Below are 142,579 nucleotides of genomic sequence, written 5' to 3'. Positions count from 1 at the left end.
AAAGAGCAAGCCATAAAAAGCCGTATTACTCCATGTCACATCACTGCTCTGCAGGCTGCTCACCTAAAATACAGTCTGGGGGAAGTTGGAACACGACAGCTAAACCATGTGGATAGGTCTTCACATATCCTCTGCCAGAACTTCTGAACAGGAATACAAGACCACAGAACATGCATATAGTTCTCCTCTGAATTGCTTGTGCAGTGGGTGCATATGTTTGAGTGCGTAAGGCCCATTTGGAACATCCTTTGTCCAGTATAGTGCTTTCTATGGAGAATTTTATATTGTATAAGTTGTAATTGGGGACTTTTAGTCATTTTGAAGATATTTAAGCATATTTCTGTCCAGAAGTTTTGATCCTGGCTGATAGAAAGATCACACTCCCATTTTGCAATTGGGAGGGAGACTGAATCATCAGTTTTTAGTAATAATTTATATAATTTTGATAACAATTTTGGGGTACAGAGGTTTAGAAGTTCTGATACACCCATGTAGGAATTTCTAAATTCAGTTGATTGAGATTAAATCTTTCTTGCAGGATAGATTTCAGTTGTTGATATTCCAGAAATCTACTGTTGCCAATTCCATACTTTAAAATAAGTTCATGGAATGTCATAAGGTTTCCAAAAGTCTTCATCTTCTGATTCTTCTGCTGCTGTTCCAAGGAATTAAACTTGTTCAAGGTAGGTGTACACCCTTCATTTCAAGAAAGCTTTTTTTTTTAGGTAGATTATTTGCTCAAGCACACTGTAAACCTAAAATGAAGGGGAAAATACTTGCTGTTTTCTAAAGATAACGGTGCTATTTCACCAAAATGTAATTTTTTTTAAGTGAGTTATGATTGAGAAAATATAAAGTCAACACTGTTAACCACTAGCTAATTTAAAATATAAATAATTTAATACAACAAGTATGAATGACATCCGTTTATTTGAATGTGGTGAGTCAACCACATTTAGAGTGACCAATTAACTTAACCCCAGTAACTGCATGTCTTTGGATTGTTGGAAAAAACTGGAGTACCTGGAGAAAACCCACACAGACACAGGGAGAACATGCATACTCCACACAGAAAGGCCTGGGCCAAAGTGGAATCGAACCCAGACTATATAGATGTTATTGTAGCTGTGAGGCAGCGATGCTAACCACAGCACCGAGTCGCATATGCACAAATGGCCATTTAAACCTAAAAGTAAAACTGTTAACATTTTCAAAAAAATAAGAGAGCAAACTCATTCTAAAATCAAAACAAAATAATTAAACTTAATTTTTAAAAAAAGCAGAATTAAAATAACTGCTAGCATTTCTGCTAAATATGCAGAGTAAGTAATCATTGTGCTCAATTGAACTTCGATAATCAGTTTGAAATGATGGTCTTGTAGCCCCCTGGGTCATAATTTGGACTGCTGAGGTGAAGAATTAACTCCCTTTAAAAGGCCGACTCACATGTTTAAGGTTCAGAAGCTGCACACACAGGAAGCAGCTGTTGTAAACACAGTAACTCATTTTTTCAAGGAAACTATAAAACACTTTTCTTAAAATTAAGCAATATGAACATCAACAATCAGTCAACAAACAATCAACTATTAGTCAGTGCATTTTATATGTCTATCTTGTAAGATGTGCAAGATAAGTGCACACACAGGCCATGACAAGATTTGGTCTTTGCGTATTTTCTTTGCAGGAAGTTGTGGAAGCAATGAGTTTCAGTGTACCAATGGGCAATGCATTGACATAGACTGGAGGTGTGATGGAACTGAAGACTGCACAGATAACTCAGATGAGATGAAGTGTCGTAAGCATCGCAAACATAAGAATGCATGTGCACCCATTTCTTAACTGGAAAAATGGTTAATGAAAAATACAAAAAAAGAAAACAAAGAAAAGTGTTGCAAAGAAACATGAAGCCAACCATAAGCTCTGTGATATATATTTTTTGTAGCTATTTTAACTGTTTTGTTTCTTTGTGGCAGTATCTCACAGGAATTTAAATGTGTGACAAGCGGTGAATGCATCCCATTGGGATTTGTCTGCAATGGGGAGGAAGACTGCATGGATGGCTCGGATGAACAGAAAACCTGCGGTACACGGAATGAATGCTTGAATGTGCTGTCGAGGAACAGAGAAATAATGCATAATTTCTCTGAAAACTGTGATCATCTCAGTCAGAAGGTTTAAGAACATCACAAAGCACAAACATGTCTACTTGTGTGCAGTATTGAAGACTTTAATAATTTATTTGCAAAATTTTAAAAAGCAAAAACACAAGAGCCTGAGCCTGGTTCTGCTGGAGGTTTCTTCCTGTTAAAAGGGAGTTTTTCCTTCCCACTGTCGCCAAGTGCTTCCTCATAGGGGGTCATTTTGACTGTTGGGTTTTCTCTGTATTACTGTAGGGTCTTTACCCACAATACAAAGCGCCTTGAGGTGACTGTTGTGATTTGGCGCTATATACAGTGGCTTGCAAAAGTATTCATACCCCTTGAACTTTTCCATATTTTGTCACATTACAACCACAAACATAAATATATTTCACTGGAATTTAATGTGAAAGACCAACACAAAGTGGTATACAATTGTGAAGTGGAAAGAAAATTATACATGATTCAAAACATTTTTTACAAATAAACTGAAAAGTGCGGTGTGCAAAAGTATTCAGCCCCCTTTTCTCTGAGTGCAACCAATTGCATTCAGAAGTTGCCTGATGACTGCTAATGACTAAAAAGAGTCCACCTGTGTGTAATCTAATCTCAGTACAAATACAGCTGCTCTGTGACGGCCTCAGAGGTTGGTTAAGAGAATATTGGGGAGTAAACAACATCATGAAGTCCAAAGAACACACCAGACCGGTCAGGAATAAGGTTGTGGAGAAGTTTAAAGCAGGCTTAGGCTATAAAAATATTTCCCAAGCTTTGAACATCTCACGGAGCACTGTTCAATCCATTATCCAGAAAGAGTATGGCACAACTGTAAACCTACCAAGACAAGGCCGTCCACCTAAATTTACAGGCCGAACAAGGAGAGCACTGATCAGAGATGCAGCCAAGAGGCCCATGGTGACTCTGGACGAAATGCAGAGATCCACAGCTCAGGTGGGGGAATCTGTCCACAGGACAACTATTAGTCGTGCACTGCACAAATGTGGTCTTTATGGAAGAGTGGCAAGAAGAAAGCCATTGTTAAAAGAAAACCATAAAAAGTCCCATTTCCAGTTTGCCAGAAGCCATCATGCTCTGGGGCTGCTTCTCTTCAGCAGGGACAGGGAAGTTGGTCAGAGTTGATGGGAAGATGGATGGAGCCAAATACAGGGCAATCTTGGAAGAAAACCTGTTGGAGTCTGCAAAAGACTTGAGACTGGGGTGGAGGTTCACCTTCCAGCAGGACAACGACCCTAAACATAAAGCCAGGTGTATCTGCCGCTATAGGCATCCTGTTTGAATTGTGCAGTGTTTATCAGTGATCACTGTGTGTCACCAAAGAGTCTTAGTGTCGTGTATTTAATTTACTATTGTTAAGTTTAATTTCTTTTTAAAACTTTTGTGTTTGATTGTATTACAGTTCTATCACAAGAAGTAATCAAATCTTATGGATATATAAGTTTACAATTTTTAATTATTTACTCTGAAGTGTGCACGATCTGTATGTCTCTTCCCGTTGGCGTTGCTACGCAACAGCTGGTGTAAACGGCTGGTAAAACGGTAGAAGGAGTAGCGCTAAGAAGACGGATCGCTCAAACAGACTTTCTGACTTAAAGGACAAGAATATTGAAGAAAACCCCTCTCTTAGCTCACAAGCGGGCAAAAGTGGTATGATTGTAATAGTTTATTTGAATCATTTGAGTTCTATTTTGTACATAATTTATATTGATTTGTTTTCTTTGAATATGTTCTGTCTAGTTCTACGGTGTTACAGGGTGTTGAAAGGAGTTGCAAGGTTCTGTAAAGGTGTTGTAAGTCGGTACCTTGTGTGCTGAATAAACATCTGTGGTGAAAAGAATACGGACCTTCGCTTTGTGACTGAGGGAGGAACAGTAGAACACTTTACGGCTGGAGTGGAGGCCCAGATTAAGAGGCAAATCGGCGCACAGAGCTCCGCGAGGAGAAGACAACACACAGCCACAAGGGAAGTACCATATTTGGGACTGTCGCAGTGGAAGCACCTTGAATTAGTGTCTTGGAAGTAGCAGAAGAACTTATAAACTGTCACTAAAGTTTCGGCCGTGCCAAGTCTCATTCGTCCTCATCCCAAATTTGGCAGTGGACATTTTCTTTCTTGTTGGTGCAGTAAAGGCTCTAAGAACTGCACAGATAAGTTTAATGAAAATATATCTTTTGAAGACAAATTTCGAATTTTCACTAAGTTTCACTGAGTTATTCCTTTCTGTTCATGCTATTTTATGGTTGAAATTAGCAATTTTCTCTGTCTGAAGGTTCTATAGTTTATGTGATCTCTAAGTATATTCTGATCTTTGCATTTGATGTGTTTATCTAAGGTTTATGCAATTCAAGAATTTATGTTTTCATAAGCAATGCTGTTGATTCAAATAATCACACTTTCCTTTGATCGATATTTTACACAAAACATTTAACATGTCAGTTACTAGTAAGAACATAGCTCAGCCTGCAGGAGAAGTTGTTGTTGCATCGCAAATCAGTCCCTCTCAGCAAGTTGAAACCTGTGAAAAAATAAAGATGGATGCAGAGGATCTAGGTCCACAGACAAATCCAAACAATGTACAGCATCTAGTACATGTCAGAAGAAGTGAGCGCACACGTAAACTCACAGAAAAGGGAAAAGAGCTTCTAGATAACAAACTGAATGATCTAATGAAAGACTTTGAACGGATGTACAGAAGATGGAAATATCACATCAATGGCTTGAAGAGGTCTATTAAAAATTGTGATGACCCACATTTAATCACTGAGGTCATAACCACAATTAATGACCTTCAGTCTGATATTGACGCTGTCTATGGCAAAATAAGGGACATCACAGGTCCTGAACCAGAAACTAGGAGAAAAAATGATGCATGCTGGGCAATCACTAAGATTGCTAATGAAAAGGCTGAACTCTTTCTCAGCGGAAATGGTGACCATGGAGACATACCCTGGCCAGATGCTGAGTCAGTGTTTGACACCACAGTGTCCAGTGTCAAGTCAACAAACACCAGAAAGTCAAAAACTGTTTCTGAAATGTCTAAAGAAGCTTCCTGCGAGAGACTACAAAGGAGACAGCAAGCTGCAGCTGAAGTGGCAGCCACACAAGAGGTGATCAAAATAATGGAAGCACAACATGGATGTGAAAGAGAAATTCTGAATCTAGAGGCAGAGAACCAAAGACTAATAGCTGAAAAGGAAGCTGAAGAGAAGGAAATTGAAGCACAAAGAGCTAGAATAAGAGCTAAGTATATATCAGAAAGTTCTGTCAGAAAGTTGAGGTTGGAAGAGAAAAGGAAGGAAGAAGAGAGGCTGATGGAAGTAAGGAAGCACAATGCAGCTCAAGCAAGGCTCCATGTCTATCAAGAAAGCAATTATAGTGATGAAGCAAAATCCCTGCAACTTCCTGCTTCCCTGCAAAATCAACAAGTCCATCACTCACAACCAGTCAACTCTGCTCCTTGCCCTCAACCTTTCACACTCCCTTCTCTGCAGCAAACCACGTTTTCCCAAATCCCTGCCACTCCACAGACTCCCATCACCCAAGCTCTTGCCACTCAACCAGCCACACTCACTACATCTTCCAGTGACTTAGTGGCAACCCTTGCTGAAGCAATTATGGCCAATCGTATTCCCATTCCAGAACCTGCTGTTTTCTTAGGAGACCCACTTAAGTACAGTGACTGGAAACTGTCTTTCCAGACACTAATCAATCGCAAGAACCTGCCAACTCAAGAAAAACTCTTCTTCCTACGCAAGTATGTTGGTGGCCAAGCCAAAAAAGCCATTGAAGGGCATTTCTTAGTTGGAACAGAGAATGCATACCTTTCTGCATGGGCTATACTTGATGACAGATTTGGCAATCCATTTGTAATTGGCAAATCATATTGTGACAAAATACAATCGTGGCATAAAATCGGCCCTAAAGACAGCAATGAGCTGTGTGAATTTGCAGACTTTTTGTGCAGTGTTGAATCAGCCATGCCCCATGTTCAAGGTTTACAATTTCTAAATGACTGCATTGAAAACCAAAAGATTGCAGCCAAATTACCAGATTGGTTGAGTTCACGCTGGAATAGAACATGCACAAAGTTCCAAGATGAATACAAAATATTCCCTGATTTCAGATATTTTGTAGAGTTCCTAAAGAAAGAGGCTAGAATTGCATGCAACCCCATCACATCATTACATGCAATGAAGCCAGCAGAGTCAGAAGGATCAAGGCTGACAGGTCAAAGTAAATTCAAGTCTCAATGCAGCTGCAATCCTGGAGCCAAGACATTCACTATAAGCTCCAGTGAAAGGGCAAGCATGATGTGCAGCTTTTGTAAAAAACAAGGCCATACGCTCCACCAATGTCGCAAGATTATGGAGAGGCCAGTTGAAGAAAGGCTTAAGTTTGTACAAATGGAGAAGTTGTGCTTTGGCTGTCTTAAGCCGGGCCACTCCTCTAAAGGCTGGACAACCAGGAGTAAATGTGACAAATGTGAGAAACATCATCCAACGTGTCTGCACCAGGATCGAGAGAAAACTAACCAAGAACCAAATTCAAGACCCAGTCAAGAACAGTTAATGGAAAGCCACTCAACAAATGAAAGGTCTGAGTCACAAACAAGACAATAATCTAATCAAGCAACCTCTAACAGAGTGATCCAGGAAAGGAGCAATAGTAATACTTCATCAATTGTTCCAGTGTATGTTTCAACACTTACTGAACCAGATAAGGAAATTCTAGTGTATGCGTTGCTTGACACCCAGAGTGATACTGCCTTTATCCTAAGGGATGTAGCTGAGGAGCTGAATACCAAGAAAGAACCAGTGAATCTCAAAATTTCGACAATAACGTCAAAAACAAAGGTCATTTCATGTCAAAAAATGACAGGACTGCAAGTAAGAGGCATCAAGTCTGACACAAAAATCAAGCTTCCAGTAACCTACACTAGGGATCACATACCAGCAAATAGATCCCACACACCTACTTGTGAAACTGCAAGGTCTTGGCCACACCTCGAACAGCTCGCAGACGAAATGCCTTCTGAGCTTGACTGCGAAGTGGGATTGTTAATTGGTTACAACTGTCCTGAAGCCCTGTGTCCTAGAGACGTACGTCATTAGTGGCAAGGAAGATGAGCCCTTTGCACTGAAAACAGTGTTGGGCTGGAGCATTGTTGGTGGTGACAACTCCAGCCATGACTATGAAGATGAAGTAGGTGTGAGTCACCGTATTATTGTGAGTCAAGTTGTACCAGAAGCTAAACAAGTCTGTAAGCTGAGGTCTGAAGTCCATTTTGTGTTTAGTAACCAAGTTACAGAAATGTTTCCTCCAGCAGACATAATCAAGGTATTTGAGTCAGATTTCTCTGAGAAGACCAGTGAAGAAGTTTTGGTGTCACAGGAGGATGATCAGTTCCTGACAAAACTGAAAGAAGGAATTTGACAGAAGCAAGATGGGCACTATGAAATGCCACTACCCTTTCGAAAAGAGAGCCCTAGTCTGCCAAATAATAAGGTTTGTGTTGAGCATCGACTAAAATCCCTGAAGCGACAGCTGACAAGAGACAAACAGTACCACAGTGACTACACAGCCTTCATGAAGGACATGATAATCAGAGGTGATGCTGAAAGGGTTCCAGAGGAAGATATAAACAAACAACCAGCATGGTATATCCCTCATCACGGGATCTACCACCCCTAGAAACCAGGCAAGATCCGCGTTGTCTTTGATTGCTCAGCGAAGTTTGAGAACAAATCCCTTAACAAACATCTGCTCACTGGACCAGACCTCACAAATGCCCTCATAGGGGTCCTTCATTGTTTCCGGAAGGGACGAGTGGCCATCATGTGTGATGTGGAACGAATGTTTCACCAGTTCCATGCTGCACCAAGGGATAAGGACTACCTCATATTCCTGTGGTGGGAAGAAGGCAACATAGAAACTCCACCATCAGTGTTTCGGATGACGGTGCACTTATTTGGTGCAGCCTCATCTCCAGGTTGCGCAAATTTTGGACTCAAACACCTTGCTGCACAAGGTGAAGGCAGGTTCAGTCAAGACACAATAAGGTTTATACAACTCAATTTCTATGTTGATGACGGCTTGGCAAGCGTAGACTCTGAAGCAGAAGCCATCCAGCTTGTCCAAGAAGCAAGGGAGCTCTGCAGCACTGGTAGGCTTCGCTTACACAAGTTCATCACTAACAGTAAGGAAGTGAATGACACAATTCCTAAAGAGGAATGCACAGAAGGTGCAACTGACTTTGACATGGCCCTTGGCGAACCCAAGATGGAACGGGCACTTGGAGTACAGTGGTGTGTGGCCTCAGACAAGTTCAGATTCAGAGTGCTAGTAAAGGAAAATCCTTTTACTAGAAGAGGAGTGCTTTCTACAGTGGCCTCCATTTTTGATCCTCTTGGATTTGTGGCCCCTTTCATTCTGATCGGGAAGAAAATCCTTCAAAGAATGTGCCAAGATAAGGCAGGCTGGGACGAGCCTCTTCCTGATGACCTCAGGCCTCATTGGGAAGCTTGGCTGAAAGACCTTCATAACCTCTCTTTAATAGAGATACCATGGTGGTATATACCATTTACGTCTAAAGAAGTTCAGCGGTATGAACTACACCATTTCTCCGATGCAAATGCATCCGGCTATGGGGAATGTTCGTACCTCAGAGCAGTGGCTAAGTCTGGAGAGGTCAACTGTGCTCTTGTCACAGGAAAGGCAAGAGTAGCTCCAACAAGGATGACAACAATCCCACGATTGGAACTTTCAGCCGCAGTTGTAGCAGTGAGGATGAGTGATCTTCTCAAGAGAGAGTTAGAGTTGCAGAAAGCTCAGCAATACTTTTGGACAGATTCCAAGGTTGTTCTTGCTTATGTCAACAATTATGCAAGGCAGTTCCATGTATTGGGCAGCACGGTGGCGTAGTGGTTAGCACTGCTGCCTCACAGTTAGAATACCATCTGGAAGGCCTGGGTTCGATTCCACCTTGGCCCAGGTCTCTCCCTCTCTCTGTGTGGAGTTTGCATGTTCTCCCCGTGCTTGCGTGGGTTTCCTCCGGGTACTCCGGTTTCCTCCCACATTCCAAAGACATGCACTTACTGGGGTTAGGTTAATTGGCTAATCTAAATTGCCCATAGGTGTGAATGAGAGCATGAATGTGAGTGTGAAAGGTCGTCTGTCCCTCTGTGTTGGCCCTGCAACAGGCTGGCGACCTGTTCAGGGTGTACCCTGCCTCTCGCCCTATGACAGCTGGGATAGGCTCCAGCCCCCCCGCGACCCTTAACAGGATGTGCGGAAGCGAATGGATGGATGGATGGATGGATGGAGTTCCATGTATTTGTGGCTAACCAAATCCTACGTATCAAATCAAGTACAGAACCTCATCAGTGGAGATATGTTCCCTCTGAGAGCAATCCAGCAGACCACGCCTCCCGTGGGCTCTCTGTAAAGGAACTTGTGGACTCAAATTGGTTCTCAGGACCAAGCTTTTTATGGCAAGACAAGCTTCCTGAAGATGCGGGGATTAAGATGAGAGAGATTGATAATGAGGACCCGGAACTTAAAGGGACACATGTCCACACTATCAAGGCCAAGGAAAAGAGTCCTCTGTCAGACAGCTGGCAAAGATTCTCAAGTTGGAAGAACCTGGTGAAAGCCATAGCAAGACTCAAACGCCTGGCGAGGAAGGCCAAAGGGCTGGAAACCAAACTCAATGACACCACTACACTTGAGGAAAGAAATGATGCTGAACTGTTCATAATTCGTACAGTTCAGGAAGAAGTGTTCCATGAGGAAATTAAATCACTAAAGAAGAGGAAAGAAGTGACAGTGAACAAGTTTTCCAAGTTGAACAGATTAAATCCATTTGTTGACAGTCATGATGTCTTAAGGGTGGGAGGAAGATTGACACAAGCAGCACTTCACCCTCATGTCAAACACCCAGCCATCCTTCCTAAGGGACATCATGTTTCTCGCTTGCTCATAAGGCATTTCCATGAAAGGGTGCAACATCAAGGTCGTGGAATGACCACTAATGAAATTTGCTCCAATGGAATTTGGATTCTTTGATGTAGTAGTGAAGTGTCATCTCTCATCTACAAATGCATAAAGTGCATGAAATTTAGGAAGAGCAGTCAAGAACAAAAAATGGCTGACCTACCTCCACAAAGGATGGAAGCTACCCCTCCTTTCACATACAGTGGAATGGATTGTTTTGGGTCATTTTATGTTAAGGATGGCAGGAAAGAGCTGAAGAGATATGGTCTGTTGTTCACATGCATGTGCTCAAGGGCTGTACATCTGGAGGTTTTGGATGACCTCACTACTGATGCCTTTATACAGGCGCTCCACTGCTTCATCGCTATACGTGGCAATGTGAGTCAACTTCATAGCGACCAAGGGACCAATTTTGCAGGTGCAAAGAAGGAATTCCTGCAATTAATGAAGGGAATGGAGCAAGAACGCATGACAGAATTGGGATGCAGCTTTGTCATGAACCCACCTTCTTCCAGTCACATGGGTGGTGATTGGGAGAGATTGATACGAACCATAAGGAATGTTTTAATGTCAATCCTAGAACAGTCTGCCAGAAGGCTAGACAACTCTTCCTTAAGAACATTCATGTATGAAGCAATGGCTATAGTGAATAGTCGTCCATTGACCACAGAACACCTCAATGATCCAACAGGGCCAGAACCATTAACGCCAAATCACTTGCTGACAATGAAGTCTGCCATCATTGCACCACCACCAGGAGAGTGCATGAGGGAGGATCTTTACCTTCAAAAGAGATGGAAGAGTGCAATTCCTGGTGAATGAATTTTGGACAAGGTGGCGAAAGGAATACCTGCTGAGTTTACAACTGAGAAGCAAGTGGAACAGAGACAGGAGAAATGCCAAGATTGGCGACATCGTTCTGCTTCTAGATGATGCTGCACCACATAGTCATTGGAAGATGGCAAAGGTAGTTGATGTCTTCCCAGGCAGTGATGGAATGGTGAGAAGAGTCAAACTACTGATGAGTGATGCAACACTAGATAGCAGGGGCATATGCACAAGTAAGCCAGTCTATTTAGAGAGGCCCATACACAAGATAGTGCTATTACTTGAAGCTGATTTAAGTTTAAGCTAAGTTGTTTAACTTTACTTCACAAGGCTAAGTTTGGTTCTTATTATGTTTTTATGATGTTCTTTCAGTGACTTGATAAGTTTATTTTATGATCACGCACTGTGTGATGGTGGGAGTGTATCTGCCGCTATAGGCATCCTGTTTGAATTGTGCAGTGTTTATCAGTGATCACTGTGTGTCACCAAAGAGTCTTAGTGTTGTGTATTTAATTTACTATTTTTAAGTTTAATTTCTTTTTAAAACTTTTGTGTTTGATTGTATTACAGTTCTATCAGAAGAAGTAATCAAATCTTATGGATATATAAGTTTACAATTTTTAATTATTTACTCTGAAGTGTGCACGATCTGTATGTCTCTTCCCGCTGGCATTGCTACGCAACAGCTGGTGTAAATGGCTGGTAAAACGGTAGAAGGAGTAGCGCTAAGAAGACGGATTGCTCAGACTTTCTGAGTTAAAGGACAAGAATATTGAAGAAAACCCCTCTCTTAGCTCACAAGTGGGCAAAAGTGGTATGATTGTAATATTTTATTTGAATCATTTGAGTTGTATTTTGTACATAATTTATATTGACTTTTTTTCTTTGAATATGTTCTGTCTAGTTCTAAGGTGTTACAGGGTGTTGAAAGGTGTTGAAAGGAGTTGCAAGGTGCTGTAAAGGTGTTGTAAGTCGGTACCTTGTGTGCTGAATAAACATCTGTGGTGAAAAGAATACGGACCTTCGCTTTGTGACTGAGGGAGGAACACCAGGGCTACAATGGAATGGTTTAAAACAAAACATATTCATGTGTTAGAATGGCCCAGTCAAAGTCCAGACCTAAACCCAATTGAGAATTTGTGGCAAGATCTGAAAACTGCTGTTCACAAACGCTCTCCATCTAATCTGACTGAGCTTGAGCTGTTTTGCAAAGAAGAATGGGCAAAAATTTCAGTCACTAGATGTGCAAAGCTGGTGGAGACATACCCTAAAAGACTTGCAGCTGTAATTGCAGCAAAAGGTGGTTCCACAAAGTATTGACTCAGGGGGGCTGAATACACACCACACACCACACTTTTCAGTTTTTTATTTGTAAAAAAATGTTTTGAATCATGTATAATTTTCTTTCCACTTCACAATTGTGTACCACTTTGCGTTGGTCTTTCACATTAAATTCCAGTGAAATATATTTATGTTTGTGGTTGTAATGTGACAAAATATGGAAAAGTTCAAGGGGTATGAATACTTTTGCAAGCCACTGTTAATAAAATTGAATTGAATTGAACTGAACATTTAACACATTTCTATTGGGTTAATTTATCTAAAATTATTTATAATATATATTGTAATCTATATAATTATTTATACTGTTTCTACTTAATTATATTTTCAAATAGCTCATGTGTTATTATTCACATTTTATTAATATTATCTTGTTGTATAAAAATACCAAATAGCCATTTCCGGATGCCATTTTTTGTTTGGCCTCTAAGGGTAGGTCCTGCATGACCTTACAAAGAGGCACCAAATGATGGTATTAAGCAACTCTGTGGAAAGTTTTTCATCCAGTTGCATAAAGGACTTTTCATGCTGTCAAGCAACCAACAAGTTTTTCAATTCAATTCAATTCAATTCAAACCTTTATTTAACCAGGAAGAAAAACACATTGAGATTAAAATCTCTTTTTCAAGTGTGTCCTGGGTATGAAAAATATTCACAGGAAACGGCCATATAGGTCAAAAGGATAAATAAGTAAGAAATCTAAAAATCTAGAAAATGTCATTAAAAATTAAACAAAACATCTACAGCTCATTGCAGTCATTGGCAGGTTATTTAAAATTGCCTTAAACTCATATTGAGACCAGGTCCTTAAGCTTGAGGTCTTTTTGAATTTCGTTCTATGTAATAGGAGCAGCGAATTGGAATGCTTTTTTGCCTGTCTCAGTCCTGGCCTTAGGAACAGACAACAACAAACAATCCTGAGACCGCAGAGTGTAAGGACCTGAACTCTTCTGTTGCAAATGGGTCTGAAGGTAGGAGGGAAACAAACCTAGAACACACTTATATATAAGAACGCACCAATGTTTAAATCTGCGAACCTTAAGGGAGGGCCATCCGACACCATCATACAGCAAACAATGATGAGTAAGAGCCTTAGAGTTTAAGGTAAATCTTAATGCTCCATGATACACAGTATCAAGAGCATGTAGACTCTTAGATGAAGCATGCATGTACAGAACATCCCCATAGTCAAGCACAGGAAGAAATGTTGCAGCGACCAATTTTTTTCTTGCCTCAACTGAAAAACACGATTTTATTGTAAAATAAAAACCCAGCTTCAACATTAGTTTTTTGATTAACTGTTGAATATGACGAGTAAATGAAAGAGATGTATCTATTAAGATCCCAAGGTATCTGTACTCTGATACACATTCTATTTGGGTACCCTGAGATGTAGATATCTGGGGCAGGCTCACAGATTTAGACTTGGAGTTAGTGTTAGAAAACAGCATGACTTTTGTTTTGTCCACAATTAAAACAAGTTTTAAATTGTAAAGATTTTGTTGTACAGTGTCAAAAGCCAGCAGCCAGCTGTAACTCTGAGCCCTAACTGGACTATTATTGCACAATGTAAATATTATAATCTATAATTCCATGTAAAAGTGTGTATAGTATATAGAGTATAGTGTATAGTGTGAATTACTTATTTTATTTTTATTCTTCTTATTTATATGTGTGTGTATATATGGTTGCAGGTACAAAATACATTTCACTGTGCATTGTACTGTGTATAACTGTGCATGTGACAAATAAACACTATCTTATCTTAACTGAGAGTGTTTGTGCTTGAGTAGGTGCAGAGCTGTATATGACACAGTCATCAGCATAAAGGTGAAAATTCGCGTTCTCTACATTCTGTGTAATGTTGTTAATATAGAGAATAAAAAGGAGTTGATCTAGGACTGACCCCTGTGGTACTCTGTTGGTTAAAGTGACTGAAGTTGAAGTTAGCCCCTCAACGTGCACACACTGAGTCCTGTTGGTGAGATAGATTTTTAAATGTATATTTGCATTATTTTTACATAATATAGCTAGATAGCTATGCTACATAATTACCTAGTTTTATTGTGTATTTAATTAATTTTTTTTTTTTTTTTTTTTTTTTTGCCTACAGTTAATGATAGCCTAGCTATGCATTATTATAGTTTAGCAGTCTATGGTGGCTGAAGGCAATAAAGCCTCAACCTTTGGACCTCTGGATCTTCATAAGCTTGGACTTTTTATAAAATGAGACCTATTCACTTGTGAGTCATAAGTCATTTTAATAATTAACATATTACTAGGAATCTTGTAAATTCAGTCTCTGTTTTATCTTCAACAAATCAGCATTGTCCCATCCACCAGTTCCAATGTTCAAATGGATTCTGTATTCTGCTCTCATTTGTGTGTGACCAGTGGAATGACTGTGAGGATGACAGTGATGAGTGAGGCTGTGGTAAGAATGAATGAGACTGGCTAGTTATGAGGCCCTTTTACTTTATAAGTTTATGTTCAGTAAACACACACTACCATTTAACCTACTCATTGTTCAGATTACCAGAGCTGCAATGGCAACCAGTACGCTTGCTCCAGTGGCCGTTGCATTCCTCAGCAGTGGGTGTGCAACAAGTTCATTGACTGTGGAGACTATAGTGATGAGAGAGGATGTGGTCAGAAAACCCGACTGGCTGATTTATAGCATTGTTATTAACTTTCAATTAAAACGTTTGAGTGGAAGGTCAAGAAAATTGTCAAGATTAGTGTAAATGTGTCTGTTAGAAGGACAGGCTCACTGACGGTGAAATGGGGCAAGTTTACAGAGTTTTGAAATCCACTAGCCAAGAGTTAAAGCTCAAAGCATATTAACAAAAGAATTTTTTTTCAGACATCAGAAAACAATATGTAAATATGTTTTGTTATTTGTATGTTTGATGTTTGTATAGATAGTAACTCGCGAGACAGTTACCTTGGTGAGTGGGGATGCCCTGGCTCAACCATGTGCATACCAGTGGGGAAATCGTGTGATGGAAGGCCCGACTGTCCTGGAGGCACAGATGAGACCAACACCCATTATATCAGTATCATACCTTTGGCCAGTTGAAATATGATAAATGGCTTGAAAAGTGGCCCTCCAAGTCATCTTCTCTGGGTGTGATCTGTACTTTAGCATACTGCCTACTGGAGGAGTGGCTAATAGTTAAAACTGCCTGTGGAGTACAACTAAACTCTTACCATTCACAGATTTAGAGAACTAAAGACTGGCTTTCTTTCCCATGGTTAAGTTGTCTTAGATTTTTCTTTCCAATGGCTCAAAAATTCATACTCCTTGGGATAGTTGTAGCCATTATTGGTAAGTAGACCGATTTTATTGCATCAACTTTAAATCTTTCAATTTATCAGTGTATGATCAATGGGATAGTGCACATGATAACAAATTAAAGCATAAGATAAACTTGAGAGGTGAAATATTTATTTCCATGTTAAAAAATTCAGATTGTTTCAAATTTGAATGGGCTTTTGTTTAGATTAAATTTAAACTATATACAGAGGCAGGGTTTTAAAGTGCTTTAGGTGAATAATAAATAAAAAGATTATTATTATAGTTTTGCATTTCTTTATTAAAAATAAAAGCACAAAACAATTTGTGTCTTCATTAGAATTTCAATGTGCTCTATTTCTTTGGATTGCTTTCATCTAGGTTAGTTAGTTTGACTGTCCATTTAAATCTGAAATGTTATTATTTTTTAAAAAATAAAATAAAGCTCATTATTCAGTGAATTTGACACTCAATCTCCAATAAACTACTTTTTGAAATCATTTTTTTTTCCTGCATTTCATCCCTACCAATATATAGTATAATTCTGTTTTGATGACTTTGATTGAGTTTTATCTGTCATCTAATTTCAAAATTAGCTGTGACTGAACACTTGGAACACAGGTTAACATATACGTATTACTGCATTTTACCTCAACTCTCAGCAACTTCAACTAAAGTTCAAGTAACTACAGCTGCTACAACAGGAGATCCAGAAACTACAACAACAGATCCAGCTACTACAACAGAAGACCCAGCTACTACAACAGAAGACCCAGCTACTACAACAGCAGATCCAGCTACTACAACAGAAAATCCAGCCACTACAACAACAGAAGATCCAGCTACTACAACAGAAGACCCAGCTACTACAACAGAAGATCCAGCCACTACAACAACAGATCCAGCTACTACAACAGAAGACCCAGCTACTACAACAGAAGATCCAGCTACTACAACAGAAGAGCCAGCTACTACAACAGAAGACCCAGCTACTACAACAGAAAATCCAGCTACTACAACAGAAGACCCAGCTACTACAACAGCAGATCCAGCTACTACAACAGAAGACCCAGCTACTACAACAGAAGACCCAACTACTACAACAGAAGATCCAGCCACTACTACAACAGAAGATTCAGCTACTACAACAGAAGACCCAGCTACTACAACAGCAGATCCAGCTACTACAACAGAAGATCCAGCTACTACAACAGAAGATCCAGCTACTACACAGAAGACCCAGCTACTACAACAGAAGATCCAGCTACTACAACAGAAGATCCAGCCACTACTACAACAGAAGATTCAGCTACTACAACAGAAGACCCAGCTACTACAACAGCAGATCCAGCTACTACAACAGAAGACCCAGCTACTACAACAGAAGACCCAGCTACTACAACAGCAGATCCAGCTACTACAACAGTAGATCCAGCTACTACAACAGCAGATCCAGCTACTACAACAGAAGAGCCAGCTACTACAACAGAAGACCCAGCTACTACAACAGCAGATCCAGCTACTACAACAGAAGACCCAGCTACTACAACAGCAGATCCAGCTACTACAACAGAAGAGCCAGCTAGTACAACAGAAGACCCAGCTACTACAACAGAAAATCCAGCTACTACAACAGAAGACCCAGCTACTACAACAGCAGATCCAGCTACTACAACAGAAGACCCAGCTACTACAACAGCAGATCCAGCTACTACAACAGCAGATCCAGCTACTACAACAGAAGACCCAACTACTACAACAACAGATCCAGCTACTACAACAGAAGATCCAGCTACTACAACAGAAGATCCAGCTACTACAACAGAAGAGCCAGCTACTACAACAGAAGATCCAGCTACTACAACAGCAGATCCAGCTACTACAACAGAAAATCCAGCCACTACAACAACAGAAGATCCAGCTACTACAACAGCAGATCCACCTACAACAACAGAAGATCCAGCTACTACAACAGAAGATCCAGCTACTACAACAGAAGATCTAGCTACAACAACAGCAGTTCCAGCTACTACAACAGAAGACCCAGCTTCTACAACAGCAGATACAGCTACTACAACAGAAGACCCAGCTACTACAACAGAAAATCCAGCCACTACAACAACAGATGATCCAACTACTACAACAGCAGATCCAGCCACTACTACAACAGAACATCCAGCTACTACAACAGCAGACCCAGCTACTACAACATCTACAGGTAATTCGACTACTCTGTATCCAAATGCTCACAGGTTTCAGTGCTCGCATAATGTTTAAAAATCTCATATTGATGTGTGTGTGTGTGTGTGTGTGTGTGTGTGTGTGTGTGTGTGTGTGTGTGTGTGTGTGTGTGTGTGTGTGTGTGTGTGTGTTTTATTGTTTCCACTTTGAAGATCCCTGTAATCCAAATCCATGTGGCCTTGGAAGCACCTGTGCGCCCCGTGCTGACCAGACATTTGTATGCTTGTGTCTGCCTGGTGATGCCTACAATAATCAAGCCAAGACTTGTGAAATTGGTAAGGGTTTGTTGCTGTGCCTCCTCTGTGAAGTTGTTAATCTATGTGACGGTGACATAATGAACTTCATATAGCAAATATACTGCTACATGGGATGGAGGAAAATTAGTACTACCTGGTGCTACTGTAGGGAGGCCATTGAAAACTATATGCACCTTTTGAACTACAGCACAATTTTCTTACTATCTCCCAGTTAGTTTAGCATAAACAGAGAGTGAGGTTGGTAAACTGTTACCCTAACTTTGTCACAAGATGATAAAATCTGTCATCCAGCAACATTATAGTTCAAAAATTAATATTTTATAGTTGACAGGGTTCTAGCCAGTGGTTGATCACTTGGTGCTGTGCCATGCTGAGGTTGTCTTGCACCGGGCTGAGAATTTCACGGTTCGCTATCGGAACTGTTCTAGCACTGTAATTGCCATCGGGCGCACCCCGCAAACGCTGCTTCATCACAAATACCAGACTCAGGGTTTCTTTTTTTTTCTTCTCTCGCTAGATCACTGCACTGTAGTATTATTTCACAGCAATTTGCAATCTACCACCAGGCACATCCAGTTTCATTCACAATGTGCATGCGCGATCTCACAACGGTTCTGTTCACGCTTGATTTTGCGGGGCTTTTCCTGTGATTTCGGCAAACTTATTATTACAGGAAACTGCGCTCTGGGACACGTTGAATGCATGATATGTAAATGTAATACTGCTGGTTTATGTACAAAAAGAATTATCACTATCATCTAATAAGGCCTGAATTAGAGTTCTGCGTCGGTCCTATGTACGTAGCTGGAAATCCCCTCTGAACCCTACTCTGTAATATACAATGTAACCTGACGTGCACCTCTCAAAAAATGTAATTACACGTCCACAAAGATTGTGATTAACGCATTGGCTTCAGAGGTGATTTCTTGTTACATTCATAGACCCGAGGCAGAGGTCAACTATTCACCATCATTCAATTAGCAAGCTTATAGCGTCTAACATTAGCTCTGTATGCTACAACCCCCACCGCCTAGTAAACATGTTGGGCTGAAATTTTTTCTGGCTACAACCCTGATTTAGTTTACTAAATTTACTTAATCCATATAAAATAAGCATGTGGAAGATGAATGGCAGATTATGTTTTGTTTTCCTGAGGTTTTTGTCTGAGACTAACTCTGGAGCAGTGACACTGAATACTGAAGTATTCTTGCTGTAGCTATTCCTGTCTTAATGCTGAGCTAAGTGCCTGCCAGTCGTAGATTCATATTTAACAGGTAGATACTGTATGAGACTGTATGATTTTTTTTTTTTTTTTTTTTTTTTAGCCAAAGTTTTCCCTGGACAAGTTCAATTGTCTAAAGTACCATATGATGAAAGCATGAAAGACCCCAAATCACAGAAGTTTAAAGAAACTGCAGATAAAATTGTTGCTGAGGTAAGCAATCAGTTATCTATCTCTATCAATCAATGTGTCTTTATGGACATTTTTTGTAAATGTGCTTAGCATAAAAGCTAGAGTAATACTCAAAACAATTCTATCTTACTCATCTTGACCTAAAACTAAAGATATTTTCTTTTGAAAACATAGCTGGATACTGTTTTTAAAGAGAACCCCACCTACACCGGCTCTACAGTGCTGGCCCTCCTGTAAGCCTCAGATTGACAGCAGCGTTACCATCTTTCTGTTTATTTAAAACCACAGTACACTTACATGGTATTGTCTTTACAGGCCAAGCACCGATGTCTTGATAAGGTCTGGCCAGGTCGTCACTGCATCTGTAGAGATCAACTTCTCAGCCAGTTCTCAGATCAGATCAGATGAAGTTTTAAAGGAGATTGAAGACTATAGTTGTACAGACTGTGTACTGGATGGGGCAACCTTTAAAGGTAAGTATATTACCTGTTGTTTTCAGGAAGAATACAACTAAAAGATGTGTTTCAGAATTGTTTATATCGTATTTACACTTCGCAATAAGTAATTCATTCATAATGAATTCATTCACCCATCTGTCAAACAAAGAAAATTTAGCTGTAAAAACAAATGTCCGTCATAAAAGGTTTGGGCGTATCAAACATCCTTGCTCATAAATGTCACAGTCAGGGCTGCTCCTGCCACTTCATATAGTCTGATCTTTGCACTAATAATCAGATAATGATCTTCGAATGATAATGGTATTTCTAAATTTCTATCATACTGTACGTTCTGGTTCATAGTTCATATAATGACGTTATTGACAGATTTATGTAATTGTTGTGCAAGTCTTTAAGTTCAGTGCACTGAGGCTTTTCGTTTCTCTCATTCATTTAAAGAGAAAGACTTGTGTTCTCTGGATCCTTGTGATAGACAATCCACACAGTGCAAATCAGGCAATGGATCATTCAGCTGTACCTGTATGGAGGGCTACATTTGGACAAACTACAGTATCAGAATATGCGTTCCTGGTAAGACAATATAGTAAGCATGAAAGGGTGTGTGTGTGTGTGCGCACGTGTGTGTGTGTGTGTATCATGTGAAATTACAAACTGTCTCAATCTCAACCTCTTTTATTTTCACAGCTTGTCCCGATGGGGAAGAATTAAAGGGTGACAAGTGTAAGAAGTGAGTGCTCCTCCCTTACGTCCTGTATTGGTTTAATTTTGGATGAATAAAATCCTAAAATAAACCGTATCTTGTCTTGTAGGTGTGCGTTTGGCTACTCTGGTTTGAACTGCAGTGACAGTGAGTATACTGTATGTTTTTAAAAGTGAAAAAACATAATTACATAAGTTTTTTTTTTAATGACAAAATTATTGACAACACACAATAGATGAGCTAGAAAATGCATTAAAAAGCTAGAAAAAGTTATTAAATAACATGTCTTGATGTCCTCTTCATTCTGTTTTATTAGACTGGAAGCTCATTCTGGTAATCGTGGGCTCTGTGCTTGGTGGACTGCTGCTCATAGCCTTCATCCTTCTGCCAGTTGTAGCTACCCTGTAAGTTTCTCACTGATTCATTCACCGAGCATCCTAACTGTGAAAAAGTGTTTTTCTGATTGTGTATTACAGTTTACTATATTTGAAAATATGTTTCAAAACAAGGAAATTTGTAAATGTAATGCCTGACAGACACGGCAATAGTTAACTATGATTTTTTTTTACTGCTGTGATATCAGAACTTCAAAGAAGAGCTCCAAGAAGAACAAAGATGCAGACATGGAGAAACCAAATCAGGCATCTTTCAATATCCCATTGGCTACCAGCAGGTTCGGCAACAACCAGGCCGGGCCATTCAGTGGATTAGCCAATGGCCAGGCAGGTTCTTCCAATACTGGAATGCCTAAATTCCCGCGAGCTACCACCAACAGTTGGGACAGCAGGACCAAACTGGAGATGACACCAACCAACAACCGACGCAACTTTGGCCCTATGGACAGGAGCTCGGTGAGTATGTCTCTGTGTGTCCAAAGAAGAGATAATGAGGAAGAGAGGCTTCATTTTTAAGTTTATCAAGATTTTTGCTTTCTTGGTGTTTGGAGTTTATTTCACCTGCATTCTTTTTTCCTCTGCAGCGGATATACAATGACCCCTATGATGTAAACCCATACTCTCGACCCCAGAACAACCCCTACGCCATAAACCGTTCCAAGACCAACCCATATGCTCAGAGCCAAGGCCACAGCAACCCTAACTATGACGAAAAACGCTTTTATTAGTACAAAATCAGAAAGGTTGATTAAACAATGACATTTTGTTGTTTTGAGTTTTTAAATCTGTTTTCTAATTACTGCACATAATGAATCTTAATGAACCGTATGTCCTCTTTGACGTGTAGTGGGGAATTGTATTCTGACAAACTGCAGTAAAAGCTGTCATAAACCAATCTCGCCTGTTCTTGTCTAAAGCATATGAAGTTTGAGACATGATTTCAAGGATTTATATCATTTTATTTTGGTGTTTTTGATTCATTGAAGTATGATTTATTTAAGAGTTATTTATTTAAATGGAATAAGAAACCTGTCTGAATGGCATGATGATGAGGAGCTGCTTGATTTGTTTTTCTCATCCGATTAATGCTTCACTCATCTATGACTGTACGTTACTTTATTCTATGTATGTAAATATGTTTTGAGTCATGAGTCACAATTTGATGTTTCACTCAGTTTTTGTGAATGAGATGAGTTTCTTCTAATGTATAATACCCATGTTAAGGATTTAGTAGCATCAAGTTGGTTGCGAATCGCAACCAACTCAACACACCTTTATGACCCCTCTCTTTACAAACATGGACAACATTGTGTGTTTATTTATATGAAATCATTTGTCTCATTCATATATATATATGTGTGTGTGTGTGATAAGTGATTTCTCAATTTTATAGGCCTATTCAAATTTTAATAAGTCCTAACTCCTTTGCAGCATGTTAGATTATTTTATTATGTTAATTTAATATAATTTGTGAAACATGCTGAATGCTTGTAAATAGCTTGACTTTCCTTTTTGTGTAAGAAAGTGTATTTTATTTTTAACTTTAATGACTGATTCAATGCTGTTATTCAACATGAGCAAAATAAATATAATAAATATAATAAAACTATATTTAACCAATTTTTGATTGTATCAGTTTTTTGTCATTCATATAATACATACAAGCATGGTATTAAATTAATCCTTACATATAAAGTAGTTAAATACAGTAAACACAATTTTAAAGGGGACATATGCAAAATCCACTTTTTTTTAGCCCTTGAATAAATTTTTGTGTACTTTGAGTGTCTAGGAGTAAAGAAAATTTAAATTTATGCTCTCCTGGTGCTGCGTAGATATCTTTATGTTCTTTTTTGGATCATATTTTTCAGTCTGTTCAGACAGTTTTCTTGTCTATTACGTCACAGTATTTGCTGTGGAACTGCTAAACAAGGTCATAGACTTCCGGCCTACCAATTTCGTGAATCCGCCTTCTTTTTTTTTGTTTCTTGCGTCACGAGAAGTTTAAAAAAAAAAAACAGAAGTTACGCCGAAGTTGCAAGTAGACAAGTCAAAAGTCGTCATACCGCCCCCCCCATCTCCTCTTTAAATAAAGGGCATTTTTCATTGATTCGGCCATGGAGGAACTGAAGGCACATCTGACTCCTTCTTTTTGAAATGATGGTTACATTATGGGAAGAATTTTAAATAAGAATAATTTTAATCCTTATTTATTTAATTTACACACACTGAAGGCATAATGGCCCAGCAATCCTTTTGCAACACTCACCCATCTCTATTAATTTTTCTAACAACTTTTTTAACCACTGGAGGGCACCAAAGTTTTACTGAAAAACATTTTTGAAGCATCCGTGCAACTCATGAAGTAGAGTCATGCTTTGTGCATCCACAGTATTTAAGTTGCCCGTAGAGAATAAGAATAAGAAAAACTTTGTTTATCCCATATTTGATAAACTCTGTTGTTACAGCAGTTGAAATGATGATAATAATATATCAAAATCAACAAAGCAAAAAAGGAATTTGAAATGGCAATAAAAAGTCAAAATTAAAGAGCAGATGCCTCTCTGACATAAAATGTATTATCATGAGTTATTGCATAAGGTATGAAGGATTTCCGTGTGGCAGTGGAGCTGAGTCAGTCTGTGGGAAAAAGTGCCCGTCTGCCTGTCCAGTCACTGGTGCAGTGGGCGGTCAGGATTATCCATGGTCATTCTCTCCACCACAGCTTCAAAAGTCTCCAGTTTGCAGCCAATCACAGAGCCTGATAGTGTCACCATCTCTGATGCTGCTCACCTAGCAATACACAATCCTTCTGTAGTCAATCACTATCTCTCTGGTCAAATGATTCCTCCCAGACTGTCATGTCCCGGGGTTTTCGGTGTGTGTATATGGGTGTGTGTTTTTCTGTCTGTCTCTCCTCCATGTTGTGGGCGTCTGGGAGGCGGTCTCCCTTCCTGGACGGACGTGTTGGCATCGCTTCTCCACACCTGTGACAGATTGGATCATCATGCAGCTCTTCTTAAGCTGCCGGCTGACCTTCAGTCTTCGCTGGATCATTGACTGAGTCTCAGTTAGTGTCGGCCGTTTCCTAAGTGTGTTTCACGTTGTTGTTACCCTTGACTTACCTGCTCTCCGCTCCTTGCCTCAGATTCCTGTGGAAGTTCCCGCCTGTCTGCTCCGTAGCCATCTAGTCCTCTGTCACCGCTCACCACACCGCCAGCCATCCTGTGTTGGAGTCCGCCAGCCACCCACACTCACCAACCCTGCCTCCGCTTGCTCCCTCAGGATTCCCTCCTGTAACCCCAGATCCTCTATCATCGCTCAGCCTAAGCTCCTCGATTCCTCACCTGGGAACCCCTTTCACGATTCCATTCCAATACTTCACTGTAAATAAACTAACACCTTTTCACTTCAGCGGCTGTCTGTGTCCACTTCTTCACCCCCATGCCTTGACACAGACCACGTTGCAAAATCATCCACTGGTGTTCTGTACTCCTCCTCCTGCCCATCATTAATGCATCCAACCTCTGCAGAATCATCAGAGCATTTCTGTAGTTCTGCTGAAAGTCTGAGGTGGAGATATACAGTGGTAAGACACACCACTGTAATATGATTTTGTAGCAACATGCAACAACAGAAAAACAGTCACTACATTCAGCTGTACCATTGAGAAAAGCACATGATTTCAAGCTTCAGTGACTGGAAAATAAGAAACACATAATTTGTGTTGCTGTAATTCAGCATCTGATTGTTGAATTGCAGATGCCCCCCAACATCAGAGCAGACAGTCCCATTATTAACTTGGCTCTAACAGTAGCTTCACTAAGGCTCAGTAATGTACTAGGGACCTGTCTAGGGAGTACCTGCTCCTGCTCCTTGTCCTCTGACACCTGGGATAATCCAGGGATAGACTTAATTTTAAGAATTCATCTGACAGAAAAGTCATTTTCATAGACCTTTCATTCATTCAGCATTTGTCATTAGGCTTTCTGGCTCTAGTTTCATTTATTCTGAAAGAATTTTACCCACAGAGCAATACTCATTTGTGCTATCAAGCAACTGAGCAGAATTGCTTTGACAAGGTCATACACTGCAGTAATAAAATGCAATAAAGAAGCCAGCAGAAGCTGTCAGAAGATCTGATAATGTTTCAATAATATGACAGTAATTTGAGTTTGACTTTGAATAGGCTGCATCTTTCAGTGTGTGTGTGTGTGCCGGCGCACGTGTGTGTGTGTGTGTGTGTGTGTGTGTGTGTGTGTGTGTGTGTGTGTGTGTGTGTGTGTGTGTGTGTGTGTGTGTGGTGGGGGAATTCTTAATACTGTTCATTGTGTATCACAAGTAACAAGTAACTTAAAATGACTATGATTTAACAGGTATCACTCAAGCCATAATTTTATATACACTTACTGGACATTTAATTAGGTACATCTTGCTAATACCAGCCTGGGCCCCTCATGCCTTCAGAACTGCCTTAACAAGGTGCTGGAAACATTCCTCAGAGATTTTGGTCCATACTGACATGATAGCATCACACAGTTGCTGCAGAACATCCCAAAGTTGCTCTACTCTGTTGAGATCGGGTGTCTGTGGAGGCCATTTGAGTACAGTGAACTTATTGTCATGTTTGAGAAAAAGGTTTGAGATGACTGGAGCTTTGTGACATTCCTGCTGTAAGCAACCAAGATGGGTACACTGTGGTCATGAATGGATGGTCCACAACAGGTAGGCTGTGGTGTTTACATGATGCTCAGTTGGTACTAATGGGACAGCAGCCTGAACTGTTGAAATAAGGGAAGATGGATCCATGCTTTCATGTTGTTTACACCAAATTTTGACCTTTCCATCTGAATGTTGCAGCTTAAAGTGAGGCTTATCATAACAGGAAATCTTTTTCCAATTTTCTGTTTTCTAGTTCTCTTTAAACCCTAGAGATGGTTTTGTAGGAAAATCCCAGCAGATCAGTAGTTGCTGCCATGTGATTGGAGAACCTAACAAAATGAATGAGTACATATACACCAGTCAGGTAAAATTGACTGGCAAAGAAAAGAAACAGTCTGGCTTTGAAGTACATCAAAAACTAAATTTTCAAACTCCTGATGTTTTGTACATGAATGAAGAAATAACTACTTTCAGCTCCTAAAAAGGGATCCAGTCACTTTGGCTTCAACTAAGCTTTTTTCTTTTTATATTGTCACAAATATGAGTAGTTACTTTTTCTTGCTGATGTCGACAACATACCAACAAGTAAAAGTTAATCTTAGATGAAGTTTATGTTAAAGAGCAAGCCATAAAAAGCCATATTACTCCATGTCACGTCACTGCTCTGCTGGTTGCTCTGGGTTATACATCTCCTACCCAGAGTCATTCTCTTCCTTAACCTCTTTTGAGTTAAGAGAGTCGGGGCACAGATTTAACATGGGTGTACACACTTTGTCTGACTAACGCCACAACTGGGATACACAAGAGCACTGCAGAAGAAAATAGAGCATTAAATTATGGACTGTAAAAGTCTTCATCTTCTGATTCTTCTGCTGCTGTTCCAAGGAATTAAACTTGTTCAAGGTAGGTGTACATCCTTCAGTTCAAGAAAGCTTTTTTTTTTTTAGGTAAATTATTTGCTCAAACAAACTGGAGTAAAATGAAAGGGAAAATACTTGCTGTTTTCCAAAGATAACAGTGTTTTTTTCACCGAAATGTAATTTTTTTTAAGTGAGCTATGAGTGACAAAATATAAAGTCAATACTGTTAACCACTAGCTAAAAATAAAAATAAAATCTGATGAAAAAAAATTCATTAACTGAACTAAAACAAAAAGTACAGTTAAAGTACACTTAAAACTAAAATAATATTTAAAAATATATTTGGTTGTAGTCTTTCACAGTTTGTTCTAATTTTGTTAAATCATTTAACACAACAAATATGAATTATGCTTATTGAATTGTCTACATGACTGTGAGTCAGGGCAGCATGGTGGCCTGGGTTCGATTCCACCTTGGCCCAGGCCTCTTCTTCTCTCTGTGTGGAGTTTGCATGTTCTCCCCGTGCTTGCGTGGGTTTCCTCCGGGCACTCCAGTTTCCTCCCACATTCCAAAGACATGCACTTACTGGGGTTAGGTTAATTGGCTATTCTAAATTGCCCATAGGTGTGAATGAGAGTGTGAAAGGTTGTTCATCTCTCTGTGTTGGCCCTGTGACAGGATGGCGACCTGTCCAGGGTGTACCCTGCCTCTCGCCCTATGACAGCTGGGATAGGCTCCAGCCACCCCCCCCCCCCCCCCCCCCCCCCCCCCGAACCTTAACAGGATAAGCGGAATGGATGGATGGATGGATGGACTGTGAGTCAACCACATTCAAAGTTGCTGTGTTTGTGCTTAATCTTCCACTGAAATGGCCTGAAACTGCAAAGAAAAACTAAGCATTAACCATCCATCCTCTTCCACTTATCCTGTTCAGGGTTGTGAGGGAGCTGGAGCCTATCCCACCCGTCATAGGGTCAGAGGCATGGTGCACCCTGTACAGGTCGCCAGCCTGTCTCAGGGCTAACACAGAGAGACAGACAACGATTCACATTCATGTCTATGGCCAATTTAGAATCACCAATTAACCTAACCCTAGTAACTGCTTGTCTTTGGACTGTGGGAGGAAACCGGAGAGAACACGGGGAGAACGTGCGAACTCCACACAGAAAGGCCCGGGCCGAGGTAGATTTGAACCCAGACCTTCTAGGTGTGAGGCAGCAGTGCTAACCACCATGCCACCGTTCAAAAAATAAGCAAACAGACTCATTCTAAACCAAAACCAAACTGAAATCAAAACAAAATAATTGAATTAAATGTAATTTTAAAAAAAGCAGGATTACAATAACTGCTAGCATTTCTGCTAAGTATGCACAGTAAGCAATTACTGTGCTCAATTAAACTTCTTTAATCGGTTTGAAATGATGGTCTCGTAACCTCCTGGGTCATAATTTGGACTGCTGAGGTGAAGAATTAACTCCCTTCAAAAGGCCGACTCACATGTTTAAGGTTCAGAAGCTGCACACACAGGAAGCAGCTGTTGTAAACACAGTAACTTATTTGTCAAGGAAACTATAAAACACTTTTCTTTTTTTTAACTTAAGCAACATGAACATCAAGCAATCAACTATCAGTCAGTGTATTTTATATGTATATCTTGTAAATGATTTCTAACAAAAGTGCACACACGAGCCATGACAAAATTTGGTCTTTATGTATTTTCTCTGCAGGAAGTTGTGGAAGCAATGAGTTTCAGTGTACCAATGGGCAATGCATTGACAAAGACTGGAGGTGTGATGGAACTAAAGACTGCACAGATGACTCAGATGAGATGAACTGTCGTAAGCATCACAAATAAATAGGAAAAAAAAAAACTCTTTTAAGAATGCATGTGCATTATATGAAATAATATGAAAAAATAAAATAAAGTGAAGTGTTGCAAAGAAACATGAAGCCAACCATAAGCTCTATGACATATTTTGTAGCTTGTTCAGCTGTTTTGTTTCTTTGTGGCAGCACCTCCATCGTGCACCTCACAGGAATTTAAATGTGTGACAAGTGGTGAATGCATCCCATCGGGATTTGTCTGCGATGGGGAGGAAGACTGCACGGATGGCTCGGATGAACAAAGAACCTGCGGTACACGGAATGAATGTTTGAATGTGCTGTCAAGGAACAGAGAAATAATGCATAATTTCTCTGAAAACTGTGATCATATCAGTCAGAAGGTTTAAGAACATCAGAAAGCACAAACATGTCTCCTTGTGTGCAGTAATGAAGACTTTAATAATTTATTTGCAAAATTTTAAAAAGGAACACAAACTATAAAAAAAGGAATAAAAGTACATTTTGGAAGTGATCTGGGTAAAAAGGCCCAGAGGCTTTTAGAAGAAATCTGACCTCACTGTGCATTACAACTATCTTAGTGTAAAGTTTTCCAATATGTGTTGAAGGTAAAGAGTGTGTTTTCGGCTTTCAGTGTGACAGAATTCTGGAACAACTAAATATTTATATAATTGTAGTACATTCTCTATTAGAAGTCTAAGTGGCCTTTTGAAACAAGCCCAGCTCCATGTTTTTGGTTCAGGTGGACGGACCTGTAGCTCAGACCAGTTCACCTGCCAGGAGGGTCAGTGTATCCCCAACAAGTACAGATGCGACCATGTAAAGGACTGCGTGGACAACTCTGATGAGAACAATTGTGGTAAGACTTAGATCTAGGTGTAACTGACCATGGTGCACTTTACTATGAGACCCAATAAAGGAACCAGTAAGTTTGTTGTTTGCAGACTATCCACGCTGCCCTGACAAGACCTGTGACAATGGGGCCTGTTACAACAACTCACAGCACTGCAATGGGCAGCAGGACTGCAGAGATGGTTCTGATGAATACAACTGCAGTGAGTAGAAAACATTTCTCATTTTGGAAACAAGCGTCCATATTCTCGTCTGACACTTTCAAATTGAACACTTTTCTATTGGGTTAATTTATCTAAAATTATTTATAATTATACTTTTTCTGCTTCAACAGATTTTCAGATAGCTCATGTGTTATTATTCACATTTTATCAGTATTATCTTGTTGTATAAAAATATCAAATAGCCATTTTCTTTTGTTTGGCCTCTTAAGGGTAGGGCCTGCATGACCTAACAAAGAGGCACCAAATAATGTTCAATGTTTTTCATCCAGTTGCATAAAGGACTTGTTCCAGAGACACTTTTCATGCTGTCAAGCAACCAACAAGTTTTTAAGTGTTTATTCGTATTATTTTTAAATAATATAGCTAGATAGCTATGCCACATAATAAGCTAGTTTTATTGTGTATTTTAATTTTAATTTTTTTTTTTTTGCCTACAGTTAATGATAGCCTAGCAATGCATTATTATAGTTTACCAGTCTATGGTGGTTGAAGGCAATAAAGCCTCAACCATTGGACTTCTGGATCTTTATAAGCTTGGACTCCTCGTGATTTTGATAAACCAAAATGAGACCTATTCACTTGTGAGTCATAAGTCATTTTAATAATTAACATATTACTGGACCTCTTGTAAATTCAGTTCCTGTTTTATCTTCAGCAAATCAGCATTGTCCCATCCACCAGTTCCAATGTGCAAATGGATTCTGTATTCCACTCTCATTTGTGTGTGACCACTGGGATGACTGTGGGGATGACAGCGATGAGCAAGGCTGTGGTAAGGATGAATGAGACTGGATGATTATGAGGCCCTTTTACTTTATATATTATATTCAGTAAACACACACTGCCATTATAACCTACCTGTTCAGATTACCAGAGCTGCAGTGGCAACCAGTTCACTTGCTCCAGTGGCCGTTGCATTCCTCAGCAGTGGGTGTGCGACAAGTTCAATGACTGTGGAGACTACAGTGATGAGAGAGGATGTGGTGAGAAAACCTGACTGACTGATTTATAACATTGTTAATAATGTTCAAATATTTGAACATTATTAACAATGTTATAATGTTCAAATAAAAGCATTTTAGTGGAAGGTCAAGAAAATTGTCAAGATTGGTCTAAATGTGTCTGTGTTGGAAGGACAGGCTCACTGACAGTGAACTGGGGCAAGTTTACAAAGTTTTTTGTTCCACTCTCCAAGAGTTAAAGCTCAAATTAGAATATATTAACAAATGAAAAATTTTTTCCAGAAATTAGAAAACAATATGTAAACATGTTTCCATATTTGTATGTTTATAATCACAAGTCTTTTGATGTTTTTTTTAGATAGTAACTCCCGAGACTGTTACCCTGGTGAGTGGGGATGCCCTGGCTCGACCATGTGCATACCAGTGGGGAAAGTGTGTGATGGAAACCCCGACTGTCCTGAAGGCACAGATGAGACCAACAACACTGCACAGCAAACCTGCAGTAAGTCTCATGTATACATTTTTAAACATGGATTTGAGAAACTTGCACATTTGAGCCCCACACTGAGAACACTACCATTCATCCTCATTCATTCCTGCGAAAAACCTGATGAGAAGAATCAGAGGGAAGTGAAGTGATCGAGATCTTGTCAAGTGTAGAATGACCTACATTTTCAGTACTTTAGTGTAATTTGTAAATTTAGGGGTAAGGGTTTTAGACATAGTGTTGAGTAATCATAAATGTTTCTCAGATGTCAGCTGCTGAGATAATATAATCATCACTTTTGCATTCCTTATCACTGCCTTCACACATACATCTGGCTTAATATTAACTTTTTACAGGTCATTTTCAGGCCCATAAAACTTATTACAATACTGATGACATCCTGGCACGCTGGCTTCTTGGAATATGATTCATTTAAAACCTTTAACTATAGTCTAGATTTGTCCATAATGTTAATTTGTATGATATTTACTCACAGGTCTGGAACATTGCTCAGCCTTGAGCTGTGAGTTCCACTGCCACCCATCTCCTCAGGGTGGTGCATGCTACTGCCCCGATGGCTTCATTGTAGCCAATGACACCCGTTCCTGTGAAGGTGAGTGCTTTTTAAAATGTATTTTCTGAAAACATAATCTCTGTATGCTGAAATCAGACACTGACAGCACACAGTTTTGGAACCTTAAAAAGTGTGGATGTTCTAGTCCCTCACCATAATGTTCTTCACAAAAAAAACATGGCTGTTTGTTCTGTTGCCCAGATTATAATGACTGCCAGATCTGGGGGATCTGTGACCAGCTGTGTGAGGATCGCCCTGGCACACACCACTGTAGCTGTGCTGATGGATATGTCTTGGAGCAAGGTCACGTTTGCAAAGCCAATGTATCAGGTACAGAGAGTGTACACGTCACAGTACCTGCGTATGGTTTTGGTGTTTAAAAGATCAGCTGGACATGGTGAAATTAAGAAGAATTCTTTTCCATAGTCCAGCTGTGTGAAAATGTATTCAAATATTCTTTTTCCTTTGTTTTGTTAATTTATGTAACATTATGTAATTCTATCAAATGTCAAAATACTTTAAAAAGATTTTCTACTTTTGTGTTTTTCAGCTGGGCTGCCACAGCTCATTTTCACCAATGGGGGCGATGTGATGATGGCTGATCTGCATGGGCGCTTTGTCAGGACTCTGGTGCCATCGCAGGGCAAAGGTCCTGCTGTGGGAGTCGCCTACAACTGGCGCAGTGACAAAGTCTTCTGGAGTGATGCTTACACCAAAAAAGTCAGTTTTGTTTCATGTCTGATGATATCCTTGATGATCTTTTTATTATTATTAAAATAATTATTATTTTTAAACAACATCCATTCATGCAATACATTTTAATTCTTTTGCCAGGTTTATTCTGCCAACTATAACGGGGGTAACATTAAGGCGATTCTGACTGATTCAGTTCAGAGTGTCCAGAATCTTGCTGTGGACTGGATCAACCTCAAACTCTACGTGCTGGAGGCCAGGGTGGAGCGCATTGACATGTGTGACTTCGATGGAGGAAATCGGGTGACATTGGTGGCTGAAAACCTGCAGACTCCTCATGGCCTCGCCCTGGACCCAACAGTAGGGTGAGTTTAAATAAATAACATCTGGTTTTCTTAATGTTCAGAGTGTAAAAATAATGCTTAATACCATAAAATTTAAATTGGCTTGAGTATTCACTTTTGCATTATTTGCATTTTTTTAGGTAAAGATTATTTGTAGGTAAATAATAGGACTGTGGCAATTCTGCAAGAATTCTGTTAGGAACTCCATCACTTTAAATGTCTTTAAATTCACCCTTTACATGAATGCTTTTTGATTGTTGGTTTGCAGCTACATGTTCTTCACAGACACGGGTGCTAGCACTGCACAGGCTAAGCTCGAACGTGCCTTCATGGATGGCAGTAATCGTATGGAGTTGGTAAAGAAGGGGCTTGGCATGCCAACAGGAATCACCCTTGATATTGTCACCAAGAGGGTCTACTGGACTGACAGCCACTTTGACACAGTGGAGACTGTCACATACAGTGGTTTGGAAAGGTAACGGTTGCATTGAAAAAGTTCTCGACACCCTTCTGTTGTACTCTCCTTGATGTTCTTTCTAAGGCGTGCTTGTTTCACATAGGAAGTTAATCCTCAATGGTGGAACACAGGCGCCACATCCTTTTGGAACTGCTGTATTTGAAAACCACATATTCTTCACTGACTGGACCAAGATGGGTGTGATCAGATCAAATCGGTTCAACGGCAGCAACCCAACCCTCCTCTACCGTGCTGCAAACCGGCCAGGCGATGTTGTCATCTCACACCCTGTCCTGCAACCTATGGGTAAGGAGATTCCCTCTGAGTGGACACCCAGTTTTGGGGATAACAGCTTTAGAGATGTCTGCTTTCACTTGAATTTAATGTAACCAGATGCCACTTACCTTGTGGTGTTCAAAGTGCCTTAAAAGCAACACTGAATCTCCAGATATTATGAACCAGTTCACTCAAAAGAAAAAAAAACAAAATTACCAACCCTGTTGTGGGTAAATTTGTTTTAACACCAGAAACACTTTGTGTGTTATCTCTAATAGTTACATAGTATACTGAGAAATGACAGTGCTGTCATAAAATGATGACATCTGTCTTGTGTTGCAGTGATGAACCCCTGTGGTAGAAACAATGGTGGCTGTGAGCAAATTTGTGTATTAAGTCATGGGACCGACAATGATGGTTTGGGCTTCCGCTGTAAGTGTCGCCATGGTTACGACCTCCATTCTGACCGTCAGACCTGCTTCAGTGAGTTTCTCTAAAGTACCAAATGACCTTACCCGTCTCTAACACACTTGGAAGTGTTTTATGTTATACTTTGCCATTTAAAATTTTTTTTTAATTGCAATCATTTCAGGCAGGTTAAAGGTGGGAATTTCACATTTCCATCTCTGTTGGAAGAGTTTATAAATCCATCATTTAAACAACATGATTTTGTGGTAGTAAATGCTGGCACCCACTTTTTGTGCAGAGCTGAAGGACTACTTGTTGGTGGCCTCCTCGCTGGCAGTGCGAGGTATCCCACTGAACTTCTCCATGCAGGAGGACGTCACTCTGCCCCTCACCGGTCTCGGTGCAGCTTTTTCTGGCTCTGCTGTGGAGTTTGATGGCAATGAGGGGGCTCTTTTCTACAACGACAGGTCCGCGGGCCTCATCTATAAGTCGAACCTCAACGGCACTGGTGAGTTTTTGTTAGATTTTGGCAATAAAGTAGAATTCAAGGGTCCTGAAATTTACAAGTTAGCATTTGCTGTCATTACAGTGTGCAACAAATTAAGCTTTTTCATTAATCACGTGGGTCTCATCTAACTTTATGCAATCTCAGTTCAGCAGATTTTGACAGGCTACAGAGTGGGAATAGTGGATGCCATGGCATACGACTGGACCTCAAAAGTTTTGTTTTGGACCACAAGCACCTACAAGTCAATAGTGGCCCTCAGAGTCACAGACAAGTCCAGACGAGACATTGTGACAGGACTAAAGAACCCAAAGGGAATTGCAGTGCATCCTAGTGCTGGGTGAGCTGTCACATTTACCACAAATAACTCCTGAGAAATGGTTTGCCTGAGCAGGTTTCAGTTTGTACTGCATTTATACAGCATTTTTCTGCTCTTACTAACCACTCAAACCACTTTCACACAACAAGTCACATTCCCCACAGTACACAGCACTTCCACAGCTACCACAGGACACAACAAATCATACCTAAATATCATGCGATGCCCTTTGTATTCAAGACAAAAACTGATTTTGTTTTATGTTTCAAAGATACTAAACAAACATTTGTCCAACTGAATGTTAATCCACAGCTTCTTGTTCTGGTCTGACTGGTATCGTCCAGCAGTTATAATGAGAAGCTTCACTGATGGCAGCAATGCTGTTCCTCTGGTCAACACGACACTGGGATGGCCGTACGGGCTTGCTGTTGATTACATGTAAGTACGGTGGTCAGTTATGTGATTTATGTGAATATCTACTTGGCTTCAATTAAGGACTAATGTAGTGTATACCTCGATCCCAGTGCTCCTTTGTGGATTTCTCTTTGACAGGAATGACAGGCTGTACTGGGTTGACACCCTCCTGGATCAGATTAGTCACGTTAATATTCAAGGAGGTGACAGGCAGACTTTTACCAACATCGGCCAGATCACTCAACCCTACTCTTTGACAGTTTTTTCAGGTGAATTCCACTGTACACACATTCGCAATATTATTCAAAGTGTATTTAATTGGACTGTTTTTCTGCAGACACACAAACACAGCTGCTTGAAAGTCAAAATGCTAATCTGTCTTGTAGACTACCTATATGTGTCTGATACAAGGACCGGAGGTATATTTGAGATGAGGAAGAGGGACGGAGGCGGAAACATTATGATCAGACAAGGAATCACCGGCATCATGCATATCAAGGCATATACAGCTGACCTCCACAGCAGTAAGTTCACTCAAAGGAAGGAAGTCTGCAAGGTGCTAAGAAGTCAGGTTTGGTGCCGTAGGACCAGGATCTCGGTTATTTGACTAGTAGTAATGAGAGAATGAGCTCTGTATTGCAGAATAGTGAAGGAATGCTGTGTCAGGGCAACACAAAAGCAGTAAGAAAAAAATACAGAAACCCACTGACGGCTTCTTTGTTATCTTTCTCACAGCCTTCAACAGCCGTTGTAACACATCACCAAATGGACACTGCAGCCACTTCTGTTTTCCAACTCCTTCCTTCGGCCGAGTGTGTGGCTGTCCGTACGGTATGAAACTTCAATCAAATCAGAGGGACTGCATCAAGGACGATTCTGTTCCCCCGCCTGACAACAACTGCGGCGACTACTCCTTTGAGTGCGATGAAGGACGTTGCAAGCCCAATTCTTTCCTCTGTGATGGGATTGTTGATTGTGTGGATCAGACTGATGAGGCCAACTGCACCGATGCAGGTGAATGAAAAAGAAAATGCCTACATTGTGGAGTAGCGTAAGGAGGTACTTGTGTAACATTTTTTTAAATTAATCAAACCCTTTCACAGGAGCGACCTGCTCGCCGCGAGCCTTCACCTGCAACAACAAGCACTGCATTTATTCCAGTTGGCGCTGTGACGGCATGGATGACTGCGGAGACGGTTCAGATGAAATTAACTGTCCCACCAGTCTCCCCACCACCTGCCCGGCCGGCTACTTCACCTGCAACAACAATAGATGTGTCTCTACAATATGGGTGTGTGATGGTGACAATGACTGCGGGGACGGCTCTGACGAACACAACTGCAGTTAGTCCAGATTTTATACCTCTTCATGAATTGTTGCACACACAACTATTATGTTTCATGTCTGTTTAAAAAAGACTGATAAATGAGCTGTGTTTGCAATTGTCAGATTCAACCATCACTACATGCCCTCCCAACTACTTCTTGTGCCCTGATCATCGCTGTATCAATAGCTTCTATGTGTGCGATGGAGACCAGGACTGCTTGGATGGTTCGGATGAAAAAGATTGTGGTACGTATCTGTGAAAAAAAAATGAGGCTGCCCCATTCTCATACGTGATGCATCCAAATTTTAGAATTAATAGCCTCTTTGGCGCAACATTGTACCAGAGCCTTGAGAGAAATGCAGCTGTATTGGTGCAAATGACCACAAGCCAGTAATTGTAGCTGCTGTGTTGAGTACACTGAGTTTGCTGCTGTGCAGAGGATGTCTTTATTTTCTGTTTGCTCATCTTTTCCATCTTTTCTTTCTCCTTTGCACTTTAAGAGTTTTCCTGTTCCTCCTATGAGTTTGCATGTGCCAGCGGGGACCAGTGTGTCCTTTCGAGCTATCGGTGTGATGGAGCGTTTGACTGCAGAGACCATTCTGATGAACAAGGCTGTCGTATGTTACCTGCCCAGATTAATGTTTTCTATAATCAGATTGGTTATGTCAACAGTGTTAACAAGGGATGTTCAGAATTCCACTCTCTGCTCAAATTCATCAGAGAAAGTCACTGAAGTTTTATTTTTTGGATTTCTCCAACACCTCCAGCCACTCGAGGTCCAGGCCTCTGCCACAATGACGAGTTCCAGTGCCAGACCGATGGTTTCTGCATACCAGATGAGTGGGAGTGTGACGGCCACTCGGATTGTGAGGATGGATCCGATGAACACAACTCCTGTTCGCCTGTCACCTGCAATGCCTACCAGTTCCAGTGCGCCAACAAGATATGCATCCCAATGAGCTGGTTGTGTGATGGTGACAACGACTGTCGCGACATGAGTGATGAACTAAACTGCCCCACCCCTCCATTTACTTGTCCTTCTGGACAGTGGCAGTGCCCCACCAGCCAGGTGTGCATTGACCTGGTCAAGGTGTGTGATGGCCAAAGGGACTGTCCTAATGGAGCAGATGAGTCACCTATCTGCAGTGAGTTGAATGCATTATATATAATACTTAAACCTCAAGATAGACAGAAACAAAAAAGAATTAAGGGTAATAATAAAGTAAGACAGCAAGACAAATGTAGTGCAGTGTAGCCCCTTAACTGGCAAGGGCCCGGTGACGGGCCGTTTGTAGTCCCTTTTATATGGCAGGCTAGACCCTCCCATTTTTATTGACACATGTCATTCAGCCAATCATGTAACTGGCTGCACCAAATCACCTGACAAAGCTACGTGATGCCCTCTGAGTATTATTGGCTCTGGGAAACCCATTTCTTAACATGATTGGCCGAATGAGGTGTCAGTCAAAATGGGCGGGTCTAGCCTGCCATATAAATGCACTTCATTCGGCCCGCGGACCAGACGCAGCCGGTTAATAGGCTATGAAATGGGTTGTTCAGAGCCAATAATAACCAGAGGGTGTTATGTAGTTGTTTCAGGTGATTTTTTTTGCTGCCAGTTAAGGGGTTAATGTGCACGAATACGTGATATTGCTAACTGGCTGTCATGTACTTTCATGTAGACCAAGATGACTGTTCACTCAACAACGGGGGCTGCAGCGATGGTTGCATTCAAGGACCATTTGGGGCTGAGTGCACATGTCAGCCAGGATATCAGCTCCTCAATGACTCCAAGACGTGCGATGACATCAACGAGTGTCTGATTCCCGGTTTCTGCAGCCAGCAGTGCTACAACGAGAGGGGAAGCTTCAGGTGCCACTGTTCAGATGGCTACCTCCTAGAGCCTGATGGACGCACCTGCAAAGCTATGGGTAAGTAGCAAGCAATGCAGTACCAATACAATAAAGCAGTAAAGCTGCAAAGGAAGAATGCTAAATGGATGAAATACTAGATAAAGACAATACAACCCTTTCGGTAGCAAACAAGTTCTTTTTCTGCCTTTAGACCCAATTTCAGCTGTACTTTTGGTGGCCAAGCGTAGCCAGATCATTGCTAACCGGATCAACATAAGACCACCCCAGATGAGTCCAGTCATCAGCGGTTCAAACATTGTGACTGTAGACTTCGACAGCATCACTTCCAAAATCTACTGGGCTGATTCCTCACAGAAGAAGATATGGTGCGCCTTCCAGAATGGCACTGGCAAACAAGAGGTAAAATAAATGGCCGCAGATACTGAATGCATTAAACCAAGAGATGTTTACCACAAAATGAGCTTTTCACCCTCTAATCTGAATATTAAATTGAACTGCAAAATTCAATGTTCAATGTGTCCCTGTTGTTTTAGGTGATCTCCACGGGTCTGATGGAAACAGAGAGTATTGCTGTGGACTGGGTTGGTCGGAATCTGTATTGGATGGACTCTGTCATGGAAAACATTGAAGTGTCCACTCTGGATGGTCGCTTCCGGAAGGTCCTCTTAAGTAAAAATATTACCAGCCCCCGCGGATTGGCTTTAGACCCCCGAAACCAGTAAGTACATTCATGTTACAGGGATTTTGTATTGGTATTACATCTTTTCATTTTATAGTTAGCACCTTTGACCTCTCTGTGTCACTGTCATTCCTCCCAGCACTAACCTGATGTTCTGGTCAGACTGGGGTCAGAACCCCAGGATTGAGCAGGCCAGCATGGATGGAGCCATGAGACGAGTCATTGTCAACACTAAGCTCTACTGGCCCAATGGCTTGGCCCTGGACTACACCACACGCAGGGTCTACTTTGCAGACGCCTACCTCAGATATATTGACTATTGTGACTATGACGGCAACAACCGATATCAAGTTATGGCAAGTGACCTGGTAGGTTTAGTTTTCCTGTTTTTTAGGTAAAAAGAGGAAATATTTATATCTTTCTTCTTTGCCTGTCATCATTTGATTAAAAGAAATGCAAATGTTATATTACTTATATTTCATCTGTCACTATTGCTTTGTCAGCTCTTTAGTTTTCATATTTTCTGTTAGTAAATATTTGATTATTGATCTGGTCCCTATTTTCCTCACATATTTTTATCACGATCATTCTAAATGTTTAAGATATGGCTAAGACTGAGATATTTGGTGTCACCATTACTTCATGCAGCATGATGATGAAAGCTCAAATCCAGTGGTGTTGCCACATATTTTACCGTAGGAAATTGTTATAAATGTATTGGTATACGATGAGTCTTGTATTTAACATATAAACTTTTTCACAAAATTAAGTTTATGTCCCTTGTGTGTCCAATCAACACCAGGTTCTCCAGCACCCATATAGCATGACCATCTTTGAGGACAAAATCTACTGGTCAGAGCACTATACCAGCAAGGTGATGAGTACTAACAAGTTCCACGGTGGCAACATCACCACTCTGATGAACAATATCTACCAGCCCATGGGCATCGTTATGAATCATCCTCTCAAACAGCCCGCAGGTAGCTTTCAAATAAATAGCAAATCTTACTTGGATACTTTACTTTGGATAGCTTTGGAAAGTCTATTAAAATGTGTTGATGCACAGTAAGTATTGCAAAAGCATGTTATGTCTGTAATAATTCAGTATATATTGACTTTTTTTTAGAGTTCTCTGGAGCCAAATCTTTGGACTGCTCTCAGATGACAAATTAAAGGAAAAATGTATATTCTGGTCAACAGAAACCTTCAGTGAAACTTGGCTTTGTCTCCTGAACTCTTCTGGTGGACGGAATACCATTCTTCCAAAAGAATATTCCTTTATTTTGTGTTTTGATAATGATGTAGAACACATCCAATCCACAATCCAAAATTTCCCATAGGTGTTCAGTTTGGTTGAGTACTGCTGACTGTGAGGGCCGGATCCCCTCGTTGTGAGGGTGAAAGGGTTTCTTCCTTTAATTTGTCATCTGTTTGTCCACCAAATTCTTGTTTTAATGTTACAAATGTAACAGTCTGACGAATGCCATTTAAAGCTTGAAAGTGACTCTGGTTTTGTGTTTAGCCATCAACCCATGCAGTGAACACCTGTGCACTCAGCTGTGCCTGCTGTCAACACTGAGACCCAGGTACTACGCCTGCCACTGTCAGTCAGGCTGGAAGCTGGATACCGACAAACGCACCTGTATTAAAGGTAATTTTGTTTTTACACATTACCCTGTCCCAGCATTCACAGAATTTAACCATGTAAATCAAGATCAGTGATGATGAATTTTTTTTTTTTTTTACTTATGATTCAAATTATTTGGTGAACAAATATACTTTTCACTCTCTTACAATTTTGCACCTCTTTGTACTTCCCTTTGTTCCTTTCTAGATGAGACTCCCTTCTTAATGGTGGTTAGGGATACGGTGATTTTTGGCATTCCCCTCGATCCCACAGACCCTTCCAACAATGCGATGACGCCAGTGTCTGGCATCAGCCAGGGGCGGGACATTGACTTTGATGATCAGGAGCAGTTTGTCTATTGGGTGCAGAGCACTGTGAGTGGAGGTCTTAAATTGAAGAATGGAGGCAGTTTTATGACATGTAGTGAATTTTAGTATGAAAAAGTACAGATTTTAATTAAAATGTCTTATTAGAGTCAATTAATTATACTAAGTATGAATTGTATTTAATGTTAAACTTGAATGTGTTGAAGAGAAGAAAAGCGAGAACATTATATATCACATTTGAAGCTTTATTTCTTTTTTGATTAATTCTGTCTTACTTTGCTCTGATGTTAGGGTTCAATTTGGAGAGTGAAAAGCGACGGGACAAACAGAACTCAGTTTGCTCCGGCTGCTTTCATGGGCTCACCGTCTGGTCTGGCTTTTGACTGGTTAAGCCGAATAATGTATTACACCAATCCCACTGCTAAAAGCATTGAAGTAAGCACATTTTGAAACACAGAGTCATTTGATCATTAATCACTGATAAGATACTGCCAAACCGAGGCTCGGGTGATAAATACTTCGTGAATTATAAGACATTAAGAAATAATGGGGGAAAAAGGTTAATTACAGATAATGGTATGATGTTGTGTTAACCACCAAAAATACCCTTAAACAAATATGCTCCTTTCCTTTTTTCTGTTATAGCACAATCACTCTCAATTGTTTATTAAAGATTTTTTTTATGGACTATTTTTTAAATTTAGGTTTTTTTTTTTTGCATTGCATTGACTCCATTTCTGTTAATTGTTTACAGTAGACTACATTTTGAAGGTTTGGCCCATAAAGAAGTTTAATTTACCAAATTATTAGAACAAACTGCAATGAACAGATTTCAGTTTTTCCCCCTTTACTGCTAAACTTTTGTTCGGTTAATCTGCAGATTGTGTTTTTTGTGCTTTGTTAGTATTTATCATTTACTACTTTAGGGCATTCATCATTCATCTTTTTTTTTTTTTCCTTTTTCAGCATTGAAGTAAATAAAACAAATGTCTCACTTAGGTTATCCGTGTTGATGGAAGTGAGCATTACAGGAAGACCCTTATCACCTCTAACGGCAAACCAGAGGGGGCAGGGGAGCCCATAGGAATCGTTTTGGATCCAGCCCGAGGGTAAAGCATGTGTTCAAAAACAAAAAGAAAGAAAAAAAAAAAACAAATTTTTGTCTTTCAGTAGCATGACTAGAATAATGACTTGAACAAATCAGTGTCAATTTAGCTAAATGTATTCTTCCTTACTCATTTGTTTCTAATAACAGTGATCAATGCTTTTTAGTTGGCACTGGAAGGACACAATAGACAATGCCCTCACTACCATTAATTAATTGAATGGCTCTCATGCAATTTAAAATTAAGACTTAAGAGCACCTCATTTTTGTTTCCTGTGATGTGATGGTCGAATGACTCACTGAAATCTCATCACTTCTTGCATTTAAACTTTCCCTCCACAGAAAGTTATTTTGGACGGACAAAGGCTCAGACAGCGGAGTTCCTCCAAAGGTTGGCAGCGCTGACATGGATGGAGGAAACCTCAAGAACCTCTACACAGACAACATGGCCAAAATAGGATTTATCACTGCTGACATCTCCACCTTGAAACTGTACTGGGGTGTGGCTGGCACAGGGGTGGTGTGTACAGGTTACCTGCTCAACATGTAGACTTTAGCCAAAAATGTAGACACTTACTTTAATATTTGCTCTCCATTCTCATTTTCCCAGATTGAGTGTGGCACTATGGATGGAGAAAGCCGTGTGATGGTGGTCAGTGGCCTGTCCCACCCATGGGGGCTGACTATCTACCAGAACCACCTCTACTACACTGACCTGGACTATGAGGTCATTGAGAGGGTGGACAAGGACACTGGTGCCAATATGGTGGTGATGAGAAGCGGCATGACTGGCCTCCATGGTCTCAAAGTGCACGCAAGAGACAGTACGTGAATTAACTGTTTTTTAAATAAATCCAGAGGTGTTCATGTAAAGATTTTCTCCTGTTCCAAATCACTGGTTCTGCACTGTGCAAAAATCACTTGTATGGAAACTGCCAAACCTTTTTAAAATGAGAAGATCTAGTAAAAATTCTTATTCTCCAGTCAAATAAGCGCTCGTGTGATCCAGCCATGCTATCCTCCACAACTCTGTCTCTTCAGACTCAGCAGGAAACACCAATGCCTGCAGCTCCAACAACGGGGGCTGTCCGCACCTCTGTCTGCCCAAACCCAGCAATGAGAAGACCTGTGCCTGCACTACAGGATTTAACCCATCTGCAGATGGTTCCCGCTGCGAACAGTATGAATCTTTTGCCATTGTCTCCACCCGCACGTATATCCGTGGCTTCCACATAAACAGCTCTGACCACTCTGAGGCTATGGTGCCTGTTGGCGGATGTATGTTGGCTTTTTATTGTTTTGAATTATGAAGTTCAAGCCTGTTTTATATTATGTAGCATAGACTATAATTATCAGCTTTACATTAATCGAAGGTGGTCTCTGATATTTTTCTCAGCATCTTATACCATTCATAACAAGCTGGACGCCCATATTCAATCTGGCTATGTATACTGGACTGAGAACGGCACCTACTCCTCGTACAAGGGCATTTTCAAGGCCAAAACTGATGGAGGGCATTACACCAGAGTCCTCCCTTCAGGCGTTGGCACAAGAGGCATTCACGGCCTGGCTGTTGACTGGATTGCAAGTACGTGGCGGATCTACCATCCACCAACCATTTAATTCATCCACCTCTACTAGCGTTGATATAAAATGTAAAGACTACAAAAATAATGTAGAATTTCTCTCTTCACTTTTTTAGATAACTTGTATTTCACCAATGCTCACAACACCGAGACCTACCTGGAGGTGATGGCCATCAACACCACCTTGCGAATGATTCTCATTAAATCCTCTGAGGACCAGCCCCGGGATCTGGCTGTCAGCCCCAAACTCCGCTACCTCTTTTGGACCGATGATGGCCAGACACCAAAGATTGAGCGGGCCCTGCTGGATGGCACAAACCGCACAGTTCTGGCATCGGAGAGCCTGGCGTCACCTCGTGGCCTAACAGTTGATTACACTAATGACTTCCTCTACTGGACAGATGATGTTCTTGATATGATTTCCCGCATGGCCATAGATGGCACACAGAGGCAGATTATCCGGTATGGAAGCCGGTATCCATCTCCAATGGGACTGGCTATATTTGGAAACTACATGCTGTGGGTGGATAAAAGGCTTGGAAAGCTCTTCCAGGCCAGTAAGGACCCAGCCAATACCGACCAGCCAGAGGTGAACACTGAAGTTGCCTGATTAAAAACACAGTTTTATCCTTTGTGATGATGCTGTTTACATAGCACATTCCTTTATAAATAAAGTAAGTCAAAAAATTGTGGAAAAATTTGTGCTGCAGCATCGTACAGTCAGTGCTTAGCTGTCATCCTATCTGATGATAGTTTAGGAAGAAGAAAATCCTCACATTTAAGAATCTGGAAATTAAATTCACTTGATGACATTTTTTTTTTTTTAGAAAAAAGTAATTAAATTTAAGGATTAATCACTTATCAAAATAGATTATTCTTGGTTTACTAGCTAAGATATAGTTCTAGTGCTGGTCTAATCTGACTTTGGTTTGTAAGAACCATCCTGTTGAATCAGAAAATAATCTTTCTTCAAATTGGACAAAACAGAAAACCTCTTTTTGGGAGCAGAGGATCCATGAGTCATGGTGGTTTAGCAGTCATTAACAGGTAGCAGTAGTAGCAATATTATAGTGGCAATAGCAGGTAAGAGGGTTGAGGAAATTAAGGAAATGTTGCATTTGATTTTGTAACATTATAAAAGGGATTTTGTAAGCAACAATATGAGCTAACATCAACCAAATGAAATGTTTTTGTGATTGCAGTTAGAACCAGTTGTGCACATTTATAGATCATTCTTTACATATGCTTTGCCTATGCTGCCTAACAACAATTTTTGGTGGTACCAGGTAATCCGAGATAATCTTGATGAGCTGATGGATGTCACCATCTTTGACACACATGTCCAGCCTACATCTGGGAACCTGGTCGGCTTTAACCCATGCCACGAAGACAACGGACGCTGCCAGCAGCTCTGCTTTGCCATTCCAGATGAGGCGAAGCCTAAATGTGGTTGCGCCCATGGGTCACTCCTTAGTAATGGAGTAACATGTGGTTATGGACAAGATGAGTTCCTAATTTTCACCACAGACTACACGCTGAATAGCCTGAGGTTAGACCCAGCGGATCATAGCGTGCCCTATCCAACAGTGACCTTGGGCTATGGCTTAATGGCGCTGGATTATGACTTCAGAGAGAAGCGAATTTTCTTCACCCAGTCCATGGGGATAGGTCGGAGCAGGATTGGCTATATCACCACAACATCTGTCACCAGCCCGCCTGTCACTATTGTCTCAGGTGAGTTAAGCATTATCACACTTAACATTCATAATGTCATTTTTTAATTTTCCTCATAATCTTTTTTTTCTGCTGTTTGTTTTTGTAATTTTATTTAAAATCCAATCCTCTAAACACTGTTTAGATTTGGATGATCCAGAGGGTTTGGCGTATGACTGGATCAACAAGCGTCTCTACTTCACTGACTACTATAAATGTAATGTCCAGTCGATCGGAGTAGATGGGAGGAATCGCACCATCATAGCCCCTGCAAACCGGCCCAGAGGCATCATTGTGGATCCATGCTATGGGTAAAAAGCAGCAAACTAATATTTCATAAAGAAATGTCCAAGGATTGAAGATAGGTTTCAGATATTAAAGGTGCACTATCAAGTATAACCTTGAGCTCCCCCTTATTACTGTGTCTGATGGTTCTCTCTCTCCAGTTACTTATATTGGACTGATTGGGGTTCTCCAGCTAAGATTGAGAGGGCCACATTGGGTGGAAACTTCCGGACTGCCATCATCAACAGCAGCCTCACAACACCCAATGGACTGACTATAGACTATGAGGAGAGGATGCTCTACTGGGCTGACTCCTCATTGTATGTCCAATTATTCCAGTATAAATTAAAACGTAGGAGAGACAGGTTTTGAAGCAGATTTTCTTTTTTTTCCCATTTCTTCCTACAGAGACAAGATTGAGCGGTCCACCCTGACTGGTGCAAACCGAGAAGTGATCCTGCAAGGTGTCACATTCCCATTTGCTATGACTGTCTATGAGCAAGACATCTTCTGGACCGACTGGACTGAAAGACGTGTCTTTAGGGCTAGAAAGAACGATGGCTCTGGCTTCACAGTGATAGCCCAGAATCTGGAGTACCGACCAAATGACATTCATATTTATGCTGAATCTAAACAGGAGACTTGCTCCAGCTTTTGTCAGCAGTTCAATGGAGGCTGCAGTCATGTCTGTGTTTCTGGTAAGAGCAGACTTTTTGATGCACTTTTAGAGCAGACAACAGGAAAAAGACAGCAATTATACAAGGAACTTTGGCTCAGTTATCTGTATTCCCTATGGTTCATCAGCATTTTTAAATTTTATCTTTCATAATTCCACCTGCAGGTCCTGTCGGCCCAGAGTGCCAATGTCCTCATGAGGGGAAGTGGTATCTGGCAAACAATGGCAAAGACTGTATCGAAGACACTGGGAAACGCTGTCAGCAAGATCAGTTCACTTGTCTTAATGGTAACTGCATCTCAACACGTTGGAAGTGTGACGGCTACAATGACTGCCACGATAACAGTGATGAGCGCGAGACAGTTTGTGGTGAGAAATCTGCACTTTTTCATTATATAGCTGCAATTTCTCTAGACAAGTCTCCCTTTTTTCCTTTTAAATTCCTGCTGGAATTTTGTTATATTGCTAACACAGGATTGCAGCCTCATTCTACTGTTAGATTATAACAGTTGCTTCCTCTTGACCCTTCCTCAGCCTTCCACACCTGCTCAGCCTTGGACTTCACCTGTGACAATGGTCGCTGCGTCCCACTGAGTTACACCTGTGACTACACAGATGACTGTGGTGACAACAGTGATGAGCAGAGCTGCCCCTTCCCCACATGTAACCCCACTACTGAGTTCACCTGCGCTAATGGACGCTGCATCAGTGCAGCCTTTGTCTGCGACGGCTACAACGACTGTCGAGACAACGCTACATCTGACGAAATCAACTGCCGTGAGTAATAATGAGACTTTTATCGACTAATGGACTGATCATAGGGGTGGATGGAGTGGAGGTGGGGGGTGGGGATGGGGGGCATTAAAGTCTGTCTGACTTCAGTCCCTGTTTTCTTCATCTTTTCCTTGAACCAATTCAAGTATTGTGGCTGTACTCACACCTGAAATGATTTCTTATTTGCTAAATAAATAATAATAGTATGTAGTGTCAAAGGACTGCCAGTGGCCTCCATATGATCTGATCCGGTGTCTTTCCAACATCTCTCTAGCTGATCGAATATGTCCCGAAGGCCAGATCAAGTGCGACACCACTAACATTTGCATCTACCCTGAAAGCTTATGTGATGGCTTTAACAACTGTGGGGACAACAGCGATGAGAATCCTCTCTTCTGTGGTAAGCTGGGCACACAGTGAGAGAAATGCCTTTTGCACATGAACAAAGATCTAAACCTATGCAAAATTGTTTTTGCGTGTTACAGCGGGGCGTACATGCGCTTCAGATGAGTTCCGTTGTGATGGAGGAAAATGTATCCCTCAATCTTGGGTATGCGACTCCATCAGCGACTGCAGTGATGGGTCAGATGAACCTTCCTCTTGTGGTGAGTACTCGGCATTCGCACAGCTGATAGGTACAACTTAAACTGTAAGACTTTTATATTTTAGGTATCGTTTGCTTAGTGACTCATGTTTTGTATAAGGGGGACACATTTGCTGCTGTTTCTTTTCACACTGTCAAATGTGAGGATTGCTGTTTCTTTGTTGCTATGCAGAAAGTATAATCAGAACATGCAGTCCAGGACAGTTTTCTTGTACCAACGGGAACTGCATCCCCGAGTCACTGGTGTGTGATGGCAACAATGACTGCTGGGACAACAGTGACGAGGCTCCTGAGCTGCAGTGTGGTGAGAAACCAGTTAGATATTTAGTCATGCAGCGTTAGGCTGCTTGTACTTAATTTGTGTGAGGCGTTCAAAGCTCGAAAAATTCCACTCGATATTTTGACTCATTTTCACCATCTCAATTGAGAATACATATACACTTTCATCATACTTGCTCTTGTTAATATCAATTCATCACCTGCAGGCCAACAAACCTGTAATTCTGACCAGTTCACCTGTCCAACCTGGTACCCCGGACACCCACGCTGTGTGCCTTTAAGCTTTGTGTGTGATGGGGAGAAAGACTGTGCAAATGCAGCTGATGAGCTCCAGAACTGCCCCAACCGGACCTGCCACATGAACGAGTTTGCCTGTTCCAATGGGCTCTGCATCCTCATCCCCTTCCAGTAAGTGTGAAGCATGTGACTGAATAAAAGCAGAGATGAGTCTACTGGTCTGGAAACAAATTCTTATATAGGCGAATAATGAATCACTACTCTTCCATAGCTGTGATCGTGTGAACGATTGTGGAGACGGCAGCGATGAGTTGGGCTGTACTTACGATACATGTAGCAGCAACCAGTTCACCTGCGGTAACGGAGCCTGCATCTATGCTTTCTACATTTGCGATGGGGAGAATGACTGTTTGGATGGTTCGGATGAAGCAGACAGCTTGTGCACCACGCCCCAGCCCACGTGCGCTCCTCAGCAGTACATGTGCAAGTCAGGCGAGTGCATTGATTCAAATAAGGTGTGCAATGGACAGAAGGACTGCGAGGACAACAGCGATGAAAAAGGCTGTGGTAAGAGGCAACCAGAAATGGGAAATGGGAAATTGTTGTACATTTTTGTGTGATTTATGAATGGCATAATCCACATAATAATAACACCACACCACCACACATTTCTTACCTACTTTAGTGCTGCTTGTAATAAATGCCCTTTCAAATCTTTTTCTCCTCAGGAATTAATGAGTGTCTCAACCCAGCGGTACACAAGTGTGCCCAAATCTGCACTGACACCCTCACCAGTTATTACTGCTCCTGCCACCCAGGCTACCAACTCATGCCAGATGGCAAAGCCTGTGAGGACCTCAATGAGTGCCTCAGCACACCCGCCGTCTGTAGCCAGATCTGCGAGAACTCTCTTGGCTCGTACCACTGCAAATGCGCCCCGGGGTACATCCGCGAACAGGATGGACGCACCTGTCGTCAGAACAGCGGCATCGCCCCATACCTCTTGTACAGTAATCGCTACTACATCCGCAATTTGACCACTGACGGGTCACATTTAAGTATAGTCCTGCAGGACCTGACCAATGTGGTGGCGTTAGAATTTGATCACTATGAGAAGAGGCTGTACTGGCTGGATGCAGGGGCAGGAAAGATTGAGAGGATGCGTTTTGATGGGAGCAACAGGGAGACGCTGGTGAACAGCAATATAGCAGGAGCTGAAGGCCTGGCGCTGGACTGGGTTGGCAGGTGTGTAAAATAAGGGAAACTTAATTGATAATAATCCGTTAGGCATAACTACTTAGATTATTAAGCAACAAGAAGTCAGTCACAGATACATTTATGTGTAAATTTGCAGATGATTACTCCTATTTTTTTCTGACAAGCAAATCAGTGTCCCAGCACAACATATATCCTGAGTTAACATGTACACATGTGTCCATATACAGAAATAATGAATGGGGTAATTTTTATCAACTTTGCAGCTATGTTTTTCACTTACTGTGAAAACAAGGTTTGACAACATCTGCTTAGCTGTCATGCAAACTCTGTTACTTGTGCAGTCGACTGTGATGGATTATTGTATATAGTTGAGCTGGAGCCGCTCAGCTGGACAAACTATATGGTGACACCATTTCCAGCTTACCCCAATCAGCTTTTTCTGCATTATGTTCTGTAAAAAAAAAAAGACATCATATATTATATAACAATACTGATATATATCTCATAGTTTGATATTGATAGGCAAAAGCATGAATGGTGTAATTTTTTTTTTTTAAATATATATTTATTTGCTTTTTTGTCTCCTGCAGGAAGTTGTACTGGGTGGATAGTTATTACGGCTCAGTTCATGTGATGGAGCTGGATGGGCGCTACCAGAAGACACTGCTGTCAGGGCACTTCACAGATAAAAACCACACCTATATTGTCAGCCGACCTCGTGCTGTTGCTGTCAATCCTAAATATGGGTATTTACACACTCACAAACACACACACAAAATCTATGGCTGACTCTGAAACCAAATGTGTGTACATGTTCCTGTAAGCCAATGGCATGTTTTTGCAAGAACTTCTGCCTTCTGAGTTGGATCAAAAGCAGGAAAGTTAGTCAAAGACATTTTTAAAAACTCTTCAGAAAAATTGTGTCAGGCGTTACTTGCAGTTTGCTCTTTAAAATGTCACATATCCATTTCCTTTTGCTCCCAGTCCTTTCTTTGGGCTTTTCCTCATCCTTCTTTGCGTCTGCCCTCTTTTGCCCAGATGGCTGTACTGGACCGACTGGGGTGACGCGGCGTACATCGGCAGAGCTGGCATGGATGGAACAAATGTCAGCGCCATCATCACAAGCAAGCTGGAGTGGCCAAATGCTCTAACCATAGACTACACCACCAACAAGATCTTCTTTGCTGATTCCCATCTTAACTTTTTGGAGTGAGTTCAGAAAATATCCCATGTAATTTTTGCTTCTGTGTTGCTCTGAATGATCTGCACTTATTCAGATCACTCTTTATGGCCGTACATGTAAATTAGTCACATTGTGTATTAACCTTCCTGTGTATCTTAGCTTTGCAGACATGGACGGCCAGAATCGGCACCGGGCCATTGCTGGTACACTTCCCCATGTATTTGCTGTTTCTCTGTTTGAGGACTGGATCTTCTGGACGGACTGGAACACACACACTGTGGAAAAAGCCCATAAGTACACTGGCGAGGGGCGTACAGTTATGGGCAACAACACACATCGCCCCTATGACATTCACGTCTACCATCCCTACAGGCAGCCTCAACGTATGTAAATGACAACTCTGTGCTTTATATTTTGAGCATCTCAATGGACTGCAGAATATACATTAATTTTAATCGACTTATTTCCCAGGTGAGAACCCTTGCTCGTCTCATCATCTGACCTGCAGCCATCTGTGTCTGATCGCACCCGGCGGGCAGCAAGCTTCCTGCGAGTGTCCGGATCATTTCATTGCCTTGGCTGTTGGCTTTAAGATCCAGTGTGTCGCTGACTGCTCCAGCACCCAGTTCCGCTGTGGGGACAATGAGAAGTTAGTGTGGCAGAAAATCATTGACCCTGCCTTAATATTTTAAAGTACAGCTTATTAGTCATCATCAGGGGTAGACAAAGTCCCAGACTTATAAATAAATGTTAATTTGACACTTTAAAAAACAATTCTAATCAAACCTTTTTGTACTTTCTCCTGTTCTTAGGTGCGTTCCTATATGGTGGAAGTGTGATGGCCAGTCGGACTGTGGCGATGGCTCAGATGAACCTCAGACCTGCCCACCTCGCTATTGTCCCATTGGCCAGTTCCAGTGTCAAGATGGCAACTGTACCTACCCTGGCTTCATCTGCGACGGCCACCAAAACTGTCCTGACAACTCAGATGAGGATGCTGCTCTCTGCAGTATGATAATACACATTAAATGCTGAAAGTGAACTATAAAGAACTCACCAGAAATTCAAATTTTATTGAAAATCTATTGGAAAAAATTGCTCTACATTTGCCCAATAAAAGCTTTTAAACTGTGATTCTTTAAGGTCTTTAAATTTGAATTCTTCTCTTTCTTTTCTGTTGAAAATTAAGGCCTCTTTTCAGAAAGAGGGTTCCTTGGTAAACCTGTTTCCTGTCCTTGTAGTCGATCATCGCTGTGCGGGCAACCAGTTCCAGTGTAAAAACAAGAGGTGCATCCCCGTGTCCTGGCACTGCGACGGAGTAATTGACTGTTTAGACGGCAGTGACGAGGATGCAGAATCTTGTTCCCAGAAGACCTGCCGACCGGGAGAGTTCAAGTGTGCCAACAGCCGCTGTGTGCCGTCAAGCTATGTGTGTGATGCCCAGGACGACTGTGGAGATGGATCTGATGAGCCGCATGACATCTGCAGTAAGTGGGACATCAGGAAATTGCAAGAGAAATAAAGCCATGGTGGCTGTCACGCAAATTAGATATGTGCCAACCACGATTTCCTTTTGTTTTCCTACGTGTCTGCGATAAGCACAAAACGGAGCAGCTTAACTGATAATAGCAGTGCACTTTGCAGAACAACATGAGCGTTTAATCAAGCATCGATTTATCTGTTTCAGAGATACACAATCGATTTAGACACAGCCCAGGAGTAACCTAGGTGAATTAATGAAGCCGCACGTAGTGTTGATTTTTCTAAATTTAAGTTGCACAGTCTATCTGTCCCTCTCCCGCTCCTTCTCTTCCTTCTGCTTCTAATTACTCTCTGTCTGGCTCTATCTCAATTCAGCCTTCCTCATTATTTCTCACCTTCTTGTTACCTCGCAGATTTTTATTTTCGATCTCACTGCTAATCTCACCACTTTCCTTCCATCTTTTAACTAATGTCTCTGTCACCTTGTCTCCGCAGTGGGTCCAGACCACAAGTGCGATGAGCATACTGAGTTCTCTTGCAAGACAAACTACCGCTGTATTCCTCAGTGGGCCCGCTGTGATGGCACAAATGACTGCATCGACAACAGCGACGAGCAAGGCTGCGGTCAGTGCTTATGTGTCAGCAGATGGGTTATTTTGAGAAGGCAGGGCTGTCAAACCAGCTGTGTGCTGCATGCCTTTCAAAATCTTCAGTTAGTTCCTTAAGAAGTGTCAATATTATGCTTTATCCCAGACTCAGATAATAAATAAAATGGAAATAATGTAAGTTATTTATTCTTTCAGTGCGGTCTGGTACTAAATGACCCATAGACCGGTACTGGGCCGCAGCCCAGGGGTTGGGGACAGCTGCTTTAAAGCTCTTAGCTCTGTATGGCTTCATCCAGAAGAGGAAGCTACTTAATGTATAATCTAGATAAGAATCCTAACTGAAAACAGTTACAGATCATTTACACAGCTCAATAATTAAATCAAGTATTAATTTGTTTCAGTCTTGGCTCCAGTTCCAAAAGATTAAATATAGCTGTGATGCAGAAAAGTAAAAAATAACAAAGTTATATCATCCTTTGCAAGTAGAAATGGAGCAGTTGCACTGTAATGCGCAATCAGTTTTTATTAGTGAGAATGTATCAGACTGTGTGTGAAAAGGTTGTAAGATCATAAAAAACTCATTAAGTTACAGAGTTAAGTGTTCAGTTTCAGAATGTTTAAGATCTTATCTCCCAAAATGTTCTATGACAGCACATTCAAGCCTCGTTTCTGCTGCTGCTTTTCAACAGAGGAGGTGACCTGTGACCCTCTGGGAGATTTCCGTTGTGACAATCACCGCTGTGTTCCCATCCGCTGGCAGTGTGATGGCGTTAATGACTGTGGCGACGGCTCAGATGAAAGAAACTGCCGTAAGCATCATGTTTTTCTTTTTCTTTTTCTTTTCTAATTTAGTCCATTTCAAAAGTTGCAAAAATATAATGTTTCTTAATGCCGAGCTGATCACTTTTATTCATGCTTTTTGTGCAGTTTTAAGCCTCATGTCATGGGGCACTGCTTCTATTTGTATAGCCCGAGCCGCACATCTCATTCCGAACATGTGTGTCTGTGTCTCTAGAGCCGAGGCCGTGCTCTGAAAGTGAGTTTCGATGCGACAACGAGCAGTGCATTCCTGGAAACTGGGTGTGTAACCATAACAACGACTGTGGGGACAACTCAGACGAGCGAGACTGTGGTGAGCAGATGCTGCACACAAACTGAGCCTCCTTAAAAACATTTCCAGCCGTAAACAAAACACACTCGCACCCACACACACGGTAACATCTTGGCTCTCTTCCAGACTTGCAGACATGCCGTCCAGGTTTATTCCAATGTGACTCAGGTCACTGTATCCCCGCCGCTCTGCAGTGTGACGGCCGGCCCGACTGTCTCGATCTGTCAGATGAGACCAGCTGTCGTAAGTTTACAGCATGAAAACTAACAGCACACCGCCGCCTGGCCCCTGGAGTCTTTTATTTTGTTTTGTTCGTTTGTGTGAGGTAATTATTCAGAATATAAGGCTTAAAGTTTTACTTAAAGCAGCTTAAAGCTGCATTCGCACACACATTAGTTTTCTTCAGTAATTAAACCACATTCGCTATGCAAGATTCCCTCTTACTTTATTTCATATTTAAACCCACACTGGATAATAAGGTATGGTTAAACTTTACGGCCCAGTTTCCCATACAGGTATTATGTCTAATCCTGGACTAAATACTTTTTCCTATTGTGGTCTTCATTGAACTTTTAGTCTAGGACCATGCTTAATCCATGACTAGGAAACCGGCTGTACAACTGTGAGGCACACCATAAACTGCATCATCTTCTGTCCTATCATTTCTTTAACTATTACCTAATCAAGGCATAAGTTGTTTCCAAATTTGATGTAGACTAAAAATCAGTTTAGTGTTTTGGTTTTTTTTTTTTTTTAATAATCTGCACCCTGTAAACACCACATTTCCTGGATATTAGGATCAAAATCCAGAATAACTCTGGAATCTTTTAACTGTTGCTTGAATATGTAAAAGTTGTAGAATTATACAAGCACTGGGATACATAGTCTGGGGGAGAATTAATGGATGGAGAGCTGTAAATAACAGTCATAACGACATGTAAAAACTGCCTGGGTATGTTGTATGGAGGCATTCCTGCAGCTAACGGTTTAAAGTCTTGGCTGCAGAAATGTTCTTTCAAGGTAATGTAACCAGGGTGGCTTCAATTGTTGTTGATGAAAGCTGCAAGCCATCCGTCTCTTGGCTTGCCACGCTTGGATTTATTCCTATTTGCCCAAAGCACCTCTGAAATGTTAACGGTGGGAAGTCAGAGTAATTGCTGTAGCCTTGTCTCTGTGAAACATATAACCGTACACTCAAAAAAAAAGCATTATTGTCCAGCAATCTCATACTGTCTGTGATGATGGAAGAAAAAATATATCTGGACCCATCTGCTGTGCCTCATTGCTTCATTCCTCCTCTGCTTTCCCTGCATGTCGTCCTTTGATTTCTGGGAAGTTGTCAGTTTTTGTTGTTCTGGTTGCCATGAAGCCGCAGCGCTGTTGAAGGAAAGTGGTAATAACACGGTTGGAGAAAAAAAAAATCTCCCAACCAGCATGTTGGACATAGATCAAAAATGTTCCCAGCAATAATGCAAATAAGCATGACAAAAAAAGAAAGTTAAAAGAAGGTGAGCAAATCAGAAAAGGAGGAGAAGCAACTTTAACAGGCTACACTCACAGCTGGCAAGAAAAGTGGTGACCAGAAATACAGAATACACACTGAAGCCTGTTCAGTGCTTCTCAGCTGACTGGTTTTATTTGTCCACTGATGAATGCTTTTTGTAAAAAAAAAAATCTCCAAGAAAGACAGTTAAAAACATGAACTTGATAAATTAGGAAAAAAAATCATCTGATCTTAGCAGTAATGTGCAAACTAGCTCACACATTCTCCGGATCTTTCCAGCTACTCGATACCCAGGAGGCCGATATTGCCCTCAGCACCAGTTCGAGTGTGCGAATCATCTGTGTGTGAACCCAGGTTGGGTGTGCGATGGTGTTGATGACTGCGGGGACCGCTCTGATGAACAACTCAGTTTATGCTGTGAGAAACTTGTTGTTTATTAATTTATATATATATATATAGTGTATATATATATATATTATATATGGTATATATATATATATGTGTATATATATATATATATATATATATATATATATGTATATATATATATGTGTATATATATGTATATATATATATATATATATATGTGTATATATATAATATGTGTATATATATATATATGTGTATATATATATATGTGTATATATATATATGTGTATATATATATATAATGTGTATATATATATATATATATATGTGTATATGTGTGTATATATATATATATGTGTATATGTGTGTATATATATATATATATATATATATGTGTATATATATATATATATATATATGTATATATATATATGTGTATATATATATATATATATATATATATATATATATATATATATATATATATATATGTGTATATATATATATGTGTATATATATATGTGTATTATATATATATATATATATATATATATGTGTATAGTATATATATATATAATATATATATATATATAATATATATATATATATATATATATGCATAGTGCAAATAGAATTTGTTTTAAAAAACAGGTGGAATTTAATAGCAGCAGTGGTTAATGTATGTTTGCATGTTGATATTAGAAGTTGGTCTCAAATCACATTTCTTTGTGTTTAACCAGTGAACATCACCTGTGAGATGCCATTCCGGTTCCGCTGTGCCAACGGCTACTGCATCTATGCTGGCCTGCTGTGTAATAAGAAGGATGACTGTGGAGACGGCAGTGATGAGAAAGAAGACCTCTGTATGACTCCCACTCATGCAGTCCCAAAATCTGCATATTTTAACATGACTAAAAATATAAATTTAAATGCACAAATTAAAAATAGTTATTGTACGTTTGAGTGGGGTATAGAGCTGTGGAATGGGAGAACTGAAAATCTGGCAATGTGGAGAGATGAACATAGATATTGTGTAGTTGCACTATGCATATAGTAAATTATGTTTGGTATAGTGTATAAATATACAGTGCTGTGAAAAAGTGTTTTCCCTCTTCCTAACTTTTTTTGTTGCATATTTGTCACATGTAAATGTTTCAGATCTGCAAAGATATTTTAATATTAGACAAAGATAACCCAAGTAAATGCAGTTTTTAAATGACGTTTCATTTATTAAAAGCTATCCACAACTACCTCGCCATGTGTGAAAAAGTAATTACATCCCTTCTTAAATCGTGAATTAACTGAGATTAACCACATTTTGTTGGAAAGTTGAGTTCAATTTTACCAGCCACAACCATTCCTGATCACTGCCAGAGCTGCTGAATCAAGAAATCACTTAGATAGAAGCTGTCTGACAAAGTGAAGTACGCTAAAAGATCTCAAAAACAAACATGTCATGCCACAATCTAAAGAATGTCCGGCCATAACTTCATGCCCTGAAGCTCAAGCACACTTGGGTTACGCAGCAGGACAATGATCTGAAACACATCAGCAAGTCCTCCACTGAACGGCTCAAAAAACCAGAATGAAGAGTTTAGAGAGATCTAGTCAAAGGCTGGCCTTTAATCTGAGTGAGATGCTTTGGTGTGACTTTAAACACTTGCAAAAGACTAAGAAGTCATGAAGGGGGCCAAAACCTTTTCACAGCACTGTATATAAATATATATGTATTCTTTTATTACTTTTTATCTGTTGCCATAATCAGATCTGTATTATGTTCAGTTTCGGCAAATGCACCGCTTATCAATTTCTGGGATTGCCAAGCATTAGTGCAAACAACACTGATGCTGATCCTGATCTTTCCTCTCTAAAGCCAGTCAAATGGGAAATCCCAAAATGACATCAGTGCCTGCACAGAACACAAAGCTGAAACATAACAAGGGATGAGGAAAAAGTCTGTTGTATGGAATTGGTACACAAGCAGCTTAAACATCAATCAGAGCAAATTATTCTGAGAGGAGATTAAATAGTTTGGTCCAGAGCAGAGGTGGACATTGGCTAGCTCATGTAAATCCACTTGTTTGTGGACGGGAGACAGTGAAGACATGCAATGCTGTAATATACAATCATTCGTGTTAGGCATATACAGTACCTGCATGTGCATCATGAAAGCATTTTTATGCTTTAATCTAGTTTGCAGAGTTATTTTTTTGAAAATTTAGGAGTGAATCATTTTTGGAGAAAACTCTGAATTTAATCTTAGATAAGTGGAAGTGACACTTTCAGAGGTGGGTTGTATACCCACTCAACCATTTCTGAATACTTGTGTTGATGATTCATCCCGACTGCGTCCTTCACAGGTCGTGAGCCCACACTGCCCCCCTGCACACTGGAAGAGTTTAAATGCACCAATGGATACTGCGTGCCCCTGCCATACGTATGTGACCACAATGACAACTGTGGGGACCGCACAGACGAGATGGGCTGCAGTAAGTGTCACAACAAAACACGTTCACCTTCCTCAGTGCCCTCTTTTCATTTTAACTCTATGACTGCAATTAAATGTTCCTGGAAAAATGCAGCATGAATCCTTTAGAGCAAGTGATGATGGTGTTTTCACACATTTTTAATGAAAGATTTACAGTGTTTTGGTTCAGGCAGAAAAGCTCATTCGAGTCTGTAGCAGAGAATTGACCAAAATGAAAACAAATGCCTTGTGCAATTTCTAGGAACTATGTCATGATTATGACATATGTATTGTATTACACAATTGGGATTATGTGGTCTTCTAGAAGCACATGATGTTCATCATAGAAAACAAAGGTGTAAATATTTTCAGGCTGTGTGACTGGTTAGACACTGGTTATTACCTTCTTGAAACAAGAAGGAAATTTTCATCCAGAGTGCATTAGACAGACTATCAGGGTGTACTCAGATGATTATGTGGATTCATTCATATCCATAATACATGTGATTTAACCAGTTTCCATACAGTCATGTGAAAAAGATGCATCCACTTTCAGTTCTAAGGTTTATGTATCAGGACATAATAAAAAAAAAAATCATCTGATCTTTACCAGGTCCTTAATTTACTTATAAACAACCTCAGATGAACAACAAAATGACATATTGGAAAGTGTCATCATTTATTTAACAAAAACTAAGCCAAAATGCAGAAGTACCGTGTGAACTGTGTACACCCCATGAATCAGCAGCTTGTAGATCTCTAACAGCAATAACTTGAAGTTATTTTTCTGTATGACTGTCAGTCTCTCACATCATTGTGGAGGAGTTTTGACCCACTCTTCTTTACAGCGTTGCTTCAGTTCATTGAGGTTTGCGGGTATTCGTTTATGCACAGCTCTCTTAAGGTCCCGCCACAGCTTTTCAATCATGTTCAGGTCTGGACTCTGACTGGGCCATTGCGGCACCTTCATTCTTTCGCTTTTTCAGCCATTCTGTTGTAGATTTGCTGCTGTGCTTGGGCTCATTGTCCTGCTGCATGACCCAGTTTCAGACAAGCTTTAGCGGACAGATGGCCTCACATTTGACTCTAGAATACTTTGGTATGCAGAGGAGTTCAACTCAATAACTGCAAGGTGCTTAAGTCCTGTGGGTGAAAAACAAGCCCATATCATCACCCCTCCACCACTGTGCTTGACAATTATGTCTGGTTGTCACCAAATGTGGTGCTGTGCATTATAGCCAAAAATGTCCTATTTGGTTTCATCTGTCCAAAGGACATTGTTCCAGAAGTCTTGTGGTTTGGCTTTCTCCTGCAGCCTTTCCAAACAATCCATAGTTGTTCAGTATTTTATGGCTGATGGCACTGTCATGAACTTTTAACATTTCACATGCTAACTCAGGCCTGTAGAGTCTGAGATGTAGCTCCTGGGGTTTTTGCAGTGTCTCTGAGCATTGTACAGTCTGACCTTGAGGTGAATTTGCTGGGACACCCACTCCTGGGATGATTGGCAACTGTTTTGAACTGTTTTCCACTTGTGAGTGAATGTTTCTCATTGTAGAATTATGGACTTCAAATTGTTTGGAAATGGACATCTTTTTTTAATACTTCCCAAAATTGATAAGTAGCAACATCTGCTTCACTAAGATCATTGCTGATGTTTTTCCTTCTTGGCATACCTGAATATACCTGAATGTTCCCAACCTACAATAACCTCTGGTTATTCTGATGCTCAGTGAAGATCAGTGATGGTGAATACATTTAACCAGATTACTTAATCATATCTGAATCAATCTAATATAAACAAACCCTAGTAAGTAGCTTTTGTATGTGTCTCAAAAGCTGTTTTGAAAGTGTCAGAGAGCATGCTCTGTGTTGTCTGTTGTCCAGATTTTGGCACCGATCGCAACTGTGACGAGAATCTGTGCCAGCATATGTGCACAAACCTTAATGGAACAGGCTTCATCTGCTCCTGCAGACCCGGATACACAGTGGACCCTGACAGCACCTACACCTGCCTGGGTACACACACACGCACACACACATACATATATTTAAGACAAATATAAATGTCTAGTTAAATATCTATTGGCTAAAACTCACACTCCTTCTGATCCTGGCTGCTCCTCTCTGCTGTCTCTTTCAGACATCAATGAGTGTGAGGTGTACGGCACCTGTCCTCAGGTCTGTAAGAACACCAAAGGCAGTTACGACTGCGAGTGTGCCCCCGGCTACAGGAAAGTGGGCGACGGCGGCATGTGTGAGGCTCGGGGTAAGAACAGTTGTTTTCTTTGGATCTTAAAGGACTTCATATTTACTGAAATCGATTTTTGGCCTAATTTAAATTGAATGATTTAATGGTGGTTCTGGTTCTCCTTCTAGATTTTAAACACTAAGAATGCTGTTGTTTCTGTGCTGTTAAAAGTGACCTACATACTTTCTATTAACTTTACAATGTAAAGTTGTGTATTTTGTAAAAAAAAAAAAAAAAAAAAAGACATGTGGATGGAGGGCAAAATGATCATCTTATTGGTGGAGTTCTGTTTTGTTTTTTTTTTAATACTTTTCAATGAAGATTCAATGATGTGTGTCTCCAACAGGAGCACCTCCCCTCCTGCTTCTACCAGAGAACATTCGTATCCGGAGGTTCAACCTGCAGACAGAGGGCTACCATGACTTCCTCCAAGAACAGGAGCACATCATGGCTCTCGACTACGACTGGGACCACAACAACACGGGATTCAGTAAGATACACACGGATTAATGCTACCACAAAAAAAAAAACAGAGTACACCTGGTCGCACACAAAGTAGACTAATAACAAATGTGCTTTGTCAGGTATGGTGTACTTCACTGTTGCCAGTAAAGATTCTATACCAGGTGCCATTAAAAGAGCGTACATACCTTCAGTGGATGATGGCAGTAATAACATCGGGGCTGCTGTTGAACTCGACATCAAATACATCACCAGCCCAGATGGCATTGCTGTGGATTGGATTGGCAGGTGAGTTTGTGTTAGCATGTCTCAGCTTACCTGATTGCATTAGTTCTGTGGTCTAGTGTCTTAATCCTAATCCAAATATATCAAAAACAAATCTTCTTTACATTAAAAGTAAATCTTTGCATGTGTTAAAGCATATTTTGTTTATGCTTTTAGAAACCTTTACTGGGCAGACTCCAGGCTGCGGAGGTTAGAAGTGGCTTTGTTGGATGGACGCTACAGGAAGCACCTTGTCAAGACTGACCTGGGTTACCCGTCTGCTGTGGCCGTCAACCCACGACTGGGGTAACGGGCAGACTTCGAGATGCCATTTTACAAATGCGGTCATTTAGGAAGTTCACTGAATTTGAGACATTTAATTTATTGTATGTCATCTGCTAGCATGATTTTGTTTAATCTTAAAGCTTTATGTTTTTTTTTTTTCTAAAATTAGGTGAAAAATGGTAATAAATTAAAAAAATTTTCTCCTTTCAAACCACAGTAGAAATGATGGAGCATTTAGCTGCTGTGATGATATTAGGGATGCAATGATACACCAGCAAGAAATACATATAAAGATTGAACAAATATCAAACATTGCAGGACTTGTATGTTTGCCGGGTCTATTGAAATATGTAATTGAACAGAAGTGGACTATATCAGCTGAGCAGGTGGAAGCTGAGGGTCACTTTAGCATAGGGGGGACTGGAAGAAACCCTGCTTTGGTATCAGTGTTGGTCCTGAATTTCAAACCAGTTGCATCCACAGCTGTCATCAGAAATCTCAATAAAAACATTTTAATGAGCCATTCTTTGATGTCTGCTTACGTCCATGCAGGATGCTATATTGGGCAGATCGTGGGACCGTTCCCAAAATTGAGTGTTCCTGGCTTGATGGTCAGGAGAGAAAAGTTCTCGTGTCCGATGGTCTTGGTTGGCCCACTGGCTTGTCAATTGACTTCACCAACAATGACAGAATCTACTGGTCAGACTCCAAGGAGAGCCGCATAGAGTCCATTCTGCCATCAGGAGAGCAGCGTAAAACCGCTGTGTACATAGGTGATGCTAATTTCCTAATCCTTCATTCACATTCACAACTGGAGATGCTGTTACTGGAGCTCAGTAAAACTTTTTCTCTCACCTTTCTCAGATGTAAGAAACCCCTTCAGTGTGAGTGTATTCGAAGACCATGTTTACTGGAGCACTCAGGAGAAAGGCGAGGTGTTTAGACAGGACAAGTTTGGCCGTGAAGACAAGATCAAGCTGCTGACTGCTGGGCCGTGGCTGACCCAGGTCTCTGTGTACCAGCAGCAGAGATACAACTCCATAACCAGTAAGCTGCACATGCACTCACATGTCCACAAAGCACAAAAAAATGCGTGTGGGGATTTATTCTTTACAGTTTGCATCATTTGTGTCCATTTTTCCTCCCTCATATTATGTTAATAGTCCATTAAACATCATGAACATCAAGTGCTTTGACCCACAAGAGGTATTTTACATTTTTTTTTTGTGTTCAGCATCAGCAGTAATGTGCAGGGAAGTGGAAGGAGTCAACCATGAATAACAGACCAACACAATATTGTATTAGCCACAACATTAAAGAGAGGAGACTGCCTGGACAATAATGGTGATGACTCCGAAATATGAAATATATGTAAATTATTTGTTTCTGCAGTGAAGAATCCATGTAAGGGAATCTGCAGCCACCTGTGTTTGCTCCGACCGGGAGGATACACCTGTGCCTGCCCCGAGGGCACGAGCTTCATCCCAGGCAGTAAAACTGAATGCGATGCAGGTGAGATACTTTTTTATTTTCTTCGGTATGTTTAATAAAACGTGGAGCATTTTGTTTTAACTGGGGGGAGTGGCAACTCAGGAGACAGAACAGGTCATCTAATAATTGGAAGGTCGGTGGTTCGACCCCTGGCTCTTTCATGTCGAAGTATCCTTAGATACTGAACCCCGACTGGCATCCATTGGAGTGTGAGTGTGTGAACATCACATTGAAAGTGCTTAGTGCTATATAAGTACCAGTCTGGCAATCTACCATTTATTTAACATCAGTTAATCTGTGACCTTAAAGTTTTATCGTTTTTCCCTCGTTATTTACACAGCACCAAATAAATACATAATTAAGTTTGCTGCTTGGACTAAATAAATGAGATTAAAAAGATTTAGTTAATGTGTGTCATAAAATCAAGGCAGGCTGCGAAGTCAAGCTTGACCTCGTTCCTTGCAGATCAGCTGATTTCAGTGGGGGCTCCTGTCAGCTGATAGCTAATACTCAGAGTGATGTTATTACACCACATTATCAAATATAACATTTTCAGTCCCTACAGTAACTGCATTCACACTTTCTTTTGGAACATTGCCGCAACAGGTCCAACATTTTTACATCAGTATAACATCATGTGAAATATTAAGCAGGCATAAGAGACCAATATAGGGTGAGAGAGAGGATGCTACATTGCCCCAACCAAATTTGATTACAGATGTAAATTACAGTCTTCTTTCCCCTCACCCCCAACCAGTCATGGTGGATGGCTGTCCCTTCCTGGTTCTGCCAAAGGTTTCTTCCTGTTAGAAGGCAGTTTTCCTTCCCACTGTCGCCAAGTGCTTCTCACAGGGGGCGGTGTGATTGTTGGGGTTTCTTTCTAATATTAAGCGCCTTGAGGCGACTGTTTTTGTAAATCGGCACAATACAAATAAAACTGAATTGAACTGATTGTTGTGGCCTTGACTGAATTATGCTACACTATATCATCAGTGCTGATGTCCCAGTGATGCGCATTTTCCTACCAAAGCACAGTAAAAATCTCTCTCAATGTTTTGATTGTTCAGGGTTTGATCCACCGCCCACCATGCCACCTCCCTGCCAGTGTCAACACGGAGGCACCTGCTACTTTGATGACAACAAGGCTCTCTGCATGTAAGATTTTATTCCCCCTGTCTTTTCAGCCAGCTGTCAAAATAAAACATTGGATTGAACTGCTGTGTTATGTCTGATGTTCATGTAATGTCAGTGGGATAAAGTTAAATCACTGGCACTGTTATGTTTGCTTTTTTGTTTACAGATGTCCTCCAGAGTGGGACGGAGAATACTGCCAGACAAATGTGTTCACTGTGGTTGCGTCCTCAGGTATGTTTGATTTTAATTTAATTAAAAATAACATAAAGAAACTAAGCTTTTGCTTCTAATTATAACAAGCTTCTTTGTACATCTCCTTCTTTTGTCCCTGTCCCTCCGTGGCAGTTGGAATAGCCATCGGGGTGACGGTGGTGATTGTGGCTCTGCTGGCCACTCTGGTCTATGTTGCCAGGAAGAAGTCTAATCTGATGCAGAGGTTGCGGACCAGCATGCCCAGCATGCCAGCAATGCCTAAATTGTCAAGCTTCAGGTGAGATTTGGCCAAAAGAGTTGAGACTCAATACAGGGCTAATTCACAAAAAGCATTTACCTGTGTAATTTTTTTTGTGTGATTTTTTTTGGTATTGTGAGACCTCTGTATAAAAGAAAAAAAAATGTAAAAGCAGATCAATTCATTGTATTTAGAGGTGATTGAAAAAGCATTAGCACAGCACGCTAGTGTCATATTCACATCCGAATAACATCCTTTGCAGGAATGCTTCAACCCAAAACGGCATTATAACAGAAGACAGTGAAAGGCTACAGAACGGAGAGGCGGTCAGTAACAAAATAAAGCAGCCATTTGGGGGAAAAATAAACAAAGTTTTACATAGATTTTACATTTTTTATCCTATGTTGATCCATATTACCGTTGTCTGCTCTGTGATGCCAGGTCCCTTGTACGTCTGTATCCATGGTGGGCACGGGAGGGAAGAGTTTTGATAACCCAGCGTATGAAGGTGGAGAACCGCTACCCTCCGACAACATGCCCAGGGCCACCTCGGCTCATATGGCAACAGATGAGGTTAGTAAACAAAAGCTGCTGCTCTCCTGTGGACTTTATTGATTCCTCTCTATTCCTTTTCATTTGGTGGCTGCGTCTAACAATTCCCTTATGGATTATGTTCTTGTGCCCAGACTTTGTGTACAAAGTAAATTTCATGGCTTTAATATAAAACATAGTGTAAATTCTTGTTTGAACTCTTTTATCTTGTTTTGTAACTAAACAAAAAAGAAAAAAATGAATGTACCTTTGCTCAGCACCACTGTGGCTATATTCTAGCATTAAAAACATGGCTCTGTGATCCAGTGAGTCGTGGCACGGAGTTTTATATTTTGACGAGTACAGTTCGAGGACCCCATTTTAACTCCCCATCCCTTGTATGGGGAGGAGGTTCAAGCTGTGAATGAACCCACAGGAACCGATTCCAAGCCTCACATTTCCACCAGGATTGCCATCATATTCACTTAGTTTCGTTCAAGCAAGTCATAACACATTGAAGACTATTTGAGGTTTCAAATATAGCTCGACTGACCAAGCCCTTGATAGTCTGTTAATAGTCTTGTTTTAGTGCGCACTGCTCATCATCTAGTTTTTCTGACCCTTTAAAATGCTCCTACTTTTTGCATTTTTCAGGATGCTTTTGGGAACCCGGCATACGGCTCCGTCGTAGACGACGTTAACGTCGCATCTGCACAACCAGCTGCTTCGAGCCCGCAGGTATCCACAAAGACAGGTGTCAAAATGGTAGATAAGGTTTAGAAGCTGAAAACAACTAATGACTATTAAAGCAGACTGTTTTCTCTGAAGGGAGTGAAATCTTTGCAATCATCTGCATGCGTATGTGCTCACGTTTTATTTCTTTTCCTTTCCAGCTTGAGCCAACTGGAGCTGACGGTTTTGCAACTTTCCAAAACCCCATGTACACGGTGAGCACAGACTGACAAGTGTGCAAAGAGTGAACGTGTCACACATTGTGGACAAACAGATTGCTGTGCAGATGGCATTTTGGCGTGCAGAGCTCCAGACACTGTGCACATGACGGTCATGAAATTTTAAGATTTATTTGTGGACATTTTGAGTCTTTATTTGTTAAGACAGGTCAGAGAAATCAGACAGGAAAGCGGGGGGGCAGACTCAAACCCAGGACCCTGCAGCAACTTTAGTACATGAGTACTTAGTGAGCTGTGTGTTTATACTTCAAGTAAAAACCTAAATTCTAAGTGACAGTCAAGAAGTTTCTTTTTCATTAAAAATTGTGACATTTTGATACTTGAAATGTAATTTCTGCGTTTAAAATAATTGTGTACTTCCAGGAGGGCTCCGAGCACGCGCCCGATTCGAACGCTTGATGGGGCCGCTACACCGGAGACCAGACTGGCCCGCGTTTCAGGACTAAAACCTCGCTTGCTTCTGTAAAACAGCTGCACTTTTCAAGAAACTCGACAAATCAAAATCATGGTAGCTATTTATATAAAAAAAAATACCATAAACATGATTTAATGTAACTGATAAGAGGCTTGTTCAATGATTTAATAAACGGAAAAACAACCTGTAAACTAACATTGTGTTAATAAATAACAGTGTGTATTTTTTTTTTTTTTTGTGAATTGTGAGAAAGTTATCTAATAAAACTGCCATGATCATCAGTTTGTCTCCATTTGTCTCTCCTCTGTTCTCACACCCTTCTGGATGCTCAGTATGCTTTTCTTTGGCGCTCATATCACAGGAGGATCTCGCTGAGGTTATCCACTCAGAACTCCGTTTCCCAGCTACTGTATCTGACCCACTGAACCAGGATGAAAGGCTTTGTCATCATCCATTTAATCACAGCGACAATTTTGAGAATGATCACAGAGCAACAGTGATAACTATGCCCCCCCCCCCCCCCCCCCCCCCCCCCCCCCCCCCCCCCCCCCACTGTCATAAGTGTCTGAACACATCAAGGTCTCTGAGCTTGTAACAGCTAGGCCAGCCGCATGAGCACCGGGACAAAAGAAAAGTAAAAAAGAGGGAAGAGCAAGTGGGCAGAGTGGAGAACAGAGAAAGCACAGTAGGGAGGTTCAGATAGAGCTGTGACCAGTGTGTTTCTGTTTTGTGATGATTCACAGTCCGTGTTTTCATACTACTGATTCCCCACAAGGCATCTGTGAGAGTCAAAGTGTGTACTGTACAGCTCAGTGAGAGACTGAGACACAGAGGGAGGGGATGAATAGCGATGGATGAATTCAAGAGGCAGACCAAAGGGGCATGCAGCTAACAGCATGTGTGCACACAGTGTTGCCTTCAAGGCCTGTCAGAAATAATACAACTACTTCTAATAAATGGCCGTAAATAAGCTAGAGTGTTTAAGTGGCATTAAGTAGTCTTCAGGAATCGTTCTCCAGGCTTCTTGAAGGACATTCAAAGCTCTTCTTTGGATGTTGGCTGCCCTTTGTTATGATCTCTGTCGAGATGATTCCACACTGCTTCAATCATGTTGAAGTTGAGGCCAATCCATGACTAATAGTGTTCCATTGTGTGCTTTTCTATCCAGGTATGTTTTTACTGCACTGGCAGTGTGTTTGGGATAATTGCCATGCTGGAAAATGAAGCCCTTGCCAACCAGGTGCTTTCCAGATGGTATTAAATGGTGAATCAAAATCTGCTGGTACTTTTCTGTGTTCATAATTCCATCAAACTCCAGAAGAGGGAACACTGGCTGAAATGCAAACTATGACAGTCTCCACCATGTTTTACAGATGGCTGTACCACTGTTGTACCTCTTTCCTGACCTCCTCCATACACTGACACTCTGGACAGGTCACCCAGCCTTTCACACCTATGGGCAATTTAGAATCACCAATTAATTAACCCCACAAACGGCATACCTTTGGGTAGTGGGAGGAAACCAGAGTACACAAAGAACACAGAAAATCCACACAGAACACCCCCAGACAAGGTGGAGTTGAACCCAGGACCTTCTTGCTGTGGTGCAACAGTGCTAACCACTATGGCACTGTGCTGCCCTGATTTTAACCCAAATTTCTCAGATTACCAGCATTGAGTAAATCGGGGGTGAGAGGCCACAGGAGGATGTGGGATCCTCAGTGCATTTGCCATCTTCCCCTTGCTTTCTGAGCGAATGGTGGAGTATAGAGTTTACGAGGAGCACCTGAAAGCAGCAGGGAGAGAGAGAGAGAGAGAGAGGGAGAGAGAGAGGGAGAAGGCTGATGAGCGCAAACTGACTGACAGAGGGGGAAGGGGAGGCTCACTGAGCGATAGATCGGGTGTAGCAGAGAAATAAAAGCAAATGTGTGCCAGTCAGCTGGAGACGGAGTGAGCTGCGAGAAATACAGAGAGAGAGGAAGAGAAAACAGAAAAGCGGGGTAGACTGGTATTATAAGCGCTGTCGATGGGGGGAGAGAGGTAGAAAGAGAGGAGCACTGCATGCTGAGGCTTAGAGGATCCTCAAGCAGGTGAGAATGCTTTCTAATATGGGCTGACTTATCTCTGTACGGGTTTTTCAGTGTGCGTTTGTGTGGCAGCGGGAAAGAGCGACACAGATATCTGTAGCTCCAGTTATAATTTACACAACTCTCGCTGTAAGCCAGTGTAAAACCTTAATTGTTTAGTGTCAAAGCTCAGTGAAACTCGTGTTTGTTTGGGTTTGTTTTTTTTTTCACTAAATTTTATTAATCTTATTTTGCACATTTAGGTTTGCAAGCACATGTCTGAGTAGCGCCATGTGGATGCCTGACTGTGTTGCATGTTAATGAGGGGCGTGCATCACCTGTCATTGATTGCCAGCTCGGGTGTTAGATTAAACTGGCACGGAGGAGAGCAAACAGGTGTTTACAGTCCCTCTTTAGACTGCTAAATAACCTCCCAGATTTTATTAATTAAAAATGAGAAGCTGGAGCTCAGTGTGCTTGGTGACCTCAGTGAGAGGTGGCTGACTTGAGGAGTCTTTATCCATGCTTTGGTCACGCTTTGCTGCAGGGCAGGACAGACTCTGTTGTATGGCGTGATTGGCTTACAGGACAAGCAAAAGAACCAGGGAGATTTAATGAAGGTCAGAGTCATAGTTGGTGGTTTTAGTAAACACGGGCTGAAGGGAAAAATATGCACCAGTTTATTTAAATCCATTTAGGGGATCAAGGGATTTCTTAGACCCAGAAATGTGGCTCATGTTTTACATCAATGTTGCAGTTTGTTTATTCAGTTAAAAAAAAAAAAAAAAAAATCAGGGCTTTCAGTGCAAGTGAAAGGTCTTAATTTATTGGTAAGACTACATTTTTTTTTGGTAGGCGTACATTCTGCAGTTGGTGTCCCCATGGAAGGATTACTGAACAGGATGATCCCTTGGGTCCCTTAAGCTTGAGCTGTTTGAAGTCACTACAAAGTGACACAATATTACCCAAAAGAGACTGCAAAAAAATGCAAAAGTGAATCAAAATTACCAAAACATACTCTAAACAAAGTCAAAGAGATGTAATATTAATATAAATGCACCCAAACTTTTCAGACATATGTGAAACGGCAGCAAAGACTACAGAGAAATCAAAGATGAACACAATGAGGGGCAAAGTGATGACAAAGAGACCATAAAATTACTACAATACAAAGGGATCAAAATCAGGTAGTGTTACTGTAGTTGCTTTGAATCTCTTTCAGGTGGTGTGTAGGTGGTGGTGGTTGTGGTTGTTATGGAGGGCTTTTTGCATGCTTGTGCCCAGAGGCCCATTGTCTGATAATCCGCCTGTGTGTGTCCCCTTTCGCACCCTTCTTTTCCAGTGCACTTACACAAATCATTATGAGCTCAGCAGCAATTTAGCCTGAGTCACCAGTCCCAACTCTTTGACTTTTGGCTCCCAACCAAATAAACACATCATCAGGGTCCTGTGCTGCTACCACCACCTCCTCCTTCGCTGTTGAAACTGTGAAAGAGCAACACAAGTGTTGGGCTTCCCTGCTCAGACGCGCAGTCAAATTCACTCCCCCATCGCTGCAAGTGCAGGACAGCCTGATCCTTGATCCTGCTGTGTCTCAGAGTGGGCGTGTTGAAGGTGTTTTGAGGTGATGTTCTTCTCATAAGCCTCTTAAGAGCCGTCTGGCTGCTGACCTCCTCTGCACTACATTATATTTTGTTCCCAGATTTTTTAAAATTTTTTTTTTTTATACAAGCACAATTAAAATCTAAACTTAGCTGCATGGTTAGGATGGGAATAATGAAATCCCTGCCTGCGTTTAGAATCTACAGATGAACAGAAAAAATGACTTTAATTACTTTCTCGAGTTTGAGCTTCTCAAAGTAACAGTTTGCTGCTTTTCTTTGTCACATATTGGCATATAAGGATGCCACATTAATTAATATATATATATATATATATATATATATATATATATATATATATATATATATATATATATAATTTTTTTTTTTTTAGTTTTCTACAATTTCTGTAAACTATTTCTATTTGGGGATGCAGAACTATAATATTTTTGTTTATTCACTTTTAAAAAAAGAATTGATACCATTTAGTTATTGACAGAAAACTGCAGTACATCATTATGAGATTATTTTACTGCTTTTCAAAATGTACAGCAGGCAACTTGTTTTACAAATGGATATTGGAATGAAATCTGTCAAATCCAACCATGTCAGGTCAACCGTGTGTGTGGCATCCTTGGTGGTGGATGGGCTGCACACACAGAGGGGTGGGCAGATGGCACCAGCAGCGTACTGGTGACCTCGCCCCCCCTTAACTTCTCTCTCGAGACCCATCCAATGGCAAATGATTCTGGCAAGCAGGTGGCATGCATGCATGCATGTTTGTGTGTGTGTGTGTGTGTGTGTGTGTGTGAGAGAGTAGAGAGGAAGGAGACATGAGGTTAAGCTCTCCCGAGCACAGTGCCATTGTAATGAAGTACTGCCCCGCTTTGACTGGAGGTTCCGGTGTTTGGTTCGTGCTGCTACTAAGCCATTCAGGTAAAAGGGAACCAAACACTTCCATTCGTACTGATGATTGAAGTCAGAGTGAAACATTTCATACTCTTCAACCACTAACAAGGAATAGGTTGATGTGGCAAGCTGAACAGTCACATTTTAGAAAAACTCGTATTCACTGTCTGGTAATTCAGTCAGGGAAAACGGTTGTTGGACACTGCAGCATGACCAAAATTATTGCGACTATATGCAGTGAACTTCCAGCTTTGATTCAGCGGTCTACGACCACTTCCAGTCAGTTGCTGTTTTCAAAACAACTTTAGTGAGCGAAAACGGCAATGAGATGGAGTCAGTCTCTCAATCTGTGATTGAATGGGTCAAGTTGGCAATTACATGCAATCTCTTTGTGATAAATCTGTGGAAATCGCAAATCTATTGCCATCTGTTGCAAATCTGTTGCCATCTACATACAGAGAAATTACCATTAACTGCTTACACTCAGTCCAGCCAGAACCTCAAAGATTTGAAACAAAAATTCAGAAATTCCCCCACAAATGGTGATGTGTTTGCTGCAAAATAACTGCAAAATGACAAAGGTGCTCGGCTACCTTTTTTTTTTTTTTTATATATAGCAATAAAACTAGAATACAGCCAGTTGAGTCGAGTCACCTATTGCAAAAAGACACATTGTAGATGAGTTGCACTCTACTCAGACTGATTGCAATGTGTTGGCAATCTGTCTGTGTTTACTTATCAACTATCTACAGACCAATCTGTTTGACAGTGATTGCAGTCAATCTGAGTTGAACTGCAGTTGTTTGGAGACTAGTTGCCTCCCACTGAGAAACCTGTGCAATTGTATGGCAGTAGAAAGTGATCAACCAGAGGTTGAGAGTATTGCTCACTCAGTTTATTAATAACCAGTTGGTTGGTTGTTTAGTGTTTTTCTCATAGTTTTTGTGGTTTGAAACAGACAGGACATAATTGGTGGCTTAAAGTGCTGACCGAAGCTAGCTGTCTATGCTAAGCTAAGTAAGCTACCAGGCTGCCAGCTGTTGCTTCATGTTGGTGCTGGTCATTTCATGGCTGAGTAAATAAATGAATCCTAAACTATGAAAGGGGTCCCCTTATTTATTTATTTTTTTCAATTTTTCTGCCATATGTAATGTAACAGTGTCAAATGATCATTATAAATTTAGCCAAGGTTTTACATAAAGAATATTTTTACTTCAACATTTCTTTCCATAAAGTGGCCAGTTGGAAGAAAGTTGGCTTATGAGGAGGGGGTGGCCTTAAAGACAGGAACTAACTACACTCAGCTCTGCTCCTTAGGCCTGAAGTCTATCTGATTCGGCTCCTCTGCTCCATATTTCACTCTTTATTTGCTCAGATTAGTTCTCAACACTCTGGCCACTGCTTGGTTCAGCTGAGGTTCTCCACACATCCCATCATCTGCTCTGCTCTGGCTGTGGCTCAGTATCCCATCAACAATGCATTCAGTCCTGTGATAATTATTCATCTTCTAACTACAGTCTTGGTAGCTAGCTTGGGCTCATGATATAGCAGCCTTTATATCAGAATGTAGGCAAACAACACGTACAATACACAGGATATGTCTTCCAAGTGACTTATGCTCAAACATGTAAAGACCCTGTATGCACTCAGTCTGTTAATGACAACATGGAGAAAAGCAGAAATGCCAACACTGGAGAAGTTAGAACCCATCAAAACGCCATCAATTTAATTAGAACAATTAATGTTACAGTTGACTTCCTATAAATTCATCTTACAAATGTAGCTCTTTTTCAGGCTAACCCCCTGTAAGATCCTTGTTGTTGCAGGGGTTTTTCTTTTCAGTGTGCTTCATTGTATTCACTGAAATCCTCTGCGATGCACACAGCTGTCAGCCCTGCCAACTTCAATCAAAGAGGCTAGATTATACCACCATATGGCCAGTGGGAACCCTTCGTATTTAGAAGATAGGCACCGAGTGTGAGAGAAAGAGAGGAGGAAAGCAGAAAGATGTCAGCTTTAAGCTCTTTTGTAATCGAAGAGAGAGAGAGGGAGAGAGTCCAATGGAGGGTAGGTCCAGTGTGCAGGGAGGAGGTCTAAAGAAAAGCAGGGAAATCCAGAGGAAGAGTGAGGTGATGTGTTAAAGTTAATTATTAAATTGACCATCACATGGCCAGGACTTTGGTTTTATTGAACCATCAAACAATAGAGGCATATGACGGTGGATCTGCAGTTTATTGATCTACAAAATGAATAACTTACATAGGCTGTGTCAGAGTACAGTGGCATAAAACCACCTGACCACAGTACAGACGTACGGATGTTAACCTGCAGGAAAGAAAGCTGCTAGTGTTAGCACCGCTTAGGCAGGCAAACTAACCTGGCTGTGTGTGTGTGTGTGTGTGTGTGTGTGTGTGTGTGTGTGTGTGTGTGTGTGTGTGTGTGTGTGTGTGTGTGTGTGTGAGAGAATTTTATGCACGATGCAAAGCGCCATTTAAAATGCGACTTTTGAAGACTGCAGCAAATTGTTTCAAATGGCTCTAAAACACATGCTACATTTTGTGCAGACAATGTTTAACCTTGTTGGGGTTTTTTTTCTTTTTTTTTTATATCTCCTGTCTAATGGACTAGAAAATTCCCACGTCAAGTTTCATTACAGGAAAACAACCAGTGATGGCAGATTCAGGCATCTGTCCAACTGATCCAGTCTGTTGCCAACATACGATTGTTGAGCCCCAAATGAGGGACAATCACAGGATTGATCGAACGGCACGTCACGCTTGAGCAGTCATTCAGCTTAGATGCTGTATAATCACACTCATGTGGAAACGTGTAGGTTTACTCAAATGGAGAGCAATATCACATCTCTTATGAATGGAGTGGTACTTATATAGCACCTTTCTACTCAGTTTGCACACTAATCAAACAAATGGCTTTCTACAACAATTAATATCCTTTCACACGCTCACACTGCACGCGTGCATCAGGAGCAACTTGGGGTTCGGTGTCTTGTCCAAGGATACCTTGACACCAACCTTCTGATCAGTAGATGACCCCAGCCAGCAGTAAAAATTAAACTGCAGCCAGAAGAGGGGTTGCTCACTTTAGCATGAAGAATTAAAACAAGGAAAACAGCTTGCCTCATTCCTTCTGCAAAAAAAATATCCAGTGAGTGGCAGTTCTTTGGGAGAAAATTGCAGTTGAAAGTGACCAGAGGTCAGAAGAGAATGGCCAGACTGCTTTGAGCCAATAGGAAGGCTACAGTAACTCAAACAGCCATTTGTTAGAACCGTGGTAGGCAGAAAAAAGCATCTCTTAACACACAATACATTGAACTTTGAAGCAAATAGGCTACAAATGTGTGAATGTGGCAGAAAATGCACACTGGGTTACCATTAGGAGTCGCATTAATTTGCAGCTGATGGATAACTGCAAAACAAGGGGCTCAGTTACAATATTTACTAACTTTTCAGAGCAGATTGTTTAAAAAAAAAACACTCAGCAGCCAAAGATCCAATTAAAATCCCTCATCTTAAACATTTCAAATATAGCCAAAACCTGGATTTCATGAGCACTCGTCAGCAGCCAAATAAAGGGTTGTTTGTGCTGTGGCTGTCTAATTGCCACTTTGACATAGTGCCATCCTGTCTTCAGTCAACATTTTCCAAAAAATAAATTTCCTTGGCAGCTTGTATGTTTTCATCAGCCTACTGGGGCAAAGTGACAAAGAACTGCCAGAACATGGCAAATAATAAACCTAAGACTATTGTAAATCTGTCAGAATATGAGACACAAGATGACAGAAAAACAATTGGTTATTGTTTTTAAAAACTCTACCAAACGTAGAAATTATCCTTCAGTGGCTGTAAGTGATTTGTGTAATTATAATCAGCAATAACAAGGCAACTTCATGAGTGTGATAGATCTCGGTAATCAAATCGGAGGAGAGCTTGACAGCTCGCTGATCAGGTGGTTCTGTCTTTTGTTGCTAAACGTCAGGCGTGTGGATGTGAGGCAGGTTGATTCACTGGCCTTCAAAACTGCAAGAAACCGCTGCAAGATTACTTTTGTGCTTTCCAACTCAAAGGAAATGCTGCTTCTGAAGTGAAAAACACAGATTGTGTGTGTGGTGTTGGTTTTAAATGTAGCCTTATAGATTAATGTAGCACACAGTCAAGTTTTGGTTTCTCCAACTTTTCCAATAATGTGATAAGCAAAGTGTGGATTGACTCTGAATCTGAGGGATTATAATCAGTGTTTAACGGTCTGAGAGAGAGCAAAGAGAAAACGTATTAACAGTTCAAAAAAACAGATCAGTTTTTTTTTTCCTCACTCATCCCTATATGTTTTCACTATTGTTTCTGTCTTTATAATGGCAGCGCCTCCAGAAGGGGGGCAGCATGGCCACAGTTCACCTATCTCCCCATGTTTGTTCTGTTTGTCTTCTTGGATGGGTGTTCTGTTAACTGTAATGTCCCCATTGTGGGATCAATAAAGTATCATCATCATCATCAAACGTAGGCTCCGTCTACATGTGAATTTGAGGTTTGAGATGTTGTTTTTAGTCAGTGTATTTATTCCTTATTTATTTATTTTTTGTCTGGTTATTTTATACTATTTTATTATTTTACTTATGAAAAACTATGTATTGTTGCTTTTAGCTTGTTTGTTACTTTTTCATAGACACTTTATGTGTACTGTTATGTCCTGTTTTTGTTGTTCAGCACTTTGGCCAGCGCTTACTGTTTGTAAAGTGCTTTATAGATAAAATTGGCTTGGCATGTGAATGTGACACAAGGTCAGCAAGTACAAACAGGTGTCTGCTTTAAGACTGGATATTAATGCTGTTGGTAAAATTGTTTGCAGCAAATGAGGAAAAAAGATCAAAAGAATAATGTTTCACCTAACAATCTGTATTAATGATGCTCATTGGGGAAACACAAACTTACTAGACACTACTGGAAAACCACCTCCTGTCTGTCCAAGAGATTTTCCTGGCATGGTGATTGGCATTATACAGAGAGTTGTTTGGTTGGTAGGCAGTGATTTTTGTACCTGATTTCAAATCTTTAACATAATGTGTTCTGAAGCAGATTAGGTCTTCAGTGTCAGTCACCATGGGGATGTGATAAGATGTGATCCGCCTTCATAGTACAGAACAGCCAGTGCTAACCCTGAATCTACTTGGATAAAACCAAATTCATCTTTGTAGTTTGGGCCTCTGAAAGCTTCATCTATCTCTTATACTGTCTGTGGTGCAGAGCGGTGAAGCTTTGTGTCGTGCTTGGTTGTTAATTTTACTAAATGCCTTTATACACTACATTGGATGGCTGCAATAAATTGTAGTCCAGTGTAGGTGGGAAAACATACTTTACAATACAGAAATGCTTTAATACATCTGGAGAGCTGGCTGAAAGTGATCCTTGAGTCAAGCTGTGAAGAAAATGTGCTGAGATTTATTAAATCAAATGGCTGTTTTTTTTTTTTTTTAACATCCTTAATCAGGTCCGGCTCTTGTATCTCCATAGAGATGCTGTTTTAGGAATATGTGTTGATATAATGGGAAAGAGTTGGTTGTGTTAAAATCGTCTGCATGGCCCCTCAGCACTGTAGATAATGAATGAATATGTGTAGGATGAGACTGTGAAGACTCAGAATGCACACTGTGTGCTATGCTCACCTGGTATTTTATGAGACTCTCCCACAGCTGCGAGTTAAGCTCAGAACGGAGATTTGGCCTCCCACCTACATAGCCAGCAATTCGAAGAGCAGTTATGAGGTTAGAGCAGGTATGTAGCAGCTGGCCTGTGGGAGTAGCTGCTCCACCTGCTGTACTAATCCAGGGACTGTTTTTTTTTTTTTTTTTTTTTTTTTTTTAAATTTAAATTAACACGCACTAACATCTGTGGAGGAAAATGCATTGTGCAGTATTTAGGACACTTATACAGTTTTCTTCTGGCATTAAAGGCTTTGCCAGCTCAGTCATCATAATTAGGTTGACATCAACACTTTCAGCCCTTTTAAGTGCCCAGAATGCAAGGGTTTGAGTGTGACTGGATGCTTGGTTGGTAGACTTGATTGTAAACTCTTCCCTGATCTAATAATCAGAGTATCAAAGGTTGGTTTTCCAAAATAATCAGCTGGGTTTGTTATTAAAAAAGGAGATCTAGAACATGACAAACAGGTGAAGAAAACGTCTTTATGACAGGGTATGTTTGTCGCTTATTCTCAGCAATAAAAGGAAGAATTAATGACTGGATTTCACCAGGATTCCCCACCAGGTGCAATCTCCTGGAAAGCATCAGAAATGGAAAGGTCAGAATGCAGTATGAAAAGAATAAAATAGAAAAGCACAAAAACAGCGGTCGATTTGTGGAACTAAAATATCAAAGTGTCTAAAAACGATCGTCTGTCAAGTCAAACTAATCTGACTGAGCTGGATTCAACCTGCTGTAGACCAGACTAAAGGCAGAAACGGCAGCAAGCTGCAACGAAAGTCCGGAAGAGCTTCACCAAGAACGACACTAGAGTCCGACTGATATATGGGTGGGACGATGTTATCGCTGATCCATCAGTATTGGCATTTACTACAGCCAATAAATGAAAATTTAAAAAGTAAAGTCACCTTTCAACCATGTTGTAAATGTCGATATTGCATAGTTTGTCCACCAGATTTGCAGCCTCCCTGTTGGAACACCACAAAAACCAGCTGATTCCAGCAGAGTTGGGCAGTGTGTAAATGAGTAAATAACTAAACACAACAGATTTTAGGGAAATCTGTTTTGTGTGTCTAAAATGGGAAAAGAAAATCTGCCAATATTGCCACATATCAATATCAGTCTTACAAATCTTGTATCAGTTGGCCTCTAGGTGACACCAGCTGAGACCTATGAATGCAGGCACTCAGCACTAAATGCAAAGGGTTTTTCACTACCTAGGAAACATTATGATTTATCTGGCCTGTGGAGTATCTGTCCTGCTTAAATTGGGCATCCTTTTGGAAACTAACAGCCCGTTTGAGTTTAATCTTAGACTAAACAAAAAGAATCAGTAAGAGGTTTAAATCCGTGTCTGGGGAAACTGGTCCTGCATGTTAAAAGTGCTGTATCTCCCACACAGCTCTGTGATAAACTAGTGATTTCTCCAGAGTGTACCCTGCCGGTCGCCTTTTGACAGCTGGGAACAGCTCCAGCCCTCCTGCAACCCTAAAATGGATAATGGTTAGAAAAAGAGAGATGGATGATCTCCCTGACAGTCCCCCCCCCATGTTGATTTAAACTAAATTAAAGCTGAGTTCTTGCACTTGAATGTCACATCTGCTGTGTTAATTCAAATTGAATGTGGTGTCCACAAACCTCTGCTGCAGTGTCTCGGCTGTGTTGGACATTGTCGAGTTGAAGGAGCGGGATTCATTAAGGACACTTTAATATCAGGCTACAGCATAACAAAATGTTTAGAGTGAATCTGAATGCGTTCATCTGTCCTTTTAATTTTCTTCCAGTTATCCATTGAACACAGTTAGCACCATCACCTCACAGCAAGAGGGGTCCTGGGTTTGAATCCATGTATGTTCTCCCCTTGTCTTCATGGGTTCTCTTTAGATGCTTTGCCTTCCTCCCACAGTCCAAAGACATGCACGTTTGGTTAGTTGGCAATTCTAAATTGGCCGTGAGTGTGAATGGTTGTCTGTCTCTGTGTTAGGCCTGCAATAGATAGGCGACCTGTCCAGAGTGTACCCGGCCTCTCACCCTGTGACAGCTGTGATAGGCTCCAGCCCAACTGCGACTTTCTGAATGCCCTCCAAATAAAGAAGTTGCTCTTCATATGAAGATTAATTTCAAACAAAGGTATTCTGTTTACTCTGCAACCTTGATTGGGATTATCCAAAAATAGCTGGCCGTGCAGGTGAAACTTGGCGCTACTTCAATCATATATCTTCACTGGTAGTTAATGAGGAGTGGGGTTTAAATCTGTGAGCGTGACGATGGCACATGAATGATTATAACAAAAGTATTCTAATGAACAAAAGACCAGAATGCAACATTAGAGTAATGAAAACCTTAAATAATGAGACACAGCTCCGTTTAACTGCACAAAGCATATCACTCACTGATACTATAGTGTTGTCATGGTGACAAGGTAAAGGATCCTATTGGGTAAAAGTGGCTGCTATCATTATCTGACCTTGCTTTCTCCAAATGAGCAGTCACACAATTTGAAATGAAATGAATGCTTTATGCCTCGGTAATGAGAACAAATATTAATTATACTGAAACTTCAGCGCAGTAATGGGTCCATTCATCACTGTCAAAGCAGGGCTGCCTTTTGAAAAACGTATTTAGATTTGGGTGTTGGATTTAAATGAGAAATCATGTGCTGAATGAAGCTCACTGTGCTCTCTGTAAGCATCACTATCAGTGAGATTTTTACTGCATCCACCGGGGAAGTTTTTAAAAAGAAATATATCACCTTTTCTCCAGTTTAAGCTTACAGTGCAGTTAGAAACAAACACATTCTGCATCTTTTTTATGCTATTATCAGAGAGTGTTTTAGTCCATAAAGTTGGAATGCACAGAAAGAATTCTCACAATGAATTCTTGGTTTCTTAGTGCTGCTGGAAGCCTCATCCCTAATATGATCTCATGTTGGATTCTTTGTTTTCATTCCAGGTTCTCTGTGATTCTCTGTCTCAGCCTCATGTGAGGAACAAAACAGAATTATTTGAGAGAATTGTTTCCTCTCCCCCTCCAACCTCTCCACTGCCTCCTTTGAATGATTGAAGCCATGCCCATTGTATCTGGGAGCACAGGTACATATGCTCAGGCTTGTTCACGGTGTGATGCTTTTTATATACTTATGAATATATTGTGTGCTAGAGCATTATTTCATTAATATGGATAAATTACTGGAATTTGAAAGGAGGGATGGCATGGGAAAGCATGCTATTGTAAACATCAATAAGCTAAAGAGAGAATCTAAAACGATCTCTCTGTTGATGTTTTATATCAATGATGATGCATTTCTTGATAGAAATTGGTCTTTGACTAATAGACAACATAATGTTTTATATGATTCAAGGGCTGCATGAGATTCTGGCTCTGCTCACATCTCAGCTTCACCCTGATGCCAACCACAAAGAAGACCTGGTCTTCCTTAAAGATGTCTTCAGCGAGAAAAGCATTGGATACCTCATGAAGGTACTGTGGATCCATCTGATTAGAATTGGCTACTGGATTTGTGTGATTTGTGATTCAGATGTTTTAGACTTTTTTTTTTCCACATAGTGCATTGTTATGCAAACACATGAAGTATAAGAAGGGTACAATCTGAATGTCTCAGTAGATATGGAGACTCATCAAACCAACCAACATTTTTCCAATCTTCTCTTGTCCGGTATTGGTGAGCCCGTGTGAAATGAAGCCTCAGTTTCTGGTTCTTAGCGTAAATGATTGACAACCTGGTGTGGTCTCCTGCTGCTGTAGCCCATCTGCTTCAAACTTCAATATGTTGTGCATTCAGAGATGCTCTTCTGCAGACCATGGTTGTAATAAGTAGTTGCATGACTTTTGCCTTCCTATCAGTTTGAAGCAGTCTGGCTATTCTCCTCTGACCTCACTGCCATGTTATTGGATGATTAGTTATTTGTGTTAATGAGTAGTTGAACAGATGGACCTAACAAATTTGAGGATGATCGGAAAATGGTATAAATGGTGTATATAATGACAGGTTAAAAAATAAAATTAAATATTAGCTAGCAATAAAAAAAGAGAACCTGAAGTTCCTGATTCACCAAACAACTTTGGTTTGTAAAAGGGGATGACTGTTCTTAATATATGGAGGACTGAAACTGCCAGAAATAATAAAATAAGTAATTCTATTATAAAATACACTCCTGATCCAGTTAAAAAAAATGCAAGAATTTGCATTTTGCACTATTGGATTTTAAGAAGGTTCTAAGTAGAGCTTCACATTGCTAAAAGAATAAATCGGCACAAGAGACAAAAACTTTTGAGCAGGGAATTTATTGAAAACTGCATTTACACTCAAACGTGATTTTTTTTTTTTTTTTTTTTTTTTTTTTCAGCTGATCTAAAGTTTAAGACCATAGCCTTTAAAAGCCAAAAGCTGTGCAAAAATTTGGATTCCATGTCATTTTCTGTCAAGTCTTTACACTGTCAAGACCTCCTGATGGCAAAAGCAAAAAAGCTCACTGACTTTGAACGTGGTAGGATTGTTGAGCTGCATAAGCAAGGCCTCTCACAACGTGCCATCGCTGCTGAAGTTGGACACAGTAAGACAGTCATTTTGCATTTTTTTAAATGATCCTGAGGGTTATGGAACAAAAAAGCCAAGTGGTAGACCCAAAAAAATTTCACCAGTGCTGAGCCGCAGGATCCGATTGGCTGTCCGTCAAGACACGGGATGATCCTCTACCCAAATTAAGGCCATTACTGGTGCTGACTGCAGCCCAATAACCATCATACGGCATCTGCGAGGGAAGGGCTTCAGAAACAAAAAATGTCTTCAAAGGCCACAAAATTGCCCGTTTGGACTTTGCAAGGGTGCACCAAACATAGGCCATTTTAACTGGTCTTAAGATTTTAATCAGGAATGTATATATTTTATTTTTTTAATGTATTTTCTTTTTCTTTTTTTTTAAAACATTTCTAATTCAGTATGCTATTGGGATGCTGTCATTCAAAATGCATCGTGAGGGTCAACTTTGTGCCTAATCAACCCCAGACTCCCAACACACCCGGCTGCTTCTTGCTTAGCTAATGCACCTGATCTGAGCTCTAATCTAGGTGAAAATAGTACCGCCATAAATAGTCACGAAAAATCAATATGCCAATTATTGGCACATTAATTTTTGAGTCAGTTTTTTTTGTCAGTTTAAATCCTCCATGTTTACTTGTTATGGCTCTTAAACAGGTATCTGTGGTTATCAGCTGTCTCTGGTTTTCATTCAAATGTAATCATCTACATCTGTGTGGTTGCTGCTTCTCGCTTTACATCCAGATCCATGAAAAACTGAAGCAGTATGAGAAACAGAGCCCCACTCCGGTCCTGCACAGCGCCTCCTGTTTGGCAGAGGATGTAGGTGCAATTATAAGTGAATAGTTTTTAACATGAATATGTATTTTCTTTGGTGATTAGATGGAACATTTTGAAATGCTTAAAGCAGTAATTTTCTGATTTCAATCATCAGCTGGCAGAAGAGCTTCAGAATGGGCCACTGGAGGATGATGAGCAAGAACTACTGCTCCTCTTGAGTACTCCTCATCTCAAGGTATACACACACACACACACACACACACACACACACACACACACACACACACACACACACACACACACACACACACACAGTCTTTTTCAGCCTGCATAAACAAGCTGAAAAATGCTAGACCATGTGTCTCCCCTGTTACATTCAGACATCCTTTTCTTCTTTCTGAGGTTTGATCTCATTAATAATGCTGCTTCACAGTATTTTCACTCTGCACTGCTCTGTTTTTTTTGTTTTTTTTCCTCCTCATTTATTACGTAACGCCAGCATCAGCGCTGTCTGCACCCTTTCCCCATCCCCTAGACACAGACAAGACTGCCTAATTACTCTGATCAAGTGATTATGTTCAGGTTATTGGCTGTCTGGGAAGCTTTCTGGGAAGAGATGATGGCTGTGGAACCAGAACGCTCATTTGCAAAAGCAGAGATTTGGAGAGATTTTTTTTTTTTTTTTTTTCCCCTTAGTCCCTAACTTTTCTTTTCCCCTGATATTATGTTTTCTACATGCGGTGCCCTTCCTTTGGTTGTCTTTTCTTTTTTTGCCTTTACTTTATTCTTTTATCTCCATCAGTCAAGCTTGTAAATCTTCCCTGGTGTATATTTCTTTGTCTGTTTGCAAATGGCTTGTGATGCAGGCAGTGCTGTCAGCTCATGACACTGTGGCCCAAAAGAAATTTGACCCAGTGCTGCCACCGCTCCCAGATGATCTGGACGACGACCTGGAAGAAGAGTCGGTGAAGATCGTTCGGCTGGTGAAGAACAAGGAGCCACTGGTTGGTGTCGCCAGGGTGTAGTTTGACTTTTCATTAAGCCACCAGGCTCCTGTTTCTTGAAAACTAACAAATGAGAAATGAAAAGCATTCAGAACATCTGATTTTACAAAACACTTACAAAAAAGGCCTAGAAATATCCCAATGTGTCAAACACATGCTGATATCATAGATATTCAAATTTCCTACAAAGGTGAAATCTGCAGCTTGATAGAAAGCATCACTATGAAGGGCGTCTCTGAAGAAACGTTACCTGCACGGTTTGTTGGCTTTGCAACTGATGGTGCAAGTGCTGTGATGGGCCAGTAGGGGAGCAGCAACACTCCTGTGTGAAAAGATCAACCCTAACCTGCCCATCAGTCACTGCATCATTCACGAGATGGAGACCATGGCACATGATGCTGTAGGACACATTACAGAGCTGGGTCATTTTTGGATATTTATTGACTCTCAAACTCCAAAAGTCTGCTGCTGGTCTCAGTAAATGGGGCAGGGCGCCTCCTTCCCTGTCCAGAGATTTGCAGATGTGGGTAAAAGAGGGCGACTTGTTGCAGATGGCACTCTGCAGGGGAAAAAAATCATCAAAACAGACTTTTTTTTTTTAAGGAATCTGTTGTAGTGAAATATTAAACTGGCAGATGTCTCTTATGTGACTTGTAGTTTGAAGTTCTTGGAGTGGTCAGTAAGACTATAAATGCAAGCACATTACGCCACACAACTGGCAACATCACAAAGACCTCTTCCTTTCCTCAACAATGTTTAAAGTCCGTTTGCTTTAATGAGCTTTAAAGCTCTGGGAGATATGAGGTGAACATGGGTTTGAGCGATGGGACTTTTATCTCAACAAGCAAATATCTGAAAGATGGATCATATTGGACTGGGTTTCAAAAGTTTAATACTAGTGATTTCTGTCAAAGCCTCACACACTACTTGATCCAAGTTAACAGTTTCCCCCTGTTTCCAGACTTTATGCTAAGCTAAGTCTTCTGACTGCACCTTCATGCTGTGAGTACACAGACATGAGATTAGTGTTTATCTTTTCATCCAGCTCTTAGCAGGAACGCAAATAAGTACCTTTCATTTTCCAAAATGCCAGACTAACGCATGATTTACTTAAAGTTTAAAAAATTGAGCTGTAACCCAGAGTAGGAAACGGTGATTAAAACTAAAGTGGGCTGCTAATTCTTTCTCCATGATGCAGTAATTAGAAAACTTGTAATTACCTGTATTTAAATGCCATTAATCTGTATGAGCAAACAAGGAGGTGATATTGATGATTTGGTATCTGATTCATGCAGCCTTTTGACATTTTACTTTTAGTCAGTTATTGATCTCTCCAGTAAAACTCTAGCTGCAAATGGGGAGCGTCTTCCTGCAGTCTGTCAGGGGATTGTGCCAGCTCAGTGAGTTTGAGATTAGATTAGATTTGGATTAAGTTTGATTTATGCATATCTTTGACATCGTCTTTTTTAATTTTTTTTAAATTTTTTTAAATATACAAACAGGGAGCAACTATTCGTAGAGATGAAGCAACAGGAGCTGTCATTGTGGCCCGAATCATGAGGGGAGGGGCAGCTGACCGCAGTGGTAAGACTGTGTTCGCACAACTTTTCTGTTAACATTTAAATGCCAGATACTTTTTTATGTGGAAAATTAAGTATAAAAGGGAATCGCCCTATAGGATAATATGCCTAAAGAGACAGACTCAAACAGTCTCGGTTACTCTGGATGCTGAAGTTCTTACCCAGCGGGACTTTAACACTACTGATACACTGACAGAGACATGAGGAGATTACATTGCATAACCCTGTGAACTGTAACAGAAATCAAATCCGTGAGATTAGTGCCACGAGATTGCATATTTTGAAATTACAAACTAGGGTTGCCTCTGGCTGTTGCCGTAGTAATGTTACCGACTTACTGGTGACAGAACATTTGTCTTTTGTTCACATCTGAGGTTTATGTTCTACAGATTTCTCTGTTGGGCATTTCTTTAGCTGTATTCCCTTTGCGTGCTGTGCTTGTGTATCCAGGTCTGGTGCATGTAGGGGATGAGCTTCGAGAGGTCAACGGAAACCTGATATCCCACAAAAGGCCAGATGAAATTAGTCAGATATTGGTAAAGAATGTTCTGAATCCACTCTGATCATTTAGTGATTGGCAGCTGATGCTGATGATGATGATGCTGCTTGTCTGTTTTTGTTTCAGTCCCAATCGCAAGGCTCAATCACACTGAAAATCATCCCTGCTGTTGCAGATGACGACAAAGTAAAAGAAAGCAAGGTGAGGAATTCTTGCCTTAAATTGCTTCTTGACAGCCAGTCTTCCACTGAGACCATTTCTAATGAGGCTTCATTGAACAGTAGATGGATCAGCTGAAGGGCCAGATGCTCTCAGGCCCTGTGTCAGGTCTTTGCTGGATTTTCTTTCCTGTTTCTTAAAGCCATGACTTTCATATACTCTTCATCAAACTGTGTTATCTTTGGCATTTTTTTAGAAAGAAATGCGAAATAATTTTTGTGACAGGCTGCTAGTAACAAAGAAGCAAAAGATAAAATTTCAAACTGGTTCTTTGCCAAGTTGTTTGTCCAGACAGACTAGTTCACCCATGTGAATCATGTGCTTCTTTTGCTATATATAATAAATCAAGTGATAGAGTTGCTAAAAGAATATGCCTCCTTGTTAAAGGTCTACATCCGGGCTTTGTTTGACTACACACCTTTTGAGGACAAAGCGACACCGTGCCAAGAAGCGGGACTCTCTTTTAAAAGGGGAGATATTCTTCAGGTTGTCAGTCAGGAGGACCCCACCTGGTGGCAGGCCAAGAGGGTGGGCGACTGTAACCTGCGCGCTGCACTCATCCCTTCTGCGCAGTTTCAGGAGAGGTATCTTTAATTAGCAATCTGTGTATACAATTTTTAAAAGCTGACTTTTTTTTTTTAAATGAAGAATACTTTAGTCTCTTTTTTTCTTCCCAGGCGACTGAGATACAGGATGAAAATGGGTTCCATGTCTGCTCCTATATCCCCAAAAGCTCCCACATGTAAGCACGATTTACCACATGCATGCACAAATTATCTGCTATGACCTACAACCCCAAATGTTTTAGACGCTTGGATCTCCGCTCACAGTTTTTATTGTGGGTCAGATCTAATCTATCCAAGGAGAATCCTAAAAGAGAGATTATGAAAAGAGGAGAGGGGGATCTGAGGTTAATCTCTCTCATTTTAATTTCCTAAATCCAATTTAAAAGTAAAATGAAACAAAGTCAGTTCTTTTCTTGCGTCTACAAAAAAATGTAGTAGTAATGCTGGAATGGATGGGGCTAGATAAGCTGGGTAAGGATCTCTAGGCACGAATACAGTGACAGTTATGAGACTGTTGTCATTTGAATTTCAGCAAGCTTAATTTACATGTACAGTAGGGGTCGCAGAATAGTGTTTGTCACTCTCTACAGTGATACTGTGTGTTATTCCTTGCTTTGCTAACTTCAGATGAACGGGCTGATAGAGGTATGTAGATGAACCCTCATTTTAGCAGTCATTTCTCATCCCCAGTCTGGATTGGCTCCTTTTTTTTTTTTTCTAATGCCTGAATTTCTGTATGAAATTCTCATCGACTCATCTGAAACACAAATTTTGGTCACTATTTCCCCCTCCCCTTCCACACTGTGCCATGTTTTGCCTTTACAGTATCTTTTATTGCCACAAATCCTCTGCTAACCTGCTGTGTTCTCACATTAAAGTACCCCCAACACCTCCTCCCTCCTCTTACCCTGTCTTCTCTTCCTGATTGCCATCCAACAGAAGACTGTGACAGTAAGAGTGCACTGAATGGAAAGGAAATAGGTGAGCAAGGACAATCAGTGAGTTTATCAATCACTGCAACATCACATCTTTTGCTTAGTCTGTGTGCTACGTCATCTTTTCTTTTAGAGACTGCAAACTATTGCTGAGGTATGAGATTGGATTGCTTTGTGCTGCTTCATTAATTTTTTTTTTTGAGGATTAGGGCAAATAACACCCTATTATTTTTAATTGAACAACTAATTTTGCTTCACCACACATTAGCTTTTATTCAGAAAAACTCCAAAAAGAAAACTGTCCACACACATGGCCAGTACACAGGTCATAAATTCTCACCAGTATGTTTGCCAGGCTTCCAGGATGTGACTGTGCTTCAGTGGGTGTTTGTTCACACCATTTTGACCTTTTCTCTACATCTGAAATAGCTCTACAATTGCTTGGATGTAGTGCCAACTAGGGTGACCAGATCCCAAGAAACTGAAGTGGAGCAAATAGTATGCTTCTATGGGACAAAATGGGGATAGCAATGCTGTGAGGTAGTTTAAAATTTTGATATCTCTAAACCCCCCCCAAATATATACAGTCACGTGAAAAGGTGTTTTTCATATGACTCTGTGCAGTTCTGTGAAAAACCCTTTGTGCTTTCATAGGAATTAAGAGAGTAAGTAGCAGGTGCTGCTAATCCAGTGCACTTCATTAACTGATCATCAGCAAGTGTGAGCACCTCTATAAAAGCAGAGGGTTGGACATTTTGCTGGTGTGGAGCATTCAGGGGTGTCCTAACAGAATGCAGAATCTTCCCAGGAGTGGACATCCCAGCAAATTCACCGCCATGGCAGACTGTGAAATGACAGTACAATTAGAAAAAGACTGAACAAGTATGGTTTGTTTGGAAGGATTGATGAGAAAAGCCGCTCCTCTCTTTAAAGAACATGGCAACACGGCTCAGGTTTGCAAAGTTGTATCCGAGCGAAACACACTTGTGGAACGATGTCCTTTGACCAGATGAGACCAAAGATGTGCAGTGCCATGTCTAGCAAAAACCAAACACAGGACATCACCACAAACACCTCATACATACTGTCAGCATGGTGGTGGAGGGGTGATGATATATGAACTGAACACCTCACAGTCATGAACTCCTCTGTGCACCAAAGTATTCTAGAGTCAAATGTGAGGCCTTCTGTCCGACAGCCAAAGCTTGGCCTCATAGTACTGTGTTATCCCAGGTGACCCTGAACCACCCCTTAGTTATGCTGCAATAGGCCTAAACTGCAGGGAGTTTCCCACGAGTGTTTCATCCACACTCACCTCTTTTCACTCTGTGTTTACACACCACTCTGCATGTAATCATTAGTTATTAATCTCTGGCTCTCTTCCACAGTGTGTCTCACCCCCAGTCAGTTGTGGCAGATGACTGCCCCTCCCTCAGCCTGGTTCTGCCAGAGGATTCTTCCTTTTAAAAGGGAGTTTTTCCTTCCCACTGTCACAAAGTGCTTCCTCATAGGTTGCCTGATTGTTGGGTTTACTCTGTATTATTGTGGGGCCTTTACCTTACAACATAAAGCGCCTTGAGGTGACTGTTGATGTGATTTGGCACTATATAAATAAAACTGAATTGAAATTGGCTCCTGTAGCAGGACAATAATCTAGAGCACAGCAGCAAATCTACAACAGATTGACTGACTGAAAAAAGAAAAAATTCAAGGTGTTACAATGGCTGGCAGCACAGTGGCCTGGTGGTTATCACTCCTGCCTCACAGCTAGAAGAACAGCTAGAAGGTCTGGGTTCAAATCCACCTGTGTGTTCTCCCCATTTCTGTTTGGGTTTCCTCCCACAGTCCAAAGACATGCAGTTACTGGGGGTTTAATTGGTGACTCTAAATTGCCCATAGGTGTGAATAGTTGTCTGTATCCCTGTGTTAGCCCTGCGACAGGCTGGCAACCTGTACAGGGTGTATCCTGCCTCTCGCACCTATGACAGCTGGGATAGGCTCCAACCCCCCCACGACCCTGAACAGGATAAGTGGAAGAGAATGGATGGGTCACAATGGCCTAGGCCTCAGCCTGACTGCAATGCTGTGGTGGGACCTTAAGACAGCTGTGCATAAATCAATGCCCGCACACCTCAATGAACTGAAGCAACACTATAAAGAAGAGTGGGCAAAATTCCTCCAGAATGACGTGATAGTCAGAGAGAAAACAATTATGTCAAGTTACTGCTGCTAAAGGTGGTTCTGTACAGTTAGTTTAGTGAATCATGGGGTGTACGCCCTGGGAAAACTCTTTCAGCTTAAAAGGAAACTTTGTTCTTTCATTCCTGAATTCCCCTTTTCTAACTGATCTGTTTAATTTCAGCTGTTTGTTCTGTTGCCTTTGATTTTCAGCAGGGATGCATCCACAAATAAACACATTTCTAGTGAGACTCACATCTATCATGGTACCTAATATCATTCTTCTTTGTGCAAAACTGAACAATAACTATGACAGAAACTGCATAAAACCCACAAGAAGTGCCTTCACCTAGTTTGCCAGTTTTTTTTTTTCAGTCATATTCTGCCAAAAACTTTGAGGACAGCCTTTCTTGAATTTCTTCAGTCACTGAAGAAATGCTGATCTTTTTTAGAAAAGTGTTTCTTCTGCAGCGTTGAATTTTAAAGAGCCAAGCAAAAAAAAAAAGAATGAAAGGGGAAAAATGCTGAGCAGTAACTTGGGAAGTGGGAGACCTGGTCACCCTAGTGATAAAACCATTGTTGTGGTTTTAAGTGAAATGTCTCGACAACATCCTGATGGATTGCTATCAGATTTGTTGCACACCCCCCATGTTCCCCTTAGATAAGTTGTAACAACTTTAGGAACCTAACTCCCTTTAAGTTTTATTTTGTGCTATCAGGAGATCAAATGATTTTGTTTGTTTTTCTATAAAATCAAACGCATTTCAACATAAAAGTAGCCTGTTAGAATATGATTACACTGGTAGGTTTTTTTTTTTTGCCATCAAGCTTCTCAGTGTTCACGTGGCGCCTCATGGCATCTCAGTGTGCTGCCTGTCGTCATGTGTCATGCTGACAGTGATTACCCTTTGCTTTAAGAGGTAGACACAGCATGCATGGCTTCTGAGCTTTTATTCTGTTTAAACACAACAACAACAACAAAAACTTAAGCTGCTTGAATAAATGGTCTAATATGAGCTGTAGTTTCTCCCAAGAGTAAGGCAGCCCCTGCCTTCTGTGGCCATGCTTTCTCATGGGATTTTTACTCAGGTACTCTTACTGATATCTAATGGTGTTGTCCAGTGTGTATGTCTTGTGTGATACTATTTGACATGGGATTTACAGTTAGCTCAAAACCTGTGTTTGTGGCAGTATGATCCACAGTAGACTGGCAGGATTCATTGTGTATTTATTTAATTTGTATAAGTGTGTATGTGTCCAATAGCATTTATGCCCTGAGCCTACCTTCATATCTTTAACAGCCAGCCTACGCAGAAGTTTCCGCCACAGAAAAGATCGTCAGGGTTCTCCTGGTGAAGCACACACTCCTGATGCCAATCACACGGAGTTCCTGATTTATGAGGAGGTCACACAATATTTGTCCCATCCTGGCGAGAGGCCTCGCCTTGTAGTACTCATAGGTAGGTCCGCTGTGGTGATCGGCACTGGAGAAACTACCGTTGTGGTCAGAGGTTTATACACACACTCATCATGGGCGTGAATGTTGAGTTGAGAGGTTTTCTAGTCATTTCAGATATAAACAAGCGCATATTGAAACGACACAACATTCCTCCAGGGACCAGAGTGCAACATAGAACAAAATGTGCAAGACAGAAGAACTGTTCAAAGCAGTCATTAAGTCCAGAATTTGTGCCCATGAGTAAACATCTGGCAACAACTGTAACACATGTTCCAAGCTCATGATCATTTTATATGAACTACTATATTATCTGCCTCTTCTGTTCATTATTTGTATGGTCACAGGTTCACTTGGAGCTCGGATCACTGAGCTCAAACAGAAGGTGATTGCTGAGAATCCTCGGCGTTATGGTTTGGCTGTGCCTCGTAAGTCTTGTTTATATTTTCTGATTGGCTTTATGTAGGATTTCATATCTGCCAACACTCCTCTTTTCACTGAGCATTGTCCTCCTGGCATCCCGCCTTTTCTCCTGGGAAACTGCCAGAATCTGCTTGACCCTGAAAATGTAGTATGAGTAGTGTAAGTTTCACATGTTTGTCTGATGTTACCCAAGTTTCCAGATCATCTATTGAACAATCCACACACTGCATACAGGTTTTTGTTTTTTGTTTTTTTTTTAATTTATATCATCACTTCACAACAGAATTTGTTTCAAGGCCCTCAACACATCTGTCACTCCAATCTGGCAACCCAATGCCTAATTCAAGGGAGGTGTGTGTGCATGTAATTTCTGCACAGGCAGACTGTGAGAAGGTGAATCATTTAATGTCACCATCTTAGCTGCTGTTTTCTCCTTACTGTGAAGATTCAGTATGGGAGACTTTAAAACACACCAAAATGAGTCATATGTGCAACTTTTTGATGTCTGTGACAGGGAGTTGCTGAATTTGGTATACTTGAAAAGATGTTCACACTTGTTTTTAATACATGTCATTGCATGCAGTACAGAGGCTCTTAATCAGATATCTAAAAACATACAAGCATCCGGTATCTTGTCTCTTGTTTTCCAACCTGACCTTTCTGCTGGCCGAATGTGCCCCGAAGACACCACTCGAGCCAGGAAAAGTCACGAGAGAGAAGGAGTGGAGTACCACTTCATCAGTAAAGCTGCTTTTGAGGCAGACATCCAGAATGATAAGTGAGTATTGGATACAATATGTTTTCTGATTAAGTGCAAAGATTACAGAGAACAAAAAGACTAATTGAAGCTTTGCGGTGTTAATTGTCTGTTAGATGATGCACATTAACTTGTATGTGTGGATAAGTGATGTTTTGTTTTTTTCTGCAGGTTTATTGAGTATGGCGAGTATAAAGAGAATCTGTATGGCACCAGTTTGGACTCCATTCACAGAGTTTTGGATCAAAACAAGGTCTGTCTGGTGGATGTGCAACCAGAGGTTAGTCTAAAAAGTGATGGGTGGCATTGCCAACCAAATACACTTTTGATTTAAATTGAATTTCCTCTGTGTAAATGTGCTTTCTCCTTCAGAAGAAATATATATACAATACAGACAGAGGGTCAGACATTGGCCACACCATGCCATATGCATATATAGTATGTGCAGTATTGGATTACATTTCATATTGCAATATTTTTCAAATGAAATCAGATTGTGTGGGTTTTTTTTTTCTTTTCTTTTTTCTTAATTTTCTTTTTTTTTTTTTTTTTTTTTTTTTTTTTTTTTGCCTGAGTCCAGATCTCTGAAGCTTTCCAGAGCATGGAGAGGAGTAATGGAAATATCTGATATCTGGCAGATTGAAACCTCACTTAATTCCTTGGACCTATCTGCCTGCAATAATAATAAATAAATAAATAAATATGTCTGGATTTTAACAAATGACAGAAGCTGTATATCTGGTCACAATAAAATCATGACTAATTGTTAGTGGCTTACAGGGTGTTTTTGTTGGGTGCTTCACAAAGAATATTCTCACTGAAAATTTTGCTATATATCATACTTGGACATGGGTCTAACTTATTCCGCTGAAACAGCAGACTACATTTGCTCAGTATAGAAAAAGCTCAGTGCGATTTATGATGTGGTCGGCTAATGGCTGATTTATCTTACCACATTCAGGCGCTGAAGACTCTGAGGACTGCTGAGTTCAAACCATATGTCATCTTTGTAAGGCCTCGCATCTGTGATAGTCAAAAAAAACAGTTTGGCTCCTCTTCCTCACTCAGCGTAGGGGTCACGGTGAGTAATCCCACACCAAACCTGTTATAGACATGCAGTAAACCTTGTGTGCTTATATGCCTGACATGGTCAGCAGTGGTATTACGCCACCACCATCACCTTGAGATGTTGATACAAAGCAGGATGTGTGCACCGAATTCTGACCCTACCCATCTGAATGTCGCAGCAGAAATTGAGACTCAAACCAGGCAATGTTTTTCCAAACTCCTTTCCAAACCAACATCCATGCCACGTTCAAAATCACTTAATTCGCCTTTCTTCATTATACTGCTCGGTTTGAACTTCAGCAAGGCACATCTTGACCATCTCTACATGCCTAAATACAATGAGTTGCTGACATGTGATTGAGAGATTTGCTTTAATAAGCAGCTGAGCAGGAGTATATCTAATAAAGTGGTCAGTGAGTATATTTCACTCACGTGTGCAAATGTTGTGCAGTTTAGCTATTACCAAAGAAGTCCCTTGCAAGTCATCTTAAATGTCAGCAATTTATCACACCAGATATTCTAGCTTACTGGAGATATTTCAATAGCTGCGTGTCAGCTGAACTAAGAATAGAAAAATGCCATATGGTCAGTGTCATTTCTGCAGCAGTGCATTAGTGCCTAAACACTTGACTGTAGATTGATCTTGCTCTGCTCTCCCCAGGACAGTGACGTGGAGGAAATGAAACAGTCGTCAGAGCAAATGGACGAGTGCTACGGCCACTGGGTGGATTACGTCTTGGTAAAGGAGGACCCAGTTAGTGCCTTAGCAGAGCTCCAGGTTGTACTGGAGAAGGTACAGATGGAGCCACAGTGGGTGCCTGTGTGCTGGGTGAGGCGCTAGCCAGCTGACGTTCCAAATGGAGAAAGGGATCGCTGCATGGGGGCACGGAACTGTGGCGTGCCTCTGAAGGTGCTGAGCATTTGGACTGATCCAGTTTTTACTGCCGTATAACCATTTCACAAATATGGGTTTGTGAGTCACCATAAAAAGAGCATCCAGCAAGCCTGTTGTAGATCGGTCAGCATAGAATGACCACAGTAGTCATACAGATATCACTGGTGTACATACAGTAGATGTTGATAGTGAAGTGGCAGTATGAGACAGGCACTTAGTACAAGCATGCAGGACAAAGTTCCTACAGCAACTTGTTGTCAAACATCTGCACTCAGTACAGTCAGTCTATTATAACAGCAGCTATAATGTGAAGTGCCATATTGAATATGTTGAACTTACATAGATAATTGTAAAGCAACAGAAGATCATGTTATTGACTTTGACCAAAATCTGAATTTAGTGAAATGGGTTCAATTTGTCTAAATGTGCTTGAGAAATAAAATGAGAAACTGTTTTGTTCGGGAAACCATTTAATTAAGGATCACACTTATGTAACAATTACAAACCATAAACAAAAAGGGAAATATACATATGTGGTTGCATTGTGTGCAAGAATACACAAGGCCTTTTACTTCCACAGCTTCTTGATGGACATGTTCTTCTCGCTGTCTTTCTGCATCACCTGATGAAGTAAAACTTCGTTAGTATTGTGTAAGATGGGAACCTAACATTCAAAATTAGCCTTAGGTTATACTAACCTTTGCGACAGCCATCTCAAAGTCCTCCTGAGTGACGTGAACTCTCCGTTCTCTCAGAGCATACATCCCTGCTTCTGTGCACACACCCTAAAATACACAAAAACGAAGCAGGGAAATTTAATTATGTACAACCTCGTTTGACACCCCCGCTGCTACCATTTAGCAGGTTAATTCTCACCTTAACCTCAGCACCAGAAGCTCCAGGCATCAACTCTGCAATCTTCCTCAGGTTAATGCCACGAGTCAAATTCATCTTTCTGGAGTGGATCTTCAGGATGTCAAGGCGGGCCTGTGGGTGCATCATTAAAATGCGGTCAAATACAAAAGAACACTCAGCACGTGTGAGTAAATCTGCTAAACGGTGTGACGATTAACTACCTCTTCATTGGGAGGCGGAAATTCAATCTTCCTGTCAATCCTGCCTGGCCTGAGCAGAGCTGAGTCCAAAATGTCAATACGGTTGGTAGCCATAATGACCTGCAGAGAGAAATGGCATACTGATAAGTGTGTGAATAATTAAGGTTATTTCACACTTTAACTTTTGTTTGGCATTCATAAATATTTGTTTAACAAATGCAGCATTAAGTGTTTCTAATTAATAGAAATTATAAACTCTTTTGTAGCTGTCAGCAACTTTAGGTCTTACTGTTAAGCATGATGTTGGCATATGAACCAGCTGCAGTACAAAATGTCTTCATTTATGCATATAGCCACCATGCAGCAAGTTAATTTTAATAATGATGCATACTTTAAACAGACTGCCTCATGCACAGAATAAGTGTTCACAGTAAGGGTGTAAGAGACAACATAATGGCGTCTTTGCAATACCTTGATATTCTTGGTTGCCTCAAAGCCGTCCAGCTGATTGAGCAGCTCTAACATTGTCCTCTGCACCTCGCTGTCCCCACCTGAGCCTCCCTCCAGACGAGATGAGCCGATGGAGTCAATCTCGTCCATGAAGATGATGGAAGGAGCGTGCTCTCTCGCCATCACGAACAGCTCACGCACCATACGAGCACCTGTGGACAGGGAAATTTCAACCATATAAACCAGTTATGAAAAACATTTAATAAAAAAAAAAAAAAGATGGAGACCAACTTGATTACAGTCTACAGAAAAGAGAAAGGAAGCGCACCTTCTCCGATAAATTTCTGGACCAGCTCTGATCCAGACACCCTGATGAAGGTGCAATCAGTGTGGTGGGCCACAGCTCTGGCCAGCAGGGTCTTCCCTGTACCTGGGGGACCATAGAGCAGCACACCCTGGAAGCACAAAGCATATGGAACTGATCCACCTACACACACCACACATGATTTAATCAGAAAATACTTGTTTTCTTTAAGCTTTGCTTTTCATGTTTTATGACTGAATTGAATGTTGGGCAGGTAACAAGATGGGAAATTGTGTATTTTCTATGTATCACAGACCAATCAACTTGTTATAAGAATCAAAATTGTTGCAGAGTGTACTGCTGCTAGTAAGCTGGCAATTTTAAGAGGAACTTCTGAAACTTGTACCATCAGCTTCTCTTTTTCAAGCACACACCTTGGGCTGGGCGATGCCTAAAGCCTCGAACAGCTCGGGGTGTTTGACGGGCAGCTCGATCACTTCTTTGATCTCCTTGATCTGCTTATCCAGGCCACCAATCATTTCATAGGTGGAGTCCGGCACCTTCTCCACCATCATGAGTGATACCAGAGGGTCCACCTTGTTAGGCAGGATCTTGTGCAGGGTGTAGCTGTCATTACGGAGAGCTACACGACAATTTGGAGTCACCTAGTGGAGATTTGACAAAAGAAAACAGTTTAGGTTTCATAATTCTTATTTTTTTTACAAGTAAAATAATTAAGTTCAGACTTTACTTACATCATTGATGTCAATGTTCTTGTCCACATCCACAACAAATTTTCCTTCTGGGTGCACCTGAAAATGATGGACACAAATTTATACTGTCATCTACTAAATCAGAAAGTAGCGGGCTGCATGGTGAATGTACACTGCATACCTTGACCAGCACTTTCTTTTTGTCCATAACCCTCACCACTTCTCCCACATAGGATCCCTGTTCCTGTAATAACTGCAACTCCTCACGAAGGAGACGCACTAGACAAAAAAAAAAAAAAAGGACCTTGAAGTTTATGTACAACTGTGTATAATAGAATCAAGTCATTTCCTAATACAGTGCAGGAGGAAAATCCACATACCTTTGGCATTGAGCTCATTTCTCTGTGCCTGCAGCCGTCTGAGGTTCTGGCTCTTTTCGTTCACTGTCAACTATGAAGACAACAGCACTTCAGGAATGACAGGTGAGTACAAGGTAAAAGAAAAAGCGCAAAAATTTCATTTCCTCACCTGCAACTCTTCTATTTTAGATAAGTAGTACTGCCGAAGACCTGATCCACCTTTACTGTCCCCCATCTCCATCTGCTACAGAAAAACATTGCAACTTTGTGACACATATTTGTTCACATGGAGCTCCCTGACATTTACATACACTAGTGCATCAACTAATGACTGCATTCATTATCAATTTTGTTTTATTTATTTGTTTAAAATGGTTTTAGTTTAAAAGTATATTAAGCAAGTTGATTGGACAGCTGCCAGCCAATTTGGGCTAGTAATGATGTTTTCACTGAGTTAATCTACAACAGGCTCAAATGACCTCACTGAGTTGTGTTTTCACAATAAAAATGTTGTGCAGCACTGTGGTGCAGTGGAAAGCACTGCTGCACACATCAAGAAGAATACAACAGTTTAGGTTTAAATGCATTCTGAGGACTGTTCTCCCCATGTCCATGTGGCTTCCTCACACAGTCCAATGACAGGTGGAGTTAGGTTAGTTGGTGATGATGTGAATGTGAGCATGAATGGTTGTCTGTCTCTATGCATTAGCGATGCAATAGACTGGTGACCTGCCCATGGTGTATCCTGCTTCTCCTCGCATTACAGTTGGGATAGGCTGCAGCCAAAACGGGACACAGAATTGGATAAATGGAATAAAAACAAATGGACAAACTGCCTCATTAGCAAGTTTAAAAGTTAAGAGAAGCAATCATTTCAGCTGCTCTCAGCCACCACTGTTTTTTCACCGAGAAACACCACGACTAAATTACTAAATTAAAATGAAAGCTGTCTGTATGCAGACAATTTCAGTTTGCCGCAATCTTAAATTTCGCAGATATCTCTGCTGAAGGCTGGAGTTCCCGTCTCTTTTTTAGTACAGCAATTACTCCACTACATTTAAGTCAAACCTTAAGACACCAATTATTTAACAGATTACAGATTTATAATGTCAAAATACTGTTTTTTTTAAATCCTGTATTCTTTAAGATTAAGCCAGCTTTTTTTGTGGGCCCCTAAAAGTCTGATCTACTTATCAAACCTTTACTCTAAATATGCTGGAAACCTCTTAACGTTTGTGGAGTCCCCAGATTAAAAAAAAAAACAAAACAAAAAAATGAACAGAAATGCTTTTTTGTCCAATTTTCATGAATTAAACTGACAGGCCAGCTTTAAATTTACGACTGTTTACACTAGTAAGTATCCGAGGAGACTATTAAACACATTAGATCTGGCCATTAGCACTAACACAGCTGATATTTTTTTTAAGCTGGAAACAAAAACAAATCATACAAAAGCAGTTTGTGCAACAACAAGTGAGCCGAAGCTTGCCGCTAACTTTCTCCCACCATTACAGCTCATTAGCAAACTAACATCACTTAGCTTACTTACAGGCTTGCAAATACATTAATTAAGCGACACTTGGCGGTTCCCAAAAGATAAAGTCTTTTAAAGAAAGCTGAAATGAGCAACTTCGTGTTTTCAGAACCTAAGAACAGAAAAGCCTGTCACCACAGCGTTGCCAGTCATCGTGAGTAGCTAGCTGGGTTAGCTACAATGAGACAGCAAACCGGCACAATCGCTCTTTTCAATGAAGTCACATTTCAGTTTTTGCACTACAGGCGCGCATCCTTCCCCCACACAGACGCTTTAAACAAACTATTACAAACATAGCGTAACAGTAACGTTTCCTTCACCGGGCAGCCGTAAAAGCAACAAAGCAGCAGAAAAATACACCTACATGGTCAATTCCGTCCACCTCCATCTTGGAATTTCTACATCCGCTTAAAGTCGTTTCGGACCGGGCGTTATTTCCGGCACAATGCCGCTTCTTCGTTGTAGTCTTTTTTTTCAATGACATATAAATGCAGACACCGCCATCTACAGTTTTATAAAAATACACACAAAAAAAAAAAAAAAAAAAATCTAGGACACGTACGAGGACAGTGAGACAGTGATGGGTTGTGTGGTGGGAGAGACAGTGGTGTCAAGGCGGGGGTGGGATTACATCAGGGGTCTGCCCTGAGCCCCTTCTCGTTTGCTGTAGTGATGGACAGGCCGACAGATGAGGTCAGCCAGTAGACTTTGTGGGATATGATTTTCACATATGACATTGTGATCTGTAGTGAGAGTAGGGAGCAGGTGGAAGAGATCCTGGAGAGCTGGAGGTAAGAAGAATAAAAATCATTAGATGACAGGATGCAAGTGTGAATCAGAGGGAGACAGGTGTAACAGTGAAGCTGCAAGGAGCAGAGGTAGTGAACATGGGTGAGTTTAAATACCCTGGGCTCATCCATCCAAAGCGATGGACAGTGCACGAGAAGTGAAGAAAGGAGTGGAGATGAGTGGCAGGGATGATTTGTGACAGCAGGATAGCAGTAAGAGTGAAAGGGAAGGTTTACAAGATGGTAGTCAGACCTACTATGATGTATGGTGGCAGAGCTGAAGATGCTCAGATTTTCATGGACAAGATTAGAAATGAGTACATTTAGGAACTCGTTGCAAATACTCATCCAGATAAAATTGGTTTACAAAATTCCCAGCGTCTCCATATATTCCCCATATATAAAAATCACTCATTTAGGCCTGGTTTGTTGGATGCAGGGTTTGCTATTTGGAGAGCGAGAGTGGGATTAGGACATTTGCAGATTTATATATCAATGACCAATTTGCATCATTGGCTCAGTTATGTTCCAATCTTACAAATTACCACTTTTTTCGATATCTTTAAGTTAGACATTATGTTAAAGGATTGCTTCCTAATCTCCAGTCGATACCAGCTACTCGTTCTTTTTGAGAGCTTATCTCTCCCTCTCCAGGCACCTGGTGTCAAAGCTTGTCGATTACTTAACAGCATCTGTTCCATCAGCCTCTGCACGTGAAGCCTGGGCTAAAGACTTGAACTCTGAGATCACTCCGGAAATATGGGAGAAGGCCATGTCCTGGATCCACCGCTGCTCGGTTAACTCCCGTCTCACACTTATCCAGTTCAAAGACGTGCATAGGTTGCATTGTTCCAAAACAAAACTGCACCTCATCTTTCCTTCAGTGTCCCCTCAATGTGACAAATACGACTCTGCTGAAGGTTCCCTCGCACATCTTTTCTGGTTCTGCCCCAAATTGCATAATTTCTGGACTGCAATTTTTGAATGGCTTTCCAAAGCTTTTTCCAAAGAAATTAAATCCAGTCATTATGTGGCAATATTTGGATGTTCCAAAGAGACTTTTCAACTTTCTCTTAACATCCAGAGAGCTCTACAGCCAGGAATGGTGTTTGCTAAGAAACTCATTCTCTTAAACTGGAAGTATGCTAATGCGCCCTGCTTCACATTCTGGCTCAAAGAGATGGTGTCCATCCTACAAATGGAAAAGCTGCGGATGGATCATAGTAATATACCTGGAAGATTTGACAAAACTTGGAGACTCTTTTTGACACAATGTGGCATAACCAGCGACACGTAAGGACTCAAATCCGTAACAGTTTCCGCTGCTGACTTCGTCCACTGCCTCTTATGTTTTTCTGCTTTAGGGGAGATATTTATTACTTGATTGTATGAGCTGTCAGCTTCAATTTTTTTTGTTTGGCTTTTCTTTTTTTTTCTTCTCAGGGTTTTTTTTTTTTTAATCTTTTATATTTTCTTTTTTCCTGCATTCATTGAGAAGTTATGTCTCTGTAAAGTGAAAATTTGTAAATAAAGTGGAAAAAAGAGAAAAAGAAATTAGTACATAGTTAGAGGTGAGGCTGAGATGGTTTGGACATGCAGAGGAGGGAGAGTGGATATACTGGACAAAGGATGTTGAATGTGGAGCTGCTCGGCAGAAAGAGGACTTCAGAGGAGGTTGGTGTGACAGAGGAGGATGTTAGGGACAGTGTGAGATGGAGGCAGATGATCCACTGTGGAGAAGAAGACGACTTTAAAAAAAATTTCCAATAATCTCTTTAGCTTAGAAAAGCATTTCTATGTAGCCAATATGAATTCTTGTAATACTACAGAATATAAAGAGACCTTATTCAGCCTCAAAGCTGAATTTAGTCAGTTAAATATGTGTAACAAATATCAAAAAACCGTTGGTCTGGTCTTTTTTTTTTTTTTTTAAACAGGCGTCACATTACAAGCCGAGACACAGCTCTGTTTGGAGTGGAGGATGGCTTAGGGTTGGCTGTTATTTGAGGAGTGGTAAACACAAGCTGTCTGAGTAAGACCAGATATACCTGTTGAAATGCCTGCTCTCAGAGACACCTAAGCTCTGCGACCAGCCCCAACATGCACCCGTGTGGCGTTGCTGCAGCTCTCTAAGCACGCATCTGAGGGTGTACGACACAAGGCGTATTAGGTCTACAACATTAATAGCACTAACACAACGGACAATGTTTTATATAAAATATTTACCCTTTTGCAACAGGTTAAACATAGTTAAAGTAAATACAGTATAATGAACATTTGTAAGTATATTTATTGTAAAAAATACTCCAAATGTAGAAAAGATATAGGCTTTTGATTGATACACAACATGCAAACATTTAACAAAGAAGCTGTACAAAAATAACATTTGTACACAACATTTCACCTCATCTTAAATTCTATGTGCCTTCTTGACGATACACATTTTGGCACAACAATCTCTGTTAACATGGAATGTTTCAAGAATTTTAAGATTCTCGTACAAAAACTCAACAAAACAGCATTTCAATGAAGCTTTAACTCATTAAACTATAAACTGTAGACAACAGTTGGTGCTTTGTTTAACTGACACACTGCATTTGCATTCCTAGCCAATTATTAATAGCAGTATATTCTTGGAAGGTATGAATCCGTTCAATCTAAATGTTCCTCTTTCCCGGCACTAAAACATCGGAACACCCCGCAAACAAATGAGAACAGCGTGTAAACATTCAAGAATTACAAAATCATTTTAAACTTTCAAATTTCAAAAATGGTGCAAAAGCATTAAACATATTATACAAACTGGAATAAAATGCTTAATTTTACCATACCTCCTGGTTCTCATTAGAAAATCAGACACTGCTCCTATCTAAAGATTATGGCTTTTAGAAGTATGAGTAAACACATCTTTCTTTCAAAATGGCACCCAAAGTAAAACAGCCAAACAGCACCAGTGCTTAAACAGCATTTTGTACCAGAGACAAAACATGTTGGCAAAAAAAAAAAAAGGCTAAAGATTATGTGAACAGGCTCAATATAACAGTCAATACAAGGCAAAGATATTATTAAGGACACGTAAGCATCACTTTGGTCTCGGAATTCTGCGTGAATAACGATGGCTTTTTGAACATTTAAAGGAGAAAGGTTTCTTTCCAGGCTAATTCCAGTTTCAGCTGAGCAGAACAACCAATGAGTAAACTTAAGGTGGCTGTGACTCCTCTAGAATTTCTGTTTAGGTGAGCCGGATACCCAACACCTGCTCCAGCTCTTGTCTTCTCTGCTGCACCTAAAACAAAGAAGAGGTTAGACTGGATGACAAAAACCACAGACTGTATAAAAAGATGGACCTTCAGCAGACATCTTATTACCTTCTGCAAAATTACTTTACCCTAATTTGGAGGGCTTGCCCTAAACTTTTATCCAAATACTTTTAGTCACCCCCAGGTTAGTAAATATAAGACATATCCCAGCAAAAATATATCTTCAATATTAACAATAGTCATAAAATCTAAACATTTTAAGCATGTGGTAAGAGACAGATATTCTGTGATTATCTTTAACATTTCTACAAATACTTGTTGGTAACCACATCCTAGAAATAACCAAAAAATTTCCATGGTAAACAAATTAGAATAAGTACATACTATACTCTTGTACAAGGGTGTATGCTACATAATGTCTTTCTATTTATATAATCTATAACAATAAGCCAGACATCATGCAAACTTACAAAGTATTCACATCATATTATATTCATGTGTAAAGGAATATTATTACATAATGCACCCTACTACATAATCCTCTGATATCAATGCATTATATCATTATAATCATAAGGGGACCAAGTACAAAACATAATGCAACCATGCTCTTTACATTTGACCAATATATCTGAGCAGTAGGTATGGCTTTAACTGCTCAATGACGAGTCATAGTCTGTACTATTTATGGCCATGAGTCATCCCTGACCAGCATGTTAGACAGTGCTCAGCCAATCAGAAGTTGGCATCACAGGCTAATCAATAAGGCTGCAGACTAGAACTGATGTTAATATGATTAGGCTGGATGGACAGACAGATGGTATGACAACAATTAGTTATTATGAAGGTAAAATTATTTATAGTGACCAAAAAGAAGTTTTGAACAAGGGAGCTCAAATTATATTTCTTTCTGCTGTAGATGTGGGCATTTTAACCTTATGATTTATGGGGAACAAATCACTTCTGGAGCAACTATTTTTGGCACTTGTGCATCGCCTTCTTTTTCCAATAGGGCATTATTCTCTGTGTGTTTACTTACTTTCGAATAAACATATCTGCCCACTGCCTCTGGCACCCAGGGTTCATGGTAGAACTCAGTCCTCCTCTCCTCTTCTGGGTTTCCTGTCACATCTGTCATCAACTGAAAGAACAGAAATTTATCACTGAACACAAGGAACCACAATTTTATGAATACAGAAAAGGGTTTCCATTCCCACTAAATCAGTACTTGTAAAGACTGACTCTGCTGAATTAACTTTAGGAGCACTGACAGTCTGATGGATCAAGCCTGGTTCCTACAGGCCTGCATCTTTACCCAGGTGCTAAAGTCTCTCCAGATGAGGAATGCAGCAAAAACAGCTAACTAGTGTTTTGCTTCCATCTGAATATCGATGCCATGTTTGGACACAGCCCAGCTGAACCAATGGTGCCTTTGTGTGCCATAGCTGCAGGGAAGTATGGCACTGCCCAGCTGTTAATTGTCTATGTAAGCTGGCAACATACTACCACTGCTCACAAAGTAACTGCATTTTAGAGGATATTTTTATTGAATATATTGGGAAAGCTTTGCAAGTTTTAAGAATCAAACAACTGCACAAATGTGAACAAAAGTAAGGGAAGATCACCGTGCTGTTATACTTGTTACACTTGTTGAGACAAGCTTGTAGGAGCATAGGTTTACCTTCAGATCCCTGCACTGAGACTTCAGCCAGTCCTTGATAAATTCCTGTGGATTACTGCTGAAGCTCAGCATGAAATCTCTCTCGGTCTTCAGCTGGTTAATGTACTCGATAGTTTCATGAATCTGCAGTGAATACAAACAGCAGCAGCACATTTTCAACATTAAATATCCCAGCAAATTTTTTTCCCATTGTTATTAACATTTTCCCCAAGAACTCTGGTCATATAACGGTCTTACCTTTATCTCGAGGGCAGCGATTTCTTGCTGGTTGGTTGTAGAGGACAGGAAGCTGTTCATTTGGCTTTTAAGTGGGTCGTCCACTTCCACATCGATGTCATAGCATGCAGTCTTCTTCTGATCTGTCGGGTCCACGCTGCTCAGGGAGGACACAATGACAGGGAAGCATGATTCAACTTTGTAACAGTGAGGAGTGATGCTGAGAGCATGCTTGTAAGAGCACACCAAGAAACAATAAGCCAAATCATAAAGCTAAGGAAACAAAATAAAGAAACAACAACATCCAGTATAAGCCTCGTGTACAGTGTTTTGAGACAAAAAAAAAACCTGTACGCGAACATGATCCATGCTCCCCTACCTAATGACATGATTGATAATAATGGGGTCAGGATGCTGCAGCAGGCCTGCCAGTTTCATGGGAATCTCAGAGAACCTCATGCGTGGACAGGCAAAGATCTGTATGGAAATTAGTTAAAGAACAGAGGAAGTCAGACAACCTAAGGGGGAAAAATAATTGAGGTTTTGCAAAGGGCTGCAATAACAATTCCTCATACAAATCTACAAATCATTAATTTGATGGTATAAACTATAAATGTAAATCATTTAGTTGTGAAATTAAATACATGCAAAATGCCATTTTAAAGCCAAAATACTAGAGCAACACCAGCTAGTATTTTGTCGCCTGGCACCCTGTCAAAGCTTTACCATTACCTGTCTGAAATAGCGGTTGCAATTGATGTACTCCTTCTCATGACTGTCCTGCAGCTTGTTGTTCTTGATATAAAGCCAGAGAGCTTGCATGATGCTGGCCCGTGTCTGTGTGTGTACACCCAGAAGACGAGCCAAGCGTGGATCCAGTTTGTACTGGGGGGGCTGCACAAAGAAAAGCATTGGGACGAGGCATGTGTTGGTTAAAAAACGGTAAACAATACCATACAAAAAAGTAAAACAAACAAACAAAAATAATGCATAAATGATAGCTGAGAAAGTAAGTGGCACCTGGTGGTCAAGCATGAGCAGAAGGGTGCATTTAACATTCACGTCTCCTGGCCTTTTGACCTGGAAACCATCTGTCTCCTGAGTGGTGGGCATTCTGTGCCACTGAAACATGAATAAGCGGGGAAAAGATCACAACAGATTTTTAAATTCGGTCTCATTAAAGCTAAAACTATGTCACTACTGAGCTACGTCACAACAATAATAGCGCAGTGCCAGTTTAAATAAAAGGTTCCCTCACCAGGTTCCTATCACACCACTGCTGGTTTTGTAGGCCCATTTGTGAGTTAGTCTTTTGACCACAATTTTTCAGAATTAGAAAAAAGAAAAAAGAGGCTGGTTTATGTGTGCGATGAGTTCACGTGTAATAAGCCCGCCTACACAGTCAAAAAGGATCGGCTCCAAACTTTTAGTGTTTCCATCTGAGCTCAGCTTCTTGACCACAGCTGAACATGTTCGGGGCTGGTGAACCATTAACAATCTCTGAGGCTTTTGGTGTCAATGTGCCTACAATATTCCAAAAGAAATTTCATCCAAGGTTTATGTCATACCTCTACTAAGTGATTGTCAGGCCCATAGAGCTCCTTATCAAGCTCAATCACCAGGCTTTTGAAGAAAGATGAAAACTTCCTCTTCTGCTTGCCAGGCTGGGAAGATGGAAAACATGAAACAGTGTGAAAACACAGAGCAACAAGACAGCCATGTATTCTTATTGTGCTGTGTCAGTCTGCAGCTGCATTGTTTAGCTCTGACCGCATTGGGGGTGGTGAAGCACAAAACTGTAGACTAGAAAAAGCTGTTTGCACCCTCCCGCCCTCTCCCCAACCCTGTCAGAGTCTGTTTGCTCAACACGACCCCTTTCACTCCTTCCCTCACATCCCTTTTCTGTTGCTCCCATGCAATACTCCTACACATGCCTAAACCCATGAGCCTGAGAAGAAGTTTTAACAGAAAAAAAAACAAAAAAAAAACCCTCCTTCATGTGGCCCCAGATGACACAATGAGTCAAGTTGGAATTGATGGCAGGAGGGGAGGCCAGTCAGCTCATGGTATGCAACGGCCAGTGGTTTCAATTCCGTATTTCAAAAGAGATCCTGAGCCTGTGTGTGTGTGTGTGTGTGTGTGTGTGTGTGTGTGTGTGTGTGTGTGTGTGTGTGTGTGTGTGTGTGTGTGTGTGTGTGTGTAAGCAGTTGTGGGGTGGAATGAGAAAATCTGTAAACACACATCTGGCTGCGTAGTCTGAGCCAGGAACACTGGCCAACTTAAGTTTTCAGAAACACAATAAGAGAGACTGAAATACTTGCAGTCAGACCACACTGGGACAATGGTGAAACAGAGCAAACGCACTCATATGCGCTATTCACTTACTTCCTCCAGGAGTTTGCCTTCGACTCGCAGCTCCCAGGAGGACACCTTCTCCGCCTCCTCACCCTCGGGCTTGCTGGGAGTGTAAGTGTTGGAAATGTAGATCCTGAGCTTGCGCTTTTGCTGTGTAATTCAGAGGTACAAGCAAATTATTCTGGGAATAATTGAATTGCTCAAAACTCACTTGTCAAATGGACTCTCCAACAAAGACAATGTAAATCCAACTCTTCGTTTCAAGCTATTAACTGCGTTTACAACAATTTAATCTTTTTATATTAGTTTGCACTGTTAACACAGGAGACCCATTGCTACCTAACGAAGGATGTGCAGTAAAAAGTCGTTATCATTTTAATTTCACATCAGTCGTACTGTTCACTCTTCTCTATAGCCGTATCATAACTGTATTAATTTACCGCTAATGCAAACCGACTATTTCCTGCTCCTGCAGGCACTTTTATTGTGAAGACCTCTCAGCAAGCTCAGTGTTCTTGCCACTGTTAAAGCTAAAAGTTAAAATTGCAGCAAGAAAACATAGAGGTCAGGTTTCAATGTGGGAACAAACTTTACTGTGTCCTGCTGTTCTGTGGAAACTGCTTACACAGTAACCCAGCAGGAACTCAGATCACAGCTGAGATTGTTTTATTGACTTCTTTTAAAATGAGCATTTGTTTCATTTCACAAAGCCTGAAAACGATTTTAAAGTAGACTTAACTACATGACAATGCACATAAAGAAGAGATACCATAATGGGCTTCTTGATGGCTTCCTGAATCTCCATACGCTTTCGAGCGATGGTCTGGTCCAACTTCCTCTCAAAGGCCAGGAGGTCCATGTAAGCCTGGGACTCTGGGACCAGATCTCGGATCTAGAGAACAGTAGCATGTTGAGTATTGGATGAACATAGACAACTGTGGCAACATTTATATCAATATGATTCGGGGGGGGTTGAGGTTTTCCTACCCTCTGTGGCAGAACCTTGTCGGCCATCTTGCGCCTTTTTGCTCTGAATCACACAGAAAGAAAAGCAAAGAAAATGATTTCCAGAGTCGCACATGGTCTGGTTGGAAAGAACCAGGGTTATTATAGTTAACGAAAACGAACGAAATAACGAAAACTGAAATTGAAAAAACATTGTCGTTAACTGAAATAAATAAAAACTATAATTAAAAGGAAAAAACGGTAACTAATTAAAACTGAATTGTGAGTTTACAAAACTAACTAAAACTAACTGAAATAATCGATAAACTTACTTTCATTTACTTGTTTTTTGGGGGGGGGTTTTAAGCCTTGTGGATTGATATGAAATCATTGTTTCCGCTCTCCGAGTTTAAGCTGGGAGCGCCACAGGACAACTGTGTGAGTGCGCATGTGCGTGCGCTCACCGCGCTGGTCCGCAAAGTAATGGCTGCGGTCTGCCGAGTCCCGTATGGAGGTTCTTTGAGTACAAACACCTGCACACGACCACAAGGTAATTAACACACACAATCCAGCTACACAAGCATAAATGCGGACATGAGGTCGGCAACTTCTGTAGGTTGTGTACAGAGGCCGCAAAGACCCTGCAGGTTTAATTAGCGAGCATCTAACCAAGCTAGCTCCAAAACAGAAGCAGCTTCAGGTGGTGAGAACATCAGGATGCAGCTGGATTTGAGCTTTGACTCCTTCAAAGAGTTTGTTTTTGTTTAACACCACATGTAGGCGTTATTAATCTGCTGCACTGATGCTGAAGTTTATTGTGGAGTTTATTGTAGAATTTATTGAGTTTGGGAGTTCATGTTTTTCTTTGTTTCTCCCTGATTATGCTCATGTGTGTCCTTAATATTACACAAATTTAGCATGTCTTGTGAACAGTTGGTTGTTGACTATATTTCTTTAAACTGTATCTTTTGTCAAGTTTTCATTACACAATAGTCACTTTTGCGCCTTGAATCTTGCACCTGATTAGGTATGAAAATACTAAAACTAATACTGAAACTAACTGAAACTAACTAAAACTAAGCATGAAACCAAAAATAAAAACTAATAAAACGAGCAAAACCACTCTGAAAACTAATTAAAACTAACTGAATTAGAGAAAAAAAAGTAAAAACTAACTAAAACTAAACTATAATGTAAAATCCAAACTATTGTAACCCTGGAAAGAACACATTAACTGCATCTGATTTGTAACAATATCTCAAAGTGGGTCATGCTGCTGTTTCTCAGTGTGTGCCATCATTTTAGCTTTTGCCCTCAGAAGTGTGACTCCAGTCAACCAATTTCACAGGAACTGGCCACACACCAACATGTGATGTAAGATCAAGTAAAAGACCTCTTTCATTTAATCTGATTACTAATTATGGGAAAACTCTGCAATGTGATAATGTAATCTTGGCCAATGCAATATGCTAATTAAGTCCCCCGAAAGAGTGCATCAAGTTTTTACTCACTGACTTCATTAAATTGATTTTGTTCTTTAATTATACACTTCACCTTCACGATGACTAAACCTCATTTCCATGTGATTAAATGAGAATTTAGGATGTGCCCGTAGCACTGTGACTCACTAATCCTTATAGACTGAGATTATGCTAAGATACTGACTTTTTTTTTTTATGAAATTAACCTTAAAACACAAAAGAATCACTGTGGACGAAGCATTACAGCTGGCCACATTTATGAGTGTGGCGTCACGGAACAGTCTGAAGTCAAAAATACCCACTTTAAAAGCAAAGGCCAGTCATGAGATATTGGTATCCTCGTGTCTGTGTGATCTGAGCTGTGCTTTTAACAGTACTGTCACTTCATAAACAGACAGGAGAAAAAGGCCTGAATGAAAAGTGCTGTTGCGATAATGTCAACAAACCACGAGACAAATTTACTGCATTTTTATAACTGGATGACTCCAACTACTTTGCCCTAGAAAATATTAATGGAAAGGTCCCTGGAGTGATCCTGTTTGCTGTACAGCCAGATTCATACGCTCTGTTTTTACACATAAATGTCTTTATTCTAGTGAGCACTTTCCTGGAGTCATTGAAGTCAACAAAATAAACTCTGAATTTGGTTTGGCATCTTTAAAGTGGGCCTATTATACTTGTCCTCATTTTATGTATTATGTACTGTTTATAGTGGTGGACACTCTTTAAACGTGGCCAAAGTGACAACAAGGAAGTAATCCCTGGGAGCTTAAACCTCAGGCTTCTGAAATGTTCCCTTTCAAAAAGCTTTTACTACTTTTTTTCTCTGTATGATGTCAGTAAGAGCAGATATCTCTATTATGGTCATCTCAACCACTAAGCTCTGGCTATGAGCACTTGAACAGCTGCACTGACCTGCTGTTCAAGCCTTCTGTTACAAGGGGCAGCCAATTATAAGAAAGTTGGCTTCAAAGGAGGGGCTAGCAATGGACTGGCACTTATGTAGCACTTCTAGTTTCCTGGTAACGTAGGCCAAACAGCAGAATTGAAGGACCGAGCCAAAGGCAAGTATAAGATACTTGGTATAAGGTACTTTTTGGCTGCTCTGGATGGACACTGACAGTGCCACCCCCTAAATTTTGTCCCCTCTCCTCTCTTACCCTCGTCTGAGGCCTCCCAGCGCCTCTTGCTGTTGTTGGTGATGGTGGTGCTGCTGGTGAAGAAACCGTTTCCTTGAGACATCCATGCTTGGGGGTCCCATGCCTGCCCGCATGGGAATGCTACTGCTACCATAAGAGGGACCAGGCAGCTGACCCCCCATTGACCCCATGGGGCCTCCGACTCTGCTGGGTGGCATCCCGGGGCGCTAGAGAAATGGAGGGAAACTGACTTCACTGAACAATTTCTCCAGATCTCATTTTAAAAAGAGGATAATAGGAATTTGTATTTCATTGCTCCCACAATGTTTTTGGCTGTACCATAAATATTGTTAGTCATAATATCCGCAAATAAAAACGTGACAGAAAATCAATGCATTGTCTGTGCAGATAGGATTATTTAGATTTTAGTTGTGACATTTCATTATGAAGTTTTGCATTTCTGTGAGTATAAAAACTAATATGGCAGTGCAATTTTTAACTCAGGCAACACAATGTACAGTCATGGTAAAAAACTATTTACACCCTGTTTCAGCTATAAAGATTCACATATCTGGACATGATAAAAATAATCAAGACTTTAGCAGGTCTTAAAATGATGGAAATACAACCTCAGATCAACTACAACACATGGCATATTGCACCTTATCATTATTTATTTTAAAAAAAACTAAACCAAAATGGGAAAGAAATGTGTGAAAAGTACACTCTTACTCTTCCATAAGATGGTAAGTAACAATCAAGTGCTGCTATTCAAATACACTTGATTAATTGATCACCAGCTGGTGTAAGCGCCTCTATAAAAGCAGATGTTTTGGCAGCTTGCTGGTCTGGGGCATTCAGGTGTGTTAACACAATCCCAAGGAGGAAAGACATGAGCAATGATCTCAGAGAAACAACGGTTGCTGCCCATCAATCTGGGAAAGGTTATAAGGCCATTATCAATCTATCCGAATCCACCATTCTACAGTGAGAAAGATTATTCTCAAGTGGAAAACATTCAAGACAGTCAGTTGCCAGTCATCCCTGGAATGGATATCCCAGCAAATTCACCACAAGGGTAGACTGCGCAATGCTCAGAGAAACTACAACAAAACCAAAGAGACTCAATAGGCCTCAGTTAGCATGTTGAATAACTGGAATCTGTTCAGTTAAAACAGAAAAACCTTAACTGAAGGGTTGCCAGGGAAAAGCCTCTTCTCTCTAAAAAGAACATGGCAGCATGGATTAGGTTTGCAAAGTTGCATCTGAACAAACCACAAGACTTCTGGAACAATCTGCTTTGGACAGACAAGACCAAAGTGGAGATGTTTGGCCATAACAGCACCAGGTATGGTGAAAACCAAACACAGCATATCAGCACAAACACCTCATCCCATCTGTAAAGCACAGTGGAGGGGGGGTGAGGTGATGATTTGGGCTTGCTTTGCAGCCACAGGACCCAGACACCTTGCAGTCACGGAGTCAACAATAAACTTGAATAACAAAGTATTCTAGAATCAAATGTGAAACCATCTGTCCGACAGTTAAAGCTTAGCCCAAACTGGGTCATGCAGCAGGACAAAGATCCCAAGCACAGCAGCAAATCTATAACAGAATGGCTGGAAAAAAAAAAAAAAGAATCAAGGTGCTGCAATGACCCAGTCAGAGTCCAGACCTCGCCTCGATTGAAATGTTGTGGCAGAACATTAAGAGGGCTGTGCATCAACAAATTCTTGCAAAACCCATTGAAGCCAGCAATGCTGTAATGAAGAGTGCACAATGTTGGGAAGGACTGATAAAGTCATAGAGAAAGCGATTACTTCACTTTGCTGCTGCTAAAAGTGATTCTACCATCTACTGAATCACAGAGTGTGCTGGTGTAAATATGTTCTTTTTTTGTAGCTCACCTGAGGCTGTATATATTTTAAGTACTGACTAGATAATTTTTTATTAGGTCTTGATATATAAAACCTTACTACTGTAAATAATTGTATCAACAATGTGTGTGAATTCTCTTGCTTTGTCCAGGGTGTGAACAAAAGAGCAAATGTCCGAACCCGCATGGCTCTAACTGTCAAAACGAAGACAACTGCAATGATGCATGTTAACTACAAGGCACATGAAGCTGCAGATGGTGGCAGTACTGGCATAATGTATGCAGGCTTGCCTCGGGGCAGATGGTGGTGATAAACTTTTGCTTTCACGCTAACTGACAGGAGGCTAAGGGCAACCACGTGACTCTTTTTCACACTCGCACAAAACGTTAAGTGGTATTAATTTTAATTAAACGTCACACTACTGTTATTAATCATTTTTAACGCCATAACAAAAAGGTTACACTCAACTATGGTATTAATCAATAAATAATTATACCCTCTCCGAAGGCGGAAGTAGTGTCCACACGGTGATATATAAGAATAATGAGCTTTACGTTTATTTAATTATTTTTATTTTAACGCTTGCCTATGATTGTATCCGATTACCTACTTTTATTTAAATACGAATTCAGGGCTCTTAAAACCAGCTAAAGTAACGAAAAGCTTGAAAAGACATCGAGGTGGTTACCCTCACCTTTCCCACAGATTCATTATTTGACACAGAGAAATCAAGCAGAACCAACCTGGGGGTACTGGGGAAACGCTGCTCATGCTTCGGGGATATCCCACCGGAGGCTGTGGCATTCCTGGCATCCTCATGCCCGCGGCATGTCCAACATTCATGGGGCTCATAGTCGGATTCATCGGAGGACCCGTGAAGCCTCCTCTTGATGCCATCTTCTAGATCCACAAGTGGTTAAAAGTGACGGGAACTTCAAACGAAATTCGGTCCGAATAAAAGCGCGGCAGGCTGAAGTCCCAAAACAGGAAGCTAACTACAGTTACTTCTGCTTAGGTCGGTTTCTGGTTTGACAGCAAGCACACTGTCAACAAAAAGCTAGCTAATGTTAGCTCGCTTCCTACCGTTTCAAGTTCCGGGATTTGCTTCTACCTAGTGACTGCTCGTTTTGTGGACACCAACTGGCGGCTGTTGTCATCTCCCACCCCTGGCTATACGACTGAACGTCGCCAGATAAACGATAACTAACAGCTATTAGACTGTGAGGCAAATGAAAACATGATAACGTTTGACTTAAGACAGACGGAGTATCTTAAGCAGACAGACTGTCTACGCTCTGAAGCTAAACCAAGTATTCTCAAGACTACATGCTGCCTTCACAGGATGTCGGAAATTACGGAGTTCCAGATTTTCATTAATAAGTTAACCTCGACGTCAGACTTTTCTTGGCGAGTACATAAATATGTTAGTTTGAATTTGTGTGTGTGTATTCCACTAAAAGTATATATTTTCAGTGGCTTGATTTCAAAGTGTGACATTTATAGAAACTGGTGCTTAATTTTGTAATTGCACCATTTTGTTTCTTGATCAAAACTCGGATTTCTTTTAGTACCATTCAAGAGTAACACTGCCTCCTGCGCATTAGTTTTGGTAAACATTAATATACTGTTCAAAAGTCTCAGGACACCTCTCATTCACTTATATTTTGCAGGGAAAAAGGGAAAATAGGCAATTTACAGAAACATATGCAAACATACATAGCAATGCAGTATATAAGGCAAAAATAGCTTGCATAGTTCTAGGAAGTTTGAAAGTCGATATTTGATATGATCACTTTTAATTCTTCAACAAAACCTGAACTCTCTTGGGCAAGCTTTCTTGTAATTTATTTAAATAATCTTCAGAAAAGTTCTCCAGGCTTCCTGAAAGATGTTCTATTCTGTTCTGTCAAGATGATCCCAGACTGCTTCACCAATTCATGACATATAGTGTCACATTGTGTTAATATCCAGGTACACTTTTACTGCATTACCATTCCTTAAGAAAATACAATTTTATGTTGCATTATCTTTTCATAGATTTAACTAAAGAAATGGGAACAAACTATGCATTTTTTATGACAGGCCGCTAGTAACAAAGTACATAAGGTACAATTTAAAATTGGTTCTTTGCTATATTGTCTGTTATATGTAGAAACACTGGTTTAACCCTTGAGCTTTTCCCTTGCCTTTTTTGTGGATGAATGTTCCACATACATAAGTGTTAAGTGGCTTAATAAACAAACAGAAATCTTTCCACTAAAAATGGTCAGGTAGGAGTGGATTGAAAATGAGTGAGAAAGCAGCCAATGTCCAAAGAAAAACTTTGAAAGCCCTTTGGAAAGCCTAGAGAACTATTGCTCAAGACCACTGTAAAAATGAATAAACGTTTGGCTCATTGGAAGCAAACTATAAAGAAATAAGTGGTGATTTAAGGTTCGCACATTGCTGTGTATTAAGTCCCAACATGAAGGTAAACCAACAGTGTTTTGACCTATGGGCTACATACACGCCTGTATTGCAGGTCAGAGTTTAGTAAGGTTACACAAAGACATTATCAGCTCCTCCTTGGCACAATGAACTCTGAACAAAAAGAAAGAACTGTCTGAACATAGCTGTGTTTACAATCTGTCAACTGTCTAATATGACCTGCAACCACACTAACAAAGGCAACATTTAATGTTACATCCAGTAGGTTAAGCATCATTTGATCAACAGCATCCCCTGTTGGTCAGTTAGTCTCTGTTTCTCTCTACTTAGTTGCTGTTTTATACCATTTCTGTTAATTGTTAAAATGAGTATGAAACCACAGGACAGATAACAAATCATTTATTATGCTAGACAGATGAAACAAACTGAGCCATGATAGCAGCAATTCAACTATTAGAATATTTACACTATCACATCACACACCAAGGACTTAAGTAACCCTTTACAATGTAAACACATGATACAAAGACATATTCGAATGCTAGAAAACAAATCTATCCACCAAAAATGAAACATAAATGAAGAAACCTGCTTTCTGCAGCAAATACCTGCTTCTACATTTAGGGGGTTCATATACTGAACATTTTGAAACAAGTTTCCACAGGTGAACGACAGCGATGCTTGTGTTGTAATTCTGTTTGAGAACTCAGTCTGAGAGTGAAGGTGAAAACAAAAGACAAACCATTAGCAATGATTGTCTTTGACATTATTATTTTTTTTTTTAAAGAATGAGATTTTAAAATGTGAGGTAATATAAGGACATTAATGTCTAATCATTTCTGTATTTTAGGAAAAGGAAAATACTGAATGAAGTACAACATAGTTTACATCTGTGCAGCGAAAATCATATTTGGTGATATTCATCATTTTCAACTGATAATTAACTAAAGAAAAAACAAAAAAACAAACAAGTGTTGGTACAATGATTTTCTGAATAAAAATAAATCTGTCAAGTATAAGGTGGGAGTTCTGGACTGCTTCTGCAGAGCAGCAAACACCACAAAGGTGTAACATCAACGTCCATTCATTTCACAACATGAAGAACCAAAGGTGAAGTGTTGTTGGTCGTCCCGTGAGCGTGCCTCTGTGTGCATGTTCACACACAATGGTAAGAGAATGTGCATTTGCGTTATTGTGAGAATGCCTCGTCTTTCATCAGCATGCGTGGGCTCTCCTGGTTGTCCATACGACGTCTAGGACCCATCATGCCTAGGGGAATAATGGGCAATTTATTTATCCTTCAATCCAAACACACACTGATTTAAATTACTGCTTGTTTCATTATTATTCAGTGTCTCAATTACCAAACTACTATTGATTCTAAGCAAAATCTGAGTATATAGTATGTTTAAACTACAAAAATATGCACTCAGCCACTTTATTTGGTGCTCCTCGTCAACTGCTCATTAATGCAGTTCTCTAATCAGCAGAACTCTGTGCACTTAGGCATGTAGACATGAGACAAGGCGGCTTAATGAAGCTCAAACTGAGCATCAGATTGGGGAAGAAAGGCCATTTAAGTGACTCTGAATGTAACATGGTTGTTGGTGCCAGACAGGCTGGTGTGACTATTTTAGACACTGCTTATCTACTGGGATTTTCCCACAACCATCTCCGGGGTTTACAGAGAAAAAAAAAAAAAAAAAAAAAAAAAATCTAGTGAGCAGCAGTTCTCTGGTTGAAAATGCCTTGTTGATACCGGACAGCAGAGGAGAATGGTAAGACTGTTAAAGAGCTGACAAGAAGGCAAAAGTAACTCAAATAACCACTTCATACAACCAAGGTATACAGAAAAGTATCTCTGAGCACATGTCAAACCTTGAAGGAGATGGGTGGCAGCAGTAAACCACATTGGTTGCCACTTCTGTCAGCTAAGAACAGGAAACTGAGGCTACAATTCACACAGGCTCATCAAAAATGGACAAGAGAAGGTTGGGAATACGTTGCCTGGTCAGATGAGTGACATTTATACGGTAAGGTCAGAATTTGGTGTAAAAGTGAAAGCATGGATCTATCCTGCTTGTATCAATGGTTCAGGTTGCTGGTAGCAGTGGAATGGTGTGTGGAATATTTTCTTGGCACACCCTGGGCCCCTTAGTACCAACTGAGCATTGTTTAAATGCCGCAGCCTACCTGAGTACTGTTGCTGACCATGTCCATCCCTTATGACCACAGTGTACCCATTTTCTGATGACTGCTTCCAGCAGGATAACACATGAAGTCACAAAGCTCACATCATCTCAACCTGGTTACTTTACCATAACAGTGAGTTCACTGTACTCAAATGGCCTCCACAGTCACCAGATCTCAATCCAATACAGCACCTTTGGGATGTGGTGGAACGGGAGGTTCCCATCATGGATGTGCAGCTGAGAAATCTGCAGCACTTGTGTGATGCTGTCAAGTCAATATGGACTGCAATGTTACCAGCATGTTGTTGAATCCAAGCAGATGCTCACAGATAGATATCACAGCTATATGGATGTGACTGACGGTTAGAAGAAGCTAATTTTGGTTGCTCCCTTACTCGTCCAGTGTCACTACAGCAGGTCGCTCCGAATGTTTAAATTGGGAGATTCAGATTTTTCAATAAAATGTAACAGAACTGTGTTGTGTTTTAAGATCTCCTTACAAATGATACAGTCAGTAATCTTAGGGGGTTATTTAACAGAAAAAAATACTGTACTCATAAATTTACATTGATTATAGAGTAATTATGTCTTAAAAACAAAGTGATTAAACTAATAATTAATCCATTACAAATACATAGGAGGGGGCACCGGTTTGTGGAAGCCACCATGTTCCCCCACCATATTTGAATATAGTGGCTGGGAAGGACATCTCTCTTCTGACTAATCGTGTTTTAAGTATGTGGGTAGAGACCGGCCACATACGCAGTACACCAAAGGTAGAAGAGAAGTTGTAGGTGTTTGCCTCCTGTGGACGGACATTTAAATTCATGCCTGCACCTTTAGACTCAAGACATAAATGATCACATCTATTTGTTTTATCATCTGAGAATGGGTGCATTTCACCAAAGAAGTGAAAACACGATGGAAAGAGCCAACACGACCAGCATCTTAATAACATGTCACCCTCTTCCACCTGACCTCAAGCCTCATCACCTGAACTGATGTCCGGGCTCTAACGAATGAAAATATGCACAAACATGCTTATTTATCCCCGATACTGTCGCTATTACTTATTGTCAGCAGATTAGACATGCAACTCTCATCAGCTGTCCAGAGACAGCTGATGAGAGCCGGGCTAACCAACAACAGCAGCTGGTTATAAGCTAACAGTATGCGAACAGCAGCTAACAGCAGTGCTTGCAGACAGAAAGTTCAGCATATCCTCATCAACTCCTCTCAGTATCGCTGTCATCCGTCAGAAGTGAGCTTCACTGACTCACCGACCTATATCGGACTCCTTTCACAAAGTTTTACAGCATCTTCCATAAATAAAGGCGGGCACTTCTCACCTGGCATTGACAGCTGAGGTGAACAGTGGACTGACAGCATACCCAGATAGGGAAAACCTCCAGGGAGGACCCGGATCCGGTCCAAACAGTAGTAGAAACACACATGCCGGCCACAGCCATTATGAGATACAGTCTAGATTTAATGTTTTTGCTCTCTCTTGGCTGACTTAAGATGTTTGTCCTACAGCAGCCACCACAGCTGGATTATGCACTTGAACTGGGAGGGGTAAGAAAACAGACTGCAATCTACTAACGTCGAGCTGTGAAATTTTTACACACTGTAACTTTAAAGTATTTGATTACATACAGACGCCAAGTATGAAAAACAGACGTGCTCAAGCAGGAGTTTGAAAGCTTGTTTTCACTTACTGTTCTTATGCTTGAATGATTTGGATCTTCTTGGCGAGTTTGGATTCTGAGGTGGAAAGACAAAATATTTTATGTCTGAGTGGACAAATGAGTACCACGTGTTTTTATAAACTGAAGAATGCTGGGGATAGTAAAACAGTGATCCCCAACATAATTATTTAATCGAAGTATAAGGCCAGCTAAAAACAAAAGTACCTTATCAGATTTCCTTTTCTTGGCTGTAAAAGAAAGATTTTTTTTTTAGTTTTAAGCCATATTTAACAAATATTTGTCACACTGAAATTTCACACATGTGCAACCTAGGCCTACGAGAATGTCACCTTTCTTTTCTGCCCCATAAGACCAATCGTTATCGTTGACGTCGTCATTATCTTCTTGGTCGCTCTCTGACTTGTTGTTGGCGTTATTACCAGTGACTATTCTGTAAAAGAGGAATGAGCAAAGCATGACACACACACACTGAGTGGGCATTACTCATTGCAAATAACAGTCTGATTATGAAACAAACCTATTCCAAGCTGAAACTGATTTCTGTTTCCGCAGCTAAGTGATTGCAAAAGATTATCATCATTCACTCATTTTTCTTAGGCAGCATAACACCTACAGTATATTTAGTTTATATACAGTACTGTGCTTTTGTACTTTTGTTATAGGAAAATGGGAAATAGGTGCAACGATTAACTGAAACATGCAAACATACATGGAAATGCAGCATATAAAGCAAAAACAGAGCCTGAACAATTCTAATTAGCTTAAAAGTCAATATTATTCTTCGGCACAGCCTGAACTCTCTTAGACTTTCTTGTAATTCTATTAAGTAGTCTTCAGTAATAGTTCTCCAGGCTTCTTGAAGGACATTCAAAGCTCTTCTTTGGATGTTGGCTGCCTTTTGTTCTGGTCTCTGTCATGATGATCCCACACTGCTTCAATAATATTGAGGTCCGGGTTCTGGGAAGGCCAATCTGTGACTGATCGTTTTCCACCGTGTGTTTTTCCACTGAGACCATTTCTGATGAGGCTTCAGAAAACAGTAGAACAGTAGTAGGGCCAGATGACCCTCTCAGGTTCTGTGTCAGATCAGTTCTGGATTTCCTCCTATTTCTTAAGGACATGACTCTCGGATATTGTTCATCTGCTGTAGATAGTTTTTGTTTTTTAAGATCTGCCACTTCTTCTTTTGTCATGCACTTGTCAGGTTTCCTCAAATTTTGTGAGGAAACACTGCACACCACGCCAAGATATGACAATTTTTCCTCTCATAGTTCTTTGGGAATAACCTTGTTGATTAAAAAAAAAATACTATTTTATGTCTGTCAAAATGTGTTATCGTTTGCATTTTTTTAGATTCAACTAAATAAACTTGAAAAAATTATGTGTTTGTTTTTGCAACAGGCTGCTAGTAACAAAGTGTCTAAAGATAAAATTCAGTGGGTTGTTTTTTTTTTGTCTGTTATGTGTAGACATGACACTGGTTCATCCCTTGAGTAGGTGCCTTTTTTTATGTTTGAATGTTTCATTGGTCAGTGTTAAGTGAAGACAACACGAAGACAGCAAAACAAACAAAAACATCTTCTGAAAATAGTCAGGTTCAGGGACTGATCTGAAAATGAGTGAAAAAGCAGACAATGTCCAAAGAAAATTCTTTGAAAGCCCTTCAGAAAGCCTGGACTTTTAAATGAATTAATGTATGAACTATTGCTCAGATCACTTTAAAAAAAAAAATGATGAGAAGTCTGCTCCTTGAAAGCCAGACTCAAAAACACCTTTCTTGGTTTTCAGATTCATAAGAGAATAATGAAGATGTAAAGTCCAACATACTGAAAACATTTGAGACTACACCAGCTTCCACTCAGACTGAGTCTCTAATCAGCTGTGGTGAGGTAACTGTCTGCTTTACTCTCATACCTGCGGTTGGCTATGCGGCTGCTGTTACGTCCCATCCCCAGACATTTCTCCAGGTGTGGAGCAAAGCGTGAGGCAGCGATGCTCCGGCTACAGTTGGGACATACACACTCCTTGTTTTTCCACTGGTTGTACACCTGGCCAAACACATCCAGTCCTGGCTGGTCCACAATTTCTGAAAGTTGAAATTAAGGCAGTTCTTTTATATTTTAATGGCATGATGTTTAAATTGCCTGAATCCATTACTCTCTGGTATATACTGGCTTGACTGAAGAAACAACTCAGCTTTATTTGAAGGAAGGAGAAAAATGAAAAAAAGGAGTCTGTGCTCACCAAAATCCCTCATACTTTCTTGGTCCGTGTCATCCAGGAAAAAATAGCCCTGCTTTACAGCCCGGTGGACCTCAAAGCAAAGACCCAGGCACGCATCCTCCACCAGGTCAGACAGGATGTCCTGCGCTAGGGCCTATCAGGGAAGAGAAAGACCCACAGCGTTGTCTTCTTGTATCAAGTAATTCAGCCATGTGTGTCTGCGCATATAATTTGCATTTCCAAGTCTACCAGAAGCACCATCACACCGTGGTCCTGCTCCACCGTACCTCCAGCTTGCTGTTGTCCAGGCTGGACATTGAAACCTCCTCCATTTTCATTTGCCAGAACTACCAGATGAGCAGACACTGCTGTGGTCATGCTGTAGCGCAGCAAGCATTGGCCAAAACAGGGCTGCAGCGGGAGGGATACACAGTTAGTAACACGGTGTGGCAAACAATGAATGCAAATCAGTCTGTGGCCAACATTTGACGCCCGGGATGAGATGCGTGTACTTACAACTGCACGTTAAACACTGCCAGGGAGTTCCTTCCCACGTTTAAAACCTGCGAATAGTGCAAATCACAATAACTTGGAACAACTAGCACTGAAACAACAACTCAAGAAAACGGCAGACCAACTAAAACATGACGCTACAGTGCTGCTCCGAGCATTATCATCTAATCAAAGCAGCTTAGCCCCAACCTTGCTGAAGAAAACAAAGAGCGTGGCTGTGAATAGGCTGTGCTTGCTGAAGGAATTGAAAATGCCAAGAGGTTATAGGAGAGGCGGTATCGTACCCACGAACCCCTCCTGCTCAACGGCACACACATACTAGCCAAACACGCTAAATGTGTCCACATTAATTAGAAACTCTTAACACGTTTATTTGTGACAGGCTGTTTTTTTTTTTTTTTGTCTTTGCTGCTGAAGAAACATCTGAGTGCAGCGAGGTTCTTCCCCGAACCCCAACACTGCTGCTGCACTGCGGCTGTCCGCCTCTCAACTCCCCGTACAAACACCGAGTGAGAAAGGGTGGGGGAAATAAACGACGCCCGTAACCCGTATAAAGCCCACTGACGAAGAATAAAGCAATCTCAGCCCTGCAAATACTTCTAATTGTGTTATTTACCTGTTTCGGTAGGCACCCATCTTTAACAGCACAGAGATCAGGCAGTAGCAATCGATCGCTACACGAGTTCGCACGAGCGAGCGCTTCCTCTGCTGCTCTGCTAAACCAACTTCGACTGAGTGTTTACCTCCCACAGCAGCATGTGACTGTGTGCTTCCCCACGCTGCTTTCTTAGGGTTACTCTGTCCTGTTTATTTCACTTCCCCCAACCACAGGTTTGAGCCCAGTTACTTGGAAGTTGCAATCAAGATTAAAACACAATATTTAAACGGGCTTCGGCGTATTTATTGGAAACGTGTAAAACGTCTGTGACAATAGAAAATGCTGGTTAAAAACAAACCATAAGAAATCCATTAAATCACATCACTGTATCTTAAGTACATGTAAAATCAGAAAGCCTTATTGACAGTAAATCTTCTAGTCATGGTTAGTTTTTATTCCTTGCCCTCCTGTCCCACATTTGACTGGCTCTGCAGGACATGCACTTCTTCCAAAGTCTGGCTTTTACCCCATGTATGTGAAGGGAAGATGAAGGTAAGCCTGTTAAACGCAATATACACTGCGAAACAGAGTAGTAGCCTCTTTATTTTTTGCTAGTTTTTTTCATTCATTATTTTTCAATTTCACACAGGTTAAAATACAAAGTGACATGACAATATGAAGTGTGTATGCCATAATTGGCTAAAAACTGTCAGATATGGCTCAAATTTTAAAGCAAAAGAAGTACTGTTGGGATGCATGCATGCTAATGATCACAGTAGAAAAATAGCAAAATATGGGTACAGTCGATATATTAATCATATCACCTGCAACAATCAGATGTGTGCAGTATGAACAGCATTCAAACAGAACACACATTGTGAGAGTGCTGCTTATTAGAATCAAGCAGCAGTTACATGGTAACTAATCCGAGATTGTGAGGGTTTTGTCATCCTGAAGGATTGTACATAAAGATGTACAACCCAGCTGGCATGGCCAACATTGACTGGGCTATTTAAAAAAAAATCACCTGCTGGAGGACTTCTGCATCTCTTCAAATTCAGAATCACCTCTGAAACTGATGTGTGCCTTTCTTTCAACTGTGCATTTGAATCACAAATACATCTCAAACATGACATCATCTTCTTCCTCTTCCTCCTCATCATCCCTCCTGTAGATCAACAGTTAATAGTTCATATTTAGATGGGCAGCATTAATATTTAATAAGGAACATAAAGTAAACTAGTCTAATGGTTTACAAACCTCATTCAAATCCAGTACGTTCTTGTCTTCATCATCACTATGCTGCTGTTATCAGTGGCTTCATCCTCTGAGTCCTGTGTGACAAAAGAAATTTGAACTTAAAAAAAAAAAAAACTATCATTCTAGCATTATGTGAAAATCTGAGTCATAAGTAAACCCTGTGAATAACTGAACTGCATTTATCGTGATTATGCTTGTATAAATATTCAGACTTACTGATGGTTGTTTCAAATATAGTTCTTCCCTGTCATAAAACTTCCACATGCATCTGATCCAGAAATTGCAATTTCTGCAAGAACAGGTATTTTAATGAATGACAAATCTTATTAGAGAGAGAGGAAAAAAAAAAAAAAAAGGAAATTTAATTTTGAAGTACCCACATGATGGTTACATTTCCGATAGTCCTCCTGCTCATCTGCTGTCAGCATCTTTAAGAAAAAAAAAAAAAATAGGTTGAAAATTTTAATTTGGATCTGAAACTAAAAAACAAACAAACAAACAAAAAGCATATGAATAAATATTTACTACCTCAAACCACTCCGTCAGCTCCATGGAGTATTTTTCAGATTTTCCTGTATTTTTAATTTGTACTGTTCCTTCTTTTTCATGGAGAGTTTGTGCACATTTTGCTGACCACAGCAAAGCGGTTTCGTACATTTGGGATCTCCTCTTTCAGAAGTTCCATTTGTTCTTGCCAGAAACTTAAATAAGCACAACTGGATAAAAGAAGAAAAGAAAAAAAAAAGGAAAAAAAACAAAAAAACAACTTTGACCTTTGATTTACTGTGAGTTAAATGAATCCTCAAGGTGCAGACATTTGATGGTTATACTCACGTGGGATGGCCTTCTTGGGCTCGCCAGGTAGTAATTCCTTGTATGTTTTATTGGAAATCTGCAGATTTATGACAAACACATGTTTCAATGCCACAGAATTGATCTTTACATGACTGAAAAGTTAGAAACAAAAAGATATTAAAAGACAACAACAGATAGCTAAAAAGTAAACAAATTAAAATTCTCCAAAATTTATATTCAATTCGTCAACTGAGCATTAAAGAAAAATGTATGTTCTATTAACATGTGCCAAAGTGTTGGCACAGTCTTATTACTCCACCCTGCTGTGGGTTCGATCTGGGAATATTCTTGCTGTGAGGCAGCAGTGCTGACTGTTAACCAAGCCATACTAATAGTCAGATAATTTCATACTCCAATCTCAGGTGGCCACTGGAAGGCCTGCAGTTACTTACTAAATATACTGCTCAAAAAGTAAAAGGAACACTTTATAATCAGAGTACAGCATCAATCAGGGATATTGATCTGGTCAGTTAAGTAGCAGAAGGGATCATTAATCAATACCAGCTGCTTCGGTCACTACTGGCAGCATGAGGAGATACCTGGACCCTATAGAGGTTGCAAAGGTAGTCCAACTCCTCCAAGATGACACATCAATATGTGCCACTGCCAGAACATCTGCCGTGTCTCCCAGCACAGTATCAAGCACATGGAGGAGATTGCTCTATGTTCACTGCCTGGCACCATGGAGCCTGACTGGCATTTGCCTTAGAATATCAGAAGTGGCAGGTCTACCACTGGTGCCCTGTGCTTTTCATAGATGAGAGCAGGTTCACCCTGAGCACATGTGACAGACGTGAAAGGGTCTGGAGGAGCCGTGGAGAACATTATCCTGCCTGTAGCATCATTCAGCATGATCAGTTTGGTGGCTACTGAGTATATCAGTATAAGATAGTATAAGATCAGTGTAAGATATTCCCATTGAGATCTGATGTGTTTCCAAAGTGTTTTTTATATTTTTGAGCAGTGCATAAAAAGTGTCAGCTCCACAAAGCCAGGATTGGTCTGGGTTCTAGCACTGAAACAGGCAATGTTGAAGTTAAATTAATAATAATAATAATAAATAATAATAAAAAAAAAACGTATTTATTTTTTTAAACGACGTATATCAAACATTACGACTAAAGATTTGAAAATCTGCTAAATAATATTTAGGGACAGAACTGAAATTGAACTACTAAAAGCACGCTGAGTTACAAAGTGCTCACCTTATATGGGCAAAAGTCCTGGGCCACCTACACATTACTCCTCCAGAAGCTGCTTGGCCATAAAAACTCAAACCATGAAGCTGCAGTTTTGATGCTGTTAATGCTAAAAATTTGGAACTCAGCAGCTACTGAGTCAGCAGCGTGTTTGCCAACTTTTATGCACTGTGGCGCAGCACTCGGGGACCTCGTTCTGTAGCTTTGTGTGGCCTGACACTTTGTTTCTGAGATGCCGTGGTTTCTAAATGCTTTCACTTTGCAATAAGACGACTTACAACTGACGTGGAATAACTGGGCGGGAAGAAATTTCACAAACTTGTTGCAACAGTGTCATCCTATTACAGTACCGCACTTGAATTTGGTGCACCCTTTAGAACGACCCCTTCTTTCACAAATGTTTTTAAAAGCAGACTGCGAGGCTAGATGCTTGATTTTACACACCTGTGGCAACAAGACTGAAAACGCCACTGACCTCAAAAAGGTAAGGCCCAATACTTTGGTCCATATATTGTATCTAATGTTTAAGCTTTGGAGGCTGCCACATCATCCAGTTTTTTAAAGGCATTTTTATTTCAGTTAACCTCGTTTCTTTTTTACATTGAAAGGAACCTGCAGTTTTGCACGTGTCTGTACATTTGCTGTTTGCTTCTCGATCAAATTCCTTTTCCATTTACTTGCCATGAACTTCTCACCTTTTGCATTACAGGCATTTTGAGTTTATTCTCATGGAGGATCTGCTGCTGCTCGTCCTTTTCAAACCCCTGAAGAACAGAACACAACATAACAGCAACAGTCACACAAATCCTGTGAGATTTGTTAGCAATGCTGCAACTATAGGCTTAGAACTTACCTTTAGATAGTCACGCAGCTTAGTAGAGTACTGGTTCTTCAACTGAAACGAATGAGCTACATGTTTAATTCTGTTTCAAGACATTTTTAACATAACTTGACATGATAATCTTGATTTCAGAGTTTTGTTTTACAGCAGTTAATGAGCAAGTTCATACCTCTTTGCAGCGTGTGATGTATGCTCTCCTCTCTTTTTCACTTAAATTTCGCCACCTTTGGGACCACTCGCTTACACAGGATTTTTTGGGGACATCCTCCTTCTCTGACATTTCTTTGCAGAATAAAATATAGCCACTTCTAAAGACATACACAGAAACAAACAAACCTGCTCAGTAGCCTCTTCACAGGACGCAAGATGTGATTAAAACTATGTTAAATATAAATCCAAGTTACTGTAACACAGTCCTCCGGGTACACAACCACACAGGCAGCCAGAAAAGCAGTTATACAGCAAAGTTTATGGACAAACTGCACATTTGTTCGAGAAGTTCTGTTTGCTGCAGAGCCTGTGTTAAATTATATTTGTTTAAGAAGCACAGCAAAAAAACAAGTCTCAGATCAACACACTATAACTGTGTCCATGTGTAATTCCTACAGTCAAATCTTTATACTGAACATACTAATCAGACACACTAAATGCAGACACTTAGAATACTGAACATAAAATCTATGAATATAAAGCCAAGTAGTGTGTGTGTGGCTTACACAGGGGGCTTGGGAGGCAGACAATCATCATCCTTATCCAACTCCACAGCTGGGGTCTTTTTAGGGTCCAACTTTATTTTTTTGCACTTCCGATTGGATATTTTAATTTTTTCCTGAAAGATATAACATCTGTTACTTTCTTTTTTTTTTTTGCACAAGCAGCCTACTGGGCCAAATTCCAAATGTACACACTGTAGAGCACGTGTGTTTATCTTCTACCTTATTTCCAGCTTCTTTTCAGTGTATTCTTTAAATGAATTCTTGAATTGATCCACATACGGAGCCTGAAAAAGTCAATAATTCATTACTTAAAATGTGCGCTTTTCTGATGATGGGAACAGGCAGTGTTGTAGCGACAGCCTCTCACAGACTGTACCTTCTTTTTATCTGGAAGCTTCTTGAACTGCTTGATCGCGATCTTCATCAAACCCGAGTTTTTCATCCCTGGATGCTGCTTCTGAAGCTTGGAATAGTTTTCAGAGAAATAGATGGCAGTTACGGGCCTGGGTCTCTTCAGGAACGCTGGATGGATCTGAATTTTCAGAACAGTGAATACTCAATAGAGGGCAATTATAACCAACAGAGCAATGCACCTTTAATGCCATGCAGCTGACAAGCATCACAAGAGACTCAGAGATGCGGAGAAAAAAATGGCACAAGCTGCTGGGGGTTCAGTGGTCAGCCTCTGGGTATGCTGTGATCTGCCAATAAGAGAAACTGATTGCAGCTTCATTATAAATAAACAAAATAAATCTGCATATCTGGTTAATTTGTAGTTATTTCAAACTTGACCAACCAGTTTCATAGTTCATTAATGGATTTCTTCAGAAAAGAGAGGAACAAAAGACAGCAGCCTTTTCTTTTTCTCTGAATCCACTCTAGCAATAATACTGAATTAGAGTAGTGTTATTGTGTTATTATATTTTTTCCTAGTTAAAAAAAAAAACAAAACAAAAACACATCCCATATATGAAGGTCTACTTTAGAGCAGCAGGATACAGTCCAAACAACGACTTACTGGCCAACAGTCAGAGCACCAGCTGACCAGTCAAAAGCACCATTTCACCAGCTAACAGCAGCAGATGAGAGAGAGCAGTAGCTGACCTGTATAACATTAACACACGCCAGAACTCAAAGAGCAGCACACCAGTGGTCACTTTCAGATCTCGCAACTGCTTAAGACTGAAAGCGTCTTCGCAGTAAGATTTGAGTTAGTAAACACAGTGACTCGCATGACATTTTTTTTCCCCCATTCACTAAAAAGAGGTATGGAAGTTCAGATTGTTCTGTGCTTACCTTTTTGTTCTTGACAGGATCAGAAATGACTTCTTCAGCTTCAACAATAAGTTCTGTGAGGCTGCGAGCCTTCCGCATCTGAGCAACAACAAGGATATTCATAGTGCATCGTTTTTCAACAATATTTTGTCATTTTATAGCCGGCTTTTTTTTTTTTTTTGCATTTTCTTAAATTAGCTGCCATGACCATTTAAAACAAAACAAAACAAACTTCCCAGGAAACACTGCTGGAAAGCTGATAAACACTGACCCTATGTATACAACCCTACAGAGGTTGCATAGGTAGTGCAACTCCTCAGGATGGCACATCAATATGTGCCATTGCCAGAAGCTTTGCTGTGTCTCCCAGCACAGTCTCAAGTTCATGGAGGAGATTCCAGGAGACCTTAACCCATCAGCAGAACCGAAATCTGCTCCTATGTGCAAGGAGGCGCAGGATGACTACAGCCAGAGCCCTACAAGATGACCTCCAGCAAGCCACTGGTGTAAATGTCTCTGACTAAATAATCAGAAACAGAATTCATGAGGGTGGCCTGAGGGCCTAACAGCCTGCTGTGGGCCCTGTGCTCACTGCCCACTTGGCCTTAGAATATCAGAAGTGGCAAGTGCACTGGTGCCCTGTGCTTTTCAGAGGAGAGCAGGTTCACCCTGAGCACGTGACAGACGTGCATGTGTTGGAGCAGCCGTGGAAAATGTTATCCTGCCTCTAACATCATTCAGCACTCTGACTGCCATTAGGTATCAGGATAAAATCCTTGGACCCACCATCAGTCCCTATGCTGGCGCAATGGGTCCTGGGTTTTCCCTCTGATGTGTTTCCAAAGTTCTCCTTTAATCCTTTTTGAGCAGAGTATAAGTGTCAGCTCCACAAAGCCAGGATCAGTCTGGCTCTAGGACTTAAACAGGCAATGTTTAAGTTAACTGTTTTTTTAAGACCGGTATATAAAACACTACAACTGAGCATTTGAACATATGCTAAAAATATTTAGGAACAGAAGTGAAACTGAGCTACTAAAAGCACGTTGAGTTACAAAGTGCTCACCTTCAGAAATATCTCTCTCCACTTTTGTTGACATTCCTCGGGAGAAAAAGGAGGGAAAGCCACTTTCTCCCAGTCTAGAGTTTTCAGTCCTCGGTTATAAGCGATCGTTCTCTCACTTTCTGGAATGCTGGTTTTCATTGCAGCAAGAAGCTTCTGGACGTTTGCCTTGGTCCATTCTGCACATATACAGAAAGCACATTAAATCCAACTGCCATTAGCGAGTTACTACCCTCGCAAAGACACTTTAATTGTGAGTTTATCACAAGTGGGGGGGGAAAAAACAATTGTGTGTACCCACCAGCTTCTTCCGCCTCCATGTCAGCGTGACTCATTTTTCAAACACAGCACGTTTCATTCAGCAGGTTTGGGATGTAACAGCTGCACACAGACTGTCCAGAGGTTAGAACTAAACCATGTGACACTGTGTAGCAGCGGTATATATACTTACTGCCGCTGTCGAACAAAAACGCCACGAAACAGAAGACACAACACTACCGTATACAACACACATGCTCTACGTTTGGAAAGCAAAAAACTACCGCGACAACAACCAATCAAAAGTGACCTTCTTCTTCTTCTACGGCTTTTTTGTCTTCTTCAAGGAGAATTGCACAAATTTGGTGCCTCACTGCCACCAACTGGTGCAGATTGTTGATCAGAATCTAAGAATCAAGATTCTTTATTTTCATTATGCAATCATAACGAAATCACATGGTCCAAAAAATTCAAATAACACATAAATATACTGTACAAAAATTATATAATCTATGACGTATATAAAATGTTTAAATTGAGAAAATTTACAAGGTCATTTTGAATATGAGGGCAGCAACACATCTAAAAAAAAAAACTTTTGTTTACTTTTGGTAATGTTACCCCATTCTTGTCTGACATGGATTCTAACTGCTCACAGTCTTGGGTCTGCTTTGTTTTATATATATATATATATATATATATATATATATATATATATATATATATATATATATATATATATATATTTTTTTTTTTTTTTTTTTTTGTTTGTTTGTTTGTTTTTGTTTTTGTTTTTTGTTTCGTGATGCACCAGATGTTTTCAGTTCACAGCAGGCAGGCCAGTTCAGCATCTGGACTCTTCTACTACAAAGCCTTGTAGCAATAGCTGGAGTATGCTGTTTAGCACGGTCTTGCTGAAACAGGCAAGGCCTTTATGTTGATCTAAAACCTGTATATACCTTTCAGCATTGATGGCGCCTTTCCAGATGTGCAAGCTGATAGTTCCATAGGCACTAATGCACGCCCCAGACCATCAGAAATGCAGAACCATGATTTCTGGAAGTGTCCTGAGCTCATGCAGTGATTTCATTTTGCCTATTTTTAATACAGTGCTGCCTGAGGCCCTGAAAATCACAGACATCCAATACTGATTTTCAGCTTTATCCCTTACACACAGAGACTACTCTAGATTTTTGAAATCTTTTAATTATTATTTATTATAGATGATGAGACATTCAAAGTCTGTGTAATTTTATTCTGAGGAACATTATTCAGGAATTTTTCCACAATGCAGTTTAGTTGCAGGTATGTGAACCTCTGCCCATCTTTACTTCTGAGAAACTCTGCTCGTCTAAGATGCTCTTTTGCACCCAATCACGTCACTGACCTGTTAACAACTAATCGAATTAGTTGTAAAATGTTCCTCCAGCTGTTTCCTTTCAAGACCACTTACTTTTCAAGCCTTTTGTTGCCTTCATTCCAACTTTTAGAGACATGTTGTTGCCATCAATTCAAAATTAGCTAATATGTTTTTAAAATAGTAAAGGTCTCAGTTTAAACAGTTGATATGTTTTTTATGTTCTGTGGTGTGTTTATAAGACTTGCATATCATTGCATTGTTTTTGTTTACATTTTACACAACATCACAACATTTTTTTGGAATTGGGATTGTTTCCTTCCACTATAACTATCTAATACACAAATAAACGGAACCCGAATCTCTAACAGATTTCTAAGTAAACACTGATACCCAGCAGTACCTGGAGACCTGGTGATGCCTCCTTTTCCTGGTGTCATGGACGAATTGTTCATTCATGCAAATATGTCAAAGTTAGAAGTCAATAAGAGAATCTGAGGAGAATTGTCTCCACCAAAAGGGAACAATGCTGACAAAATTAAAGCAAAGGGCTCTTACAGAAGATAGTTTTTATTTATAGACATATGACAAGAAGAAAGCAACAGAACACACAATATAATTACGTTACACACAACATTATGTCTCTCCTTGTACTGACACTCACTGGTATTGTCCTTTTTTCTTTCCAGTGATAGTGCTTCTATCATTCCAGCTAAAGTATATACACATCATTCATCAACACGTCATTTTATACTGCTCAAAAATATTGAAGGAAAACTTTGAAAACACATAAAATCTCAATGGGGGAAAAAAAAATCATGCTGGATATCTATACTGGTGTGGACTGGGTAATGTGTTAGGAATGAAAGGATGCCACATCTTTCGATGGAAATGGAGATTATCAACATACAGATGGCTGAATTCAAAAACACCCTGAAAATCAAAGTGAAAAAAAAAACAACGATGCAGCGGGCTCGTCTATTTTTGCTGAAATTTCATTCCTGTAAATCAAAATGGTACTCCTCAGTTTGTATGGCTCCAATGTGCTTGTATGCATCCATGACAATGTAGGCTTCTAATGAGATGACAGATGGTGTCGTGGGGGATCTCCTCCTTGCACAAAAGAGCAGATATCGTCCTGCTGATGAGTTAAAGACCTTCTATGGCCCTGTCCAGCTCTCCTAGAGTAACTGCCTGTCCCCTGGAATCTCCTCCATGCTCCTGAGACAGTGCTGGGAGACACAGCAAAGCTTCTGGCAATGGCACGTACTGATTTTTGAATCTATACTCTGATTAAAAAGTGCTCCTTTAATTTTTTTTTTTTTTGAGCAGTGTATATTACATAATATTTCATACAGAATTTATCTTTAAAAAATAATTTAAGTGTTTCTTCATTCCCTACATTCAGTTGTGCAATTGCTTGGAAAAAAAATACACTTATGGCTTTTATAGCTACAAATTTCCACTCAGTTTTTAAGCTCTCAGTGCCTCTTTGACATCTTGCACATACATCATTTATTCTCTTTTTGTAAAAAATATGCAAATGAGAATATTTCTGGGTTCAGTAATGCAAATGATTTACCTGAGTGACAGAAGTTTACAGTTTAGCTGTTTACAATTTATTACTGTTGCCTATAGCTACACTAGATAGGTAGAGCCTATATCTAATTTTTCTTGAAAAAATGCTTAAAGCATTTTTGTGCTAAGAGGTAAAAATTTAAGCCACATACAAACTAAATATCCTTTCATTAAAAAAAATTCTACAATGGCATCTGAGATTCACAGTATACATCCTTCCCAGGCTCCTCCTCGAATGTCACTTTGGCATCGTCAGCGTCCAGCTGAAACAGAAACACATGAACAAGAACAGTTTCGTACATACATATTATCCCACACACTGTCTAATGCTGAATATTCCACAATGTTCAGCTTACGCATTTCATTTCCAGTTGAGTGAAGAGACGTCCGGTCATAAACATGCGCAGGGGGATGGTGAGAATGAGAATGAAGGGAAGTGCCAAGGACACTTGACTGGACTTCACAAGCCACAAAAGTGCAAGACACACAATTTGGATCGCCGTGTACAGGTGCATTCGACCTGTGCTTACCTGTATCCAAGACACACACACACATCAGTTAAACACACATTCACGTCCTGTTTGTGGCATTTGCACTTCCTCAAGTGATAACACGAGGGTCACTCGGAGCTGTTTTACACATAAGATGATTTTTTTTGACTAAATGTGTAAGTTCTCAGGTTCATCCAGGTCATGGCCATCTCTGGAGCTTTTTAGGGTTTCTGTTTCCCTTGTTTATGTTAGCACCATGGACCTCATGTATCATGTAATAATGAGATGCTTACTCTGGTAGCATAGGGTTCATCAGGGTGATATTTCTTTGGGATGAGAAGAAGCTGCATGCGATCCCACAGCTGAATACCATTTAATGACGTGATTCCCATATAGAGGAAGATCCCAAACAAAGCTGCCATGGGAATCATCTTTAGGATCGGCTCCATGAGGACTGACAGACCTTGATGCAAGCATACATTCAGGTAAATGATAAAGGGTAGTGTACATAATTCACTTTACATGCTGTTGCAGTAATGACTGGGTGATTAGACAACACCTACCAACAAGTAAGGCCACCACAATGCCACTTATTCTCTGCTCCATCACTTTCTCTATCACAGGTTTTGGTCCTTTGCTCATGACAGTGAGAGCGTTGGCATGTGTGACAGATCGTACAGTGGCAGCACTGAGCCACGGCACACCAAACATTGCACCGAGCCCTCCCATGCCAACTAAACCAGCAAGTCAAAGTGAAATCCGGAGCCTTTGACCATCTTCCTCTCAGGTTTACTCACTATCAGACTGGTCGGAAACATAAAGAAGGGAAACATTCATTAAAGCCAGGAAATGCCACATTTTCTGTGGTTCAAAAAGCCAGTGAGTGGCATTACTTGAGATTTAATGACTCACGTTGTGATCTGAGACTCCAGAAAGATGAGAATAAAGACAAGCAGGGATGGGATGCAGGAAGCAAACATCAGCCACACAGGGAAGGGCTTGTGCTCTCCAAAAGGGTTGATGAACCAGCCTCTTTTTTCTGGGTTGGACACTGTCAGACCGCTGGGAACGACTAGTTTCTGAAAAATAAAAGCCGTCACCTTTTTAATTAGATTAAAGTCTCAGGGGGACACATTTTGATCTATCTTCAAGAACTATTCCGATGCCCAAGTGTGTCTTATGTACTCATTCTTCTTGTTTACACTGGCTATTAAAAGAGATCATCCTAAAGCATGAGGAAGAGATGAGAGACACAATCACAGGTTTCTTATGATTAATAAACATTTGATTTTATATATTTTCTGTTGCATTTTACTCAAAATCATTGCTTCATGTTTATGAGGGCAAAGAATCATTTTGAGCATGGCTTTGTAGCTTAGAATCACAGGCCAACCTGTGTGTATGTATCCTGAATATTGTAGTCCACAAGAGTCATGAGGAAAATGGCAATAGGAACACCAAAGTCACCGATCAAGCGCCTGACCTGTAAAATACATTTCAGACATCAACGTAAATTCATGACTAAAATTTTAGCTTATTTTTATTTGATTCATTTTAGTCTAATTAGATTTAAGTAACCGTGATAACATAAATGGAGTGAAACATCCTGAGCGTGAGCTCACCTTTCCAGGAAGAAATGTCCCGTTCTTGAACTGACGCAGGAAGTAAGCAATAAAGAAGCAGCCAAACATGAGGCACATAGAGAGCAGGGCTGTGTTGGGGTAAGGTGGCTTAATGACGTTGACAGTTACAGTTTTGTTGCCGGTACTGTTGTCATATGTCACAATCTCTTCGACCTTTGGGTGCCAGGGGTATTCAGCGCTCATGTTCACGTGATCGTAATTTAGAATCAGTGGATGTTCCTTGAAGATCTAAAGAAATGTTGGAAGACCGTAGGTGAAGACCACTCAGCAACAGTTTAATCATAGAAAAGAAATATTTCACATTTTATTATGACATTTGACTTATATACTTATTAGCCACAAAAATAAAACCACTCAAAGATCAGTCAAACAACATTGTATTATCTCATTAAAATGCAATGCTTTGCAGGGAACCTTTGGGTCCTGGCATTGAGCTACACCCCTCAATGGTTATATCACTCCCCGATGGCAGCGCTGTCTCTCAGCAGGACAAGGGCTTGGACACTTTATGATGATTATTCAGGAATGACTGAAACCCAGTGGGTCAGGTGGAATAAGAGTAACGTGCACAATATTTGGCAAAAAAAGTTATGTCATGAGTAAAGATGGTTTACCCTCCCAAGTTTGGCAAAAGTTTCATAGATGAAGATGAGGGAGATGAGGATGGAGAAGATTTCCTGGGTGAATCGTGAAATGAAGCGAACCAGGAAGCTGCCCTCAAAGGCTACAATGATCACCACAATGATGACCAACCACGCTCCGACCCAAACTCTCCCAACGATATACTCAATGTCCTGGGACTTGCAGAACTGAATGATGGAAATAAGGAATGAATTGAATTTTTGCCATGATCACGATTAAATTTAGTATTATGAATGATGGTGCAAAATATTCACTCAATCAAAAAAAAAAAAGAAAAAAAAGAAGAGACAATAATGAAGTTTTAAGTTTGGTAGGGTTAATAAAAAGGCTTTTAAACTCACTCCATAGAAGGCCTCCTCAAACACTAACAAAGGACCGGAAAAACCAATAACTAGGACAGGCTGAGCAGCGACAAAGCAGAATATAATTCCCTGAATGCTGGTAGAAATGAGGAGCTCTGGAACACCCATCATGTTGTCTACCTTATAAGCTGCAGGCAAAGATTAAAAAGTATTTACAGGATCTGCAAAAATAACAACAGAAGTACAAAATGTGACCACAGTCATACAAACCCAGGAGTCCTCCAAATGTGATGGCGGGAGACAGGGCAGCAAAGTAGATGAATATGATGGCAGCAAGGACCTGGGCGTTTAGAGCATCGGTGAGGTCACTCTTGTAGTACTGGTAGCGCCTCTTTATGTCTCGAATCATCCCACCAAATGGCCGACCCGTACGAGAAAGGGGATCTTCAGGAGGAGTTCCAGAAATTATGGAATCTGGGGAACGTGTGAAATCTAAGCTGAATCAACTAGACATTTCAGATGAAAACTTTCAAACAAATAATCTGTTTAGCTGTGTTTATTTTTTAAAAGTTAAGCAAAATGGTATTTAAAGTTTGGGGTCTGATAGCGCTCACCACTGCGAGCTTTGGATTCCCGGCGCTGAAGATCAGAGGAGCGCGATCTGTCCTGCAGCAGTTTCTTCTGAAAGCTGATGACCGAGCTGAGCATCGCTTCATTCTTGATCTCGGTTGGTGGGATCACGATGCTGCAGTCCATGAAGTCAGCCATGGCATCAGTCAGTTCTCGAGCGTTCTTTGCCTGAAGTGCTGCCTGGTTAAACACCTTGGAGAGAGTGAGTGAAAACTGATATGAAGACCAATGAATGCAGGATTCTCTTATTTTATTTTTTTCATTAGGAAGTGCAGGTCTTCTATTTGTTGTGACAATCACTAAATTGGAAAAACAAAACAAAACAAAACTTCCTTCTTTTAGAATTGTGACTCTTTTATAGAGTTTCTTGAAATTGGACTCAATTGCAACCCATCCCATTCTTAATCCATGGGGTTTAATATAATGCCAGCCCACCCTTTGGCAGCTATAACAACTTCAGCTCTTCTGGGAAGGCTTTCCACAAAGTTTGTTTATGGGAACTTTTTACCATTCTTCCAGAAGTGCATTTGTGAGGTCAGACACTGATGTTGGATGTTGATTGGCATCCTATCACGGTACCACGCTGGAATTCACTGAGCTCCAGAGAGTGCCTCATTCTTTCACAAGAAGTAGAAGCAGTGTGCATGCTAGTGTACAGTAAAGTTGTTAACATACAGTTTGTTACTAAGAAAAATAGCATGTATGAAGTTTTACTTGGAGCTTAGGCAGATAGTAGCAAAAAGAACTAAAGTGGTTATTTGCTGCTCAACAAATGCTATCACCTCCTGCACAATCAAGAAAACCCAACGTATTGTTATCATACAGATGAAATGCAGCCAATGCATGCAACAATGATCAAACGACTCCTTATGGGACTTAGGTCTACCCTAGATTTGCAGTTTATTAGTTTAGGCCCACAGATTATGCACACATAACTCTGTTCATAACAGCTGACTGTACATTGTAAATTCAGCTCGTATAAATGTGAATTTACTTTGATGGTATTTTGAAATGACTGGCCAGGGGCCAAAATTGGCCAACTTCCAGCATTTTCTGCCTCTTTAAACATAACTACAGTTTAACAATCAAAGAAAAGTACATTGTTTTTCTTTGCTGCTTTCTTCTCACTAACATCACTCTAAAGTCATCTCCACCACTGCTACCTTTTTACCTGCTGAAAGAGCAGAGGTCAAAAACTTGAATACTGATTTGCAATAACTAAGATGTCTTGTCTGTTTAATGTATCAGTCAACTCACTTTGTTAGCCATTAGTGCTGCCATAGCACGGCCAGTCTCATGGTAGTCCATGTCACTGCTGCTGGGGCCAATCAGAAGAAAGACAAAGCGTACAGGCTCTGGGGCCTCCAGTGCTGAGTCAAGTGCTACTGCTTCCTTCAGACGCACAAAAACAGCTGTGGGCTTCTCCAGAAATTCCAAGGTTCCTGGTCAAAGAAATATATTTATTAAAAAGAAAATGCTTACATGAAAACTGTCCTCCAGATGCTACATGAAAAATGCAGCTTACCTACTAGCACCATGCAGGCCTCAACATGGTCAGATTCATCAGTCTAAAGGAAGGCAGAAAGAAAAAGGCTTTATATTTAAGTGGGACTTTCTCAGGACTTATAATAAATATACTTTTCTGAAATCATTTTCAGGTTTAATCATGCTGCCATTGTTGCACCTATATCATGCAGCCCTTGAATAAATTACATTAGCAGAAAAACTTACTCTTTCCTTGACTGAAAACTTTTCCAGGTCAATCCCATCAGTCAAGGTTTGGCTTTCTGGGTCGGATCTTTGGCTGGAAGGAGAAAAACATGTCAGCGCTTCTGTGACTCATAATCGAATGGCTGCGATGGCAGAAGAGTAAAATATTCACTGACAGTTCTCTGTTCAGTGAGTGCATGTGTATATATACCTGGCTTGGCAATCAATCAACAAACAGGTGATTACTCAAGAGAGCAGAAAGTGCAAAATGTTCTTATTTAATTGAAGCCTCGTTGTAATATTGTTTTATTTATTTAAAAAGCCCGTAGTTTAAATTCACTTAATACTTAATCAGATAAATGAATAAACAGCTAGCTTCTAGCAGCCCCTGATTCTCTTGTTTCTCTTGATTGTTTCTGCCACTGAAAATAAATAAAATATTTTGCCATCCATAAGTCAGAATTTTGTGTTATCTCAAAATTTTGATTTAATGACTCCAACTTCCAAGAAAATAATCTAAAAAAAAATTGTTTGTTTGTATTAGTGGTGGAAAAAACCATCTATAAATAACATGAGTATGTTATAAATAAATAACATACTCATTACTTAAATACCCCCTAAAAAAAAAGCAAAAATCCTAGTTTTCCATGGATAATCTGCATATCCATGTAGTCTTTGCCACCCATCCCTGTATGGTTGGAACCGCAAGCTTTGCCATCTCCCTAAACAGAGGATCTTTTATGCTTGTTTTGTCATCTAAGCTGACTGTTTCTTTTTTTAATCTAACTCTCAGCAACAAATGTCAGACTATACCTTTAAAGGCTTTAAAGGGATTTTTTTTTTTGTATAGTGTCACTAAAGGCAACACAAAACAAAACAGTAACTACAGTGTCCACCGTTTGTTCTTTAATAAAGACTTGAACAGACAGCTTGGTCAGAGGTGATGACGCATAATTATAGTTTGGACCCCACAATAGCTACATATTCTGTTCAGCCAGCTCATGAAGTCTTTGCCTTTTACTTGGAGTTTTGGATAATAGCCAGCTGAATGCCTAAATGTAAGTCATTTGTATATGAGTCAACACTGGGTGATGTCTCACCTGCGGTTTTGGAGCAGAGCGTTCAGCACTCCTTCCCGATCCCCTGACCTGATCTCCTTCTTGTTAACCATCTCACCGACCATCTTCTCTGCAATGGTGGTCAGGGTCTTCTCCTCGCAGTTGAAAATGGTCACTCCTTGGAAAACACAATTTTGGGAAAGTATTTGGTGACGTTCATTATTTGAATAAAGTTTCATGCATCAGGTTGGCTAAGTTTGAATACTTAAAGTGCAACGGCTTATTTGTTAATTATATTTGCAATGATCTTCAAAGTAATTAGTAAACTGGAAGATAAGTATACACTTAAGTATTTTCCTTTTAAAATACTACAGTGTAGTAGAAGTGTAACATAGTATGGGTTTGTGTTTACACAAGTAAAATGTAAGCACATTAAAATCCCATACAAGTACAGCCCTTCAGTAAACTTTCCACCAATTAAAATGCTGCTTGTGTTTTTATTTGTTTTGCTCACTGACCTGGGCTCATGCTGCGTCGGAGCTGGATGAGGCTCCTGAAGGTGAGGCAGGAGATGTGCGAGGGCACCCACACCTGTGCCTGAGGGTCGAAGTTCTCCTCGTAGCCTACCCATCGGCCCTTCTCCTGCCAGTAGCCCTGCTGCTTCTCGTCCTTCATTAGATCCTTCAGCTTCACGCGCCTCTGAAGGCACAGAGAAACACACGCTTGCTGACATGAGCACAGGAGACAGGTGCAAGCATACTTTGTGTTTGTGAGGCAACAAGTGAATATTGGACAGGGCAGGTAGATGACTTAGAGCTGCACGCACCTCCCTCAAGCATAGCATGTGAGCATGTGGTGTAGGCCTGCAACTCTACAACTGTGGTTTCACTAATCTTAGATCTTTAGTAGTCTACAAATGTAGGAGCTTCTTCTTTCTAGCATTGTTTTTTTTTTTTGGAATATATTTATTGGACTGCTTTTTTAAAAAAAAAAATTCCAGGCTATTAATATTAGCTCATTCATTTGTATCACACTTCAACTTTGCTTACATTTTTCCAAATTACTCTGAACAAACCATAACCATGAGTGTGTTTGCCTTCATCTAAGAGTTTTACTTGAAGGTTGAGAAAAGAGATATTTTTCATGCCATATGATTCCAAAATGTGTTATTTTCTCTTAAGGGCAGAATCATATAAAGCCAGTCCACGCTTCCTGACATAACAAAAACACTGTTAATATTATGGGTGTTGCTTTCCAGTGCAGAAACCTAGACTACTACAGCTTAAAAAGTTGCATCATGAATGAATGTGTATTACCTCTGTCCATTTTGAAAATAAATATTCAGGCCTAATATTAAGGATATGAGGTAATGAGGTAAAAAAGCGATATAGCAGTTTGCAAAGGGTCACTGCACATATATGGACATTAGCTTAGCTTTAAAAGGTTTAGGAATCATGTTGCAAACCATAACATTTCAAATCCATCTCAGCAAGATGTTGACTAACTGATCCAAAATAAGAACCAATCCACTGTAAATATGTCAGTGTCTTGTTGAAATGGTCTGGCACTTCACTGATTAAAATGATAGGGAACAAGTTTAAGCAGCACCACAGAATAAGTTTATAGGTGCTCCTGACATACAGCAGTCTATAATTCTAACATGTCTGCTAGTAAAAGACCCAGTGGCCCAAACTGATACTCAAGCTGAGTATGGTGACTTCAACCAAGCAGCCAAAGCTTGACTCACCAACAAGTCACAAAACAAAGATCAACAATTTTTGTATCACATACAATAGAGGCAGTGTTGAGGTTCCACACTGAAATCTCCTTCAGAACATTTTTCTGCTTATTGCTCTTCGGCCTAGATTCACAAACTTTGCTCTGGGCTTCGTAGTGATATTAAATGCATAAAGTAAAAGTAAGGTGATCTCTTCAGGATATGCATGCACTTAAAAAAGATACAGTGTGTATTTGGACGTTGCAGTGCTGAAGGCATCATCTTTTTGTCTGATAGGCCACTGGAATGAGATTTACTTAGTCTTAAGACCATCACTCAGCTGTGTGAAGTCAAAAAGGCTTGACAGCTTGTTGCCTGATTTATTTATTTATTTTAATATTGCAAAGGAAGCTGCTCTGGTTTCTATAATCTTTGCTCTATAGTGCATGCGTTCTTAGCTCCACCAAACAGGATGAATATGTGGGAAGGTGATGGCCAGATGACACTTTGTGTCTAAAAGGTAAACATGGTTTTCTTGCCTCAACATCTACCAGGCTCCAGAGCTCTGGGTAGCTATTAGCTTCCAGTGGGGAAGCTAATAGTGACACAGGATTGGCTGCTCACTGGTGTTTGGACTGTCAATATGCGTCGAGTGTCTGAAGTGGGTAGGCAGCATGTGTGTGTGTGTGTGTGTGTGACCCTTACCTTACACTCTGTAATGGGTTAGTGTTGAGGTTTCTGTTCTAGGCAGCTGTAACAGACACAAAACAGAACAGATCAAAGGGGTGGAATTAAGATTAGACTGACTAGACACTGTCTAAAATGTATATGTGTGTACTTATAATACACAGCATGTGTGTGTGTGTGTGTGTGTGTGTGTGTGTGTGTGTGTGTGTGTGTGTGTGTGTGTGTTGTGTGTGTGTGTGTGTGTATGGGGGGGTGTAGATAAGTAACATTGTGGGGGCTCTGCTTTCTTTCAGGGACAAAATGCAAGTAGCCAAATTGTAAATTAGCGCATTTTGGTGTCCCCTGCTCAACCTTGTGTGTGTTTGCGTGCACACATATGTGTCTCATTAAGTGTTTTTTGTAGATTCTTTGTATGTTGAAGAAATAAATGTAACATTATATGGGTAGCTGTGAGAGCAGGGTGCATGAACATTTTTCTGCCAAGATATAGTACTGTGTGAAAGGTCTTGAGCAATACTTCCCCTGGCTTTTTTTTTGTTTGTTAAACCACTTAACACTGACCTATGAGTCACTCAGGCATAAAACTCAAGGGATGAACCAGTGTTGACTACACATAACAGACACCTTAGCAAAGAACACATTTTAAATTGTATCTTTAGGCATTTTGTTACTACTAGCCTGTTGCAAAAAAAAAAAAAAAACATAATTTGCTCCCATTTCTTTAGCTAAATTTACAAAAAATTGCAAAGATAATCCAATTTGACAGGAATAAAACAGCATTTTTGCACCAACAGTGTGATTTCCAAAAAGCTGAAAACTTTGCACAGTGTGCAGTGCATCCTTAAAAAAATTGAGTAAACTTGACAAGTGGAGGGCAAATGAGCAAGTGGCATGCCTAAAAAACTATTTGCAGCAGATGAACAGCATCAGAAGAAGAAGACCTGACACAGGACCTGAGAGCTGGATCTTGCCCTTCAACTGATCCACTTCTACTGCTCCCCAAAGCCTCAGAAACAGGGAGAAAAGGCTGAAGTATGCCAAATTACACAAGAACTGGACTGAAAATCAGTGGCAACAGGTCTTATGGAGTGATGACTCCAAATGTGAAACTTTTGGGTCACAGTAGAGAATAGCCAACAAAATCATGGATCCACCATGACAATGATCCCAAACACACTGCCAATGCAATAAACACATACTTGGATAGAACAACACACAGTGGAACAATATCAGTCATAGATTGGCCTCCCCAGAGCCTGGACATCAACATTATTGACGCAGTGTGGGATCAGTGACAGAAAACATAATAAAAGGCAGCCAACATCCAAAGAAGAGCTTTGAATGTCCTTCAAGAAGCCTGGAGAAAGCTGCCTGTGCTGAAGAATAAAGGTGGTCACACCATATACTGACTCTAAAGCTCTTCAGAGTTGTACAAACTCTGTTTTTGCCTTATATACTATATTTACACCAATCTTTGCACATTTCTATAAATTACTGCACCTATTTCCAGTTTTCCTAGCAAAATATAAACTGTATATTTTGAGTTTCTGTAAAGTGTCTCAAAGATCATTAAAATGTCAGAAGCTTTATTAGCTTAATTAACATGAAAATGTGTAACTGCTATGCACAAATATACATATACACTAACTCACACAGAAAGGCATGGAAATAATTCCAGATATGAAGATTTGGTCATTATGCACATATTTAATTCACTGGGTTTGTATTGCATTAAAAAAAATGACCTGCAGTTTTAGAAGATGTCACAACATGACTGGGATTGTCACATTCTGTATTGCAATAAATGCTAAATTTCTTCAACAGTTAGCATCACATTATTACTCCTGAGGAAAAAAGAACCTCGTGCGTTAACCTGTCAAACCCATTCCACTGCAGCAGTGACTCTCACACACCAACACTAAGTGTGCAGGTTTCATGAAATGGTCTATTCCCATATTTTCATGCTTTAAAGTAACAGCTTAACTTGTATTTTTGGACAAATACTATTCATAGTTGTAGCAGAAAAT

General features: G+C 40.5%; 8 protein-coding genes and 1 pseudogene across 10 annotated transcripts; 3 read left to right on the top strand and 6 right to left on the bottom strand.

The window, feature by feature from the left end:
- The first annotated feature begins 19,489 nt into the window (after window positions 1-19,489).
- Window positions 19,490-21,998, top strand: LOC115798405 (mucin-13-like). Its single transcript, XM_030755249.1, has 9 exons — window positions 19,490-19,546; window positions 19,700-19,758; window positions 19,841-19,998; window positions 20,422-20,553; window positions 20,668-20,710; window positions 20,793-20,830; window positions 21,000-21,087; window positions 21,267-21,534; window positions 21,663-21,998. Exons 1-9 carry the CDS (start codon window positions 19,490-19,492, stop codon window positions 21,804-21,806), a joined length of 987 nt encoding a protein of 328 aa, XP_030611109.1. The 3' UTR covers window positions 21,807-21,998.
- Window positions 21,999-26,576: 4,578 nt separating this feature from the next.
- On the top strand, window positions 26,577-66,325 carry lrp2b (low density lipoprotein receptor-related protein 2b). Its single transcript, XM_030754902.1, has 80 exons — window positions 26,577-26,643; window positions 28,328-28,438; window positions 28,614-28,736; window positions 29,185-29,301; window positions 29,387-29,497; window positions 30,174-30,290; window positions 30,385-30,501; window positions 30,839-30,982; window positions 31,464-31,580; window positions 31,743-31,871; window positions 32,092-32,261; window positions 32,376-32,599; window positions 32,847-33,053; window positions 33,139-33,341; window positions 33,654-33,794; window positions 34,018-34,227; window positions 34,372-34,564; window positions 34,856-34,981; window positions 35,096-35,226; window positions 35,344-35,481; window positions 35,693-35,971; window positions 36,061-36,300; window positions 36,407-36,529; window positions 36,785-36,901; window positions 37,052-37,429; window positions 37,967-38,215; window positions 38,349-38,557; window positions 38,692-38,876; window positions 38,977-39,205; window positions 39,640-39,817; window positions 40,360-40,488; window positions 40,672-40,838; window positions 41,082-41,225; window positions 41,790-41,899; window positions 42,238-42,415; window positions 42,506-42,719; window positions 42,937-43,173; window positions 43,292-43,483; window positions 43,598-44,070; window positions 44,768-45,215; window positions 45,340-45,505; window positions 45,641-45,799; window positions 45,888-46,177; window positions 46,321-46,524; window positions 46,690-46,932; window positions 47,204-47,329; window positions 47,415-47,534; window positions 47,706-47,837; window positions 48,019-48,220; window positions 48,321-48,616; window positions 48,778-49,294; window positions 49,858-50,013; window positions 50,306-50,476; window positions 50,610-50,833; window positions 50,922-51,099; window positions 51,263-51,459; window positions 51,692-51,937; window positions 52,428-52,556; window positions 53,230-53,349; window positions 53,556-53,672; window positions 53,778-53,894; window positions 55,435-55,572; window positions 56,265-56,387; window positions 57,885-58,013; window positions 59,879-60,010; window positions 60,135-60,260; window positions 60,589-60,732; window positions 60,827-60,992; window positions 61,146-61,274; window positions 61,806-62,026; window positions 62,118-62,300; window positions 62,646-62,765; window positions 63,812-63,899; window positions 64,045-64,109; window positions 64,224-64,368; window positions 64,592-64,655; window positions 64,771-64,902; window positions 65,515-65,598; window positions 65,754-65,807; window positions 66,195-66,325. Exons 1-80 carry the CDS (start codon window positions 26,577-26,579, stop codon window positions 66,228-66,230), a joined length of 13,764 nt encoding a protein of 4,587 aa, XP_030610762.1. The 3' UTR covers window positions 66,231-66,325.
- Window positions 66,326-68,113: 1,788 nt separating this feature from the next.
- LOC115798021 (MAGUK p55 subfamily member 3-like) lies at window positions 68,114-93,869 on the top strand. The gene is made up of 21 exons (XM_030754668.1): window positions 68,114-68,336; window positions 78,521-78,666; window positions 79,489-79,628; window positions 79,898-80,016; window positions 81,839-81,916; window positions 82,029-82,109; window positions 82,741-82,878; window positions 84,381-84,462; window positions 84,909-84,994; window positions 85,084-85,158; window positions 85,564-85,760; window positions 85,854-85,918; window positions 86,370-86,387; window positions 86,682-86,723; window positions 89,879-89,944; window positions 90,157-90,315; window positions 90,659-90,739; window positions 91,419-91,512; window positions 91,663-91,771; window positions 92,453-92,572; window positions 93,221-93,869. Exons 3-21 carry the CDS (start codon window positions 79,592-79,594, stop codon window positions 93,398-93,400), a joined length of 1,827 nt encoding a protein of 608 aa, XP_030610528.1. The 5' UTR covers window positions 68,114-68,336; window positions 78,521-78,666; window positions 79,489-79,591; the 3' UTR covers window positions 93,401-93,869.
- Window positions 93,870-93,906: 37 nt separating this feature from the next.
- Window positions 93,907-98,317, bottom strand: psmc5 (proteasome 26S subunit, ATPase 5). 3 transcript variants are annotated; one of them, XM_030754669.1, is made up of 12 exons: window positions 98,234-98,317; window positions 96,505-96,579; window positions 96,357-96,426; window positions 96,158-96,255; window positions 96,019-96,075; window positions 95,698-95,928; window positions 95,288-95,414; window positions 94,981-95,171; window positions 94,531-94,629; window positions 94,331-94,441; window positions 94,153-94,239; window positions 93,907-94,076 (listed from the first exon to the last, which is right to left on the bottom strand). In XM_030754669.1, exons 1-12 carry the CDS (start codon window positions 98,255-98,257, stop codon window positions 94,023-94,025), a joined length of 1,224 nt encoding a protein of 407 aa, XP_030610529.1. In that variant the 5' UTR covers window positions 98,258-98,317; the 3' UTR covers window positions 93,907-94,022. The 3 variants fall into 3 exon arrangements, with proteins under 3 accessions (XP_030610529.1, XP_030610530.1, XP_030610531.1); XM_030754670.1 differs by having other exon boundaries at window positions 96,505-96,576; window positions 98,234-98,293; XM_030754671.1 differs by lacking the exon at window positions 98,234-98,317 and adding an exon at window positions 97,885-98,167.
- A 2,650-nt stretch (window positions 98,318-100,967) lies between these two features.
- LOC115798174 (SWI/SNF-related matrix-associated actin-dependent regulator of chromatin subfamily D member 2-like) lies at window positions 100,968-112,840 on the bottom strand. Its single transcript, XM_030754923.1, is given in 14 exon segments — window positions 100,968-101,943; window positions 102,957-103,058; window positions 103,599-103,721; window positions 103,836-103,971; window positions 104,194-104,291; window positions 104,547-104,708; window positions 104,835-104,936; window positions 105,383-105,478; window positions 106,200-106,319; window positions 106,939-107,061; window positions 107,157-107,199; window positions 109,756-109,961; window positions 112,355-112,369; window positions 112,371-112,840. Coding segments are annotated over 14 exon segments (1,518 nt in total). The 5' UTR covers window positions 112,509-112,840; the 3' UTR covers window positions 100,968-101,889.
- A 1,582-nt stretch (window positions 112,841-114,422) lies between these two features.
- On the bottom strand, window positions 114,423-121,320 carry LOC115798332 (ataxin-7-like protein 3). Its single transcript, XM_030755151.1, has 9 exons — window positions 121,292-121,320; window positions 120,679-120,725; window positions 120,450-120,573; window positions 120,184-120,316; window positions 119,854-120,025; window positions 118,269-118,369; window positions 118,144-118,166; window positions 117,949-117,994; window positions 114,423-115,307 (listed from the first exon to the last, which is right to left on the bottom strand). The coding sequence occupies exons 3-9, from the start codon at window positions 120,498-120,500 to the stop codon at window positions 115,228-115,230; spliced, it is 606 nt and encodes a 201-aa protein (XP_030611011.1). The 5' UTR covers window positions 120,501-120,573; window positions 120,679-120,725; window positions 121,292-121,320; the 3' UTR covers window positions 114,423-115,227.
- Window positions 121,321-122,383: 1,063 nt separating this feature from the next.
- LOC115798404 (nucleolar transcription factor 1-like) lies at window positions 122,384-126,242 on the bottom strand. Its single transcript, XM_030755248.1, has 8 exons — window positions 126,145-126,242; window positions 125,598-125,736; window positions 125,441-125,482; window positions 125,283-125,351; window positions 123,364-123,425; window positions 123,168-123,249; window positions 122,552-122,607; window positions 122,384-122,441 (listed from the first exon to the last, which is right to left on the bottom strand). The coding sequence occupies exons 2-8, from the start codon at window positions 125,706-125,708 to the stop codon at window positions 122,384-122,386; spliced, it is 480 nt and encodes a 159-aa protein (XP_030611108.1). The 5' UTR covers window positions 125,709-125,736; window positions 126,145-126,242.
- Window positions 126,243-126,359: 117 nt separating this feature from the next.
- LOC115798755 (nucleolar transcription factor 1-B-like) lies at window positions 126,360-129,003 on the bottom strand. Its single transcript, XM_030755708.1, has 5 exons — window positions 128,781-129,003; window positions 128,483-128,658; window positions 127,441-127,518; window positions 126,521-126,676; window positions 126,360-126,428 (listed from the first exon to the last, which is right to left on the bottom strand). Exons 1-5 carry the CDS (start codon window positions 128,812-128,814, stop codon window positions 126,360-126,362), a joined length of 513 nt encoding a protein of 170 aa, XP_030611568.1. The 5' UTR covers window positions 128,815-129,003.
- Window positions 129,004-131,792: 2,789 nt separating this feature from the next.
- LOC115798214 (band 3 anion exchange protein-like) lies at window positions 131,793-140,618 on the bottom strand (annotated as a pseudogene).
- Between the last annotated feature and the right edge of the window lie 1,961 nt (window positions 140,619-142,579).

The sequence above is a fragment of the Archocentrus centrarchus genome, chromosome 19 (assembly GCF_007364275.1).
Source record: "Archocentrus centrarchus isolate MPI-CPG fArcCen1 chromosome 19, fArcCen1, whole genome shotgun sequence".
In the NCBI taxonomy this organism is placed as follows: domain Eukaryota; kingdom Metazoa; phylum Chordata; class Actinopteri; order Cichliformes; family Cichlidae; genus Archocentrus; species Archocentrus centrarchus.
The sequence above is the reverse complement of the archived record's forward strand: the minus strand, read 5'-3'. Positions and strand labels throughout refer to the sequence as shown.

Coding starts and splice junctions, on each gene's coding strand:
- LOC115798405 (XM_030755249.1), top strand. CDS start 19,490: ATGAAAGACCCCAAATCACAGAAGTTTAAAGAAACTGCAGATAAAATT. Junction 19,547..19,699: donor CAGATAAAATTGTTGCTGAG/GTAAGCAATCAG, acceptor TTGAAAACATAG/CTGGATACTGTTTTTAAAGA. Junction 20,711..20,792: donor AAGGGTGACAAGTGTAAGAA/GTGAGTGCTCCT, acceptor CTTGTCTTGTAG/GTGTGCGTTTGGCTACTCTG.
- lrp2b (XM_030754902.1), top strand. CDS start 26,577: ATGGACTGTAAAAGTCTTCATCTTCTGATTCTTCTGCTGCTGTTCCAA. Junction 28,439..28,613: donor CTCAGATGAGATGAACTGTC/GTAAGCATCACA, acceptor TCTTTGTGGCAG/CACCTCCATCGTGCACCTCA. Junction 64,369..64,591: donor CCTAAATTGTCAAGCTTCAG/GTGAGATTTGGC, acceptor CATCCTTTGCAG/GAATGCTTCAACCCAAAACG.
- LOC115798021 (XM_030754668.1), top strand. CDS start 79,592: ATGATTGAAGCCATGCCCATTGTATCTGGGAGCACAG. Junction 82,110..82,740: donor TGAGTACTCCTCATCTCAAG/GTATACACACAC, acceptor CTTGTGATGCAG/GCAGTGCTGTCAGCTCATGA. Junction 91,772..92,452: donor TGGTGGATGTGCAACCAGAG/GTTAGTCTAAAA, acceptor TACCACATTCAG/GCGCTGAAGACTCTGAGGAC.
- psmc5 (XM_030754669.1), bottom strand. CDS start 98,257: ATGGAGGTGGACGGAATTGACCAT. Junction 96,580..98,233: donor AGGTGGACGGAATTGACCAT/GTAGGTGTATTT, acceptor GTTTTTCTGTAG/CAGATGGAGATGGGGGACAG. Junction 95,929..96,018: donor AGAACATTGACATCAATGAT/GTAAGTAAAGTC, acceptor AATCTCCACTAG/GTGACTCCAAATTGTCGTGT.
- LOC115798332 (XM_030755151.1), bottom strand. CDS start 120,500: ATGAAAATGGAGGAGGTTTCAATGTCCAGCCTGGACAACAGCAAGCTG. Junction 120,317..120,449: donor TGGACAACAGCAAGCTGGAG/GTACGGTGGAGC, acceptor CTTCCCTGATAG/GCCCTAGCGCAGGACATCCT. Junction 118,167..118,268: donor TTATGGGGCAGAAAAGAAAG/GTGACATTCTCG, acceptor TTTCTTTTACAG/CCAAGAAAAGGAAATCTGAT.
- LOC115798404 (XM_030755248.1), bottom strand. CDS start 125,708: ATGTCAGAGAAGGAGGATGTCCCCAAAAAATCCTGTGTAAGCGAGTGG. Junction 125,352..125,440: donor AGCTGCGTGACTATCTAAAG/GTAAGTTCTAAG, acceptor TCTGTTCTTCAG/GGGTTTGAAAAGGACGAGCA. Junction 123,250..123,363: donor AAGAAGGCCATCCCACGTGA/GTATAACCATCA, acceptor TCTTTTATCCAG/TTGTGCTTATTTAAGTTTCT.
- LOC115798755 (XM_030755708.1), bottom strand. CDS start 128,814: ATGAGTCACGCTGACATGGAGGCGGAAGAAGCTG. Junction 126,677..127,440: donor ATCCTGTCAAGAACAAAAAG/GTAAGCACAGAA, acceptor CTGAAAATTCAG/ATCCATCCAGCGTTCCTGAA. Junction 126,429..126,520: donor AGCTTCCAGATAAAAAGAAG/GTACAGTCTGTG, acceptor TGACTTTTTCAG/GCTCCGTATGTGGATCAATT.